Source organism: Parasteatoda tepidariorum, chromosome 1 (assembly GCF_982258835.1).
Source record: "Parasteatoda tepidariorum strain Cologne lab strain chromosome 1, Ptep-v5.0, whole genome shotgun sequence".
Taxonomy (NCBI): Eukaryota; Metazoa; Arthropoda; class Arachnida; order Araneae; family Theridiidae; genus Parasteatoda; species Parasteatoda tepidariorum.
In genome coordinates, this window is record NC_141755.1 from 68,663,357 (window position 1) to 68,807,535 (window position 144,179).

Consider the following 144,179-nt stretch of genomic DNA (forward strand, 5'->3'; position numbering starts at 1 on the left):
ATTTTTATGTAGTTTTCATTCTGTTGACGTGCTCTAACGCTCTTAGAAGTTTGTCACAACATCTATGTGAGCTCTTGTTTAATATAGTGTTTCTAAACTTGTACATTTTGACTAATAAAAAACAGAGAAATATGTAATTTATAAAACTGTAGCTTGGAGAGTGAAACTGATAGCACATTTGACATCAGCGATACGAAAGGATCTAAGATCTGTTAAAAAAAATATTGCTACGGAAAACTGCTTCCCAGTGTTATGAATAAGGTGAACAGAGACCCAGGTAGAGTTTTGTGACGAATATAAAGCTATGCAATATGATCAAAAGTATAAATATGTTATACAGTTAGAAATTTTTTTATGAGTAATTGAAAGTTTTTTAAGATTTGTATTAAGTGTATCCAAGTTATTTAAAATAATGCCCATATACTACTGGAAAAAAAATAATTTATGAAAATCTTTTAATTACTAAATAAAATGGAGAATTATAAAGCGAATAAAAAATTACTCGCCCTCCTTCAATGGTAGGCCTAGAGAATAACTTCATTAGGAAGCAATTATTAAACTAAAATGTTGTGTAAGCCGGATAAAAGCTTTTGCTTTGTGTTTCCTGTTTATTCGTAAAACCGGAGATTGCTTGTAAAAAGTGGAAAATAAATAATTTTATGGGAAATGCGAGTTTTTCCTTTAGTAACAGCAAATTATTTTTCGTTTTATTGCATGGAAAGGTTACGCTGCGGAACTAATTTATATTTACTTCGCATCTAATGTTTACGACGGAAATGGTGTAAAAATGTGCAATTTTTCCAGAAAAAAAATTTATTACTTTATTTTGTGAAATTCTTGGCTGTTTTCATTCTTAAGAAATTTATTACAAAATAGTACAAAACATGCTATCTTCATTAATTTCACAAATGCGTTATTTTTAACGTTTATATACTTTTAAAAGTTTTCCTCATAATTGCATAAATTTTCAAAAATTGGTGTTATTCTAAAGTTACTTATATCTTTCCGTATAATTTAAAAAGCTCACTTTTCCTGCACAAAAAACTTAAAATTATATTACTGTAAAAATAATTATTTAATAACTTTTAGTATTAAATTTAGTATTTAGGACAATTAGTTTTAATTTCAGAAACGATATTTTTTTAAGATTATTAAAAATTATTGCAAAATAAATTAAGGTTAAAAGCATGAATTACGCTAAATATTTCTAGAAGAGGGGATATATTTTTCTTAAAAAAATTCTACAATGTACAGTGCATAAATATGGTGCTAAGGAAAAAGAAGTCTTGAAAGTTTTTTTAATTGTTATTATTATAGTCAGTAGTTTGATACTTAAAACTCGAGAAGAAGTGAAGTGGTTATATTTAACCATGCGATGATTTAATTTGCTACTTGTAAGCAACGTGACTTTGGTTGCTACTTGTGAGCTTATGTGATGAACCTGATTGACCTATGAATCCTCAAATGCCTTAATTTACCTACAATGAAGTCATTTGCATGCGTCCTATTTATTTACAACTAGTGAAAAGCTTATGAATATCGATTACAGCTGAAGATAAATTTTATTTATTTTTCTTTGTATTATGAATTTTAACATATTGGTTTGCCAACAGAGAATAATTGGATGCTCAAATGAGTAGATTTTGATGACAATCTTTCTTAATAAAAAAAATAAAAAACTGCTTTGCAATCTGAGTTTTTTAAACTCAAATTACAATTTCAATTTTATATAATATTACGAATATGATAAAATTCTTATGACAGATAGACATTTTTAATAATTATAAGTTAAAAAATACCTCATTAGTGAGATTGTTCCATCTCCATGATACAAGAAATATGCAAATCATAATAAAAGTTTGTATAATTTAAGACCATTGAAAATACGATCAATTAAACAGTGAATTAAAAGACGAAATTTTTTATACATTATTATCGAGTAATTATCCAAAAACAATTAAGTATGGTATTTAAAGAACATTTCTTAATTTAAGAAATGTCACCTAAAATTTAACTATTTTTTGAAATGGAAATTTGTGTCATGAATTTCATCTCCCTATTTCAAAAATTAAAATTTTTGAAGCCTAATTTAATTAAGGAATTATAATTATTTGCTGATTATGACATAAGTGTGTGATTGGTTGACTCTTGATGACCAAAAGTGTCAAACTCAAACCAAATTATGCATTTAAAGCAGAATGATGGAACATAGTTATAAACTAAGTATGACGCAAAGTGTAAATTATAGTTAAAAAAGAATAGAGAGGAATAGTGTGAAAAGATTGATGAAATGTCTCTAAACTGTATTTATTTCATGAAGGAGATAAATATAACAACATTGAGTATTCACGCAACCACCCTTACTGTACCAACACCCATACCATTGTTCATTATGTATCTACCATCTACATACATTCTTCTGCGTGTGTATATATATATATATATATATATATATATATATATATACAGTTGAAAGAAGTTTCATTCAAGAAAAAATATGTTTCTCTTTTAAAATATAGTCTATTAAAATTAATCGGCATGTTTAAGGTTGGTCTTTCAGTGAATTTATATTGCACGTTAATATGCAAAAATTTTACAATTAGCTGCAAAAGTTATTAAGTTATTCTGGTTTCAGTTCATTCAATGTACATTAAATGAAATTATTTTTTTGTCAGGGAAGTTTTAATTTCACATCTACTGTTCCTCAAGTAGTTGACTTCGGCATGAATTTGTGGCATTCGAGAATCCCTTCCAGCATTAAGATGTCAGCTCGCCTTTTCCGATAATTAACTGGAAGCAGAAACTACTTGACTGCTAGTCTATTTATATCTTACAAAGTTTCTACATCGAATAATTACCATAAATCTTCCTGATATCAGGCATAAATATCAGACCTTATTAAATATTCCAGAAATGGCAGGAAATAAATGAAGTCTGAATACATCTTCGAGCACCTAGGTTTCTGTTAAATTGTTGCAAATAAATTAGACATTATTTAAAATAAATGACTTTACCGAGTTACTATATAAAGTAATTGTAATTACTGTAAATAGCATTATTTTGAAGCAAATAAGAAGTTACGAGAGAAGTTTAGACTTTCCCCTTAATTTAAACAATGCATAGAAATAATAATTAGTAGTAATTGTATTACTGCTTTCGTTGATTATACAATTGAAATCATCATTTTAGTTTATAAAATAATATGAAATTGGAAATGATAAGTAAGATAAGGGATAATTTCGACATTATTATAATTATAAGTTATAACAAATGAATATTTCTCCTTTATATGATACAAATAACGTGGATTAAACATAAATGCAATCAATATTAAGAGTAATCATAAGTAATCAATCAAATAAGAACACTGTAAAAATTCTGGATCAAATTACGATATAAAGTTCTCGCATCAACCATAAAATCCATTTTATTTTTTATCCATTTTAATCGTAAAATATTATACAATAATTTTACATTTATATTTATTTAATTAAAGTTATTCAGTTATTTTAAGGTATCTATTACTCTATAAACTACCGTATATCAAATTTTTGTTCCAAAAAAATTTTTTTACGGTAAAAAGTACCAGTACCCTGAGTACCAGTATTTTTTACCGTAATTTTCCTCGGAAATTTTAGCTTTGTGCAAGGAAACATTAAATTTTAAGGAATAGTAAAGTTTGCAACAACATAGATAGAAATTAAAATTTTAGTGGTACAGCTGATGATTAATAGTAAAATATATAATAATTCAAACGAAAAATACAATGGGAAAAGTATCACACGAAGAAAAATATTACATATAGATATAAATAAAGAGTACTAAACAATAATGGAAATGTGTTAATAAAATTTAAAATAACGAGTGTGTTGATATTTAAATTCATTAAATAGTTCGTCCGAATTCTGTCGCATGTGGAAAGAGTAATGCACAGAAAGATTGTATCGTTGAGCATTTAATATTTGAATGACAAGAGGAAAAATAATTTATGTACTTTTTTCACACATTCAATAGTGTTACCGTATGTTGCCATCTGAAGAAAACTAAGTTTCAATAAATGCAATATTACGTTATAAAATTTAAGATGTACATTTTCTGCTCTATTTTTTTCTACAGTATATTCTATTTTTAAGTTTTTAAGCCTTATCGCTTTTGCTCATGAAAACAAAATCTAACTCAAAGCTATGTAAAGCAAATAAAAAAAAAATGTATAATAATAACTAAAAATAAAAAAAAATAAAATTGTAATAGCTTTCGAGTATATTATTTGAATTTCGAAATTTCAAAAAAAAATTCATGTTAAATTTATAAATAAAAAAGGCTCTTTCAGCAACGTCAAATTTCAGCTCCTTAGATGTATTTATGTTGGCTACAGAGGAACTATAGTTTGTTACTTTTTGCTAGAAAACTTACTTTTGCAATATTTTGATGTACTAACTTTTTTTAAATAATTTTTGAAGAGACTGTTGAATTCAAATTTTTTTTTATTCTAGCCTATCTCAATTTTTACAATTCTTCATAATTTCAAGTTTCTAAATTTTGGTAAATCTTTGGACTGCAAATAAAATATCAATGTAAATAGAAATATTAAAAAAATATATATAATGTAAAGATTTTATCCAAAACAGGGGAGACGACAGAGGCACTTACAGTTTTTTAAATTTATATATATGCATATATGTGTAAATATTTATATATATGGAGTAATTAAATATTGAAAAACATTATTTTTGAACGAATTGTACTAATTATAATTATTTTTAAATGAATCTGCTCAAATTGTTTTAAGTAACTCGCGTTGTAGATGTTAGTTCATTTTATTAGTTATCATATGTCTGTGCATTTAAAGTAAAGACAAAATACGTTTTTAAATAAGTTAAGAGCATTATTATTTTCTCTCAAAAATGTACTATTAAGCAACAAAAATTATTTTTTGCTAAATTTAAATATAATGTAGCTTTTAAATGGCTAAGTCATTTTTAATTAGCATAGTTAGAATTCTCTAAGAAATCCCGCAATTAAAATGTAATAAAAAGAAACAGAGTCGTTATAAGAAGTAAAAACATTTTTAAAACAATTGTACAGAAGTAAAAAGAGATATATTTATCCTTCTGCGTAAAGGAGCAGTAAGATTTCTTTTCTTTTTCTTCCACATAAAAATACATTACTGTGTCAAGCTAATTTATTTTGGAGGGAATAAATTTTTTTTTTATATGCAGTTCTTCTTTCACGAATTATTCTTTTAATTTAAACAAATAAAATTTAAATTATTCTATTGTCAAAATATGCAATAAAAAACAGAAAAAATACGTTATTTGCTTAAAACTAGAAAAAAAATGTGAAATGCATACTAGGCCGTTATGTTTTTCGTTTTTAAAGACAAACAATAACATTTTGTATTAAAAAGAACAATATAAACACATTACTTTTTAATTTGGTTGGAATTTAATGAAATAAAGCAGTTTTTTAAAAGATGACCTAAAATATGTAGATTTTTCATTTTTCAGATGTATTATTGAGTGTTTTTAATTTCTAAATAAACATAATAAAAACTTGTTTAATGAGTTGAATTTTGTATGAATGTTTAAAATTATTATAATCCATATGTTCTTATTGAATGGCGCATCTAAAAGGGAACAGATTTTAATCCCATATGACAAATAAACTGGAGTTTCATTATTAAAGCACCTCTTTATTCAAGGAAAACTCAATTAAATTAACCAGTGTTGGAGGGCAATATTTTTATATAAAAATATTGCCCAAATATCACCAAAAAATATTTTTATATAAAATATTGAAGTATAAACATCAAATTACAAGTCGGGAAAGTATCCTTGGTGTAGTTAGAAAAAATTCGAGAGCGAGTAGCATAAATGAGACAACAATAATAAAATACAGAAAAAAGTATCGAGAAGATGTAATATTTAAATATTAATTGAGCTAACCAGACTTGTGAAAGATCTACTCATTGCTGGAGATCAAACAACGAAGAAAAAATTGCAAACTAATGGAATTAAAAAAAACTGAGCATGAATTGGAAAACAAAAGAAAAATATCGAAATCTTTGGAAAATTTTGGATTAGACCTAAATCCAGCAGCAAGTGAATAAGTAAATTATGTTCTGATAAAAAACAACAGCTTTTTAAACAATAGCTTTTTTTAAAACTATTTTGTGTATAAAAGATAAAGCAAGAATAATCGTAAAAATTAACAATATTAAAAATGTTTTGAAAAATTAGAAATATTTAATTTATAATTTTATTAGTAACTAAAAATAAATGGTGATTTGCACTTGCTCCTTAAGTAATTAAAACACTTGACGGAGAAAAACGTTTTGGTAAAATCACCGTAATATTTGATATTTCTGGTAAAGTCCGTGGTATAAATTTCAGGATCCTATCACAAATGGTCCTGAATTTATAAAAGAGAGAAACAAATACACTATTTCTAAAAAAATAAATGAATAAATAAATAAAATCTGTATTCTATGGTTATGACATTTCTGGTAAAAAAAAAAGTATAATTTTGTTAGCAAAATCAACATATCATTCACTTGAACCATTCATTTGGCAACTTTTCTGTTAGCATGGTAACGACTTACCTGAAATTCTGGCTCTCAAAATTATAGTTTTTATAACCACACATTTAATAAAAAATACAAAGATGAAAAGTAAATTTAACCAAATAAATGTTTTTTATGCCATGGTTTTGATAAATTTTCCAAATTTTAAGACATCAATCAAATTCTATCGCATATAAGGCAACATTTTAGTGCTAATTTTACCAAAACCTTTACCAAAGTGTATAGGTAAAAATTATAGAGATTTTTTGGTGTTACCATACATCCCAGAAACACTTTAAATTTTACCATACCCTGGTAGTTTTGACCATATATCTTTTTCAGTGCTTACACTCATAAAAAAAATATTTTTCATAAGTAAAAAAATATTCATATAAGTATATATTACGCTTATATAAATAAAAAATATTTAAGTTCAGAATAAAAAGTTCCTGTATGAAATTCAGAAAGGGTAAAAAAATTCAATTGAAGATTTTGTATTTACAGATTACACTCCGAGAACAAGGTTATAAACTCTGATTTGTAACTTCCATTTATTATTATAACTGGAATATTAACTACTTTTACTATATTTAAAATATTAGATAAATAAAATGTATACAGTAATATATAACATATAAAATGTATTAGATAAGTAAAATTAATATTGACGTATCTATAATTTATGTTCAAATTAAGATATCTTATATTTATTTTCATATTTAGAAATTGATTATTTTTAAATTTTCATATATTTCATTTCAAAACTTGGGTAACTATTATTCGTTTTAATACCATCAATCTTGCTTTGTCGGAAAAATAGATATAATTTAAGTATTCGAATTTGTATAGTAAAATGTAGATTACGAATTATTTCTGTTTGAATATTAAAGTTTTGGGATGGTAGCATCTGGATCAATTTACGTACTGACTTTATTAAAATCTACAGTGCGTGCTAATGGCAGAGTTTAGACGTTCCGAAAATTCTAATTGGGGTGGGAACACCCCATTTCGCTTTCATTATACAATAATTTGCTCAGGTATGGGAAATTCTGCTGTATAGACATGCTTCATTTATACAATTAAATCTTGGTTATATTTTACTACAATGCACATTTGAGAGATCGGCATTAATTATTAGTTATTTCTAAAGCATAGTTAAATTTAAAGATCATATATATACATAATATTACAATGGATTAAATATATATTTTCCTCAACTATTAGATTATTATTTAATTCGCGTAAAATGAAATATTATATAGGTTCTTAAATTTCAAATTAATTAAGAACCGAATATTAAATTAACGCATTTTGATAATTTTTTAAGTAATTATAATTATAATCTGTAGTAACAGTGTTTGATGAAGTAATAAATTCTTAAAATATCCTTAAAAGGGTGAAAAAATGTTTATAAATGGAATTTTTTATGCGTAATTGAACAAGAATTTCAATCTGAAGCATTATTTCTTTTTCAAAAATTTTCTAAGCCTTTTAATTACATTTAAAGTTGTATAGTAAATTAAATTCAGTAGTAAATTTTTGAAATTACAGAGTTGATTTTGAAATTCAGCTCTTAATTCTTATTTGATCAGACTAAGTAGTATTTAGGCTAAGTAGAAGAAGTCCATAAAGTTTTTTCAGTTTTCTACAATTATGAATAGCTCCTTTCAGGGGTGGATAATACACATATTATCCTGGAAACTGTGATCCATTAAATAATATAACCGTTAACAGGATTGATAGTTGTAAGAAAAGGGTGGCGTTTCTAAAGATTTCAAAAAAATGTCTTAATATTTGAAGAAAAATGTCCAAAAAATCTCAAATGTTCGAAAAATAAAAAAAAGATATCCCAAAATTCGTAACATGATTAAAAACAATAAAAAATTCCCTAAAAATCTATAAAATTGCTTAAGACAACAAAAATCCAAGTCAATCCTATTTCATCAAAATCCGGGCTTTATTGAACCTTCATTCATTTTATTCTTTTCTAAAATTGTAATACAACGATTCCATAAAAAGCAAGAATAATTTTTTAAAGATTTTATTTTTTCACAAACTCATATTTCAGTTAAACTTTTAGCACAATATTTATATTTTTTTTTTCAAAAATTTTTGTAAAATTCAATGATTATTTATAAAAAAAGAAACAAAAAGACCACAGATGCATTACCACGTGATCGTGCATTACCAGCTAATACAGTCACCAAGTATGCTTTATGACAGATGCAGCAATACTGTTTTGATGAAAATTGAAAAAAAAAGGTTATCCTTTCTAAAATTTTAGGGGAAGCATTTTGTAAAAGGTAAAGTTTTTTGAAATCACGACTATAAAATTTCACCAATTATAGCACTTTCGATTGTTCATAAAAATTCAATATATTTACGATGTCAGTATGATAGCATGAAGAATGCTGTGCAAATTTCGTTCTAACTACTCCAGAGTAGAGCAAATTAAAAATTAAAATATTTTTATATCGAATTTTTATTATATTATCGAATTTTTTCATCGTGCGCATCATCTTTACTAATTTCTTTAACTTTGCTATATAAACTACGTACTTGAACTCTTCATGCCTTTAATCATTTAAGACCTGATTTTATTTCATCAGATCTTTTTGCTCATGGTAACTGTTATTGTTTCTGGACACTATCTTGGATGCATCAATTTGCTGTGACTCATTTGAAACTCTGTGACTCTTTTGTGTGTTTATCTGGGTCTCTCTCTTGATCTTTTTCCTTCCGGAGCCATTATTAGTGCAACAGCTGGTATTTAGTCCGTAGAAATCTGTAAAGGAATGTCCAATCTAGTTGTATCTGTGCTTTAGAATTTCATATTAAATTTTTTCGGTTCTAATGCTTTTTAAAAGATTTTTACTGGTTATTTTGATGGGTTGATAATTTTAAATATTTAACTCAGGTATTAATTATTAATCAATTATCTCACAATTTATTAAACATAAAGCCTTTTGTTAGCATTTTTTTACATTATTATAAATTTAATTTCAAACAATCAAAAACATTTGTTCAAAAATGAATATAAATATTAACTATAAATCACTAAAAAACATTTTTAGAAAGTAAACAGAGTTGTTTTGCTTACATTAATTTTAAATGTCAACATTTTTAGAAGGGAGACACATTTTTGTGGCAGCTTAAAAAAAGTGGAAGAAAAGAATGTTTTTGATTTAAGGAAAAAATGAAAAGTTAAAAAAGCTTGTTAAATATTTACTTTTTTTGTATAAGAAATTGCGAGAATCAAAGTTTTCTTTACTTTTTGTGGTAACTAGCCCTCACTCATAGAAATAATTCGAAAGATAAGCCTTCAAATTAATTAAGTAAGTAACATTAAAGTATTAATATTATGAACAATTAAAAAATAATCTATTTTCTAGAAAGTGTCACAAGAGTGATTTAGCATTAGATTTCTGTAGCTTTGAACGGAGTTCATCAAAACGAGAATTTAATTGTTATATACATTTTTGGGATCTTGTTTGATTTGGAAGTTGAAAAATAAAAGAGATATTGAACTAGTTAAAATAAAGTAAACAGCTATATAATTAAAACGTATTTGAAACAATTATTATATATTTTCATTAAAGTCCGTACGTACATTATCGTCTCTCTTTGATTGGAAATCATAGAATATATTTATTCAAGTTTCATATTTGTATGCTTATACAACATAAAATAAACCCGAAAAAAACACCATAATTCTAAAGCAATTAATTGTATTTCAAAATCACTTAATGCCTATCTTATATTTTATGTAGCATATTTTAAAGACCTTCTCTTTAACAGTGTAATTTTTCTTTTTTGCATAATCGTTTTTTACGCATTTTCCTTTTTTATTCAAATTGAAAACAATTAAAAATACCATTCAGCGGAACTTTTCATAATTAGTTTTTAATTGTGTTTCTTTAATTATCCATAGAGCTCAATGGAATATACTACTCCCACATAATTTGTCTATAGTTCACACATTTTACGTGCCATGAAATTTGAATAAATTCAATTCCAACGTCTCGTAGATTTAATAATTGTGCCACTGGGACTTACTAAGACTTCATCCTGGCATTAGGAGAAATGCTTCAACCTAACATTAATTAACTTCGGGGCAGAAACTTCCTGACCACTGGTTCAAAGTCTAATTATAACTCACAAACTTTCTACGGCAAACAATTACAGTAAAATTTACCAATATTTGATGCAAATTTAAGTTCTTATTAATTCTTCTATGAGTATGTGTTAGAAACGGAAGGAATTAGATGTGTGAGTTCTATGTCCTCAAATACTTAAGAAAAATGTACTTATTTTAAAAATCACATTTTTTGTTTGAAGTTTGCATTATATTTCAGGACTATTAACTTCTTAATTTACTTTAAAAATTCAATTAAAATATTCCTATTATGTTCTTATCAAAAATTAATACAGTTGAAATAAATCATATTTTCTTCCTATCGCACTTGAATCTAAAAAGATTTAAAATTGTTATAAAATAAAGTTATTGATTGCTGAATGTACTAATCCATAATATTAAACACTGAAATCCTACGATGCTATAAAAGTGCATCATTATTATCAATGTTATTTTTTTTTAATCGATGCATCCGATGTCTGTTGCATTCGAATAGCTATCTAAGCATTTTTTTTCATTTTGTTGCTTCTTCATCTATTTCTTTACAGCTGCCTTTGACCTATTGACCTTTCTGACGAAATCACAATTTTACAGCTCCAACATTGAATTATTATCTTTTGCAGTATCTTTATCAAGGTTCTGCCTAACTGGAAAGTTGTTTGTATCCTTCTTAATTTATTTTCTTTTTTAAGTTGTCATTGGTGGCTTTTTTACGAAATCGTCACTTTATTTTACGATTTCTTCACTTACTATTCTTAGGAAATGAACTGCTTCAACTTTGACCTTGGCGGCGTTCTCTCAATGTTTGGATATTAGTAACGGAATCCCCATTTAGTGCTAGTTATTCATTTAGTAATGCAATTTAACAACTGTGGCATTCAGAACAGCTGTTTGGAGGGCATTTTTCATGAGGTTGCTTCCTAATCTAGTTTTGTATGATTGTATTCGGTGACCAGTTGGCGTACTCTCATGAAATAACCATTTCACAGCTCCAGCATTGGCTTTGTTGTTTTTGGCAGCAATATTTATGGTTAATTATTAATTAACGTAACTTACAAACTGTAGCATCAAAACAGATGTTCGGATGTTACATTTGGTGTGCTTCATTTGGTTGCTTCTGAATTACTTTTTTATAAATGCCTTCGGAGGGTAGATTGCGTATCCTAACGAAACCACCTTTTTGCAGCTCCAACATTGACTTTATTGTTTTTGGAAACTTCTATATTTGGATCTGTATTTGGTGAAGTTGATCTATATTTGACTCATAAAATTGGTTATGTTATGTTGACTTTCATAAAATTGATTATGTTATGTTGAATTTCATAAAATTGATTATGCTACGTTGACTTTCGTAAAATTAATCTCATTGACTGCAATGGTTTTAAAAATGATATTAATCTATCAAAAGGAGGAGAAAAAAATTTTAAATTTAATTTAATAAATGATAAATGTTTGGAAAATTTATTCTTTGATATGGCAGTTAACTCATTTATTGATGGTTCCGGAATTTGTGATGAAATTGAATTGAATACGTCTCGCTAATCCATATCGGTTTAAAAAATATGTTATGCTGATCTCTAACAAACTGCGTTAAGAAGAATATTTTTTTTTGTTCTAATTTGATAACTTTTAAAAAGTTTGAGAAAGTATTTACTTTCCCTATTGTGTATGTTTTGAATTTGTCAGAGAATAGTGCTAAACATCATATTAGAAATTACTGACGAAGTTGATCAGTTCACAATCTTAGTTTCTTTTTTTTTTTTTGTCGTATGCCTGGTTAGGCAGTGGGGGTGCGATTGTTCCTGTTTTTCAGTGGCGCCATCTATGTCCAGGAATTCGACATCTGCCACACCATTCACACAACCACAACCCGTTTATAGGGCTGGTCACATTCACACACAAAGGAGAAAGGACATAGAACACACAGAGAGAGAAAGAAACATCCATGCCTTGCCCGGTATTCAAACCCAGGACCTTTCTGATGCAAGGACAGTTCCCTGCCCCCTATAACAATCTTAGTTGAAATATTATTAAAGTATTTTATGTCAAATTTGTTTATTGAATGAACTGTAGATATCAGCAAATACTTTGCTTTGGGACAACAACCCAATGAACAGCACGCCTTACGAATATAAATGAATAATACTGCAACGTATTACCAACATAATAAAATGAGGAGTAAATTTAAATATTTAAATAACACTGTTTTCTTTGTTCATACACAAATTTGAAAAAAAATTTAAAAATTTATTTCCAAAGCTTGCAACATAAATAATATATTTTTCATAGTCATTTTGGAAGTTAGTATCAAGCAGAACGTTCTTAAATAACATCTCAGAAACTAAAGCCACCTCAAATTCTTTTACTTTTTGAAACATGTTGAGAAAAAAAATTCTTATTGCTTTTTTGAAATATGCATGCTGGGATGAAGAAGATATACTCATAAATCATGCTACAGTTTCTGGAAATTGGATGTGAGATTCTTACTATTTGACTCTGATGAAAAAGTCTATAGCTTATTTTTGTGGTATTCAGTAAGTAATGGCAGGTAATTGAAAAATAAATCTAAGGTTAAAAGGAAATATATTTCAATTTCATAAAAGTTAAGCTTTATATACGTAGTAGGGTAATTGAAGAATCCGATCCTTTGCGAAATGACGCCTTTTTTTTAAGCATATTGATATGAGCCTTGTAGGCGCATTACGAAAAGAGTCAATTTGCAACCAGGCAGACTTTCCAATTAGTCTACGACCTATGCAGTTATTAATTTGAATTTTTACAAAATCTTATAACAAGTAATATTTTATAAAAAAAAATTTTCCTAAAATATTAATGTCGTTCAGTCTAATTGTATAAGTTACGATAAAATTGATACTTATTAGCATAATAATTGATTTAATTTAAATTTTGTTTTAGTGATGACTTAATGTCATCAATCGTATTTCAATATATTTGGCTCTTATGCAAAGAATAACGTTATGAAAGAGCTAATCCTGGTGCTATACCAGATTGTGTTTGGACCTTTTTTCTTTTTTTTAAATACGAATTTATAAACTTGTATTTATAAATTTATAAAATACTTTCTAATCAACCATAAAAATATTTCATTTCACTTAGAGTTATCAGGTGAGAGAGAAAAAAGTATTGAATTTAAAATAGATAAGCATACATTAGAACTTTTAAAAAGCATTTTTATTTTGTTAAAGATATTTTAATTTCAGCAAAGGAACAAAATAAATTTTTTCTTCTTTGTCAGAGCTTAGGTCATAAAAATTTTGAAATACGAAAAACAGCAAAATCATTGATTTTTAACGTTACTATAAAAACAGGACTTAGACCATATTTGTTATCAGTGAGTTAGAATTTCAATGAAGAACAAATAAGCTGCAGTTAAGTATTCTAAAATGTAACCTTAATTGAAGAATTAATAAATAAAACTGCAGTATTTTTTAAAAAAAAATTGAGGAAGCCTACAAAAAAATTAGAGAAAAATGCACAATTGGTTTTCGCAAAACAGAATTTCTAATTAACTACTTTAATTAGAAAGTCAAATTAAACATTTTTTTGTAAAATTTTATGTTTTTCATCTTTTTTTTCTATTTTTTATTATATCTTTCACATTAAAATTGATCATTCTTAATTATCTCAGAAACCAATGACTTTAACTTGCATCATTATCTTATAAGGTTTTACAATTTGTAACAAATTTAATAATGCTTTTTTATGCACTACAAATTTTTATTAGTTTTAAAAAATGGCTCAAATATAGCTTTGTTTTTCAATAACGTATCAACATTTTAAAGGTCATCAATGACGACATAATCATAGACAATGTCATTGTGCTGTCAAAATGATTAGTAAGGACATTACAACTATTATTACTTAGTCATTTTGTCAAAATTTATTTTATTTAATGCTGTTGTATTAGCAATTTTTTTTTTAAATTCCTCACTTAATCAGATCAACATAATATTTTTTGAATCACATTGAACTTTAGATATTTATGGAAACAAATTATGAATAAAGTTGCTTTCTGTCATTGTGTAAAAAATCTTAGTTAAATGAATTAGGCTTTTCAAACTATCTGTGAAACATTATTATCATTATCTTGTTATGGTTTATAATGAATGAGATATAAATAAATAGGATCATTATTTTTACTTGCTAATAGATTAAATTTTGATAAATAATTTTTCCAGAATTAGTTTATTTTCTATTATTAGTTCCACAATCATTTAAATAGATATTAAAAATATGTTCTTGGCATTACGTTAATGTGATGAATGAATGAATTAATTATTTCCATCAATTTAATGAATGAATTCCATCAAACGGAATTATAATTATTTTACTTGTTGTTAAAAAACCAAATTTACATCAGTTGATCTAATGTGTATTAAAAGAATATTTATGTCAATATTTGTTTGTAAATTGCATTTTTTGCTATTATCTTATTACTCTTCATAACATTTAACAAATTAAAATTTCATCAAACGGAATTATTTTTAAACTTTTGTTCTAACTAAATATTTATAAATTGATCTAATGTGTGTCCAAAAGCATTTTGTAGAATTATGTAAGCTGGTATGTAAAAAACTATAATTCGTTCTAGTTGTTGCTGCTTTTTTATCAATTGTAAAGAAAAGTCGAGATTGAAATTTTTCAAACTTTTATAAACATTAATAATGAATAATTACGAACAACCTCAAAACATAAATCGTAACAGAAAAACAGATAAAGTGATTGGAAATATGACCTGGGACTTCACCAGTCAAACTAAGAAGATTCCTTGACGCCCTCTGGTACTAATTTTCATTTAAATAACATTGTTATTTCATAAAAAAGGCGTTTCACAGGTCCTGGGTTCTATCCTCAGACTGGGCAATACCAGATTTTCTTTACTTCAATGGGTCGATAAAATTAGTACCAAGCATGTTCGAGGATTAAACACTGGAGATTCAGCGTTCATTTGACCACCGAACCGAAGCATCTACTCATTCACCTCAGAGCCCAAGGTAGAGAAAACTGGGATGAGCACAGTAATCCTTGGCCCTCCATGGACTGTCATGTTACTGAGTTTCGCTTAGTCCTTATACTAAGAATCTCCTCAAATGACATTATTTTTATTACTTTTTGAATAAGACGAAATATCAAAATTTTTTATATCCAGGAAGCTTTTAAACATTTCTAAGCTTTAAAACTGTGCTTTAGGTTGATATTTTACTTTTTATTATTTAAAACTTATATTTTACGTCGTTATTTTAATTGTCTTCGATTTAAAAACATGTTTACTCTCCGTGTTGTTGTCCTCATCTTCAGTCTTAAAATATAAGTGAGTGATTTATTTTAATTTTTTTTGTGTATCGATTAGATAAAGATTAAAATATTAAAAATATATATTATAAATTGAAAAAGTTTAATCAATGTTATCTTTTTACAGCGAAGCATTTTTTACAGAAATGCTTTTACTGTAATAAATGAACAAAAATTACATAAATGTATTTCGAAGAAGGAATTGCAATTTTATCAAAATAAAATGAATCAAAAATACTATATATTACTGCTTCATGCCTGCATCCAAAAATTATTACTATTTTCAGAAGCTAAGACTATTTACATGATTCAAAAGCAGTAAAAAATGACTCCCAAAAATATTATTCTTTGGCTAAGGTATTATTCAAAATATAATACAGTGTAAACCATAAAAAATGAAATATTGGTGTTTTATCCCTATGTATCCTCTGAGGAGTTTTATAGCTTTAAAAAAAAATCCAACGTAATCTGAAAAAATATGATTTATGTTCCAAAGATTTTCAGCAAGAAGCTTCATCCGAAACACGTGCGCCTGTCTTCTTTAAACTTCATATTTGGGCTTATCTCTCCAAACTTGCTGAATACAAAGATAAACCAATTTTTATATAATAATGTTTTACAATATTTTTATCAAGCCTCTTTTCAAAACCGGTGACATGGTTTGGCCTATTTTGCATACATCTACAGAAAAATTTTTCCTTTCTGAGCCGTTAAGGTTTCAGCATTTAAATTGCAACGCAAACATAGTTTATTTTATAATATATCACATTAAATATTTATAGTAAATTTATTCATATTAAATATTGTGATAATTTTTTTATGATAATCAGGATATTTGACATGAATAAATTATCATGACAATTTATTCAAATTAAATATCATGACATTTTATGGAATTTTCCAATGGCGACATTAGCTCATTATAAATGTTTCAAAGTTCCCTGTTACTGTTATGTCATTTATTGTCATTATGTCATTTGTTGTTATGATAATTTTATGTCCTTTCTTTATTGCGACATTAACTCATTATTAATTTTTCTAAGCTTTTTTAGTTAGTCCGTTGTTAGGTTTACTTTATTTCTCTATTGTGACACTAGCTTATTAACAATTTTTCGAAGTTGTCTGCTGTTAGTTGTATGTCATTTATCTATTGCTACATTAGCTCATTATCATTTTTTTCAATATCTCTGTTGTTAGTAAATCATTATGAATGTTAAAGTTTGGATACAAAAAAATATTATAGAATACAAACTTTAATATTTATAAATTATTATAAATACTATTTCAGAGTTTATAACTTAAGAGCTTTTAATTTCGATTACATATGAGATGGAAAAATTGCAATATGGAATTTGCTTATAGCTATTCCTAATGAAAAAAATATTATGTTACATTTAAATGTTATGTTTATTGCTATTTTTGATGCCTTCAAGTTGTAAAAATTATCCTCCACAGAAATTTTATAGTTTACACTTAAATATTTACCTTTAAATGTATTTTTTACTGTTAAAAATTTGATAAAATATGGTAAATAAGTTAGTTATAAATCAAAATTTGGTGAATAAATCAGATTTCTGTTGAAAGACTGTAGAAAAAATGTTTTTACACTCAAATGTCATTCACGGGAAGGAAAATCAAAATCTTGTGGCATTTGAAATATTAGTGTAAAATGTTCCTTATCGTGCTTCTATCGACAGTTGTTATACTTCTCATTATTCAGCTATCAAAGTTCTTTCAATTCGAAATCCAGAAATTCGAATCGTGAAAATCGAGACTTTTTTTTCTCGATTTTCGACGTCAAGCTTGATAAATGATCGGGATAAATGATCGGATAAATGACGTCAAACTTGATCAGGAATTTCGATTTATAAATTTTGAACTCCTCTATATGAATGCCACCTGTTTTCCAGAAACATTTCATTGTAAGCAAAATTTGACCGCAAAAAATGTAAATTGAAATTGTAATAGTAGTACGCTTGATAAGGACTCTGTGGTCGAATTATTTAATGGAGAAGTGACATACTTGTGTGTTTCAGAAAAACCTGAAAATAAATATAACTATAATTTATTGCTACACTGTCCGAAATAAAACTCTCATTACTAAAGATTCCAAAACTTTTGAGCTCGACATGAAATCACGTGGTATTTGACGAAAGGTAATATCTCAAACCTTGACGAAACTGTTTTCTCTCATCGAACGTGTCATCAGAGTACATTCTGTATTTTGTATTGTATTGTATTTTTCAGAAAGATACTTTTCTAAATTTCTTTCATTTTATACTTGAACGTCGGAAATAGAAGAGGATTAAAATTATTTTTAATGATTATTGATTTACTCACATCTATAAATAATTGCTGCATTGAGCAATATTTTATTCCTTTAACTATTATAATCATTCTCCCCTTACGAAAACGAATACTTGAATGCCATGAAACTTTTTTTCTTCCATTTCTTGATTCATTCATCTCGGTATAAGCTCTTAGCAAATTTTTCGCCAAAGTGACGGAATAACTAAAGTCACTTCTTCCAGGAAACAAATCTCGTTCCGATTTAAAGAAACATTCCGCCATTCTATCGCCTCCCCCCCCCCAAAAAAAAAGAACTCGTAGAGCCTAATGTATCTAACCTATAATAATCACTTTATCGTGGACACCAGACAGCTAGATCAATGTCGCCTTAATAATGCAAAAAGGGCAAAGAGATAAGCTACAGCCATGTCCGATGCGGGATTCGGATCCAAGATTTTTCTGGCTCGAGGTAAATACTTGACCACCATACCGGCTGGTCGGCTTTTTTCGCCACTTGATTTTCGATCGTCTAGTCTTCATCCTAGTTTCTTCATTCCAGTTAACAATCTCCCACAATGCACTACAAAGAGGTTTCGAGTCGAGAAATGTTTTCATCATACATTAGAGAGTTTCATACTTGCGATTTTGTGACGAAATGATTCTCCAAATTTACAAAACATAGCTCAAGAATTGCTAAATCGTAAAAAGTGAGAAATTTATTTCTGAAAGAGCAGCATTAAACAAGCAGTACTAGTAAATGAATTTTACTAATCATTCAAATAAAATACCAAAGTTTTAAATCTCAAGTCTTACAGTTTTGTTTACTTAAATTGAAAAAAGAAACTTTATATTTTAAACACATACTATTAGTCCTATAATATTTAATTTGAAATTTAAAAAAAAAGCAGATAAAGGAAACAAACAAAAGAAGTAAGAAATATAAAACTAAGAATACATTTGCAAGCTTTCATTAAATTAGGCTTTCATAAAACCAGAAATTGATGTTTAAAGGAATTTTTTTACTTAATTGTATTAATCAAACTAACCTTATTTATTTGCAGCTTTGTTTAAATGTAAGCTTAATATGTTTAAATTCTCAGCTTGTATTCTTCTTGTATTGCTTAATGAAAGTCTGTTTTTTTTGTAATTTACTAGAAAATTAACTAGTTAAGGAAATTAACTAACTTTGGTTCAACTATAGGTTGTTATAGATTTAAGCTTAACTAGTTTCAAAGAAAATACTTAAATAATTTACAACAAAGCAGTTTATTATTTTGTAAGTTAATCCTATTTTGACACATCACTACTTTATTTCCCTAAAGCTTTTAATTTACCTAAAGCAAATATAGTTTTAAAAAAACGATGATTAGTTTGCTATTCTTCTATTAATTGTTTGAATACATTAAAGGATTAAATAAATTTCTGTTTTCGTTCAATTTAGTTATTTGTATTTAAAGTTAGTGAAAAGATTATCAAATACTAGACAATGTATTTTATTTAATTTAAACTCAAATAATTAAATATTGGCCTAAGTTTAGTATTATAAAACTATATTTGTAATAACTAACAGAGTAAACATAATTTTGCAATAATTAAAGAAACACATATATTTTTAGAACATATTCTCAAATAAGAGAATATTAGATTGGATTGAATGTAAATTTCAACGTTAAAAAATCAGGAATCAGCTTTTCTGCCCAAAAATTTTAATACTTTTCCGTAAAGAAAATGGAAGGACTAAATTTAAACTAAACGTACATTATAAAAAAGTACAAAAAAATTTTTAATGATTTTTTAGAGATGGAAAAGTAACGGTATCAACTCAGAGTAGTAAGGTTTGAATTTATTTTATGAAAGAAATCCCTTTCCAGGAATGATTGAAAAAATAACACTTTTCTTCTGCAATTGAACATGTTCTTTTATCAGATTTTGCAAATTTTTTTTTACAAATTTTCTATATTGTAATCAGTAATCACCCCACCTTATATATAGTTTTGAAATCATTTTTATAGATGTGGTAAAACCAATGAATATAGAAAGGAAAAGTTCAGCTCTCCAAATACGTTTACGAACGCGGGGAAGTGCTCAGTGCGGATGTCATACCATAAAAACAATTTAAGAGACAGCAACATGCTCAGATTTAACAAAAAATTATATGTACATGTTCAGCACATGCGCATGACCATCAAATTAACCATCAGGATCCATGTCACATGAACTGATTATCGGTTGGTGCGATGCCTCCCGCCAATCGCCATATTAATCTTTCGTTCAATTTCATAACCTGCTGGCAGATATGATCAACATGGATGATAGAACTGTAATCTAAAATAAATATTTAAATAAGCAGTTCAGTATTTTTAATAAATAGTGCAAAAATGAAGCAACTGACCAACCATAAAAAATAATAAAAAATATTCCCTCTCCTTCCCAAACCAAGAAGTGGTCGGGGGAAGAGGTAGGTGTAAACCCGTTTTTAGATAAGCCTCTGCTGGGCACCTAAAATTTGTTTTTTTTTCTTCTTCTTTTCATTCAGGAACCGTGCCAACCTATAGAGAGAAAGTTTATATTACGTCTATGGAAGCTGGCCTTCTTCCGCTGTGCATATTATTTGGTGAAACAGTCAACACATAATATATATATATATATATATATATATATATATATATATATATATATATATATATATATATATATATATATATATATATATATATATATATTATGTGTTTTATTATTGTACTTTTAAACCTAAACCGCGTTTTAATTCACGCCGGTAAGTTTGATTTCCTTTTACATTTTTCTTTTATTTCATGATTTTTTACCACATATGGTTTTTTGCGATATCGACACATATAAGGAATAATTTTTATCTTAGGATAATTATTCTTTATTCAGAAATATCGCATTTATAGCAAATAGACGTGTCTTGAAAACGACTATTTGCCTTTACCATTCTTATTTCTTTACAATTTAGTTTTTATTTTATTCATGTTTTTCATGTTAATTTGTGTGTGTATATATATATATATATATATATATATATATATATATATATATATATATATATATATATATATATATATATATATATATATATATATATATATATATATATATATATATATATATATATATATATATATATATATATATATATATATATATATATATATATATACAACTGGTTTCTGATATCTTTAATCAATGCGTTGCTCCCTTCCTCCAATATACTTGCAATTTATCTAATATTGAGTACTGTCTCCTTTTTGTTTTAATTATACGATTTGAAACATCCAATAATAAAATGTCTAGACTTGATTTTGGTGAAGATTCAAAAATATGCGAGACGTAGATGATTAATAGTTAAGTTAAACTGATTTCTAATAACTTTAATCTATCCTCTGACAGCTGTAGTCTTTCTGATAACTCGTTTTGATCTGGTTAGTAATTGGCCTGTAACGTATTTATTTTTGTCTCATTTAACTATTAATTTGCTATTTCCAATGTACAAATTTTTGGACTTAAATTTGCTGAATATTCCAAAATATGCAAGGAGTTGATGATTAAAATAATTCAATAATTTCTACAGTTACTATGCTAATGATACTAAGTTATTTAAGTTACTATTTACTGTGTATAGAGTTTATTATTTTAAATGGAACAATGACAACGGTGTTTGTTATTTTTTTTTAAAAACGATAACCACAGAAACAAATTAGTAAATTTTTCTTTTGTAAATATATGCCTATTTCAATATAGCTTCAACACTTGATACACTGTTTAGTAATAATTGGAATTAATTTGCTGGTTTAATCATTCTAACAACAAAAAAGTTCTGCAAAATATATTTCCCAAACTGTGACTTCTTTAGAGGCATAAAAGGAGGGGGGTTGGTATTGATCAGGAGAAACAGTTAAGGAACTTTGAGAAGGAAAGCTTAGAAATCGTTTGAAGAAGACTTAATGACAGGGTTACCTTCTGCCCGTAGGGGATAGATAATTGGTTTACCTTAACATGTCATTCAGAAAGCTGCTTTTTATCGATTCATTTGAAAACTCAATTCAGGTAGTTGGACGACGGCAGTTAAGAATTTAATATCCGAAATAACTTCCTGTTTTAAATTTGTAATTATAGCATGAATTTTAATTTTTATATCTTATTTTTTTTCTAAACATGCCCTGAATAGAAAGTTTTAATTTTTTTTTGAAATTTAGGGCTTAAAATTTTAACTAAAGCAGAAAAGACGGAAGGTGAAATTTTAGACCCTCTCGTTTTTAATATTTCTGTTATTAAAAAAATAACTTTTTGAAGGTATTGGCTTTTAATATTTTGATCGAATTTAAGAGCTTAATCATTCTTGCGTTAACTTTATAAGAACGTATGTATATCTAGAGCTTCATAACTAGAAAAACCAGAGTGCCTCCTAAAATATTTTGAGAAGCACCCCATAACCAAAGGTATGCTTGAGTATAAGATACTCTTTAGTAGGTATAAGGTGTCCTAGTTTCATTAAAAGAGCAAGAGTATTTCAAAATATCTTTAATTATAATTTATAAAGAAAAAGAAACTCTAATCCAAGAAACTAATGAACAAACGAAGCTCTAGCAATAAAAGGTGTATATTAATCCTTCCCTATCACTATCATCAAAATCACGGAGTGAGCCTTCGTTTCCTATTTCGTGTGCCCGCGATATTTTTAGGCTAGAGCGTCTAAATGCAATGCACCAAAAAGGCTTAAATATATCCCTTTCTTGTGCGAGATTTATTGTTATTTCTTATTTTACACGCTAGATAGCTGCACCAGACTATTTTGAAATATATATATATATATATTAAAAACTATGCATCGGATCAAAAAGGAGCAAATAGAAACATTCAATATTATTTTTAAAAACTATTCAAGGGTACCAAACATGGTCTTCCACCCTCCTTGGGGGCGGGATGGCTGGTAACTTTGAAATCTTAAATATGAACCCCTATTTTTTATTGCAGATTCTGATTTTACGGAAGAAAGTATCCGTATTTGACTTACAGTTGATGCATTTTACTTCACAGATAGCACTAGAACCAAGAAAATTAAAATGGGGTATGAACTGTTTAAAATGGTGTCATCTCCAAACACATAGAGTCAAAAAAAAAATCTAAAAATAGGTTTCGAGATTCGTCTTTTTAAACAGCTAGTACCCTATTTTAATTTTCCCGATTACTGCGCTCTGTGTGAAACAAAATGTATCAACCTTGAAATTATATAAGGTTACTTTTTCTGGAGAATCTTAATCTGTAATATAAAATAAAGAGTCATATTTAAGATTTGGAAGTCAGTTGGAGGATCAAATTTGGTATGAACTGGCCTTTTAATAAAAATTTTACTCTTAGCGTTGTTCCCCATGTCTCTAAAACTAAAAATATTTGTTCATCTATTTATGTATTTCGTTAAATTGGATACAGCCAAATTCAATAATTATTTATTATTTTTTACGATTAATAATGCATCGTTTTAAATGGTGTGGTATGAATTATTTTTTAAGCAATTAGAATGCGTAAACTGGAATTATTATTTATAAAATTATATAATAAAAAATAACTGCTACGGGAATAATCATCGTCAACCGATCACAAATTAACTCATTATAAGTCAAATAATTAATAAAATATTTATTTACAATTCATTTACAAAGAGTGAAATATTTTTGGCGCTTTTACAGCATTTTTGATGTCATCAATTGCGAATCCATTTACTATTCTTCCTGAAAAATAAAGTAATTAGAAATATTTAAATAGAAATATCAACAATTTAAATATTAAGATTACTTGTATTTATTATTAAATACATTCGTATTTTTATCAATAAGTATACAAATTGACTGAGATTTCAAATTGTTCTATAGTAACCAGCGAATTAACTTGGAAATATGTTCATGATGTTTACTTTGTACTTATTCTGTTTTATTAAATTTGTTGTTTTAATGCTGTTGTTTACCCAGTTTAATCATAAGTACATCAAAATCCTTATTCAGAAAACACTAGTTTTCACAGAAATTAGCATATGTATGAAATTAATAAGTCAAATGTATCAGTTTGGAATTGAAAAAGTACCATCAGAGTGGAGTATAATTACATATGGCATCAATACAGCAATGCTTTCATATATGCTGTCTACTGTAGGAAGCTCGAGCCATTGCTTTTTTTCAAAACAGTTGCAAACGTGGCAAGGGTCTGAGAAGGTGGAGAATTGAGAGCAGCTATTCATATTTTTAAGGCATACCAAACATGCTTGACATGATTCAAATCCGGTGATCGAGCTGGTAACATGCACTGAATCATTTGCTGCTGAAGATAAGCATCCACGTTAAGAGCCCTGTGCGGAATGGCGTTATTGTTCTGTTGCACGAAAACATCACCTATTGCACCAGTAGAAGAGCGCCCATAATGTCACCTTTATACACGTGAGCATTCACTGTTTCACGTGAAAAGACATGCAGGTCCGGGCGTCCAGCCAAAGGGATACCACACCACATACAGACACTGCCTCCGTGGCATGCATCTCTTTCACGGATGTTTGATGAATGATATCGGGTTCTCTCCAAATTAAACAACGCTTACTATCACTAAGGAGGCTAAACCTGAACTCTTCTGTGAAGAGAACAGATATGCTGCTGCGTCCACCTCAAAGGTTCTTTTCTATAGCGTAACGAGAGTGGCACGGAAATTACTGGTCGTCTAGGGAACCAACCACTTTAGTGAAGACATCTACGGACGGTAGACGTTATCACCAATCTTCAGATGGCTGCACTAAGGGAGGATCTGAGCTAGCTCGGAGTGGCAGATCTATTCTTTTGTGAACATAACGATAAATAATCAGCTCTCATCGCAGCATTTGACCGTCCTTGGATGAACATTTTGTATGCCAAACCTATGGTTAGAAATTGTTTGAGAAGTCTATGAATCACTGAAGGACTCACATTATCTCATCTAGCCCCAACTATCTGACTTCGTCCTGCCTCCAAATAGTTATCGGCACAAATGATGCTTGGAGGTCATTGTTACAAATTGGCTACCTCAAATTTATCCACATAAATCTCTCAGAAACGAAACAAAATTCACATGCTTGCGATTAAACATGCAATTTTTTGCTCATTGCAGATGACTTTATTCAATGCAGCTCCACTAATTTATATATTGCTGTTTTACTTAGCAACTCTACAATGCAGCTCCACTAGTTTATGCTGTTTTACTTAGCAACTCTTATTTAACAACATATTCAAATTTCATTGGAATTGCATTATTTTTGAGAGAGTTATTGCTATTTTCGTATATTCCCTTAATTTATGGCAACTCCTTAATTATGGGTATTTTATGCTTCTAATATAATAGCATATATACTTGCACGTAGAAGCATATATACTTTCTAATGAGTCAAATTAAACTATATCATGAGAATTAACTTTTCCTTCTGTGTTGTGGTTAAAATCTTCGCATACACTGCTTTAACTGTTCAAGTTCTGTTAAAATCTTAATATTTAAGAGTCTAGAAGTAAACTACAAAGCTTTACTTACTTCTGCAAAACTGCAGAAGTGAATATTGTTTTTTATTGAAACATTCCGGTTAGGTTTCCTTTAATCTTACATGACAATCTTGATAAAAGATCTTCAGTAGATTATAATTTTTCAGTAGATTATGTTTACGAAATTAAAATAGAAACAAAATTACCTTCGAATAAGGGTCACCTGAATTCTAATATCAGACTGTGTTGTAACCAGGAAAGGCAAAAAGTACTAATAAAGGCCACCAAATAATACATGGAAAAATCTGAAATGCACAACAAGTTGGATAGTAAATAAATGATTATTAATTTATTCCTTTTGGATACATTCGAATATTGATATTGTTTATAAATAGTTTATTAATTTATAAATATTAGCATGATTAAATTATTACCGATTGTCAAATTCAACTTGGATAAAAACCTTTTAACCAATCTTTCATTTTATTTCCTTTTAAGCAAAGCATTTAATAAACCAAGAGAAAAAAACAACTTGTAATTTATATTATTTAAGTAATTGAGTAATCTATTAAGAATTTTAAGTCACTAAAAATGTATAAAAAATACAAATACATGTACTAAAATTAAATGCATGTACACATAATAATTTGTTTACTACTGCATTACGAATGTGGTAAGCAATTTAAATCTGAAATAAAACTATTATTATTATATATTTATGATGTAATATGCTAAAAAAGAAGCACTTAAATTTGTATAAAAACAGCTAATTTAATACAAATAATTTTGGTATTAAAATTATTTAAAAATAAAATATGTATCTTTGGGATAAAGTTAGAATGGCGCTAACTCAGCGCCATTAAAAGCTAGTACTTAAATATTGCATAAAACGAAAGATCTAAACAAATTTATTTCGAACAAAAGAAATACTTTTAATAAAAACGAAATATTCTTGAAAAAATAATTTAAAACAATAATATCTGGGTATCTTTTTTTATAAATATTCTTATCAGGCAGGACTACCAACTCCTTAAAATTATATTATTTTGAAGAGAAATACAGAGAATGTATCAAAGATGTAAATTAAATCTTGTTACCTAGTGAAGAAGAGGCAGAGGAAGAAGAAGAAAAAGAGGAAGCTTGAGTGATGTTGAGCAGGAAGTGTGCATCCGCAATTCCATTGACATTTTTTACTATCAACAATACTTCACCAGAATCCTCAACTTCAACCCTGCGCAGCTCCAGGCCACTCATGTAGCAGTTCGGAATCTCAGTCTCCTGTAAAAAGAAAATATTGTTATGTGTTCTGAAAGCTTAGAATTTTCTCAAATTATTTTATATAAGGAAGAGAATATTCACCAATATTCCCCATTCAAAGAATATTAACCAAACATTATAAAGCCGAGAAATGAAATAGATTTTTTTTAACGATAGGGATAATGGTTATTTTAAGATTGCAAAATAAAGTGTTAAGCATAAAAATTTTATGAAATAATTATTTCAAGATTTTATTTTATTTAAAATTATTTATTTTCTTTAATTATTAAGAAATGAAAGTTACCTTTCTAACTTCGAAGAGATTTTCAGGTAACGTAGCATAAAACAGTAAAAATAAAACGTTATTCGATAGAAAATAACTTATTTTTTCATGCTTTGTTTTAAATCTAAATAATTATCTTTAAAATCAAACAATGTGCCCAGAAATGAACAAGTAGAGAATATCGGAATGCTACAGGTGCTGTAATAATTTTGTGTTTGTATAAATGATATTGGGAGGACATAGTTACAAATTGGCTATTTCAAATTTCATAATTTCTGAAACAACAAAATTCTCAGGCTTGCAATCAATTTATGCTCATTGCAGATGACGTCATTCCATGGCAGCGCCATCGCGGTTTTACTTAGAAACTCTTATTTAACAACATATTCAAATTTCATTGGGGTTGGCTTATTTTTGAGAGAGTTATTGCTATTTTTGTATATTCCCTTAATTTATGACAACCAGTGTATATTATGCTTCTAACGTAAAATATATACGCTTGCAAGTAGAAACATAGATACGTACTTACTAATGAGTCAAATTAAACTATATACTGTCATTGGAATTAAGCTAATTGGTAATTAAGCTAATTAAGCTAAGACCAGCTGACCTACTTACCACCATAAATGGAATTTTTATGTCAGTACAGAAACTTACATAAGTAATATTACCCAAGCAATAATTACTCAAGAAGTAATCACTCCACAAGCAATAATTTCATGTCTCAGTTGAGAAGTTTCAATTAAAATTTAAAAAGTCTTAACTGAAAGCTGTGAAAAGCCGAATTTATACTCTCCCAGTTGTAGGAAACTTAAAATGAATACTTCAATCTGCCAATGATTAAAAAAGAACTACCAGAGATGATAGAAATTGAACTGGAAAACTGGCAAGGTAAGAGAACTTCTGATTATTATAAATTATTCATTGTTGTAGCATGCAAAATGACTCTTATGTATATAAATTAAAAAGAGAAAAATACGTAAAAATTCAAATAACAGTTAAACACAATGCTCATGAGTTTGTTTTACGGAGTGTAGAATTTAACAAATTCTAATTTTAAAATTTTGCTTTTTACAAATATTGCCGTCATTTTGCAATACATTAATTGCTGGAGTTTCTAATATTTTCAATTCAGCTAGATATTTCATAAGCTTATTACAATCATGTCACATATCTTTAATCAAATTGAATATGTCAGAAGACAGTTTTTATTTCAACACTTTTGCATTATAACTTGTTTTTTGCCACTGATTTGAATAGAAATAGTTATTCAGAATAATAGTCCACGGAATGAGGGAATTTCTGAATAGCCTTTCAGTAACTGAACTTATTACAAACGACCTGAAATAAAGGCGCTGTTTGAGCTAAGATCGATGCATTTTCTCATCGGCTTAAAACTACTAGAGGTCATTAAAAAAAGTTGAAAAGGTAATAGACTGAGTAGAAAATAGTGGTGACTTTTCCAATTAAGGTGGAGTATTGCAAAATGTTGTTGACTCTTTGAAAAGATCTGGATTTACCAGTTTCCTACACTGTTAAAATTTTCATTCTAAAATTATGGTAAAATAACTGGCAGCTGTCTGTCCCTCCGAATAACCGTAAAGTTTACGGTAAAGAATATTTTTTTCCTTTATGGTTTTGAAATAATTTACAAAAAGTAGGGTTATAAAGCCATGAATTCAAAACTATACGGTTTTTTAGCCATTTACAACTGGCATTTTCCAAAAACGTAAAAGAAAAATTTTTTTTTTAACTAGACGTAGGAGTTCGGCTTTTCGTAAGGTAATGGGCATTGGAGAGTGCCGGACACTGGAAATTCTTCATGTGTTGAAGGGAATGGAGGGAATAGTGTAGTGTCAACACTAGGACTCAAACTCCAGTTCTGCCGGTCATGAGATTGACAGATAAGCCCGCTCGGCTATGATATGAACGCAGTTGCAAGGAACTAAGTGATTTCATTAGGTGATTTTAGTGGGTGCGATAAAATTCTGATTGTTTAACCGTATTGGGTGAAAGCAGTTAAAAAACAGTTTTCTCAAACTTAACAGTTTGATTACCATTTTATTTATGGTTATTTGACTGCGTTGATTAAATATGGTAAAATAACCATTCAATAAATTGTTATTTAACCCTTTTTTCCGAGAAATTTCTAACAGTGTACTACAGTTACATCCGTGTGTCTCCGGAGAAAATATTATGTAAACAATTCAAAGTTTTAATTTTATTCTACTTTATACATTGTTTAAAAGTTAACGAAAGTTCTAAGTTTCATTAATGAAAAGTTTTTCTTTTTTTTAGAAAAGAAGGATGTAAAAAAATAATTTCGAGCAAAGAATAAATAAATACTTTTATGGCGACTTTAGATAATTCCGTATTTTTTTTAACAGCAAATAACTAATTTTCATTTAATTTCAAGTCTGTGAGTCATATAAATAATTTGCAATGTATTCTTACTGTGAGATTATAAGCTATGTAAGGATGTTGTATATCACCAGGACGAAGAACAAAACGTCGTACAATCCACAACACCCTCAGGGGCTTTTGAGTAGAGCAAAGCTGTCCTGCCAGCAGAGCAGATCTTCCGGCTATAGCCATCAAAGATTTGTTTACAGCTGTCACTTCCGGTCGACCTGAAATAAAAGAATGCTCTCGACTTTACCTTTTGCTCCACTTCCTCTGAACAAAAAATAATAGAAAATGAAGAAATGTTGATAAAAGTTTGAAAACAAAACATAAACAATGCTTAAAACCTCTATATAAAAAAGATCCCATGAGATTAATGTATTTTTCTCTGACCAAGTAACACTAGAACAAAATTTTGCCAAACGTGCGTAGCAAAAAAGTGCAATAAAGAAAATAGTAGAGTTGCAAAATTTATTTTAATAATATTCAATTTAGTAATGTAACAGAGAAATGTTAAATAATATTAAAGATTATATAAGATTTTTGATAAGATTAAACTTAAATTTAAGAAATTAAAAATTTTCGTAATCGCAGATTAAAAAAAAGTTTTAACCTATATCAAGAATTATAAACACAACGGATGGCCGTCTAACGAAAAAAATTTATATATTAAACGACTCTAACTGAATTTCCAATTCTTACTCATTTGATAAATGCTTAGATGGTTTTCGCACTTAAAACTACTTTATTGTCTAAAAAACAAGCTCTATACTAAAGACTTTAGGTCGTTATTTTATACCTCAAAGATCAAAGATACTGTAATTCCCCTTTATTTGTATATGAAACATTATTCTTGTATAATGCATTACAGAATTATTTGAAATTATTATAATTATAATATTTGTTTTAATAATATACAATTTAGAACTGTAATTTAGTAAACATTAATTTAAAAAATATAATTTATTAAGATAAAACTTAAATTTAGTAAATCAAAATTCCACAGATAAAAAATATTTACGTTAAGATTCTTTTTAACTTTTTCAATTATTGTGTATGTTCTATGCAATTGAAATCAAGTTATTTTTTTTTCTTAACTTTTCTGAAAATAGTCAATAAAATATCACAACTACTACATTCTGGAATGTTTGGTGGATACTTAATCGAAATTTATAAAACAGATAATTACCATCTGAAATGCATTTTAGATTTACAGATTGACCCAGACCAGCTGGGATGTTTGATCCTGATGCTGTTGAGACCGGAAGGTCCAAGGCTGTAAAATATAACAGAAAAGAAATATACCTTAATAATTGATAAATAAAAACATATTAATATTTGTTTGGAATACAAAAGTATTAAAATTCATCATTTAAATGTGACTTGAAAAATCTTAGAAAGTACTTAAATATACGCTAGGAACATTAAAGTACATTCTTAGCTAAGTATGATAGGAGCTGATTCTAAACAGTATAATGAGTGACACGTAAACAACTTAAAAATAACTTTTAATTATTCAGAAGAATTTTAAAAAAATGATAAATATTAGATTCTACAGTACAAAATAGAAGAGATTTTTCAAACTAAAAAATACCAAATATAAAATGTTAACTCTCTTCTTAATGCTTCTTTTAATATTTTTTTTAAAAAAAAAACTCATGGTTGAATTCTATTTAATTTATTAATTTATCATTGATTAATAAACAGTATTGTAAATTTTTTCGTTGGCACTGTTATAAAATTTAATGGATTTAGTAGAATTAAAGAATAAAAATTGAAGACAATAAAAATTTAATTTCTCTTGCTTATTAAAGGAAGGCTTATATGCTATTTTAAAACTAGTTTCTAAAGCAAAGTTTAAAATTTAATTGTTTAAAAATAATAAACGAGCTATTTTAGATTTAAGTTTGTTAAAAACTCTATAAGCCCAATTAAAAAATAAAAAAAATAATAAAAAATAGCTTTTGAACCAATAAATAAGAATAGCAATAAACCACAATAAGAATACCATATCATAACAAGAATAGTTTATGTACCAATAATAGGAATAATTTATGAACGAATAATAAGAATAGTAATTTACCATAATAAGAATACTGTACCGTAATATGAATAACCATAAAAAAATAATAATAGAGCATAAAAAGAATAACTATAACGAACCATAATAAGAATAGTTAGTGAACCAATTGTAGTCGATCTTTCGTTTAGTTTGCAATTTTATTTAGAATGAAAAAAGGAGCAACAGACACACATTGCGCAAGAATAAGCATTTAACAAAAAGATATTACTTACTGCGGACGTTCAGGAAATAGCCAAAAGATGCAAATGTTCCAAATTCATGATTCGTGGTGCATCTGTACCATCCGGCATGTTCATGTCCGATAGAAGTGAAGTTAAGATACCCTAGCTTGTCTTGTTGGACTGAAAGTGGACCATCATCTTTGACCCAGACTGGCTCACTTGGTGGGTTGGCATCCACTTCGCAACGCAAAGACACTTTCATTCGTTCCATAAGTGGAAACCCGAAACCCGGTTCTCGAGATATAGAAAATGAAGGGTCATCTGTACGTAATTATTAATTATTATTAATATCATCATCATATTATTATCATCATAATTTTAGCACCCATTACAAAGAGCAGTAAGAATTTGCATCTGTTTATTATTTCATGTACTATCATGAATGAATGAAGCATAGAAAGTAAACTCAAAAACAGACGCGATCGCCTATACTATGTTTAACACAGGTCACCTTACATATAGGTAAGCTATACGAAGGGCCATGCAAATTTTGTCTGATGAAACTGTCTGTGACTATGTCTACGTGTTCAAATTTTAATAGTTTTTCATGGAAATTAAGACACACTTACTTATTCCTTTGGATCCATATGGTTTTATAATGTTATATTTTTAGAATATTTTGCGAAAATCCTCGTAACACACTACATGTGGGTCGCATAAGAATATTTTTTTTTGATATTTCTAAGATCATACAAAAATTCAGAAAATGGCTGCAAAACTGAATCGTATCCACTCGCATTTCAAGCACTTATGAATATTCTAAAATTGGATGTTGCACTTTCTCAACATTACTAAACACATTAAAAAAATATTGGGATAAAAATGAACAAATTAACTGAAAGGGCATCTGATTTCGAGTAATTTTATACTTGCTAAATAAAAAAAAAAATCATTTTTTGATTTTTGTTGATAAAGCGTTCACCTCCCAATAAGGGGACAAAGGTTCGAATCCCAGCTGTTTCTGGTTAATACCAATTTTGCTTCCAGCTCGCGCCGACCACAGTACTGACGTGAAATATCCTCAGTGGTAGACGGATAATGGGTTAGAATCCCCCTGCCGTTGGACTAAACATGGGAATTTTTCGTGATTTTCCTTGCAACACAATTGTGTGTTAAATCCATCGAAAATGTCCTCTAAGAAAGCTAGCTTGTAACAATTCTTGAGGGGTTTCCTTGTTTTTTGGGCTGGATTCAAAATTTCAGGGCTACGTAGTTGAAAATTGATAGTTGTAAGCCCAAAATATGTTTTGTTGATTTGTTTTCTGATCTATGTTACTTCTGATGATCACAGTATTAAAAAATCACTTACAGTTAATGGTTTAAATTATGTATATCATTGTAATAACCGTGAGAGGTTTTCAAGGTCCAATACTTCCCTTAGTTAATAATTAAATAAAAAATGACTTAATCATATGACTAATTATGATAGACTATTGTGGTTCAGTTCCTAATTTGGGTACTTAACTACTAAAAATTGAAAATCGATGAGTACTACATTGTAAATGGACTAAACCATGAAGATTTTTCAAAGTTCATCACTTAACTTAGTTTGAATTAAAAAAATTTAAATTATCGTAAAAAAGTATTCCACAGTCCAAAGTCATTGAAGTATCTTCTATATAAATTAAAACCATGTATCAGAGTTAACTTAATTAAAAGTTTGAGTACTTAACCTCATTTTTCAAAATGTGTTACTTTAGTGTAGCTTTGCTTTTAATATACTTCAACGCAGTAATTTTTGGAAAAAATAATAATATTAGCGGTAATCATCAATATTAGGTGCTTGATTGAAATTAAATAAAAAATATGACTGTTAAGATATGTAAAAGATTAGAATTTGTACTTAATATGCCATATATTTAAAAGTAAAATTCAGTTGTAAAAAATCAAATAATGTTTTTAAAAAAATATACAATATTTTTAAAAACAAGAATTTGATTAAAATTTAAATCAGGTTTCTAAAAATGAATATTCCTTTTAAGAAATACTTATACTTTTAAAAGTAAGAAATTCCTATGAAAAATAATGCGAAATAACAATTATGAAGAAAAATTTGCGAAAAGGATTATAAACAAACCGCTATAAAATGGGGAAGAGTGTATATGCTCTTACTCTCGCTGTGATTTTGCTTTATGAGTTTCATTGGCGATAAGCCCTTGACATGAAGGCAGTGATAAATCATCTCAATCTAATTTACCGGCAAGGCAGTAGGGAGCATCAGAGGTTTCGAGATGAGGGAAGCTTGAGAAAAGCCTTTTCCAGGGATGAAGGGCCAAGAATATTTTATGGTAAAGTTGGATTTTATAATAAAATATTCCGGTACTACATAAGTTAATTCGTTCCAGAATTTTGCAACAGTGCAATTAACATAATATTTATAGTACATAGTTCAATGAACGAGTTTTAACTTACATAAAACATTAAGTGAAGCGCTGACCGCAGCTGCCTGCAGCCACGATACGTGATGCACTCGGCATATGAGTTCTTTGTTGTGCACTCTTCTTGTGACGTTTAGAGCAAGAACGCTTCGACTTGTGTAAGCATCGTCTTCCGCTGAAAACTCTACAAACAATTCACTTGACGACGTCAGATTGGCTTCACCTAATAAAAATAAAAAGTTTTAACATATTGTATTTCTTTAATTACTTAATTTAATTATACATTTTGTGATTGTGTATTTTAAATCATATTGGCTACATTTGATGTGTTGATTTTCCCAACCGTGAGTTCGCTACTATGAGTCCGAAATAGTTAGTCATAACTGTTAGATCAATTTCGGCTTATGTTTAACCACTGTCAATTCGATATGAAAAAACAAACAAACAAACGTCGATATGAAAAAAGTCATAGTTCTGAGAAAAAGGAAAAGCGTTGATAGTCTGTTTTCTTACTTTAAAATCTACTTTAACAATGCATTGCCTGAGCTCATTAAAAGTTGGAAAAAAACTGAATTTTTCATTAATTGTGATAATTTTCATATAGGGGAAAAATATGACCTAACTGGTGATTTTATAAAAGGCTCAATAACTTCAAAGCTATTACTGAAAATTATATGCATAGTTTAAATTATAGTTTTGCCTTCATTGTTAGATATTGAAACCATAGCTTTTTTTATTTTCCTTGGCATAAAAAACACAGTTAAATCTAATTTAAATTGAGTAAAATGGAAAATACGCAATTTTCATTGTTGCAATAGAAGAAATTTGTGGAAATTCTGCAATGAGATGCAAGCTTTATTTATTCATGATAAATTTCATATCAAGGAAGCAAGTCTGCTTTAAGATAAACTGCATAGCTCTTTTTCATTCAGCAAGTTTTCAAGAAGTTTTAGAGAATAACAACAATAAACACTGCAGGTATAAAGCTAAAAATTAAAAAAAATTGCAAAGATTTTAATTTTAAACACCAAATTAAAAATTGGTTTCACCAAATTAATGCCTCATATATAAATTATCTGATTATGCAAATAAATTATATTATGAAGTAAAATCCCTGGAAATTAGATATTTTAAACTCACTAAAAATACACAATGCTTGCAATGTCTAAAAACCAGTTGAGCGAAATGAAGACCCAGAAAAGGAATCCCAACCACTGTTCCGTTTTTAGGAGCGAGCTTATCGCCATTGATGATGGACTTGCCTCAATACTGTCTCTTTCAATTCCGAAAGAGATTTGGATCCTTACCGACAGTAGAAGCGCTGTTCAGCACTTGGCTAGCTGGCACACAGGGAGGGACAATACTAGCACGAACATCCTTTATAAACTTTTACACCTCTCCAAATATTGTCGAATTCACGTACAATGGATACCCTCACACGTAGATATATCAAGCAATTAAATGGCAGATAGTCTTGCCAAGGCAGGTGCAGCTGAGGCCACTGCGCCTCCAATGTTTTTTACCTCCTCAGAGCTCTTTTCCATTGCTGAAGCCAAAAATAAATCAGCATGGCTCACTCCACCCAGTCACAATTGCTATCAGGGTACCAGACCGGGTAGCTGTATGACAACTGACAAAGACCGTCAGTCTCAAACCGCCATAACACGTCTCCGCTGTGGACACCTGAAATCACTGAGGTACTCTGGAGGAGAAAAGTGTTTTGCCCTCTGTACCAAGTGCTCTTCGGCCCAGGCACCCCCTGAACATCTACTGGACTGCCTCGGTCTTTTAATACGAGACCTTATAGAAAGACCTTTACTTGTTTTAGACTTTTTGAAGGTGAACAAACTCATGGACCTTGTCTAGCTAGGCTAGAAATGGGGATTTGAAAGAAGAAGAAGAAGATGATGTCTAAAAATAGATATGTAAGTTTAGTTGCCGTCTATTTTGGAATTGTATGACCACTTGAGTTGCAAGAATGAAATATAAAGATCAGAAACAGTATTGTCAGATTTAACGGATGAATAATCAAGTACATGATTATAATTTTATTTGGGCATCGAATAAAATTAATTGTTCCTCCCCCTTTATATATCAAATGTTTAAGACAGCTTTTATGTAAAATCATTTTTCCTATTTCACATGTTACAATTTGATAATTAATTAAAATGTTTTAAAATGTTTGATAATTAAATAAAATGTTACACATTTTATAATTTTTCTTCCTGTTTTGTTAAAAAAAAACAAATGCTTCAAGGCTACAAAGTTTGACCCATGTCCTCTTGCATCAAAATCAACGCTCGCTTTTTCAAATAAAATAAACTACACGAAAAGTAATCTAGCTAAATTAAACGTAATTAATACCAGCTATGAATAACTTAGTAAAAGAAATTAATATTAGTTAATTAATAAGTAAAAACAATTTTAAAGTTATCAATGCTACTAATAAATTACCATTATCATTGGTAACTCAACATACAGTTATTAATTAGATAGATTGATGAAAATGTTTGATAGATAGATAAGTGACTTGCCGCACCTATGGACCACTGGATGTGTCGAACTGGTGGAATTGCACCTGAAACAACGCAATGTATTGAAAGCTTCTGCGGTTCTCTGACTGTGACTGTCGCTTGATGAACTAATCTCCGTCCCTCTAACTCCAGGTAAGGATCTGATGGAGAATCTGAAGAAAAAGGACCTACACTTATTTTAGTAGAGTATGGTTTTAAAATGAAGAGCTACACTCGTCAAGCTACCTAGTAATTTACTACATTGTAAATTATTTCATAAACAAAGGAACAATGAGTGCAATTGAAACAGAACTAAACATTTTGTCAAAGAATTGAAGTTTTCTATTAATTTTCTCAATCTGATTTCTTGTTGGAACACGAATGTGATGAATTACTACATAGATTTGCCTTGATGAATGAATATGGTACGAATGAAAGAACTTTAAAATAACCGAAGACATCATTGATAATAAAATAATTGAGGCAATTTGCTATCAAACTATGTCCATTTCTAGAATATAAACACTTCTTTAAAACTCGAACGTTAAGAAATTTTCATAAGATGTCTGAAGTTAAAAAAAATCGTGTTTTGCTATTTCAAAAGACATTTTTCAAAATTATTTAATTTCTTCTGCTGTAATTTTTACACGTCTTTTATAGAATTTCTTTGACTTAGTTTATTAGTCATGTATGTTTAAGAGAAGAGCGGCAAAGATATCTGGAGACGGAGCTTCAAACACATTTACATTTTTATTTATTTTTCATTTTTTTAAATCCCTAAAGCAATCGGTCTAAGCCTAAGTATCTTCAACCATTCTTAGACATGGCTAAAAAGAATAGTAAAGCCAGATTTGCTATGCAAGAAGCTATTTTGAAATTAATTTGTTATTCATCAAATATTTATGTTTGCTGTAATTCAGCAACAGTCACTGATTTGAAAATTAAGAAAAATATTATGTAAACTAATGACAAAGCAGGAGGATTATCTATTATATATAACTTCGTGGTAATAAAGTTGGGTGTAAGGATTTATAGGCTAATGTATACATACACAATTACTGCAGTCGTCAGAGCGTCGATCTTATGAACACTTAAAAAGTTTGAGGACAAACCATGATTTTTAATTTACTATCATATCATTAATGCAGAACTAGAGTATAAAATTTTTCATAGAGGTCAATAAAAATCACAAATTTAATTAGAAAATGTTTAAATAGCTAAGAGTGTTTTGAAAATGTTGAATATTCGCTTAATTAATCTTCCTAGACTACTTTTATGAAATTTCTAAAACTTCTTAACTGGCTCATAATTTATTTTAATATTTACAGATTTACTAGATATCAAATTATGTATTAACATCTGACATGATAGTTACAAGTAAAAATTATTAACGATATCGAGGTTGACATAAATAGCATTAAGGAAAGAGTTTAGATTGATCAAGATAATTTCATGTAAACAATAACTTTCTCTATTGAGCACATTAATTGAACACATCAATTACATTAATTTTAAAATACCGCATGCAGTTAATTTGAACAGTATAAAATCTTTTTAATTAAACTAATCAAAAATTAAAAATACTTTCTTTAAGTCTAATTCAAACTGTTACTTAAACTATTCTTTCGTCCTAAATGTAATTTCAAAAATACCTATTACTTACTCCCGACTACGAGATCTAAAACTTTGGCTACTTTACGAACTGATCCATCAGCTCCTAACTCCCTACAATCCCAACGACCTGCATCAGATCTGCGAGCATCAGCTATGGTTAGCGCAGCAGTGCCATCAGGTGAGATATTCCAGTGACGTCTCTTGGAGGAAACTAGATCAAGAACTATAGGAGCTCCATTTTGGAGCCATTGAACACTACCTCCTGGTGTAGACAATGGACAAGGGATACTGATACTTTCACCAACCTGTATCGTCTTTTCCAACGAGGAATCTTCCATGCAGAAAACCATCTGAAGAATGCAACCTAAATATAAAAAAATATAGGTTAAATTGTTTCGACTTTTCAAACTATTTTAAATTTTTAAATTATTCTGAATTTTTAAATTATTTTGAATTTTTAAATTATTTTGAATTTTTAAATTATTTTGAATTTTTAAATTGGTTTACGATTTTTATATGAAAATTGCGATAAAAACATATTAAAAATATAGTACTCTAACAGAAGCATATTCGAGTAAATTAAAACGCTAATTCAGGCTGTATATGATTCACCGTACTGAAACTTATGATGTATTTTCAGAATCTTTCTTAATAATAGAAGCAAATTAAAAAGTATTTGAGAGGAGCAAATTTATCTTAACTGATAACATTTTTCAAATCATTCGAGATGTTTTTTTTAAAAAAATGGAGTTAAATATTCCCAAATCAGTTTAATTGTTAGATGAAATTGGAAAATAATTCTTGATAATCACGTTTCTCCCTATTTCACCTTTTCCAGCCATCAAACAAATCTCGATTTCAGATTAAGTCTCCCCTCTAGCATTAAAAGTTTCTAAAGGTATGATAGTATATTTGCTGTTCATTCTCTTAAATACATATTTGCAAACCCTAATGGGAAAACAATGTTTCGAAAAATACATATTGTGGGTACTAATTAAACACTCTGCATTTTCAATGAAACTACAAAGGGATGACGTTATTCAAATCAATATAAATTAGAAAACAGGAATTTTGTCAGGATAATAACTTTAAATAAATAAATCAGTCTACACACATATATCTAAAGTAATCTAGGAAAAGGGTTGAATATCTTTCTTGCTGGGGGATGACAATAATATATAAAGAGACACTATTTATATAAAGTAATTATAATATCGTTTATTACATGCTTATTACATTTAATAGAAATCATTTTTATTTGTCCAACTTTAAATATAACTAAAATCTGCATAAAAATCCATTGAGGGATCAGTTTTGCAATAGAAAACAATTAAAAATGGAACAAAAACCCACGCAGTATAATATTTTTTCTTAAAGAACTTTGATTTTAAACCATTCAAATTTAACTAATACCATGCTGATTCTAACTCTCAATTTCCAAGTCCTGATAGACGTATTTAAAGCATTAGCACGGTTTTTTAAAGAAAAAAGAAGAATAAAGTTAAGGAAAACAAACAGGATTACACTAAAAAAAAATCTGGATCAAATTACGGTAAAAAGTACTGGCATCCTGGGTGAAGGATCCGTAAAACTATTTTTACTGTGAAATTTATTTTTTCTGTAAGAAATTATACCGTATAGTTTCAAGTAATAATTATTTAGCAACAGTAATTCAGAAATTTTACAATAAATATAACTGTAAAAAAATTACGGTATATTACATTTTTTGTTCCATAAAATTTTACAGAAAAAACTGAATTTTAGGTATTAAGGTAAAATACACGGTATTTGCATATTATGTAGCTGATCTTGCATAGTTTTAAACTTCTTTGCAGTAAATTTTTACGGAACGAAAGGGCTAATGTACCGTAATTTTTTCAGTAATATTTATCCCGAATCACTGTAATTAAATATTAATGCGAAAACTACGTTATAAAATTTTGCGGTAAAAATAGATTTTACGATAAAATGGATTTTATGGATGTTGCACTCAGGATGAAAGTGCATTTTGCCGTAATTTGATCCGGAATTTTTTACAGTGCACGCACAGTTTTACTCGATAAATTAAGTGTATTTTTTATGTAAAATCAAAATATCGATTTTTATATAACTAATAGTATTACTAATTTAATAACTAAGACGTATAAGCTTTCTGCGTCACAGTAATGTTTTAATACCAAACAATTTTAATAATTGTTAGTTTAGTCTACGAGCATTTTCGAAATACAAAACAAGATAAGCGAGGGAAGTAAGCACAAGTCGCGATTATAGAACTAGTTCTCTTTGTATTTGCTTACTTAATAATCGTATATATTGAATTCAGTTAAACTAACTAATTGGAATTTTTCTTGTTGTTCTCTTGGAATTTTTCTGAATACTATTTTGTGCCCCGAATCAAGCAGTTTATATTCATTTTTTTTTTAGAGAAAGCATATAAATAATTCTTTTCAATTCTTTTTCATGGTGCCAATTTTTTTTAAAATTATTTTTAGAGTTAAATAATATGCATCCATCTATCACAACAACTTTTAAATGCATTTACGTGATTCTTTAAAGTAATTCGTCGAACCATTCAGATTCTTTTCCCTTTTCCGAAAACTAATTCTCATTCTGTCAAGCTAGGAAAAAAGAAGGAAGAAAAAATGCGATAAAAGACACCGTCTTAAAGACGATATATGAAACAAAAAATACTTGAAAGTTTCAACATGTATTTGAAACAAAATCGAGTATTTGCAGCCATTAATCATTTTACCAGCTTTGAGATGCAGAAAAAAAAAGAAAGTGATAAATTCTCATAAAGTGATAATAAGGTTTTTTTTGTCTTTCTTCTTCTCTTTTTCTCCTCTTTTTTCCGTTTGTTCTCTTCTTTTTTTCGTAAGGATATTGCAAAAACGATTCGCGACACTAATGAATTCAGGAATAAGAAATTTTTTAACTACTTAATGTGTGTTTATAATGGATGGGAGGAATAAAAATACACACAAATAATCTGACTCATATATAAAAAGATTAATGAAACAAATTATATTTATTACAATTTATAATATTTCTTTTAAAAAAAAGATTAATGGTACAACTAAGTTCAATATTAAATAAAATAATTAGTTTTCTAATATTTAATAAATAAACATAATTAATCAGAGACACAATCTTAATTTTCCTTAAAATATCATAAAAAGACTTATAATTATCATAAATGTAAGCAATACAGTTTTTCCAAAAATGATTCGTGTCACAATAAAATCAATGATAAAATCAGAAAAAAATTTATGATTTACTTAATGTTGACTAAAAAAATGATAGAATACAAACCATCTGACATTTATTTAAATTGTTGAAATAAATAAATTATATATAAAAAATAAAAAGAGAATATAATGCAGTACACGGAAATATTGTTTTATTAAGTATTGCATTTTTTCATGAATAAAATTATTAATATTATTTTTTTAACGAACAATCGAATTAGAATGAAAATTCTCCGTAACAGTTACTTGTAAAAATATTTCTGTTCGTAAATTGATATTTAAATTCATAAAACACTAAATCTAGTATAGCATTAACGACAATTTTTATACGAATAAAAACTCCAAAATCATATAGAAAAAAATTATAATATTAAATTATATTAAGTTCTATGTGAAATAAATCCTATCGAATCAATTATTCAGACATTATTTTAAAATTTAAATGCAGTGATCCAAAGCATAAATTGAATTAAAATCATATCAGAACTAAATCAATTCCCAAAAAAACTCAGAAACAACACTAAACAAGATATTTTACCAATTTCTTTTATGTACGATTTGCTCTGGAATAAAAACAATTTTCCATTACTGCCATGAATACTTTAAATTATGGATGCATTCGTTTTAGATTAGTTCTTAATCTAATTTAAATCTTCAAAAAATTAAAATTGAAAAATATTCCAGGAAATTTGAATATTTTTTCTTGGAAATGTTAACAAAATGGTATTTTGATTGAAATTAAATATAAAAAGTTATGATAGAATATATTCGTAATTGTTTCATGATCATAGCTTATACGTAAATATTTTTATATATTATGACTATAACCTGCAAATAAATGTTACGATATTTATTACTTCTAACGACTGTTGTTGTCTTGGTCATACACTGTAAAAAAAATTTCCGATCTCATTCAGGTATAAAGAACCGGCATCATCCATAAAATCCTTTTAACCGTTAAATCCATTTTTATCGTAAAATATACCATAATTTTTACAGTATCATTTATTTAATTAGAGTAATTTAGTGATTTTCCAATAATTATTGCAGTGAAAATTACGTTATATCAGATTTTTTGTTATGTAATATGTTCCAGTAAAAATGCTTTCGGTAAAAGATAATGCCACCTTAAATTCTGGTGATTATTGCCGCATTACCGTGAAAGTATGAAATTCAAAATGCAAAAGTTATTTTAATTGTGTGTTATATATTTTTTTAATGATATATTTTTTCACGTTGAATTAATTTAGTTGCAGAAGGATATTTTTTTCTGAATTTATAAGAAAAAAATGTTTTTATCAGAGTAATTGTAATATAATCTCCCGCAAAAATAATTTAAACTTTGTGAACAAACTAAAGATACTCGAGAGAAACTAAAATTCTTGAGCACTGACCATTTTCAACCTCTTCTGCAGAGTGGAAAAATCCAATTTCAAGAGTTGAGTGAAAATCCCATCTTACCTTAACGGTAGTCAAAGTATAGCAGTTTTTTCGAGATAAAAAAAGAGATAAAAAGAGTTTTTCCCTACTCTAGTAGTGTGCGTGATTGCATGTGTGAAGAAGTTGTTATTACATGCCTTCTATTTTTGTCTACAGAAAGTGGAATCAGAAGAACAAGTCGAAAAAATAACTTGTGCACACACTAAAAAGTATTTATTTTTTATACGTATGAACAGTTCAAAAGTGCGGAGGATAAATAAAATATAAATAATATTAAAATAAATAGCAATTAAAATGAAAAAAATTATCCAATTCAGTATTTTGTAATTATTTCTTCCAAATTAACATTGAAAAAAAAAAGAATCTGATGATACTAAGTACCTAATGTACTACATTGAGAGCGGATCCGGATTAAATTAACGGTATAAAGTACCGGCACTTTGGGTGCATTATCCGTAAAATTCATTTTGACCGTAAAATGCATATTTACTGTAAAATCCTTTTAACCGTAAATTATTGTGACCTAAATTTTACAGTGATATTTATTTAGTTAGAGTGATTCAGTGATTTTATGGTGATTATTACTTTAAAAATTACGGTGTTAGAGATTTTTTTGTTCCGCAGCGAATGCAAAAAGTATCCAAAAAATTTAAACCTCTATCAACTTTTTTCTTATTTTAGTTATTTTTTAAACACGTAGGAATAGAATAAAAAAATAAAGAAAATAAAAAAAAATAAGTGAATTCCTTTACTCTCGAAAAGTACTCTTTAAAGCTACGATTGCTTAATATGATAAAAAGAAATGTAATAAGCTGGTAAAACGTAAAAAAAATGTAAATAAATAAAATTAAATAAATAAACGTCTCAATTAAAATATTTGTCCCATTATATAAAAAATATATCCATTCTCTTATTTCTCTGATTTCTTTTAGAAAACAATTGCTAAAAATTAAGACCATTGGGATTTTTTAAGTGCGTAAGACAATAATACATCTATTTCTTCTCTGCAAAATAAAAGTTTCAAGGAAACTTCTCAACTTGTTCACAAACAAGGCATCTACTTTTCAATTCTTTAAATGTATTTTTCTTTATGAATACATTTGTATGTTCTTTGTTCTTTGTCCTCTAACACACCATTGACTGCTTGTTTAGCAATGAAGTGAAAATATCAAGTTCCAAATAGAGCTTTTAATTGCTATGGAGTGAAGAGATTTTATTCCAATAGACTTAGCGAGATCCTTTAAAAAATTCCAGTAGCCATTGAAATAATTCATTTCTAAAGAATTATTATATTATTGAAATTAACTAACTTCCCGGAATATGTGAATGAGTAATTGTTTAATCGACATAATATAAATTCTTAGACATTAGTACTTAAAGTAGAACTTCAATAAAAGCCTTTACTTTTTCTAAATAATTGGGTTAAAAAACACGCTGTTCCTATTTAATTTTCAAAGTGTAATTAATTAATTATTCTTAAAAAAGGGAATCATCAGGTAAAGTTTATACGCCAATTTATTTTAATTTATCCGTAAATATACATAAACATAATAAAATTTTACAAAGTTAGTTATATTTTATGTATTTAATTACTGAACTACAATTACTACACACATTATGTACATTGAAGACTTTCTTTCAGTCTTATGGCAGTAGATAATCTATATTATGGTAATAACATCTAATGGTTTAATAATGGTATATAAGGAGTAAATTTTACATATCTTTTTTTAAATACAATTAAAAAGAGCAGTAAATTTTACAGAAAAAAGATTTTTTTTCCAAAACAATAAATTTTCTTATTCATGTTCGTTATGTATATAACATTTAGAATAATTTAAAATTAAAACAAACTAAAAGTAATTCGATTGTCTTTTTTCAAAAACTTAATATAATAAATTTAATTTTTAGTATGTAATACCTCTAATTAACGTAAATATTAATGATGGTAATAATGCTACCTAAATGTTATGATTTTTTCATGCTGTTTAAAATTTCGCATGTAACATTTTTTTCAAAAACTTCTAACATTCACTTCACTAATTTTTAAAAAAACTCTAATTAGGATTTTTTTTAAATGTACAATAATTTTAAAACAAGTCGTCAAGAGATTCAGCTGTGCAAAGTGAAACCTTGACTGAACCTGAATGAACTTGAGAAAAACAAATTGAAAAAATACCAACAACTGGAAAAATTTACCGTGTTTCTGGTTCTATTGAAATACCAAAAAACTCAGTAAGTTTACCAAAGGCCTTTGATAATTATTTTGGTAAAATTTACAGTAAAATATGGTTTTATAATAATGAGATAAAATTTAGTAATCTAATCATGATACCATGGAACATTGCATGAAAACCATTTATACGGTTAAACTTACTTTTTATTTTTTACTAAATGTTTGGTATTAAGAACTATAAATTTTAAAACCAGAATTCCCGGTATGCCGTTGACATTGGAAGGAGAAAATTACTAAATGAATGGTTTAAATTCCGTATATTTCGGTTTTTCTTACCAGAATTATTGGCGTTACCAAGTTATAGGTTATATAATTTCTATGCAGTACTCCGATTTTACCAGAGCTTTTCTTCATGTGTATTCGTAGAATATCACTGTTATATATGAATAAAAATTTTATTAACACAGGTTTTGAAAACTGTTCATTCTTTGTTATACTCTTTGTTTTATATCAATAAGATATTTTTGATATTTAAGTATATTTTTTTTTGTTTCTTTGTTCTGAAATTGCAGTCAGTAAAATTAATTTGTATAAATACTGAATACATTTAAAAAAACTGAATCTAAAAGACTATTAAGAAAAAACTGGGGAAAAGTTTATTTCTTAGCAACAAAATGGCTTCAGTTATGATATCGTTACATTTTAAAATGTTCTGAACTAAAAAAAAAATTCATCTAAAAATTTAAAATGTTACTTTATGAAAGTTTCATTATCAACTATTCAACAAAATTTTTAAACACACTTGCTACAAAGCAGAATGTTTTCCTAATTTAAAAAAAAAAAAAAAAAAAAAAAAAAAAAAAAAAAAAAAAACTAAACAAAAGTTTCAGTTAATAATTTTTTTTAAAATCTAAAATGCGTCATATATATGTTTCTGTTAAAGTGTATAAAACACTAACCGCTAACTAACAGATTAGCAAGATAATTCAACAGATTATCTTGCTAATCTCCATATTAAATAATGTGATCCGTTGAAGTTCAAATAAATTATTTAATTTCTCAAATCGCCTAGATAATTGCAAAGTAAGAATATAATCTGACCAGTATCCACTAGGCACTCATTAAAGGGGAAAATAAGATCATTGTTGGAACAAGAGAAACGTTTCTCTGCGCATAAATTATCATAATGTGTTTATTTAATTTTCACTATCTAGGAAATAAAGGCACAAACCATCAACTAAAATGTAAAAAAATCAGCACAAATCAATCATTAATCACTTTAAAAGCTGTAATTCCGGATTACAGACAATCAAACGGCTTATTCGAGTTATTATTCGAGTTCTTCCGCAACAGCCTATTGTGAGCCAGGAGAATCATTGAGTTAGGGCTTCCCATTTTCGCGATCAATGGCATGAATGTAGCAATGTGGTCAACATTGCGCACCGGCCACCTTTTCTTCCTAGAAAAGCAGGTACCCATCAATCTGAAGCTAGGAGTTCTTTAAGCCGTTTTCCGGAATTAAACCATAATTATTCATAATGACAATCCAATGCCTTAACCACTGAGTCATAGTTGCTCAAAGACTTATTAAAATTAAGAAATTAACGATTCGCCATAGATTTATTGTTCAATATCTAAAGAATCAAGTTAATAAATCTAATCAAACAATCGACAAATTAGTTGATAGAATGAGTAAAGCATACTTTTGAATTTAAAGACTGTAGACAACCATCAATGCATACCTAGGTGTATTGCAAAACTCGTGATTCTGCACTTTAATGGATTACTCTCGGTAATAAGCAAATTAACGGCTTTCGAGCTCCAGTGGTAACATACATATTAATCTCACCGAATTGTTCTAATATAATCAGACTCTTTTGGAATGACAACATAAAGAACATCATAAGTACCTAAAAAGAACATAAGTGGTCCTTTACTGAAAGGATACAAAATTGAGGATGTCGCAAACGAAAGATAAATTGACCCATCTGCTCTAGAGGCCCTTAAACACTTTTCAAGTTCTCGGTCAATAAAGAACCCCCTCTATTATCCAATTACTGTCCGTCACACCAAAAATGTCATCCCTGTTTAGGAACGATGAAAGCAAATAACAAAATAAACCATCTTTCTCCATCTTTCAGTTTTTAGAAAGTTTAGTTTATTTTTTGGCAACAGAAATATGCTTAATTTAAGAGTTTATCGTTCTCGTCCAAAATATTCTAAAATATTGCTTTTTTTATTTATATTTTTATAAGAAAATTTTGTTTACAATAGGTTAATACTGCAGTAAAAATAATGTTTTGAAATTCATTGATTTGTACATCCTGTTTAGCATTGCTGTACGCCTGGAATCTAAAAATATAAAGGAAATACATGCCCAAGTATCTTTTTGATTGCATATTAATTAAAAAAACATGAATACATTTCATTTTCCACAATCGAAAAGAAAGTATAATAGCACTACACCTACTTCAACGCTTTTTTTAATTTTCAGATAAATCAGAAGTATTATGTATTATTAATTATTAATAAGAAAGTATTAAGCAAATATTGAGTAAATGTAGATCATTGATAAGGAGATGATATTATCAGAATTATTATTTATTACTGAGAAATGCGTGACCTTCAAATGTTTCTTTAAATGATATTATAAACTTTTATATTAATTATTAGCATGGATGTTTATAAAAGTAAGACTATATCAATAAAAAGGAATAAAGTTTTTTTCTTTAATAAATTGTTATTTATGTAAGAATATTCATTTATAAATAAATCCTAACAAAGATATCCGATTTTTTTCATTTATCCTCGTTTGTTGCTGCGTTTTTCAACATATTCAATATGCAGGCGAGTTTTGTCAATTGGTATTTTACAGTATTTCTGATTGAATGCAAGATTGGGCAAGTAAATGTAAATAATGCGCGCCAAATCAGAATTTTTACATGCTCCTAGCATGACGTTTAGTGTAATTTTCGAGCATTGCTATGCGCATTTTTGCCTAGCCAAAAAACTGTTTTTCAACCGAGTTAAAAATATTCTTCACGCATTAATTTTTACGCACTTTTTCAACAGTTATCAAGCAATCATGATAACGATTTTGGAAAAAAGGTTTATTTGATTCTTATACAATAATCCTATGTTTGATGGCTATCCTTATTTATTCACTTTATTCAAAGTATCGGAAAAAAGCATAATAAAACTTAAAGGGAAAATATCTATTCAACATCATTTAAAAAAAATTTTATTATTATTTTAAAATGTATACCTAAAACTTTTTAATGATTAGTTAAATACTTAATATAAAATTTATGTAAAGTTTCTGACAATAGTAGAAAATGTTTATTAATGTATTGTTAAATATTAATTTCATACGTTTTGTTAGGAAAATTAAGTATAAAAATTAATTCACTCATTTCTAAAATGAGACTGGAAGGTTAATGTCATAATTACGTCTAGTAATTTTCTATTTGCATTTATAGTTAAATAAAGAATTTGAACTGCGTTTTGAAACTAATAAATATTTTAAATTTATCTTTAATTTACTTCATAGAAATTCATAATCTTTCTTCAAAATAAATAAGTAAAGAGATTATACAGCAAAATGAATCGTTTTATTCGATAAAAAAATAATATTAATGAAATATTGAATTAAAATTTGATAAAATATATTTTTCATAGTTTTCTCCTACGCAGTTTTTCTTATAAAATATATTTCTTTTATTTATGACAGTGTTTTTTTTAAAATTTTCTTATTAAATTAAGAATCGGTTTTTAAAGGTACTACTATATTTGTATAATAACAAAATAGTATTATAAATCAATACGGATATTTTTAATATACGCTTACTATAATTAGAAACATACATTACAATAATACGCATACGTAAACATTAATAACAAGCATAAATCAGTCATTTATACCTATAAGATGACAAGTTCTGACTGACTAACTAACAGACGGATTCATCGCAGAGCCTTAACTACTGAAGCTAGAAACATGAAATTTGGACAATCGATTTCTTTAATGAAGTAGGCACCCACTACGAAAGGATCTTTTTGATATTCCACCCCTTGAGGGAGTTAAAATATGGGTTGAAAGCATGTTTGAAAATACTCGCAATCATTAAGAAAACTGGTCTTTAGTTTTTTGGTTAGAAATGCAAATTTCAACGTTTTTGGAAAATCAACCCCTAAGAGGGTAAAATAAGAGAAGAAAGTTTCTTTTAAAAACGAGTTGATTTCAAAGCGAGTATTATAAAAATTATAAGAATTTGATATTTGCCCGAAATATTTCTCAGATTTCAACACCTGAAAAGTGTACCACACTGTTCTAGAACTTCTAGATTACAATGAGATATACCGTGTTTCTGACTCTACGGGATCACCTAGACTAGACATATAGTTGTACAAATTGCCTGCCCGCAAAGCGGGCATCTGACTTCTTCATCGAATAATGTTTGCCCTTGGGCGACTAAGACTTTTTTAGGCTCGGGAAAACCAGAAAGTTCGGTTATTTTTATCGAAGCACTTCGGTTTTATAACAGTCGTTAAACAGCCGACCCAATTTTGTGATTGCGACAATGAATGCTCAACTCCATAGCCTTGCAATTTTGAACCAAATCCAGAAGATAAGGGAAATCCTGGATCAAGTATTAGGAGAAATTAATTTTCAAACTGTACATTCAAATGTCCATGTCTAAAAATATATTAAAACGTGACTAATATTTATTTTCTTTCCTTTTTGAAATTTTAACATTAGTTTCTTAATATCAGTTTTATTATCACAATTTAAATATTTTGCTCCAACTTTCCTGTTCTTGACTAAATTTTAGCAAACATAAACAAAAGACACTTTATTGTTTAAGAAACCACTGCCTTTAAGAGCTAAGAGTTTCTACCAATAAATTGTGAGATTTCTAAAGAAACAATAGCGCAGACATCTCTTGAAAATATCTTAAAAATTTTACAATATCGTGGACATTTCTTAAAAAAGTTTAATGGAAATCAAAGTAAGTAACAGCTAGTATGATATAAACTGCGAATGCTTGCATGTGTTAGAATGTTTGATAGCGATATTTTAATTTGTCCCTAGAGTTGGAGAATAAATAGATGAATCTTATTAACTGCTTATGATTATGATACCAGATACATAATTTTCGTCTTTTTTTCCTCACCTGATTGGGGAAAGTGGAGACTAATTTTACCTTTTAAGGGATTTGTTACAAATAAACAGTAAAACTGAAATCCTTTCCTAATAAAATTCAAATCCTTTTCCTAATAAAATTTAAACTTCTTCGCTTAGTGACAGAAAGTTTTTTTTATTGTTTTTGGATCATTTTGGTGATGTATTACAATACTGAAAACAATGTTTTTTATACAGTTTCAACGCATGCTGTCATGAATTGTTTCCAATTGTTTGCATGAATTAAATAGAAATATTTAATTTAATTTCAAAAGAAATAGAAACATATGAATTCCCATGAAAAAAATACAAATTTTAAGCTCGCTAATATATTGTTTAAATGAAGTAAAAACACGAGCTGTAAACAAATATGCAGGTTAATGTAAGTTAGCGAAAACAACAGAAATCATCATTAACTATCGCAAGTAATTTTAGACATAAATCTGTTTATTTTCATTCATCCAAACATTCATTCAATTTCAAGACATTTAAATTAAATAAATTATAATTTAATAAATTCTAATCTAATGAATTTAAATTTCAGTATTAAAATTGTCACCATATTTTAATTGTAACAATTATTTTTAAACATCTTTTTTAAACACAAATTTTAAATTCTTGAACTTCGTATTTTTATCATTTAAATTAAAATATAATTATTTTTGAAGCAATTTTTATTGAGGTAGGGAGCTAACAGCTGTTAGATATACTAAAGGGACATGAATAATATTTTTGGACATTACTTTTGAAACTTAGATACGAAATCAAATTGGTTGGCAAACGAAAAGTCAATCTCATAATAATTATATGCGTCAAATGAATGTAAAAAATGATGTTAACCTTTTAAGGTACATGTTCTTTTCCTGATTAAGTCTCCTTTTAAATCTACGCCAGCGCCATTAAGCTTAGTTATATTTCAATTAATTTTTTGTTTTGTTTAAAAATGAATTATTTATTATTTTAGACCCATTCATTTTTTTAATTTAAAGTTATTTGTAACAGTAAAAGTTTTGTTCATTTGAAGAAAAAGAAGTTTTACAAGTCAAAGTTATTGACTAGCAAAAGAATGTTTAAATTACTAAGATAACGATAATCAATTATAGCAAATAAGTACGAAGTTTAATTTTTAAAAAAATCGTTGCCAATTTGTTTTAATATAATTCAAAAGCACCATTAAGCATTTAACATATTATTTTGGTTAAAATGTTGGCATTTGTTTCAGTGAGCAGCAAATGCTTCCTTATAACAAATTCGTCAAAATACTCATTTTTGCCAAAATTGAATAAATGTCACAAGGACAAATATATGAAAAGGTGAAGATATTTAAATTAAAACCACAGTGACTCATGCAATGTGAATTTATACTTACTTTATTTACTGTCTTCATTTTGAAATGATTTTAAATCTCAAAGTACTAAAAATTCTATTAATTTAAAGTGAAGGGCAAGCTGATCACCAAAGGCAGCTATTTTGCTACAAAAGGAACTGCACATTGCTACAATAAGTAATATAAACACGTGGCATCCTCCTTTGGAGATACTAAATTTTTAATTTCATGCCAAATGTTCCAGAGATCAAAAATTATCCTATACATTTTAAACGACGTACAATAAGTAATTTATGATTATTTACTGATCAATCTCTATGTCGTGATATGATCACCCATTTTAGGGGTGACTAAGACTACATTTTTATCGGAGGATGATCGAATATGGGGCAAAATGGGAGGAAATGTGGAGGATGGCAATTTCCTGAACGGAAGCGTCCAAGGGATGGTTAATTTGATAAAGAATGTCGAAAATGATTCCAGAATGAGGAAGAAAGGGTAGATCTGGAATTGGCATCACGTTTCACACTGATATAGAGCAGTCCCTACTAATAAGGCAGTGGGGATAAGCAATGAATAAGCTCTTGTTGATGAGTTTTTCTTTATTTTGCTTTGCTCTCATAAGTATCTGCTATCGGGGGAAAAACTTCTTTTATTTATAAATGTAAATAGGAAGTGTGTTGTAGATACAGAGGGTAAAAGAGACCAACTTTGACTCGTAGTCACACCTACAACCAACAAAACACCTACGATGAAGCAATATTTCATTTTTTTACAAATCACAATAGTAAATAATAATTTTATACACTAGGAAAAAAGAATAATGATATCAAAACTATCGAAGAGGAAATACACTACATAGCATTTTTATTAATGTAGCACTATGTATGTGATGTGTATAGTAATTGTCTTTCCAATTTTAATGCCAATTCATATTTTCCATGCAATGTAAGTTGTACTCCATTGCATTCTAAGCTCTCGCATCCAACTTTTTTAACCAATCTTGGCCAATAACCCAGTGAATCTTGCTAACAGCTTTTGCAGAAATATATTGTGTAATATTTTTAAATTTCATATAACTTTTGTGTAGAAAAATATGTAGATAGTATAGAAAAAGACCCCTGCTCGCTTTGCTGAACAATTATCGCAATTGTTTCTCATTCATCACTGATTTTTTACTCTTAAAAGCCAATATTTTCCAAACTAGATTTTTGAAAATAAAAACAGTGTTGAATTAATAAACAAATATGATAGTTGAATTTCTGCGGTCTGTAGGATGGGGTCACGTAGTATGTTTTACTGCAAATTTAGCATTTAAAGATTTGCAATTTAAAATTCGAAGGTTATTTTTTTTTATCTACCGTCCCCTTTATACATATTTTATATCTTTTCTTAACATTAAATTTATAAATTTTATCGTTTTTGAGCACAAAAACAAACTTTATCGTAACGCTGAACACCCAAAAAAGCATTGGTAGTGACGTAGATCTTCTTCACTAATGTAATTTGAAAATTTTCGAAGAATGTATTTCACAAGGTGACATTTATGTAACAACCATCTGAATACATGAACGGAAGATATTTTATCTAAATATTGCAATGCCTATGACGATACAACACTACATGTACATTTGATTTGCAAATCGCTTCAATAGAGTGTGTGATATGATTATTTTTAGCGCCTGGGACGTAACTTTTTTTCAATAAGTTTTTTGGGCAAACATTTATTTGCTTCAATCTTAACTGATCAAATGTGTTTCACACACTTTAATGGATTAGTCAATAAATTTTTCAGAAATAAATGTCATGACCCTCTTCTTTGTCATAGCATGATAACTTTTAAAAAGCATTGACTAACCATTTCTGATTGTCTTCCCAGTTTCATTGACAGAAAAATACGGTGATGCGACCATTAATAAACAACAAAAAAATTATATCTTTAACTGTCATTAACTTAGATCAACATTTACCTATAAATAATTTATTATTGTATATTATTTTTATTTCTTATATAATGATCTTTACCCGAAATATTTATTTATTAGCCTTTCTTAATGTTATTATCATGTACCATTCTAAAATTTTTGATTTTTATTATTATTCAAAATTAAAGGCTTTATTATCAGGCTATTAAGAAATTTTGTGGTAGCACTTTAGTGCGCCACATTTTACTGTGGACACATTTAGTTACGATTATATAATTATTAAACACAATAAATAATTTACAATGGCTTTATAGTAATTGAAATTTATTTTTATAGGGAATTTTATGTCTACCAAACATATACAATTAAAATTATATATATATATATTTTCTTAAAAAATACATTCAAAATTGAAAAAAAAAATAATATGAATTAACTTTTCGCAATATTGAAAAATCTCCTTGAATAAAAAACATTTAACAAGTTTTTAAAGTAGCTGAAAACTAAGTGAGAATTTTAAAAGAAAGAATATTTGATTGAAATAAGGTCTAAAAGTTTTTTTCTGGAAAGGCGCAAATATCAGCAAATTTTACATATATCTGAAAAAACGAATTTATGCTAATAGAATGAAACATTTTGATATCTGTAAATGGAATACTTTTTAAATTTAGATGGAACAAACTGCTTATTGTACCGATCAGTTTATCAATTTGTTATTTGTTTTTCATCTGTAATATTTTTGCTCAACGAAGCAAGCAGAGGACAAGCACTCCTAGTTTGAAAATTTGACACAATTACAGAGAACAGCAAGATATTTCCAAAATCTTTTTAAAGTTGTCATAAAAACATAATTTAGAAAAAACTAGATTTAAAATACTAATTTTTAATTTTTTTTCTCAAACTGCTTTTAACATGATTAAGTTCGTTAAGTCCTTAAAAATAGACAGTTGAATTTAAAATGTGAATATCTAAAAAAACACGAAACATCATTCACCTTAAAAATGATATTAAATAATAAATATACAATAATTAATTTTGCAAGGACTTTTTTCGAAATTTCGAATATTTCCATATTCTTATTAGAATAACTAAATGAATGAAACTTCAACAATTTTAAAAATTAATTATCGGTATTCCTATAATAATCGTTAAAAACAATTTTTAAAATTAGACTGGTATATAAGCAGATGTTATGCTCAAGGTATTGGCATAAACGATTTTACAACTAATTGCGAAACGATAAAATCTATTCGAGACTAATTAGAAACATGTTTACATTGTTCTTATTTAAATAAGCGTAAAAATAAATCCACAATTTCTCGTTTATTCATGGAAATATTATTTTATCGTAATCGATACATCAATAAATATTTATGAGAATAATAGCCAGCAAACATAACAGAAGCTAAAATAATCTCTTTCCGTGTTGTTGGTAATAAAAACATCAAAATGGCTGGAGTACAATTTAATGCCTATTATCACGATATATACTTATTTTCATTCTAAATTACAATGAAAGAGAAACTCAATATTCATTTCATACTAGGCGCAAATGTTTCTTCATAGATAGGGGAGAGTGGGGTCAATTGTAACATTTTTTACTTAACTATTTTTAACTAACAAAAAATCCAATATATTATTAGTATTAATTGACAGACGAGTAAAGTAGACTCTCCTCTAGTAGAAAAAAAATAAATACCTTATTTTAAATGTTGTTATATTAGTTATTAACAATTTTTGACAGTCGTGCACTTTTACAATTGTCCCCACTTACGGGGTCAATTGTAACAGTTCATAAATTCAACTAAAACATAGTTAATCATACAGATTATCATAGTTGTGATATATTTTTTTATTGATTAAAATAGTAGTGATATTTTAGGAGTAAAAATAATAATGAGCAGAGACCTAAGGGGTTAAAAGTTTTAATTTGTGCTGTGAAAGGTGACAAATAAAATAATGCACATGCAACATAATATAAATGATATATGAAACTATTTGTGGTTCTTAAAGAGTTAAGTAATGGTTAGTAAACATAAGATATGGGACCTAAAGGGTTAAGCAATTGCAATTGAAATTATGAATTTATTTTCAGCTGTTACAATCGCCCCTTTACTTATTGTTACAATTGTCCCCAAGACGCCATTTCAGCTTCATTTGTTAAAAACACTGCTAGTTAACTGACATAACTAATCTTTTTTTTTTTGAAACGTTAATTAAGGTGTCCACTTACATATTCGGTTAATAATTTTTATTTGTTTAAACAAAATTACTTTGTTACAATATAATATTCTAATACCAAAAAAAGTACTTACGCAGCGTCAAAATATCTTTTGTGATGTAACTCTTTCAAAAGTACATAAAAATGGCTGACAGCAGGGGTGTACATATAGATCTATTAAATACACCTTGTGCGCCACCTAGGAACCAAATCTAGAACCCGACACTCGAAATTTTTGCTCTGTTACAATCGTACCCTGTTACAATTGACCCCACTCTCCCCTACAGAAAAAGATAAAACTAATGAACTAATATTTAAAATCGATTGTTTTTCTTTCGACGCATTAGAAGAATTATAGAATATTTCCGTGATTTTGTGCAACACGAGGTGTCTTAGAAAATTAGTTTATTTAAAAAATATAAAAAAATAAAAGACGAAATATTTTGACATCATTTTAAACATAATAAGATCTGTTGTAATTGAGAATATTTTAAAGTTTCAAAATTAAAAGATACTGACAGATTCATAAAACAATAAATTAGAGAAAAAATTCAAAACTGTGATGTTTTCAAATTTCAACTGTGAATGTTAGTAAAGACAAAAATAAAAAAACAATTGTTTTTACGTTAAAATAAGTGTATACGTTAAAATAAGTGTATTTGATTATAAACTTGGATAATTTTAGACGATGTGATGTTATATTGGTAGTTCTGCTATTAACAAATGCGAAGCAATCCACTTTCAGATGGTGTGAAATATTTTTAAAATCTATAATCTTTTTTAATGTTGTTTCAATATTTCTGCATTTTATTTAGCATACATTGCTTTCAAAATAAATGCAGCAGATTAAAATTAAAATTTCACTAACAACAGTTAATTAACAGTTTAAAATAGTTAACGATGTAAAACATGCCAGCACAAATTACGATAAAAAAATATCGACAATAAAGGTGCTGGTAATTTTACAGTAAAATCTATTTTTAACGGTACATGTTACAGAACAAAAAGTCAAATATACTGTAATTTTAATAATTATTAAAGTAAAATTAATCACCGAATAACTGTAGTGAAATAGACGTTACTCTAAATATTATGGTGTAATAGTTTAAAGTAAAAATGGACTGCATGAACCATACACCCAAGATGCCAGTATGCAATGTGACACGGAATTTTATTAGTGTATAATTTAAAGATTAAAGTGTATTTTTATTGTATCTTTGATTTAATTCAATATATTATACGTTACATCACATTTGTAACTGTAATATTGTCCTATTAATTCTTTTAAAAAGATATCGCTAATTTAGAACAATAAGTAATACAACAAGATCATGTAAATACCATGAAAGATATCAGTAAGTAACTCCTAATGCGTTGCTAGTTTTTCAATATGGGTGAAAAAGTTTTAAAACAATATGTTAAGGCTTAAAAAGAGAAGAATTACAGAAACAGTTCGTTACGGGCAGGGTCTTATGAAGTTAAAGACTCCTTAATTTTCTCACCAACAGCATGAATTGGTGGTCAGCTTTGTCACCTTTTCTGGAATCCATCAATCCGAAACTGAGAGTGCTTCAAACCGCTACTGTGGATTGAACTACAGTTCTTAATCAGAACATTTTAGTTACCTAACCTCTGCGGCTTCATAACTGAAACTACGCTCTATTTCACTGGAAAGAAAATAAACTGTACACTGTCAAAAAATTATAATTAATAGCATACTCCATTGTAGATATCAAATATTATAGATTATGCAACTAACTATGAGTTGCATAATAACAAGAGCTATTAGGAGTTAATATAAGTAATACACTCTCACTAAGAAACTAAAGGTATTTAAAATTTTTGAAGAAAACTTTTCAGCTTTCGAAAATCAAAGTAAAAACTGCAAGAATAAATATAAATAGATAATAAGACTATTATATAAAAAAAATTTTCTTCTTAGAAAAAATCGTTTAAAAGTGATTGCAGCAATGACAATCAAAATGTTATTTTTAAATATGTACATGAATGTTTTGTGAAAAATGTAGATGCTTGAATATGCCACGAGAACAGCAATGCAACATTCTACAATTACTCACAACTATTAAAATTCATCAATATAATCTACGAGATTCATCAATATAATCTAGATTCATCAATATAATCTAGAAAAATTTCTAACTTATTCTAAAAAATATTTTGGAAAAAAATCTTGATGCTCCTTTTTAGAGCTTGTAATTTCTCTGCGCTACTAAAGAAGTATGGTCAAAACTACTAAAATATAGAAACATTTACTGTGTTTCTGGCTCTATGGGAACACTAACACTGAAAAGTTCAATAATTATAACCGAAGCACTTATATAATAATTTTGTTAATATTAGCTAACAAAAAAAATTTGATTTTATAATATACAATAGAATTTGATAGCGCTTGTGGGTAGCACAATTGACATAAAAATCATTTATTCGGTTAAGTTGATTAAATTTTACTAAAGATGGGGCAAAAAGAGCTATAATTTTGAAAACCTAAATATTCATCAAACGATCATCATATAAATTGAAAAATTACCAATTGAATGTTTTAAATACCGTATATTCTAGTTTCATCAATTAGAAAAACGAAATTTTTACTAAAAATAACCTTACTATACAGTACGTTATTTATACCAGAATCTGTCTCTGTGCGAAAGTATTGTCTCAACTATTAATATAATAGTTATAGCATAATATTTCATATAACTTAGTGATATATAATAGTTAGTATAGCAAATGAACAGGGCTCATTGTGATAAAAATGCTGTTGAATGTTAAACAATAACATTTGCGTACTGGACCCCCTCCCAACTATAATTTTTAAAAAAATAGCAATCAATTAAAGAGAGCTTTGGTGGCTCAGGGGATAGAGCACACGCTCCCGCAACAAGGCAACCCGGGCTCGAACTCCAGCGATTGCTGGTCAATACGAATTCCACACCCAGCTCGTAACCGACACAGTGCTGACATAAAATATCCTCAGAGGTAGACGGATCATGGGTTAGAGTCCCCTTGCCTTTGAGCTAATTGTGGAAGATTTCCGTGGTTTTCCTCTCCATGTAATGCAAATACGGGTTAGTTTCATCAAAAAGTCCTCCAGGAAGGCATGTTTCTCCCAATACTCGATTCAGAAGTTCTTCTGGATTGGGTTCATAATTACAAGGCTACGGAATTAAACAATGGTAGTTGTAATCTCAAAATTGGGCCGGCTGTTCAATGACGGTTAATAAAAAATATATAAATTAAAGAAATAGCACAAACATTAGCAAAAATTTAAAATTATAAGTAAGTTAATATAAAATTTAATGTTCATATATCTTATAATAGTAATGAAAATAATCATATTGTGCTAAATTCAGCTAAAGTATTCTAACAAAAATTTAAAATATAGCAATTAAATTAAACTATAGATTAGTTGTAGCATTTATAATTATTTAGTTTTATCTTCTTGATATATTTCTTTTATTTTTATCGTTACACAAACTGAAATATAAAATATTACGTAGTTTATTGTAGCAATTTACAACTGCGTCATTACATAATTATTACTCTGCCAATTATGAATACTATAAATACATTTTCTTGCTTACAAACTAAAGTGACACAGATCTTATATGTCCCTTTTTCCCATAAAAAAATTATATCCTTAAAGAATTTTTTTTTCAGTCTAAATGTTATTTATTACTTCATTTAACTTTCGTAGCAAACAGGAAGGCAAAATAAAAATGTTATCAAGAGAATCAATAATAGTCAAGAGATGAGAAAACATCTTATTACTTATAAATGAAACAATTCTGCTTTTCTATTAGCAATAGAAAAAAGTTTAACATCACCATATACATATCATACATATATACATATTAAGAAAAATAGATTTTTTGATAAGTTAATAATTAACAATATATATATATATATATATCATTTTTCAACTGTTAATAAAATAAATAATTAAATTGTTACATTAAACGTAGATATTAATAAGCTAAATAATAAGTAAAGAAGAGCGTAGATTACTAAAAAGACATATCGTTAACTGTTTAAATTTATATTTTGAATTTAAAATACAATATAATTAACTTTTTAACCAATTTTAGGTAAGAAATTGAAAAAAGAATTGTAGCTCCTTCTTAGATATTCTAATTTCTCTAAAACTACTGTAGCAACAGTCTTTTATAAATAATAAGGTGGTCTAATGCAGTTAATCAATGCCATTATAAGTATTAATATAAAAAATAGGTATTAATTAATAATGTAAACTTTGCTAACTACTTCCAAATACATATTGAATATGAGTACTAATGTAATTATAATACTATATGAGAATGTAAATGCTAATAAAAGCCCGATAGCAGAGTTTACGCAGTGAATCTGCAGGATCATCTTCTTAAATCCACATTTGTCTGAAACTTTGTCTGAGACCTCATCGTAGTCAGACTGAGATTATTATAGTATAAATTTAGATTAATCTAACACACATATAGTCAAAATTAGTAAATATATACTTTTAAAGAATTATACGCGAAGACTTGTTGCAATTTAAGTTGAATTCTAAGCAAATCTAAAAAAATCATATAAGTCCCCTTATCTACAGTACCAAGCCAAACTATTAGACGCAATATAAGACTTTATGAAAAATCTTAATTATCAGATGATACTATACAGCTTTATTATTTTTGCGCGGTTTAAACCGGTTTACACTTGCTTACTTTTGTGTATCAGTTGGTTAACATTGTAATACAATACGTTAAAAACAAATACAAATAGGAAGTTTATAAAAGTTCAATAATAAAAGTATTGCATAAAAACTCGCGCAAAACATGCAATTATGAAAACACCACAGTGCGTCTAATAATTTGGACTAATTCTTATAATATAATAATATAACACCTGATATAATAAATATTCATATTTTTATTTACTACATCGTTTAATTTATTCAATCGTCGAATTTATATAGCCTAATTTAACCAAATGATACACAAACGTAAGAAAATGAAACAGGTTTCAGTCGCGTAAGAACAATAAAGTTATATAGTATCACCTGATAGCTAAGACTTTATACAGAATTTTATAGTGCGTCTAATATTTTGACCAGAGACTGTACATAGATGAGCCATCAACCAAGTAGCACAAAAATATTCTTTACTTTTTGTTCTTCGCGGTTTTCTCTCAATTAAGATTTTTAATTTTTATTCGAAACAAAGTTAAAGATGTTCTGAAAGAGCAGTTTGATTAATTTGCTGGATTGTCTTTTAAATGAAAATACAAATAATTTGAATTAAAATATCTGCAAATGCTGTAATAATCTGCAGTGCACACTGCTATGTTAGAGGGTTTGTTGTACCGGGAATATAATTATTAGAATAAGTTTAGATTGCTATAAATAAGTACAATTATATATACTAGTTCAGTTTTGAATAATAAATAAGAATACGAAAAGTGCTTATTTAATAAAAGAAAACTTAATATTAACACTTATATAGTTGATACAATAAATAAAAAAATAGTAAAACCTTTTCGTTAAGATAGGTACTACTTTCTAAAGAAATATAACTCATAAAATATGCCAGGTAGGGTTTCCGAACCACCCTTACCCGAAAAGAAAAAATTTGGGTACGTTTTCGCCTAAAAAACAACGTAATCCCATAATCCAGAACTTTGTTAGATAATAATACGAATGATGTGAATTTTAAACTAATTAAAATTAATAATTGAACATGGATTATTACTTCTTTCTAAAATTAACGAAATTATTCATGTAAAATCAAACTCCAGGATCAGACAAAATTTTCTTCTCAAATATAAAATATTTCTAAAAGTAGCTCAAGCTGGGTTTAAAAACAAATTTCCCACATGATAATATTTTAAGAAAAAAAATTACTTCATAGTATTAAGTGAACTTAAAAAGAAATTTATTTACTTTAAATAATTTTTTTAAAGAAAACGTTTCAAAAAGTTAATTCGAAAAGTTACTGACTAATTTTGAAATAGTTAAGTAGATCTAAACATATAAATATCCTGCTGGACGAAGATGGTAGATTTCAGATTAAATTAAAGGTTAAGAAATCATTTATACAATTAATATGACATTCTTTAAAATAATGATTTGTGCTTGCCCATTTCAATTTCTTCAGACTTATTCTGAAATAAATTGATTTTACTTTCTAGCAAACAAAACATTTACATTTTACACTTCTAGAGATTTCTTTAAGAGGCCTTTTTTCACAATCAGCAACTACTATCTTATTTTCAAACGTAACGTTACAATAGAATTCAATAATGGCATCAAGTCATTTTGTCAATAGTACCTGGTCATCAGGAAGCAATGACCAAGCCATTAGAAAGACAATGGTCGTTTCTATAAAATGAAATTATGGCAAGAAATAGGATAACACATTAAAAGACGATTTGGGAACGAAAACTCATTCAAGCTTGAAAAATAAAGCAAAATAAAGAAAAACTTCTTTTTCTTATCTGATCTCCCACTCTAGAATATTCCAAATTTTTCTATCATCTGGTTTAAAAATACATTAGGTTTCACAAGCAAAATGTATTAAAGTAATGTTAAGCAAATGTTAAGTTAAAAATTTCAAACAAATATCATTACATATTATAAATTATCAAAAGTCAATCATTTTTTATTTTCAAATTAAAAATAATTATTAAATATAATAATTATTTTTCTATTAGTGGGTACATTAAAATATATTGTATAATTTTATAACCGTTGTTGAACAGCCGACACAATATTTTGGGTTTACTACTGCTAATGTTAAACTCTGTAGCCTGGTAATTTTGAACCCAATCCAGAAGACAAGGGAAATCCTGGATTAAGCATTGGGAGAAATTTGTCTTCGTGCAGGGCTTTTTATCGAAATAACCCGCATTTGAGTTACATGGAAAGGAAAACCACGAAAACGACCTTCCATGGTTAGCCTGACAGCAAAGGGACTCTAACTCATGATCCGTCTACCACTGAGGATATAGAATTCATTCTTTCTTATTTTATAACTGTCGTTGAACAGCCAACCCAATTTTCGGGTTTGCGACTAAATGTTCAACTCAGTCTCCTTGTAATTTTGAGCACAATCCAGAAGACTTATTGAGAGATTAGCTTAAGCAATATTTACCTGGCTGTAAAAAATGGAAACTTGATAGTAATGTAACCGTCTTCATTTCTGATGAAATCCTTTTCTCGTATATGCTTCGAGCAAAAATTTCGTCAATATGACGAAAGAACTATCATCACTTCTTCGAGGAAACAAATTTCGTCAAAATTTAAGAAATATTTCGTCATTCTAATTTTTTTTAAATAGTAATGTTTCTAATGTTCATAACTTCTTTAATAATCACTTTAATGGGGGAACCACATAGAAGACATGGCAAAACAAGAACAGATAGATAAATTGCTCCCATGCCCAAAGAGAAATTCGAACGACAGATCCTCATGGTACAGGCCAACTCTTTGACCACTATACAACCGGTCATCGTTATTCGTCAGTTTATTTTCGATTGTCTAGTCTTAATTCTAGTTTCGTCGTTCTAGTTGACAATCTTCAACAACGCACACCAAAGACGTTTCGAACTGAGAAAACATTTTCGTCATACATTTCAGATTTCGCGTTTCGTCACAAATCACGTGATTATTTCAGAGAGTGTGGACTTAGCAATTGAGATTTACAAAAAATCGACTTTTCATTCTGCTTATGATTGTTATAACATTAATACAACTGTTTTAATCAGCAAAATATATTTTTTTAATTAACCACCTAATTTTATGTGCAGATTATAACATCTAATCTCTATAGGATTTCAACTTTTTTTTACAGTAAAAAATTACGGGTCTTAAATTCCGGTAAAAATTACTGCCACTTTCAGTACCGGTACTTATACCGTAAACTTTTAATGGAGCAAAAAATCCGATATACCATAATTTTTATGGTATATAATATTTACTGAAAAGTCCCTAAATCCCAGTAAAATAAATATTCTTTCAAAAATTGTTTCATAAAATGCCACGATAAAAATAGATTTTAAAGTAAAATGGATTCTACGGTTGCTGAAATCAGAGTTCTAGCACTTTCTACCATAATTAGATCGGAAATTTTTTATGGTGTACCTTCTCAGGAAAACCTATTAAAAGTTACATTCATTTTTACTTATTTGAAAAATGAAAGAAAAGTTAAAATTCAGTTGAAAAGTTTAAGTTCATAACAAAATTGACATTTGTTATAAACTTAAACTTTGCACTGGTTGAAAAAAAATCTTCAGATTTTAAATCTTAATACTTAGTTTGATTTATTTAAATTTCAATGGAACAAGAGTTGGAAGTAATTGTACAACGTAAAGCACAATTGTTATTACTAGCTCAAAACAACGAAATAAATTATTATTATGATCGAAACTAAAGCTTAAAAAATGAAATTGGCTTATAATAACGAACTAGATCCTAACCTTATCAAATGAAGAATAAACGATATTTCATCTATTTATCTAATTGCTCTATCTCAATTGCTTTATTAATAGTTGTTTTCTGAGTCGATGAAAAATATTTATTTATTATCTTTTATCTTAACTTTATTTGAAAGAAGGGTATTTGCAGTTTGTTAAACACCAAAATCAGATTGTAGTGGCTAATTAAGCTAGTAGTAAACTTTATCTTATATTTTTTTATCTCTCTCACAAAGGAGAAATTTATTAGTTTGGAACTTCGAAAAGTAAATAGAGATAACTATATTAAGTTTATTTGTAGAATGAAAGTTGAATCCTCTCAACTAAGACTCCTTAACTGTGGAATGTTTGTTTAAGTCAGGAGGGATGCAATGTTAGTTCATTAAAAATAACAGTTAACGTAACAGACAAATTAAATTGCCAGACGAAACTTGCTTTTAGTTACAAAACTTCCAAATAAAGATTAATTTTTTCTTGCTTCAAAAATGAATACAACTGATTTAATTTATGGTTTTTAGTAATAAACGAAGTCCCAGAAGTAAACTCTTTAAATAATTTGAACGCAGTATGTTTTTGGTCATTTAAATGCGTAAAGTTAGGTATTAGAATTTCATTCCCCTTTGTTTTTCATCCTTACTCTTCCCAATGCTCTATAATAATTTTATTTCGGATTGCTTGACTTTTATGCTAACCAGGATAAAATTTCGGATCTTTAATTTTATGCAAATGTAACAAAAATAAATTATGTAGACTAAGGTTGTTTATTATTGGCCCAGTTATTCTGTCGGGCCGACTCCTTTATTTTTTAGTTGTTGACAGCAAGCACTAACTTTTGACAGTGTGGTAAATTTTATGAAATTCGAATGTCGGTATCTTCAATGTTCTTTCACTCGTCCTGATGCAAAAAAAAGTTCTGTACAAGAAGATGAGATTTTCGCATCTGTCACTATTTTGTCAATATAGGTAACAAACACTGACCTTTGACTGTTTGGTATATTTTATGATTAAAGCTATTTTCACTGTTCTTTCACTCATCCTGGTTCAAACGAAAGTCCCGTACAAGAAGATGGGATTTTTGCATTTGTCACCATTTTGTCAATATAGGCGACAAACACTGACCTTGGACTGTTTGGTATATTTTATGATTAAAGCTATTTTCACTGCTTTTTCATTTAGCTTGGTTCAAACGAAAGTCCTATACAAGAAGATGAGTTTTTTGTATTTGTTACTATTTCGCAAATATTAGTAGCAACCACCAACTTTTGATTGCTTAGTATATTTTTAGGATTATCGCTATCTTCACTGCTCTATCACTAATCATGGATCAATCAAAATTCTCGATAAAAGTAATTCATGTCAGTAACAAGATATTTTTTTCGTTATCTTTTCAAAGAAAATTAATTGTGAATGTTCGTGAAAAGGTTATGTTTGAAAAATCAATAATATTTGAAACTGTGTGAAATTAGCGATATACAGCCACGTACGGAGAAATAAATTTGGTAAAATTACCGTACTGTATAGTATTCACATTTCTGATTACAGAATTCTGTAATTTTTGTTATAAGACATAAAGTTTATGGTATTTTAACCATTATTTGGGTAATTTTTCCTGTCACATGGTAATGGTTTACGGAAAATTCTGGTTTTTAAAATTATAGTTCTTATTACGACTAATTTAATAAAATAAAAATTACCCATCTTTCTTGATGTTTCTGTTGAGCCAGAAAAAAGGGTAAAATGTACTCTTTTCTGGTAGTTTTGAGCATACTTTTTGTCCTCGGGGATGTTGCTTACTTTTATGCTATAACGGAAGTCAAAGATATATTTATTGCACTCTATCTTTATTGAGCCATTAGGAGTTGCTATATTTTTGGTTGGTTGTTCCAACCATCGAGGCTAATATTTTGTAACTTTTTCGAGTTGAAGATAGAAGTCTAGTTGGTTTGCATGGTCAAACGATATTATGCAGGGAGCTCCTTTTTTGTTGTTTCGGAGCTCCTACAAGGTGTTGGAGTCATTTCAAAATAGGTATCTAAGAATTCCTACAAGTCTATAAAACATTTATGCGAAAAGGTTAAAGTTAAGCTACACTAAAACTCTTGATGATTAGTGCTTGATTCACTACAAGACGACATAGTTATTCATAACTAAAATAAAGTTGAAAAATACGTTTATCCTATTTTATAATAAATTAATGATTTACCTACAAACTAGCCGATCTTTTTCGTGTTACTTAAAGCTTTCAGGGAATCTCCATGTATAGTTTAAATTGCAAAGTTTCCGAAGTGGGGTCAGATTTACCCTAAATATAAATACTTTAATTACGATTAAAAATGACTATAAAATCCGAATTAACTATTTAATCTACCCTTTGCTCCATTAATAGACTGTCGCCAACTGTCTTTTCATGTAGTTACATCAGGATTGTACGATAGATGTCTAATTCTATATGCAAATACTAGGGTTTTATTTATTTCAGGTCTAAGTAAACAAAAAATAAAGTATATTGATAACCAGGAATATCTCAAAGTGTTTATAATTGAATTTCAATGAGTCAAATGTATCAAGATATTCATTATGGTTTCTGTTCTTTCTCTTCTTCTGTTCAACTGTAAGCAACATCAAATATTTCTTTCGTCCATTTTAAAGTCGTTTTCGTTGCCCATTTTATTTTTATATCAGGACTTATTCACTGTTATTTAATAAACAAAAATACTTGAGTCAAATTTAATAGGACTTATCAACCATGTATGTTTATAAGAATTTCCAAATAACACATATTTTCCGTACACTGTATAACATTTCTGATCACATTACGGTTACCGGCACTTCGGGTGCATCATCTTTAAAATCCATTTCACTGTAAAATAGTATAACATATTTTTTTACAGTAATGTTTATTTAATTGGAGTTATTCGGTAATTTTACGGTAATTATTACTGCAAAAATTACAGTATGAAAAGCTTTTTGTTCCGCAACATGTCAAGGCAAGAATGGTACTTTCAACACTAATTTGATCCGGAATTTTTTACAGTGTATTTCTACAGTGACATTATCATTTAAAACACTGTTTAAACCTTTTTTTTTAAAAAAATCCTTAAATTTCTAGGTGGAATTAATAACTAATAAAATATAACTGTCAATAAACAGTGTAGCAAAATGTCTTAAATTTATTGTTAAGCACAAGTGGCAAAAAATCGGAACATGGATTTAAAAAGCATTAGAAGTAGATAAAACCAGAAAAAAACGATAAAATGTGATACGATGTCGAACTTCGTGACAAAACAATCTTTAAAAGTCTCTTCACTTCAACCGCCAAATGACATGACTTTTCAAGATTCTTTTCGCGTCCAGAAAAGTCCATCTAAAAAAATGTCCACTAAATATATTTTTTCCTAGACATCACATATAAGTGTCTAGGAAGCCGGCTTATCAGGAAACGATGAACAGGGCATTAGGAAGATGGGGTCTTAGCCATAAAATGGGTTTACCTCTTATAAAGCAGAAGCATTAAGGCTTATTATTTGGGGAACATAAAATGGAAAGAGCCTATGTAGAACTAATAGACAGATATTACGCTTTTAATGTGTATCTAAAATAGAAATGGTCCATTAGACTATGATTCATGCGAATTAATATTGACTTCCTTAGCTAAAAAATCTTCCTTTTAAATCGTTGTAGATTTCAATCTTGCTACTTAAATACAATTTATAATTTAGATTTTATTTATATATAAATTAGACATTTTTTAAATGTAATTTAGGTATTACACAGATAAAAATTAGACATTTGTTAAATATTATTCAGCTATTATTGTAATAAAAAAATTAGTTATTATTTAAATATAATTTAATTATTATTTAACTAAAAATGAGAAGTTGACAGTTTGATGTATTTTAAGTCTAGATGTTTAAGCCGTGAACTTGAAATTTGAAGTTTAATATTAATAGTATAGCATCGTAATTTACATCTTATACAGTTATTTACATCCTAAATAGCATTTTGCTATTGAGGTTCATCAGTATGATTTTTATTTTGTTAACTTTTGTTCAAAACTAAAAAAAAAAAAATTATATGGATTTGCGAAATAAGAAAAACGGATAATATTGGAAAAAACATGGAAAAAAAGTTTAGCATTACTTGAACATATGTTTGAGCAATTTGGAGAAAAACTGTAATTATCATATGAATGCAATTTTTTCGAATGGTGGACTAAAGGGATTTTTCTCTGACATTAACTAAGATTTTCTGTTTTTCTAAATGTTTTTTTTCTCTTGGGAATCAAGTAAGAATGAATCACTGAGACATAAATAAATAATAGTTTCTTCAAATCACAAATCACAACATAATCTCAATTCTATCAAAATTCTAACTGAGTTCATGAACCTTTCAAATATTCACAACTGAATGTTTAAAATGATATCACTTTCTAAACTTTAAGTATACCAAGAAAAGAGGTATGGCCAATATTACCAGAATATGATAAAATTTACAGTGTTTCTGACTCTATGAAAAGACCGAAACGCTGGGTAAATTTTACTGAAGTGTTTTAGTAATGACTTTGGTAAAATTAACTATAAAAAATGGTTTCATGATATGCGAATAAATTTAGTAAATGTGATAAGATTTAATAGCTTTCTCGTGATGCCTTAGATCATGTCATAAAGCAATTTATTTTCTTACAATTACTTTTCAGTTTGGTAATTTTTTTACTAAATGTGTGGTAATAAGAACTACAATTTTCAGTACCAAAATTTTCGGTTAACCGGTCCCAAATGCCTAATGTTTAATATCGTGTAATTTAGTTTTATCAACCAAAATGATGGTTTTTTTAACAAAAAATTATTTACCAAACAGTACGATACTTTTACCAGAGTTTTTTATACGTAAAAGTTACACTACGCTATCGTTCATTAGTCAAAATGAACGAAAATTACAAAAGTATTATCCTTTATTTAGAATAATACATATCCCAGAGTAATACTAAAATACGTAGTAACAATACATTATTAAAGTTATTTTATTTTTCACTTATTACTATATATCCCCAATCTCAAACTTATCAATTAAAACCTTATCATTTCTGTTTGAGTAAATTTTGTTTAATACAAACAAAAAAAACAAATACAAACAAATCAAGGGTCGAGGGTACGGCATAGTGAATAAAATAAAAAATAGAAAGTAAGCGTCCTTTGTTTATTTAATTTTTTTTCATTTTAATGTTGATATTCCTATTATTAACGATTTTTTTACAAAAAAAAGTTTGGTCTTGAAGAATATTGTTATTAATAAAATATAGAAAACTTAAACTGAACTGTTAAATATGCAGAGCAATGAAATTATTATATATTCGCTTAAAAGTATATCAATGCATTTAAAACAAAAATTGTGAACATAGCTTCTTATTTCTAACAATAAATGTGAAAACTAAGCAATGATGATATGTCTTTAGTTATTGTTTTATTCTCCGTATATCATCCAGCATTCTTGGGAAGATTATGTCTATATTCATCATTTGATCCTATGCCAGAATTCCGATAAAAATAACATTAGGTCTTATAGATTGCACAGAAGCTCTTTGAATACCCTGGAAGTTGCACAGGTTTCTGTCAACAAAAAAAGGAGGGTGACACTTTCTTTTCTGATTTTTTTTATCTATCACCTCTTTCATCATGCTTGACAAGGCTCAGAAATGCGGACATCCTCTTCGCTTACAGCCTTCTCATTCTTTTCTTCCCCTCTAAAGTAAGCAAAGAAACTGATAATTTTGATTTAAAAAAACCATTAATATTAGTTACAAAAAACCTAACTGTATATTAGTCAATTTTAAGTGATTACAAGCAGCTTTATAAATTAATAGTAATTATTGAGCATTCGTTTACTTGACTGAATTATTTATACTGATTAGTCTAATGAATTCAATTTTACGAATTTAATGAATATGAAGTTATTTTAGTTATGGCAAACATTTTTTTGCACATCAGTTGGTGGATCTCTCCTCAATTTTTATTCTCACCAGCTGCTTCTTCGTAAATTTTTTATTTACAAATAAATAAAATATTTTTTTTATTTATTTATATGCCAATTTTTCAATGAAATATGCAAAATAAAATTATGATGATCAAAAACCACTTATTGTTATTGCACTGTTAGAATTTCCATTCTGAACTTAGAGTAAAAGCAGCAGTCTGTCCATGCTAATTAATAAGGAACATTATTTACCTTTACGGTTTTAAGACCGTTTATAGTTAGTAAGGCTAAACATCCATGAATACAAAATTTTACGGTTTTTTCCATAGTGTATTTTAACAATGGATTACAAGAAAAAAATAAAGTTAAGGCAAAAAAGCTATTAAAAAATACCGAAAAACATAAGAAACAAATATTAGTAGAAAATACTTTTCGTAGCTTAACATCGGGATTATATTCTATGAAAGAACTATTGGTAAAAATCCGAATTCTTAGAAATATAAGGTCTTCTTTGAGAGTAACATTCCAGCAAAACTACATGCAGTAGTTTTATTTATATATCTTAGAAAAAAAGCTATGAAGAGTAGCTTATTTATAAGGAACTGAAAGAAACAGCATAAGAGAAGAGAAAAAAATTCTCAAAATGAAAGAATCTTTGTTTCTTATCTAGCTACCTAAAGCAAATTACTCGCTTTGTGTTCGGTAGCTTCAGTAACTGGTTATGTTTAAAGGAACCTGAGAGGAATTAAATTATGAGGTATTATAATTATTAATAATTATAAGGTATTAATTATGAATCATAAATATAACACAAATATTAATCTATGAAATGAATGAAATATTGCCTTTAATCTATCCGTAATCATTTATTATTTAATGAATAATTAAAAATATATATAAAACCGCAATTACATTTACATAAATTTTAAATTCAATTTTTATTTAAAAGCAAGTTTGATTATTGACCGTTTTTACCATGAATAAAACCATCACGCCAATAACTGAGCCAAAAATTGTTAAAAGCTTAAAAATAAAATTATGTATTGGTATAAATATTATTGTTCACATCTTAAATAGCACGTTGCATGAAAGGCTTGAAGTTAAGAATTAAATTCGACTTTTTTTTTGCATAAAGTAGCATAACTTGAAATAGATTGAATAGTAGCATAAAAAATTTGCTTTTTTTATTGATTAATTTTTTTGCTATATTTAATTTATGTGAATAATTCAAATTTAGCATATATATATATATATATATATATATATATATATATATATATATATATATATATATATATATATATATATATATATATATATATATATATATATATATATATATATATATATATATATATATATATATATATATATATATAACTCTTTTACAAATATTTGTGCCAACGTTGTCTAGCATTAAAAAAACTGGATTATGTGAAATTTTAAGTTTAAAATTTTATTACTAGCAGTGCAGATTTCTCAGTACCCTTTTCTTGTTTTATTGAAACTCTACTTTTATTAACATTTTTGTTTCGTTAACATTGTAAATGTTCAAATCCAATTTTTCCCATGTTAAAATTTAGATATAATGCAGTTTTGTTTATACTTTGAAGTTTACCAAAAATAATCTTAGCAAATTACACAAAAAAGTTCCTATTTCAAAAATATAAAAATTATTTACAAGTGCACTTTTTATATATTAACATATACCTATATTTTGTGTTAATATTTTAATAGTGTTATAAAAATTACGACAATTACGAAAATTACGACAATAAAAATTACGACTTTACTAAAAATAATTGCATCATTTTTAAACTATGATATATAATATCTTTGAACTTTCGGAAAGAAAAAAATGCACTATGAAGTGAATTTTCATTGGATGTTTTATATTAAATAATTAGAAATGAATTAAATGTTTATCATTCATGAACTTTCAAGAACTTTTAAGACCATGCATTTACACACTCAATTTTTCAAAGTATACTTTTTTCACGATTTAAATATATTTTCGGTATTTAATTCTATACCTTGAGGGGTTTTTTTGGTAAGGAGAATCAATAGTTCTGAAGACCAATATAAATTATATGAAACGTGGTTAAAATTATTGCTTAAATAAATGAAAAATATATTCAAATAAAAAAAAATTATAAAACTGCATATAGTGAGGATATCATGCTTCATATCATGAGCATATCATGTGAGGATAGTCAAATAATATATTGGTTAAATGATGCATATTTATACATATCGTTTAACCAATGTAAAAACAGGTAATTATTTAGCTAAATTTTTTTAAATAAAAATCCACGCTATCTAACATAGAAGCCATAACATTTTATTTTATTAATTTCAACCAATTGAAAATTAATTAGAACATAAATCATGTTCTAATTGTTGCGTGTTAGTGTTGTCATGAATGAGTTCCTGTGCAATTAAAAATTTAAATTGATTGTTTTTCAGCAACAATGTTTTTTTTCTCTTATGCGTCTGTTCGGAAAGTTACACTATATCAACAAGAAATGTATTCAATTTGCTCAAAACATCTAAACTCTTTTATGGTTTTATTTTCAAAACAATGAATGAAAATTGTGTTTAAATGACCCCTCCAGGAATTGATTATTTGGCTAGTATGTTACGATTTTTTATTATATTTGGAAGGCAGAAGGTAAATCTGATAGATAGTTTTTTTTAAAAATATTAAAATTAACCAGCGAAAATATATGTAATCAAAATATATAAACTTTAAACTATAAACATATAAACTTCTAACTTTAAACTTTACATACTTGAGATATGCATAAGAAAGTAGTATCAAATAAATATATATCTATGTATTTATCAATAACCATTACCATCAACAATGAAACACAACATCAAATAAGCTCAATTTTATTTACGAAAACCTACCTTTTATATTTTATTTCTCTTTGAGACCAAAGTTTAACTTATTCTAAGTTTAATTAAATCGCAGACAATGCATCAGTTCGTTAAATTCACTATAAAAGCAACAATAAAATGCTTAGTTTAAATATTCCACCTACTCAGTAAACAAACTTAAAGCTTTCGAAAACATCACATGGAAGAGGAAATCAATAACACAACTCTTAACAAATAATTTATTTAATAAACTTCAAGATATGGCGAAACCATTATTCAACTTAAAGCAATTAATGAAATTATTCTATAAGAGCCGGAATTTTAGAAAGATAAAAATTAGGCAAGTAATCACAAAATGAATGTACGTACTTTCATTTCTTTTCTACATCCGAAATGTCAGTATTTTAATCCCTAAAGTGCTAAAATTATCTTATGTTTCAGCAGTAATGGTAGTAAGGAATTTTCTAGAAAACATTAAAGGATTTAATTTAATATTTCAAGTGCACTTGATTACTTTCAAAGTCTTCTACTTGTATCTATTTACCCTGGAGAAGGAAGAAAGAAAGAATAAACCCCTTTTTCCAAATTTGTTTTTGAAAAATGGAATTTGATGACGGAAAGTAATTTAAAGAAATGTAATTAAATCATCAGAGGCGAAAGAAACTGTTTCAGGTGACAGATTAAATTTAGGTTAAGTAAATTAATTTTTTTACTGCTTTTATTGAAAATAATAAATAATAATTTTTTTAAAACTTTAAATATTATTCAAGAGCGTTAAGAATTGCATCATTCCTCTTTCAGACAAGAATATAATTTAATATATTTTTCAGTTTAGTAATTCAATTTAAAATAACAAGTTTCTTTTTATATTGGTAATGAAGTGTTTAACCGTTTCAAATATATTAGTTTGTTTGAAAATATGATAATTTAATTTTGTTTATATATGTTAAATTAATTTATCATTCTTCCTCTTAAAGCAAGTACTTGGAAGTACAATATATGCACGTGCTTTTTAAAATAAATCAATTACTTACACTGTACACTTAATTTTCATTATTATTCTTTTACAAACCATATTATACCTTTTAAAAAATTAATTAGAAAACTTTTAAGGTAAATATTAAATGAGAAGCTGTTGTACCATTACCGGGGTTTAGCTGGTTACCAAATAAGATCTATACCCAGTTGGAAGTTAAGTAAAAACCATTATTCATCGGGAGGGCGCCTGTTTGCATCAAAGTGCACGCCAAATGGACGCCAAACTCCCAACGCGAACCCGTACGCATATCAACATCGCCAACTCTTAAATTGACGTTGCACAGCTTTCTTTTTGTTCGTTTCTTTGAATCATGTGGGATAAGGAAATCAAAACTTATTGAATAAAAACTATTGGTTTTTTCCCGTAAAATTAGAGAATTTCATCATATTTAAATTTATTGGTATTATTTTTCTGAAAGTATACCAGAAAGTGCATTTTAAATAAATAAAATTGCTATTCTTTATACATAAAACATTTCTTGCAGACGCTTTTCTTTCTCAGCAAAAAAAGGTAATAATTCTTTATGTCGCATTTGATTTGTTAAGGGCATATCAGCAAGACGCGCCATTTTTAGTGGCTCAATTAAATCCAATGCTCTTGAAGGGTAATATAGTTGTATCTGATCCAAAAACGAATGTTCTCCTTACTTATCGAAATCTAGGATTCCAGTAAGACTACGAAACTATAACCATTTTTTTTAAATAATTCTATGATATATATCATTAAAAGATGGCAGGAATTAAAATTCCATTCAAATTGTCTTTTTTTAACTTACAACGGAGTATGGAGTATAGCATAGATAGATTTATGATGATTAAACATCGTTTTCTTTTCGATTATTATTTTATAATGCACTAAACAACAAATTTTTCTAAAAATACAAAAGCTTTTTTTAAATATCTAGTAAAGCCTAAAAGAAAATTAATTAAGAACAGACGTCTTCTGCTTTTGCATCAGGCAATTCTCAATACTTATTTGATATGAAATAAACCCATAAATTTCAATCAAACATAAATTGAGAGTAAAATGTAATTTCAGCAAGTTATATTATTAGTTTTATATTCTGAAAATATTGAAGCTTTAGCATGCAACAATTAGTTAAGATTCCAAGAATACTAGCGAAAGGGGCTTAACAAGTTAAGCTAATTTGCGTTTCATGGACGGTAGGTTGAGCTTGAAAGGGCATTTAAAGTTTAGCCAGAGGCTAGTTCGATGTTGAATCTCCAGTTAATCTTCCCTAATGCATTTGGAATTCATTTATTAGCCTCAAAATAAGAACGGATGAATGAAACTATTATATTTTACAATATTAAGAGCTTTGCTATTCAGATTAAATAAAAGGTATTCTCTAAGCTCGTCAATTTAAATTAATTCAAATTAAAGAATGCGTGACTAAAAGAAGTTTGAAATTAATTTAAAGAGTAATTTTAATTGTTACACATCTAATGTTTAATGACATTGACTAGTAACTTATTAATAAGACGTTAATTTTGTATCGTAACAGACTAAAACAAATATGACGTTTTCAATTTTAAATTCAAATCAGAGGGACTAAAATCGTTTCTATTTCCCTAAAAATCGTTTTCAATTCCGTGTCATTGAATTAAAAATAATTAATCTAATCACTTGTTCTATTAGAAAACCACAATGCATGCATAAGAAAATGTTTTATCAAGAATTTGTCCTTCATTTTTTGCAAATAAAGGACAATCACATGCATCTCAAATAATTGTCTACCTGTATAAATTATATGTTTGCAATCTGTGAATTCTCTTTCTTGAAATTAAAATTTAGGTTCGAAACTTTGATACTTAAATAATACAGATTTCAAACATAGTTAGCATAGTTAGCATTTCAAGCATATTTAGTGCACATCAATTTTAAGCATAAAGTTTTTAAGCATAGTTTGTACATCAATTTTAAGCAAAACGTTTCTAAGCATAGAAGTTTCCCCAATTATTTAAATCATATTTTTCTAAAATTTATTATTTTTCATGGGTCAGCATTTGAAACATTTTACTTATTGTTATTTACCAAAAAAAATAAAATAAAAGTGAAAATAATTAGAAAAAAGTAACACTTAAGAATCTAGAAGCAATTTTTTAATACATGCTATACACTAGAAATCATCTAACCAAAAAAACATCAATTCCTTGTAAAGTCAAAACAATTTACTGTATAGAAAAGGCTTTATTTTTGTTTATTTTTAGTCAATTTATTTACAAATAATATAAAACGTACTTTTAGTTTAACTCAAAACCTTACTAAGCATAAATGTGCAAAATGGAATTTCAAAAAATCAATTGTTTTTTTATGTCTAATTACCACACCTTTGATAAATTTAGTTATTCCAAAAATATCCAGGATAAGAAGTAAAATATGAAATATTTTCAACAGGTTTTCTCTTTAATCATCAAGAGTTGAAATTTCTGTTTAAGTTGTCGGAGACATTTAAAAACAAATGAGAAGACGTCTGTGTTTTGGCATTTACAAAATGTTTTCCACCTTATTAAAGAACCGAAACGAAAAAAACGACATCTATCTTGGAACTCGTCGTTCGCTGAGTTGTCCAGAGGAATTCAGAAAACGTGTTGGCAAGTGAGTGATTTGTGTCATCTTCTCGAGAAGTGTGTTTATTTTAAGCTTTAGTGTTAGAAGCGGTTGATACTTTAAGACACAGTTACAAAAACTAATGTTTCAAAGGTTCAGATTAAACGGTAGCTTTCAACTAATTATTTTAAACTTTTTTCATAACTGTTTGAAATCAATTTTAGTTTATCTTTTTTTTGTTGATTGCCCTTTTGCAAAATGGAGTTACCATAATTTTAATGATATTTTATACAAAATATATTTCAATTAACTTTCGAGTACATTAAAATATAATTTATAGTTTAATATACTCAAGGTAAAGCTAATCTTTAAGCATAACTGAAGTAAAAATTTTCGTATGTAATTATTGTGGTGTAAAACACCAGCACTTTAGGTCCATTATCCATACAATTCATTTTTAACGTAAAATCCATCCAATCCCACAGTAAAATATTTTACCGTTATTTTTACAGTAATATTTACAGTATTTTTACAGTATAATTTTTACAGTTATAACAATTTACGGTAAATATTAATGTAAAAATTACGGTATATCAGATGTTTTGCTTCATGTTCTGGTAAGAATGGATTTTACGGCAAAAAGTATCGGCATCTTGAATCCCGGTAATTTTTACCATAATTTTATCCGGAATTTTTAACGGTGAACGTCAGCTCATTTATATTATTATATAAAGGATTTGCCAAATAACGTATTTTTTCTCTAAATTGGGTGACTTTTTAAAAGTAAAAATTATCCAATGTTAAATATACCTAATCAGAATATGAGCTATTACTAAATAAAAGTAAAATATGTCAAGGTCAGTTTTCACTTTTTAGAACTAATTCAATTCACTGGATGCTGCAATCATTATAGCTTTTTACACGATTCATGAGTATTATATATTTTAGTGGCTTAAAAATCTGAGCTACAGCTGCTATATGTATCATAACCACACTTTAAAAAATAATAAAATATAACACTAAGATCAAGCAGTTTTGAAATGGCCAAAATTAACTCGTGATTATGTTTCAAGCTGAAATTTAAAGTGAAACGATCAAATTACGTATAGTTGGAATGTTCCCTAACTTTTTAGAAATCGTGAATTGTTATTATTTTATTTCTGAAGATTTTAACTTCTTTTATTGTAGTTTAATTTTCAGAACGAAATAATGAAATATTGATTAAATAATTTTCATTAAATGAAGAACTCCTAGCTTTCTTCTTTCCTAGTTAGTCTTCATTTAGTCTACTATTTGTATCATAACCACACTTTAAAAAATAATGAAAATAACACTAAGATTGAGAAGTTCTGAAATGGCCAAAATTAGCATGTCATTAAGCTTTAAGCTGCAATTTAAAGTAAAACGATCAAATTACGTTCAGTAGGAATCTTCCCTAACTTTGTAGAAATCGTGAATCGTTATTGTATTATCTCTTAAGATTTTAACTTCTTTTAATATAGTTTAATTTTCAGAAAGAAATAATGAAATATTAATAAAAAAAAATTCTTATTAAATGAAGAATTCCTAGCTTTCTTCTTTCCTAGTTAGCCTTCATTCCTAGTTTTACAAAATTCACCAAATGAAAACTACCTTTTAAACATTCAGATACCGGGAAAAAATCATCCAAATCACGTGCAGGAAAGGGGGGGGGCAGAAATATGCAGTGATTTTAGAATATATTGTGAGGAGAATATTGGTAGAACCAGAAGTCATTTGTAGGTGGAGTAGTGGATTGATGCAAGCGTGAGGAGGGGAATTCCAATTAGTTCCCCCAAGGAAGCGCGCAGGATTAGGCAACCCCAACGATCGATCCTAGGTTTTTTTTGCCCCCGCTGTCTTTCTACATCAAGGCATACGAGAGAAAGTATAATGTGCTACTGCTGTCTCTTTTTTATTTAATTTGTAGACATTACTGCGTTTTACCTCAATTAAGCATTCCCGTTTGACGCTTTGCCCCGCAATAATGAAAAGAGTGCGTGAAAATGGAGGTTGAAAACATACAGAAGGCATAAGTAGACGTTGATTTGGTCTTTTAACGCTTCTTGCTCAATCGAGATTTAAACCGATCGATGACAGAAGTACTTTTAGATAGGGTGATAATAAATTGTCGCAAGGGATATACAGGGCGTTTTAAGGGTTTATGTTTTGAATAATACAAACTGAAATACCCGCAGTGACAAGTGCCATAAATTTAGAGATTCATGTTTTTAGCAAATTACTCACCACGTATAATGGGCGATTTAAGTCTTCCGTAACTTTTCTATTCCACATAATTTAATTATAATGATTTTTCCAATCTTAAATTTTAAACAATGGCGGTTTAAAGTTAATGTTTTGAATAATACATTCTAAAATGGCCACATACGCATACTCAGAAAGTAAAATCAAACCGGTGGATGACAGAAGTACTGTTAGAAAGGGTGACAATAAGTTGTTACAGGAAACTTACTGTGATGTCTGTTCAAGGGTTTATGCTTTGAATGATACAAACTGAAATACCCGCAATTATACGAGCCATAGGGTTAGAGATTAATGCATTTAGCATATTACTTTACTCATTTAATAGACGGTTTAGGTTTTGCATAAAATTCTATTCAACACCATTTAATTATAATGATTTTCCAATCTTTAACTTAAGGCAATGGTGGTTTAAAGTTAATATTTTGAATAATACATTCTAAACTGGCCACATACGCATACTCAGAAATTAAAATCAAACCGGTGGATGACAGAAATGCAATTAGAAAGGATAATTATAAGTTGTTACAGGAAACGTACTGTGATGTTGGTTTAAGGGTTTATGTTTTGAATAATACAAACTAAAGTACTTGCAGTGATAAGGACCATGGGTTCATGCATTTAGCAAATATTTTTACTCGTTTAATAGACGGTTTAGGTCCTGCGTAAAATTCCATTCAACATAATTTAATTATAATGATTTTCCAATCTTAAATTTATTGCAATGGCAGTTTAAAGTTAATGTTTTGAATAATACATTCTAAAATGGCCACATACGCATACTCAGAAATTAAAATCAAACCGGTGGATGACAGAAATGCAATTAGAAAGGATAATTATAAGTTGTTACAGGAAACGTACTGTGATGTTGGTTTAAGAGTTTATGTTTTGAATAATACAAACTAAAGTACTTGCAGTGATAAGGACCATGGGTTCATGCATTTAGCAAATATTTTTACTCGTTTAATAGACGGTTTAGGTCCTGCGTAAAATTCCATTCAACATAATTTAATTATAATGATTTTCCAATCTTAAATTTATTGCAATGGCAGTTTAAAGTTAATGTTTTGAATAATACATTCTAAAATGGCCACATACGCATACTCAGAAATTAAAATCAAACCGGTGGATGACAGAAATACTATTAGAAAGGATAATTATAGGTTGTTACAGGAAACGTACTCTGATATTGGTTTATGGGTTTATGTTTTGAATAATACAAACTAAAGTACTTGCAGTGATAAGAACCATAGGTTCATGCATTTAGCAAATTACTTTACTCGTTTAATAGATGGTTTAGGTCTTGCGTAAAATTCTATTCAAGACAATTTAATTATAAAGATTTTCCAATCTTAAATGTGAAATAATGGTTGTTTAAAATTAATGGTACTTTTATGGTAAAGTTAATGGTTAATGGTACCGGAACTTTTTGATCAGGAATTTTTTACAATGTTTGCTTAGAAAGTAAAATGTATCAGTTGGAGCACAGAAATACTGCTAAAAATGAAAATAATAAGTTGTTACATGGAATTTACTCTCAAATCGGTTTAAGAGTTTATGTTTTGAATAATATAATCAAAACTGATCGCATTAATATTCCTGTATTTAGCAAAATTCTTTACTTTTTAAAATTTTCAAAATTCTTACTTACAAAATTCTTTACTTTTAACTAGTTAAAGGCAAAGGTTTTGTGTGAAATTGCAATCGTCATAATTTTATTGTAATGATTCTTGCGTTCTTGAATTTAGTCCAATGGTTTAATTTAAAATTTTTAAATAATGCATACTCAAATGGTGATAATAGTATAATTTGAAATTTTTCACTTTTATTAATAAGATAAAATATTTGCGTGCAATTTTACTCATGTCTACGTAATTGTAATGTTTTTCTATTTTAATTTTGCACTATTTTGCAATTCCGTGTATGCATTACTTTGAGATTGCGGCTTTCTGCCATCGATTTTTTTGATATTTAAATGATTATTGTTGTTACAAAGTTGTTGTTAAGTATTCAATGTGATAATGATAAATAAACTGTTCGGTGTGAGTGCTTCAGCGAATATTCTATCTTTATTTTACTTTCAAATGTTTTCTTACACAAGTTTTTAAAATTACCGGTATATAAAACCTAATATAAATTCAGCTGTTAGAATAATATCGGAAACAGAATAGGATAAAATCTAACCCTACTATTAATTTGAATTGACTCTTGATCATCCAATATTTTGTTCTTCAATCAACATATAGCATTTTATCTCAACTGAGAAAAAAAAATATCTTCAAAACATTAGTGTTGAAAATTCTGGATCAATATAACATAAAAAATACCAGCACCCGGGGTGCATTATCCGTAAGAAACATTTTACCGTAAAATTTTATACCGTAATTATTGCAACAATATATATTTATTTACAGTATATCAAATTCTTTGTTCCGCACGATTTTTCAATACGAAGAATTTTATGGTAAAATGTATCAACACAAAAGTTTCTGTGCCTTTTACCGTAATTTGATCTAGAACTTATACAGTGATCTAGAGTATGGTAAAATTTACCATGATTCTGGCGCAATGGAACACCAAAAAGTTTATTAATTTTTACCAAAGCATCTTGGTTATGATTTTGGTAAAATTAATAATAGAATATGGTTATATAATATGTGATAAAATTTAGTAAATGTAATAAAATTTGGTAATTCATTGAATTGAAATCTTAAAGCATGGTATAAAAACCATTTATTTAATTAAATTTATTTTTCAATTTTATATTTTTTACTTAATGAATGGTTATAAGAACTATAATTTATAAAACCAGAATTTCCGATTAAATGTTACCATGTGAACGGAATGTTATTAAATGAATGGTTTAAACACCATATATTTTGGTTTTATTAACCGAAATTATTATTTTTTTTAACAGAAATGTCTATACCATACATTATGGTAATTTTACCAGAATTTGTTTCTTTGTATATTATATTTTATTAATTTATCTAGCTAGAAAGTTTTTAATAACTATTTATAGACTTAATTATTTTGTCCAAAACGTCTCGCAAAAATATACTATATGGTTTTATTAAATAAATATATTGTATTAAGCTATTAAAAAATGCATACAATATTTTAATAACGACATTTTGTAGCACGTGTCTCCCTTTTACTATTTTTTGTAAAAGAAATAAATAAAAAACATATTTCTTTTATATTTCGGCAAATTCATTTATATTAAGCGTCAGGCCAGATTCATGTGTGTCAATTTTCTCACAATATCAGTCACTAGCTATAATTTTAAATTTACTAACTAATAAATACTATACTACAGACATATTGCATCATTACTTTAATTATAAGAAAAAATTTAAAATAAAAAAGCGCATAAAACTTCCAAAACAATGTAGGATTTGACATTTTAAATAAATTTCAGGAATAATTTCCTAACATCCAATCCTTTCTAAATTTGTCACTTAGTCACTTAGAACAAAATCAAACAAACATATCATTTCAAAATTATGCCAAACAAAAGTAGCATATCAAGTAAAAAGTACTTCATTTTCAATTATTGTATTAGCTCAGTGTCTCTGCATAATCCTAATCACCACCGTTATCACCCTTTCACTACAAGAAAAATTTTCAACTCTGTAACCTGTAAACAATTGCAAAGTCTGCAAAACTACAGGAAAAGTTTGCATTTTAGACTCTTATTTATTTATTTTCTTCATTTTAGTGTCACAAATAAATTTACATATTTGTTAAATTAGCTTCACATAAGTTCTTCTTTAACTAGACTGCCCAAAAATTAAAATCCGTTTCAATGCACTTTGTATTTAAGTACATAAAATTAAAAATCTAGCAGAAAATATCAGAATAAGTATTTAGTATTCCTCATGATTACAACAATTCGACCCGTTAACAATGACTATAGCCGCTATATATGTTACAAACGATGCAGTAACAAATAGTTTTATGTGTATTAAAGTTAATATACATCAATTTTTAAGTTAAAATACAACCATAGAATTAATATAACTAATTTTGAATCCCATTCTTATGATATGACTTGAAAAATAAACTTACTTTAATGTACTATTGTGATTCGTTAAAATAACAAAATGTTATTTAAAAAACACTACCAAAATGTCTTGTCTCAGAGTATAGGAATTTATAATTGAGGAAGAGGTTTTCAAAGAAAACAATTCAACTTACCTATAGCAGTGAGCAATTGTCCAAGCAGAAATAATTCCTTCGGTAGCATTGCCACCTGTTTAGATGAAAGGTTTTTAATATTCACTCATTTCAACAAAATATTATTCGGATAGTGTGTGTACTTTTGAAAACAAACTGCTTTGATTTATTCTCTTCTTACAGTTCATAAATATATAAATCCTTGAAAATACTTGTCGAATCGAGTATATTTTAAATATTTCCACAATTTTATTTTATCTAATTTTTATTATCTTCTCACCATTTAAACAAATAAATACCACAATATTCGAGAAAAAAGTATCCAATGCAATAACAAGTTCTCTGTTAATTTCTTTTAACATTTTTTTATCAATTTCATTAATCGTTTGCAAAGTTTTTTTCCCACTGCAAACGATTAGAAATGAGCAGTTTACAAGTAATAAAGTGCACGTGGTTAATAATTAAGAATTGAAAATCCCAAGATTAACATTTAGGAAAACAAAATAACTTAGGTAACTAAGTAAGTTGAAATCATTCATAAATTCAAAGTATTCCTTAGAAATAGCGAAAGAAGTGTTAAATGTAAACGAAGAAAAGGGAGAAAGTCGATCGTAATCCGTAAAGACTTGTCACTCTGGCTAGACAAAATCACGCACACATCTTCCCCCACCAAAAACTTTCGGTCGTCTGCTTCGTTCGGTTACGTCATTTTCCTTCGTGCGTTTCAAGCAGCGCGCATGTGCATGAAATCCCCGCTATCCAATGAACGTGATTTTAAGTGTGAAAAAAAATATTATTCAAAACTTAATCCTACGCGATTTAACTATACCTGAAAAATATAGATAAATTAAATACATGCAAAAGGTATAAATTGAATATGAGTATTTAGCTCTTACAATAATTTTCTTTTAAAAATTGTTTTGTGAATTTAGTTTAAAAAATTATTAGACTGAGTAAAAGAAATTAAAAATTTATGAACAAAGATTTACATTTGACACTTGTTAAGTCTCAAGTAATTGAGAACGGAAATAATTAGCAAGAAATTAAAAGTGTTTTAAAAGTTGTGGTCTGGACTTAATACGGATGGATACCTAAAGTTTGCTTCCCTTTCTTGCTTGAATTTATTAAATTTACGAAAAAAGAGACAGAAAGAGGGAGAAACTCAAAAGCTGCTTAGCAGACAAGCGTGTTAATGTTTCACACATATTATTATTTTTATTTTATTACACTGAATCAAACAATAGTCAATAAAACTAATAGTTGAGAAGTTGCTAGGGAATTATTATTCAGCTGTTAGGGAGTTAGTTAACGGCCTAACAACTGCTAATACTTTTGCAGATAAATGAGATATTATTTCCTTATTTTCTATGTTTTTCTTACGTTAATTTGAGCGATATCAAAGCAAGGTTAACAGGACTAAAAGTTCCAAAGCCATTAAAGTTTTATGTATAAAAAAGGAGTTTTTGCTGAAATTAAACGTAGGAAACATAAAAACATCACCCCACTTGCCTAGACAGTAATGTTTAAATTTACTTATTTCTCATCACGCTTTCAAGATAGAAATTTCCAAGTATTCTTACTTGGTCAAAATCGCAACAATAATCTTAAAACTTTCCTCGACTTATTTCCAAATAGAGGCGCCTTTTTTTCTTTTTTTTTTTGAGAACATGAGAACTTGTCTTCGATGGCTGAGCTGCGCAATTACTTCTGTTCTTCGACAAAAAATAGGTTCTGTCCTCAAAGGCTGTCATTTTTCATCACAAATAAATAACATCTCCTTTCTTCATATTCACTTCACTATTCTATTGAATTCCTTTGTGAACTCAAATCACTTCACGTGGTTTATTTATTTATTAAGAATTTTAAAAGTCATTACTTTTTTTTGACACAAAAACTGATTCATAATGGTTGCAGTGCGCAATTATTTCTGTTCAAAAAAAGGTTTTATTTTCGGTTAAGACGGAAAAAAGGTTTTATCTTCGAAGACTGACATCTTTCATCCCCAAACATAGAACATCTCTTTTCTTCAGATTCACTTCACGTGGCTTATTTATTTATTTAAAACTATGAAAATCATTAAAGTTTTTTAATTATTTATTTGTTTTTTATTTATTTATTTATTTATTTTTACAATTGGTGATATGAAACACATTCACCTGGGGTTAATAATTTCATTTACTTATTACTCATGAGCTTATTGCATGCAATAATCTTTTTCATTACAATGCGACTTCAAGCATAAAGAAATGTATTAGATACTAAATATAAAATATATAACTAGATACAACTGATACACGCTGCCTGACCGAAAATGTTCGAAATTCGAACATTTTGGAAGCGATATGTACGATAATCTGAACGTCTAGTCCTCTTTAAGTATTAAAACAGGTTTCTTTAAGAGAGACGCTGTATTTCTGGTCTGAATGCCGATGTGTTGTTAGAGTTTTACGTTCACTTCTAACCAAAACAATAAAATAACCAAATTTTACCAACTTTAACCGAATTTTATCACAGATTATAAAACTATATTTTATTGTAAATCTTTTCAATAACATCACCAAAGCGCTTCGGTAAAAAATGACGACCTTATTGGTGCTCTCTAACAGTCAGAAATACCGTAAATTTTACAATGTTCTGGTTTATATTCTTATCATTTTACCATATTCTGATCGTATTCTTTTTCTGAGTTTATATAAATTAATTACCTGCCTAATTAATCTCTGTTGTGATTCAAACATTACTCTAAAATAGTTTAAAATCTTAATGATATAATAAAATATGTTCAATAATATATAATAAGCAATTATAACAATCTAATAAAATATCATCAATAAATTATCATTTAAAAAGAATCCAGAAACGTCATAGTAGCAGAAATAAACTCTATATATTAATTTTTGCTTTTAAAAATATGTTAATTTTGAACATCACAAAATATGCATCTGTTGATTATTTATTTAGTCTAGCATTTTTTTCTATTTCTATTGTTACGTTTAATATAAGTACACCTTATATTAATATTAGAATTAATTAATTAATTTTAAAATTAGAAAGCTAGTTCTAAATTTGACATGAAAATTTTTTTCAGATTGGATAAATTATATTTAGTAATTCGTCTTCTCGATCAATTATGTTGCTACTTTGTGAAGATTGAAGAGAATAATTACTTCAACTTCAATTATTAACTTGATTCCTCTGCATTTCACCATGATAACGTAACAGAGTAACCCCTTATTTTCTGACTAAATTAAACAGGTTTCTATTATTAGAAAAATTGAAAAAGACATAATTTAAAATTTAAACCACTCAAAGTTGAATTTGATATTAAAAATAAACATAAATAGGAAAATAGTTCATGTGCTGTGCGATATTATTTCAAACTATAACAAATATAACTTTTACGATATATTACAAATATAATATAACTATTTTGAAATTGGAATAGCTTCAAAAACCATGTTGTTTGAATAAAAATACTTCCATTTTTATCTTTTTGTAACTGCTCTAGGAAATATTTTCAATTTAATGTTTTTATGTTATAAATAAATTTACAAGCTCCTGAAAAACAAATGTCTATAACATATGTTTCATAGTTTTTAGATATTTTATTAAATATAATAGCAAATAAAGTGAAGTTCGGGGGAATAAACATAACTACTTAAAAGTAAGTATTTACTCAGAAATACAATTTAATAAACAAATACTATTTTATAACATGCAAATTTTTCCTCTGCAGTTGTCAGTTTCTTGAAAAAATTTTGTGATTTATAGTTTCCGAGCGTTAAAGTGGAGAAAAAACACAGTTTCGGTGATATTTATATTAATGAACATGGAAATCCTCTGAGATTTAAGAAAACTATTCATCAAAGGAACTAATCTCGTCACAATATTTTTCAGCTAGGGAAAGAGTCCTACGGTAAGAAAACGAAAAGAATGAGTGGAACTATTTTATGACGTCGGTAAGATTCGAGCTTAGAAAAGTGACAAACGTTCCATATGTGAAAAAACAGATCTTCGACCTTTTGTCACATTTATCATGTTTGCAGTCATTATTTTTTATTTATTTATATAACTTACTTTACAGACTGTGAAATGTTAGTTTTGGAATCATTATAACCGAAAGCGATTTCACAGATTTTGTTTTCATTAAAGAAAATTCACGAACAAAATATTTTTTTCAATCTAGTTTGGGAATGTTAATGATTAATTAATGCATCGGTTGCTGGAAAAAATGATAAGTTTGTTATATTTGAAGTATTTTTATGACGTAAAATATTAAGTATGTGGGGTGATTCCACAGAATTCTGCCATTGCTGACATTCACGTGGTGTACTCTTTTAATTCCTTTAAATGTAAGAAAAATTGGTGCGATTTTTCGGTCCAAAATTGTTTTGAAACACGAATTACAAATTAAATTTAATCAGTTTAATAAATTTAATAAATCAATTTAATCAATTTAATAAATTTAATCATGTTCACCCAATCTAATTCTGTGGAATACAAATTCATGAGTAGAAAATTCGTTTTTTGTTCAAACAGCCCATCTTCACCGTGTAATAACTCTCAAGGAGAATCGATTTTTTATATTATTGATTTATCAAAACTTATTAATCATCAAATTACAACCCTATTAACATTTATGTAAAAAAAATGGACATAAACCAATCTCCCCTTGATCTTCAAATGTGAATCACTTTTTATTATTTATTAGAAGGTAAGGGAATTATTTAAAAGTTACTTCACAAAGATAATTATCGAATAAAAAATTAATAAACCTGTACTGCTTTTCCTGAATTAATGGAATGAAATGACATAGCTATAAAATTAACTTCTCATAATGATACAAAATAGTTTTACTTAGGGTGTATTTTAAAAATTTTAGTTTGTATTTAAAATATATTTCGAAGTATGGAGAGTAATTTTAATTTTCAATTCTTACAAAGAAAAAGAACGTGCAAAAAAACATTAGATTTCGAAGAAATTTCGTTCTTTCTTTAGGTTCGAAACAGTTTTCATTTCATTTACAAATTTAAGCGTAGAAATTTTTAACTATAATTACGTATGTATTCTTTATTCTAAAGTAATAAAGAGACACAATCTAAATTTCAAAAAATAATTTTTTGAAATAAATATTTCAGAGAGTATTTATATTTTAATTTCTTAGAATATTGATATTTTAATAATATATATATATATATATATATATATATATATATATATATATATATATATATATATATATATATATATATATATATATATATATATATATATATATATAAAGAAATATCATAGAAAATAAGAAAAATTATTAAAATTAATGATTTTTAAAAAATATTTAAATAAAAATTTTAAACGAAAATTGAACACATGAAGTAAAAAGTATATCAAGCAAAAAATAGAAAATAAATTGTAAAAAAAATGCAGAACAGAGCACAAAATGAAATCTATTAAGAAAGTAGCGATTTTGAATAAACTTACACGTACCGGAATCTTTCAAGAATGAATTAAAATATTTTCTTAATAAGATTGCCGGATTATAAAATATCAGAAGCGCAAATGGAGTTAGAAGTTCTAACTACATTCTTCTAGTTATTCTAGTTTTCTATCTCCATTTGCGCTTCAGTTTTCATTTAAGAGCATATTCTTTTCATAATAGTGTAAAAAGAAGTTATCTAGAAGTGACAAAAAATTAGATCCTTATGGTATTCCATCTATGTGAACAAAAACTAGTTTCATGGTAAAGATAATTATTAAAAAGACAAATGATAATTAGAATTTCCCAATAAACAAAATTGCAGTTTAAAATACTTTTATAATCATAGTTATAGCTCAAAAGCATCACATCTTTTAGTTCAGAAAGACGAATGCTATTGAAGAGATCTTGGAAATCAAAGGTCGCAAAAGAATTAATTTAATTTTGTTTAATAAATTCTAAAATAAGTTCATTATTAGTGATATTCAAGGAATCCCTGACACATGCATGACATAAACTATTAATTTGTTAAATTTTCTCTTTTTACAAATTTACTTTGTATTTTTTTTTTATTTATTTATTTTCTACCTGAAATTTTATGAGCATAAAATAGGATTATTTTCCCAGTATTTTGTCCCCTGTGTGTATATTTATACCTAAAACAGATAACGAATTAAAATAATGGAAAATTCATGCTTTCTATGTTTGTAGCCAAGACATCTGCAATAGCAAAAAAATTTTAAGATAAATTTTAAACACAATAATAATGCATTTCAAAAGTAATTATCAAGTTACTCAGCAATTATTTTTCTTAATTCTAAAATATTGATCATTCATTGAAATTCAACCTTTAGGCTTTAAATAAATGAATTAAAATTTAAGTTATTTAACATCTTTTACAATTATTTTTTCATATTTAGAAACCATGAAATTGTTTTCACACTTATAATTCCAGAGCCGCAGTTCTTTGTTGATACCAAATCTGTTTCCGGCTTGCCTCAACCACAATGAATTAAAATATTTTCAATGGCAGAAAGATCATACGGTTAGAATCCCAGAGCAATTAGACTAACCGTTGAAGGTTTTCGTTGCTTTCTTCTCCATGAAACGCAAATGCGTGTTCCATTAAAAAGATATCCCTGAAAGCTAGTTTGTCTTAACGCTTGATCCAGAAGTTCCCTTTTCTTCTGAGTTGGGCTCAAAACTCCAAGTTTAACATTAATACTTTTAACCTCTGAATTTGGTCGGTTGTTTAACACCGGTTTTAAAATCAAATAAAAATCCTGTAATTCTAATAATTGATTTAATTATAGGTTTTTAATTTGATTTTAAAATTTTCTTATATATTAAGTAAATTATCTTCCCTCTTGATGTACAAAATTAGTGAAGAGCCATCAGACAGCTGTAGGTAACTAAGAATTAAATTATCCATTACTGATTAACTTTTCATTTGATGTTTGATACGTATATTTCGCAAATTATGTTGGTAAAATAATATTTATATATTTTGCATATTTGTTATTCCGACATTTTATAGTAGTATCTGTTATTGAGAATATGCTTCATATTTATTCAAAAATATTTTACGGAAAGAATATTTGCCACAAAATAATTCTATCTCAGATAAATATTCTATTTCAACATTTTCTCTCCTAAAATAAAAAATAAAATAAAAACTCGGGGCGGGAAAAGAGGTTTCTTCCCAGTGATTATGCCCTTCCATTTTCGTGATTTGTTTCCATTATTGTTTTTTATACACTTTTTGAGAAAAACTTAATTTGGAGAAAACGGGATGGCGTCTGCTCATTGAGTAAAAAGGCGTCACATTTTACGTTTTAATCCATTAATTAGAAGTAAAAACTACTGTTATGTTTTTTCTTTCTTTTTCTTAATTTGAACATTTATACATATTAATTTATGTGATGAACACGTACCGCTGCGATTGCGTGTTTTTGATCGCTGAAAACGCCAATATTGTGTTACCATCATTGGTATCTGTTTCATTAGGTAACGTGTAAAATTCGGTGTAACCTGTGTGTAAGCCGGTACAACCGATACAAATAATGGTACCATGTAAACTGGTACAAATCGACGGTGTTTATGCCATCGCTTTTCATATCTATTCGGAAAACGAGGTATAAATTTTGAACATTTAAAATACTGATTTTTTTTTTCATTTTATATCTATTATACTAACCTTTTTTAATTTTGAATATTTTTACATATACTGTAAAAAAATTTCGTGTATCAGTACACCAAATATGGTGGCAACTACTTTACAACTGAACAGTGTTTCACTAAGGATAATTCCTGGTGTAGTAACACTAAAAATGATCTTTTACACTACTTGGTGTACAGTAGCCTCCAACATGTATTTTATTCTGTAGCACTAAAACATATAATTACAGTGAGATATGAAGCACATAAGAGTTTTTAAAACTATGAAACACAAAGACATATATGATGTGAGATATAATACACAAAGAATGTGTAAACGATACAATCTAAATCGTAAAACATGAATTTAGGAAGAATATATACAATATTTCTTAAAACAGAATTAGTTTGTCAATGAAACATACACACAGCACAGAGAAAATATTAAAATGAATTCGAACTAGGCCTAATAAAAACATAGTGATTAGAATTAAATATAATGAAATCATTTAATACAATTGACAGACTTAAGTAAATATTCTCATGAGAACATAAATATCTTTATTATACAAATAATAACAATCATGCCTTTTATAACAGTCTGCATAATCTGTTTGTCAAATCAATCCGACAAGATGATTGAAATTACTTAGCAAATAATCGACTTTCAACTTGAATTACTCTTAGTTCTGCGGTCGATAATTAAAATTGTGTTATTCTTATTATAGTTGCTTACATACATTGCCTAAAATTTGCATATATTTTGTTAGTGTGAACTTTTGTATTGTCCCCGTATATCAGGGAGCAAGACTACGACAAATTCACGCTATTTTGTACGAAATTGTAAACAATCTACTGACGATATCCAAAGTACGCCAAAATTGACGACGAAATAATTCATGAATGAAATGAATACGCGTGAGCTTAAACAGAACATCTTACATTGATTGTTTTGGCTGAAAATCTTTAAAGCATACATGAAAGCTTGATCTGATATTATCTGAAAATAAAGTGTTCCTTCATACAATTAATTAGGTTGCTTAATATAAAATTTGGCGAATTATTACACAACTGTTTCGACAGTGTACTTTATGAATTCCATTATTATTTAGATAATTTATGAATCATGTTTTTATCAATTGTATTATTAATTAGTTTATTAATATTCTTACTATTTGGTTTATCAATTATATTAATGATCTTTTATTAATGTTACGATATTTTTTTATAAATTTATATTATTGCAAAGATATACCTTTAGAAGGTCTCTTGAAAAATATCTTGACAAGTTGAATTATTTCAAAATTAAAATTATAAAAAGAGAATGCAAACTTATTTCGAGCTTTTTTTTTATTTTGTATAAATTAGAATCTATGTTTCTTTCATCAATGCTAAAAGTACATTGCGCAAAATATTCCGGATCAAATTATGGTAAAAAGTACCAGTATTTAGAGAGACAGTATTTTTACCATAAAAGGTGGATCAAAAAATCTGATAAACTGTAATTTTACAGTAATATTTATTGTGAAATCACTAAATCATTGTAATTAAAAAATATTACTGCATAAGCTAAAGCGTAAAATTTTACAGTGAAAATTAACTTTTACGAAAGCTACACTCATGGTGTCATTAATTTTTAACTCATGGTGTCATTAATTTGATCCGGAATATTTTACAGTGAAGTACTGAATGCTTAAATCTTTATAAGATTCGAATAAAATGGTTACAGATAAAAACAAAAACAGAATTTTTAATAAAATATGTTTCATAATGCTTGTGGCAATTTGTTGCTGATTCCCATGAGAAATTTTATACTTTTTTGACTAAGTAATATGATAATATTGAATCATTTCCTCAATAACATTTAGATTTTTTGTTTAGTTTATGTTTTAATTTATGTCCGAAATTGCTTTAGAAGCAAATCCATACCAATTTACTACGTTCCACTACGCAAGTTTACGCTATGCACTATATAAAGTAATTAATTTAATGACTGATATGACTTAAAGAAATTTTGTTATTAAAAAGACTCACTAACAGAATGCATTGTTTATACAAATGTGTTGTTATTGTCAAATCGATTCCACCCCAATATCCCCAAAAAAGAGAGAAAGAAAGAAAATGAGTCCGGTTTAAAAAATAAAAGCTCAAATGTGAACACTTTATAAATACATTTCTTCTGAAAAACAATGAGTGATTTGTTCTGTGAGTTCTTATAAGGTTGCTTAGAGTTTTTTTTTCTGTTTACCCGCCAAGAACTGAAAAAAAATCCAAAAGAGAACAATTACTTACTGTTGATCAATGATCGACTGAATGAAATAGAAAAGTTATAATGCTTATCGATTAGTATTTCTACGTTGACATCGCTGAAAGTTTTATTTTCTCTCTTTCTTTCTTTTTCCGTTTATACTTACAACCTCAGGCTACGAAAAAAAAAATCCCCGCTCTTCTTTTAGATTTTCTATTCAAAAAAGAAAGATGTTTATTACTTTCAAAACAAGATAAAATTCATTGCTTTGATGGTTACTCTTAGAGAATAAAGGAAACCCATAAAATGTGAGCTATTTTGAAAGGTATTTTCCAATAAAAACTATGTTTCAGATTTTTTTTCTAACTTAGTTCTGCTGTCTCTGTTTCGTTTTGAATGCATTTTTTTTCTATTATCATTGTAAAAATATATATTGATTCTAAGTAATTTGATGTGATGCGATGCGCCAAAGGAAACAAATATATATTTTTGAATCAGAAATTGTTACTTGTTACTTTAAATATGTCTTCTGCTTCTCAATCGAATGTCTTCTTTTAAATATATTTTTACAAATAGACTATCAAAATATTAATGCTATTCTTTGAAACTGTATTTTTTCAATTTTAAAATTTTTTTCGAATTGATAGTTCTATCAAAATTTTAGTGAAAGTTTATTTGAAATGTGTAGATAAATAACACTTCTTTAAATAAGCAAAACTATTATGAAAATAAGTGTGTTTCATTTTTTCCTCTAACTTGTTTATATAACTTTCTATTTATATAATCCTACCATTATATAATTTCATTTATATATTCCATCTAATATAATTAACTGTGTTTTTTTAATAAAATTAACTATCTTTTTCTCTAACTCGTTTATCTAACTTTCCATTTAGTTCTAACTTTCCAGTTTGTTCTAATATGAATATCAAGTGATGGATTTCTTTTTTCCCAATGAAACTGTAAAAATGATTTTATTATATTTAGTGAAAGAGTTCATAATTGAATGCTTACCTTTTTAATTCATATGTTAAATTGGATTTTTATATCAAAAAATTTAAAATAATTACTCTATTTAATTAATTATTCTTAAAATATATTAATAATTAAAATTTATTTAACACAAAGAGATAACAAGAAATTAGAAAATCGAGAAATTTTTACAATCATCTTTTCTATTTATTTATGTAACTTTTGCTAAGTTTTAGTATAACTATTAATGTCCGTTTTTGTATGAAATTATTAAGTGATGTATTTCTTTCAGTAAATTACTCTAAAAATGTTCTTAACTACATTTGGTAAGCAAGAAGTTTATTTTTAAATGAGTTTTAAAAATAACAAATTTAGTAAATCATTTCGTTTAAAAGATGATACTGAGGTTTTATTAATACTTTAAAAGCTCATTAAACACAAAAAGATAAAGAAAGTTGATAATAGAGAAAATTAATTTTGTCTTATTTTTTATAAGTATATAATTTCGTATTAAAACTTCTGTCTTATTTTTCTCTTGAAATCCGAAAATATTTTTTCTAAGTAAAACCGATATGATAATTAATAGATAACTGTGATTACATTTTTTTCTAGTTTCATGTTTTCCGAAGTTATTTTAAACTCTGCTTTTTAAATCAGTTATAATTTTAACTCAATATCATCATCATACAGCCCAATGTGGGCCAATGCCTTCCACTGAAGATTTCTCCATAATGGCTTCCGATTTATAGTTGATCTCCAATTCTTTTCATTAATTGCAAGAAAATCAGACTCCGCCGAGTCAGACCATCTTAACCGCGGCTTTCCTCGCTTTCTTGTTCCAGTGTGTTTGAAAACGCAGCATCTTTTTATTGTATTGTCATCACTCATTCGAATCACGTGGGCCATTTTAACTCAAAGTAATTTTAACTCAATAGCTCTATAAATGGTGCCTGGTTGTCGTTCTGATTATTATATTTATCCTAAAAGTGATCATACATCTTTGTTTTGAAGGATATTTGAAAACATTAAGAGGTCACCCCCTCGGATCATTAAAATTGAGTCCTAATACGTGAAAACCCGGTCATAAGAACGAAAACTATTCTTTGTGTTGCACTTATTTTTCGCGTACTGTACATTGATGTTAGCAAATTTCGCATGGTCTGTAATTATTACTCCATTTTTTATTGGCAACTTTACTTTGTACAACTTTACCTTGCCTTGAAACTTTACTTTGTCTTGAAAACTGCACCAGTTTTTGAGTGGTTGAAACTTGTCGACTGCTATTTCCTATTTATATATTTTTTAACCGAATGAATTTTTTAATCAAGTAATCTGCTGATGTCTGGAAATTATTAAAAAAAACAGTATTTTTCCTAACAGGCAAATTTTTTTAAGAAAAAGACAGATAAACTTTTAAATTTTTTAATATAATTCAGTAAAAAAAAATAAAAGTTTGTCTAAATCTTAAGAATTAGGATCGTATAATGAAAACATTTTCAATTTATAATTACTTTCTGGCCACAAGCCTTCATATTTTTAAAAGTGGCTTCGTAAATTTTGAATTGAATTGTTTTTCTATTATACATGTAATTTTTTATTTGAGTTATTAATATAACAAAAATCATAAAGGAATCGCACCTAGACATTCGAAGTTCTTTATAGCCACATACTAAAATTATTAATATTCAACTTCATTCTAACTATTACCTTTTTTCAGACCGTTTTTAACAGTTTAACAAGAAAATAATTAATCGATGTTTGCTTCTTAAACCTTAATAGCTCTTCTTTTAAGTGGTGTGTTTAAGTAATTAAAAGTAAGTTGAACTTTGTATCTTCGTAAAATGGTATGTCTTTGTTTCTCATACTTGGAAAGGAGCCAAATATCAAATAGAGTAATTAAATTTTATGATGTTCTAGAAAAAATATTTATGTTTGAAAATTCGAGTTTAATAGGAGACAATTCTAAAAACTCTTTTAAAGGATTATTGAAATACGTTTTATTTTATGAATGTCGCCCGTATTTTCCTATATCTGTTAGTCGTCAATTTGATGGTTATGCTTTAATCACTTGGTATGAAGTTGATACACAAGAGCATCATTTTTAGAGGAAATGGGATAATGGAAAATAAACAAATAAGCTTTAAGCAGGAGAAAAATGTACCCTTTTCCATGTACCATTTTATGTGTTTTTTATCTGGAACATTTTGGGAAAATGGCAAATTTTTTCCTGACTGCGAATTATTGATAACATACTTGAACCAGCCATTTGAATTAGTAAGAGAATTCCCGGTTGATTAATCAACGCTGTCTTTGAGGGAAAACGGAGTTATCAAGAATTTTTTTAAAGTAATTTATATCAAAATAAGTGGAAAATATTATATTTCGCATTTTAATAATTTTCGGTTATGAAAAACAGCATCTGACACCGGTGCTGTTTTTCATAACCGAAAATTACTTTTGAGTTAAAAATAAAATTAAGAACTTTTTGAGTTAAGAACAAAATTAAGAACTTTTTGAGTTAAAAATAAAATTTTCTAAGCATGGCTCACTTCCAAACAATAAGTTTTCAAAATTGCTTTTATTAGCAACTATTCAGATCTAGAAGAAACAGTAATTCATTATTGAAATTTCCAAAATTTATAAAATTGATCATGGAAAACATTTTAATATAAATGAAAAAAACAATTCCTTGAAGCTGCTTTTTTTGGTGTTTTATGTTTTAAAATAAATACGATTTCGATACGATCTGACAGATGTTTTTAGTAACTATCAGAAAGTTTTTTATAATTAAAAAATATCAAAATATATTTTTGCTTGCAATTAGAGTGTCAGCAAAAATATATAAAAGGGACACTGGTGTCCAAAAGGGCTGAAGTACATAAAAAAATATATCCAATATCAAAATATTCAACGATCTTCCTCAACGATACGATTCTATGTTGGACGATATCCATTGTGGGAAGAGAAGGTATCGACAATGTCAACCTTCATCTATGAAGAAATACCCCCTCATAGAATCGAGTTAACAAGTCTTATGTACTAGTGAATTGTAATTGTAATTTTGTACTGGTAGACATGCTAAAGTACTCCTCCAACAGAATTTTATCTGTGATAGAAATCAATAAACGGATACTACTAGATAATTCATTGCTGTTTTATGAGACGCCGAGATAGTGGTATCAAGATCATCGTACTTTTTGCTGATCATCAGAGCTGTATTAAGTTCACGGTCGAGGTTGCTCCGGTGTTGCCATTTTCAGTCGAGTGTATGCAGACCAACGTTGTGTGTGATCGAGACTGAGTAGTAACAGCTCGAGGAGGTGGATAGTGTCGCAGCCACAAGTAGCAAGTCAACTGCTCAATGTGGACCATCCATCGAAGTTGGCGTGTTTAAATCGAAGTGGGAGTATCTGTCAAGGTAGGCTTGTTTGCATCACGTCCGGGTCACCAATGTGGGAAAAGAAGTTATCGACAATGTCAACCTTCATCTATGAAAGGGTACAGCCTCATAGAATCGAGTTAACATGTCCTATGTACTAGTGAATTGTAATTGTAGTTTTGTAGTGGTAGACTTGCTACATCCATAGCCCTACATAGTCAAAGATCTTTCTACTATCCTCTTCTTTCCTAACATTTGGAAACATATTCTAATTTAATTTTCTTTTTGGTGGAGGGTCCCACCAACCCCTGTCATCTTGCTTCTTATCCTTATTTGTTCCTCTGTGTCTACCAGTAAAACTACTTTGCCCGTTTTTGCCTATTACTGTCAATCGGTACTTCGACTCTGAGAAAGGTTCCTGTTTTTTTGAACAGGAACTACAATATCTTTATTCATGTTTTTTTTAATATTTTATCTAAAATTATATTCCTATGAAACATTTTAAAACTGCCAAAGTATTAAAAATATCACTGTGTTCTAACCATTGGCATTTTTTAATAATTAAGGGAATTTCCGTAGCTGATACGAAATAAACCGCAATTTTATTAGAAAGTAAATTTTTGGATGAAAACTGAATGTGACATGATGCAATGTGATTAAATTATCAATTAATTTAATTGAAAATATATTTACTTTAAAATTTAAAAAAAATACAAGTTTACAGTTTACAATTGATCATTCGAAAAAAACGGAGGTTAAAGTCTTTGTATTTAAGCAGGAGATAAGGCTACGACAGAAGAAAATTAATTTATAGAAAAGGAAGGAAATAAAAATGTCCTCGCAAACTTAATTTGAACAACTTAGTATACTGCATTTGTTATACTTAATTGGAGTTATAAAACACAAAAACACATAAACCATTCTTTTAATTGTCATAGATTTCGTATCCATCTATTTTTTATAACCCTAGTAAACTCTCTTTTTCTTTCTATAACATTACGATAATTTCCAAATTTATTTATTTTCAAATATTTTTAATTCATAATATTTTGTATTAATATTTTATTTCATTCAATATCTTCAGGTAGGCATACAACTTATATAATAGATATATATAATAAATCCTTTAAATAAACTTCAAACCTTTTGAATAAATGGAACTAATCTTCATATTAATTTTCAAGGAAAACTGTTTAAGTAATTCAATTAATAATAGAAATTCGCATTAATCAATGTTGCATAACTAAATTCCGATTGATAAAAATATTAGTGGAGTTAGTATTACCTTATGTTTAAGATCTTGTGTTTAAGATGTCTTGTTTTAAATTTATGGTACAACTTTGTTACATTTTATTTAAATTAATTTCAGAAAATATTTGCAAATATTCAGTAAATATATATAAACATATATTTGCTGATTTAACAAATGATGTTTGACATATTTAGCAAATATTCTAAAAAATACTCGAACTCAAACTAGAAAACCTTAACAATACTTCAAATCCATTATTGTTATAGCAAGTGGGTAAAATAGTTAAGTCACATTTCCAGAAGGATGTCACGTTTAAGAAAAATTCTCAGATATGAAATACAATTTTTTTTATTTACTGTACAATAGCGTCAGCAATGTTATTTTATTAGTTATTTTGATATCTGTAGTAGCTTTTATAAAAAAAGAACTAAATAAAAGTATTTCTAAAATACAACCAAGAAGGTTAGCAAATACACTTAATGTCTTTTCAGTATTTATAGCAATAAAAATTATAATGGTTACATTGAAATAGCAGACTATCTAAAATGATGTTATTTCCTTTCCCAGATAAAAACGAAGTCAAAAACATTAACAATAAAGTTTCACTTTTTCTGAATTCCAGTTACAATAACTGTTTTCTTCTTACATTCACTTTTGAAACAATTTATTTTTTGAAGTAACTATTTATTTCTAAATTTTATTTTTATTCTGCCTTTCTTTGTCTTGGAATGAAATTATTTTGAATTTTAAAAATAGGAGTATAAGCAGTTCTATCAATTTGATTTTCGAAATAATAGTAGGTACACTGTGAAAGGAAACTAAATAAAAATTCGTATATATATATATATATATATATATATATATATATATATATATATATATATATATATATATATATATATATATATATATATATATATATATATATATATATATATATATATATATATATATATATATATATATATATATATATATATATATATATATAGTATATATATATATATATATATATATATATATATATATATGCTTATTTATTTACTTCATTGTTTTTTTATTAATTATGTTTATTGATTTTTTAATATTTTTTATTGATTAAAATTAGCTTTTGCATAACATGAGGTAAAAATTTGTAAGTCCTCCTAAGATAAACCAGATAGTTAACCTTGTCATATATGTCAGCTCTTTATTATGTCATTTAAATCCAATTTATTAATGGTACAATAATTAGTTTATAATTACGTCTGCTTGTTTAATAATTTATGTCAGCACTTTTCTCCGAATAGACTAGAAAGTGACCTACTGAACCTGAGTTGCTTTGTAGGAGCCAGTACCAAATATCCTTAACTCTGATTAAAATTTCATGTGGACATTAAAATCATGGTAGGTATTATCTGATAATAAATAATGGCTAATTTATAATAATATTGTTGAGCCCTTGAAATTGCTTACTCAAAGCATAAGCTGATCATATTCCTTTGTGCATATTATACTTACTTCAGCACTCTTAATGACATGCTAATTTATGTCAGCACTGCTGTCTGTATGGATTAATAGTAGTAGCTGAATCAGCCAGCTGTATATTAACAAAATTTAAAACTGAATTGTTAAGAGCAAGTGTTCTAACCTCTTAATCACCTTAACTTTGATGGAAATTTAATGAAAATATTAAAATTACGATGTTCTGATAGATAAATATTATTTAAGATATAAAAAATTTTGATGATCATTACGTGATTACAAGGAAATTTACATTATCGAAAAATACACACTGTAAAAAATCCAGGATAAAATTACGGTGAAAAGGTACAGGCACTCTGAGTAGTGCTACGTCCGTAAGTGATTTAGTGATTTTTCAAAAAATAATACTACACAAAAATTATCGTATATCAGATTTTCTGTTCTGTAAAATGTTACGGACACGGATGCGGCACTATTCAGGGTGCCAGTACATTTTATCATAATTTTTTTTACAGAGAGCATTTTTCAATAATGCAAATTTCATTAAAATCACTTCAAAATTATCTGAATTTATTTGATTTTAAATACCAATCGAAACATCCTAATCTTACCAATCGAAACATCCTAATCTTAATATTTCCATAAAATTCCCATCAGATTTAAAGTGGTTAAGTGGTTATAGCAATTGCTCTAGGCAATTCAGGTTCGAATCTATATATATCTGGGTGATTAAGCCAGTTCTAATACAGCTACTGCTGATACAGAACCAGGGTTCGTGATTTTTTTGATTTTTTTAAAAAAAATCAAAAAAATCGGATTATTTTGATTTAAATCGGATTTTTTTGATTTAAATCAGATTTTTTTGATTTTTATTCAAATACACTATAAGAGCTTTAATTTATGATTAAAAAAACTTTATAAATGTTTAATCAAAATTAAATTAATATTAAAACTATATTATAACAATATTTTAGAAGCTCTAACTTATTAAAATAATTTTTCATTATAATGCATAGCGACCATTTTAATACAAAGGCATGATTGAAATTAAAAGAAAAGATGAAAAAGATAATTTAAAGAATACTACTTTAACTAGTAACGCAAAGTTTCAATTAGCACACCATAATTTTAATTTAAAATTGTGATCTCTTTTTTTTCTCTTGATTTATAAAATGGCAAAATAAATGCAACAGATTGTGTTTATAAATGTTGTCATTCATCAAAAAATAAATATTCAATCTATATATTTTTATGTTAAAATATTCATTTTTAATTCTATATCAAAATACATAAGTTAAGCTAAATAGCATTTTTAAAAAATCTATGTACTCATTGGAAATTTTTTTCACAAAAGAAAATCTGATAATTTCAAAGAAACCGTGAACATATTTTGAGAAAAAAAAATCCCAATGAATAACCCTTCTGCTTCAAATAGACTTTGAAAGGGAAGAATGACACTATATCAGGAAAAAAATATCTGAACTCAGCTTTTTTCTTTCTTTCTATTTTTGGCATATTAAGGTAATTTCTTTTTAATATAGCCTCAAGCTTCAGAAATATAGAAATTTCCATCAATAAACTATAATGTAGATTAGAATTCCATGCTTTTTTAATCAAAAGGTAGAATTTTAATTAACATTTGCTTTTTTTCTTTTTGAAAAAAAATCATGTTTATTTACTTTCTATAGCTATGCAAGTCTATATTAAGACAGCATTAAATATTTACTTTAATCTGTACTTTCAATGTTAAGAATCAAAAGATTTTTAAACATGTAATTTCAAATGTGTTTAACACACACCAAGAAAGAAAGTAATTTCGTTAACTAAAATTAATTAATGCAGCAATTTATTTAAAGTAAATTTTAAAACTAAGAAAAGAAAATAATAAAAGTATCAATAATTTAAAGCACTGTTTTTTAACTTTTAAAATCAATATAATATATATATAAAAATCAATTGATTTAAATCAATGATTTTTTTAAAAAAATCATTTGATTTTAATCATGATTTAAATCGTGATTTAAATCAAGCTGATTTAAATCAACGAACCCTGTACAGAACTTAAGGTAAAAATGGATTTTACTGTAAAAAGTACCAGCAACTTGAGTGCTGATACTTTTTCCGTAGCTTGAACCGGAATTTTTACAGTGCATTAGCCGATTATTACTGTTTGTGCACATTTTACGAAATAAAAACTATAAGATTTAACGAAAAAAAATCTGCATGTTATTTTTGAACAAGTTTTACAACGAAGTAAAGTATGAAATTTCCCAATTTTTGCAACGACCAAAGTTGAACCATGAGTAAAAATGTTTACCTTCGGATTTCAAAATAAGCAAACATTTTCTCACACAAAAGTTTTCAAAAGAAAGAAATTCTGTTCCCATATTGTTAGACAAAATTTTATTTCCAAAAGTTATGGTTTGAAACAAAACAAAACAATGTCTAACAATTGTAAATATTTCTTAATTTAAATCATTTAATTATTATTGTTTGATATTGCTTCGATGAATTTATTTGTGTTCACGATATGAAGCTTCTAATTGTATTAAAATATTATTAAAAGAATTTAAATACCATACGCACCATGGTTAAAAGCTAAATAAAAGTTTTATTGTTTCTGTTCATCAGTCAAGCTACATAATTGTTACGCAAGGGTTAACTGGTTTATTTCTTTCTATATTTTTCTTGGAGAATCAATTTCGAAACTAAAGAACGCTTCATTATCTCAAATTATTCTGGTTTAAAATAAAAACAAAATCTAGAAAATTATGCACTTCTTTAAATAACAATACGTCTGTGTTGATTCTGAATAATAATTATTGTAAACCCTAATTAATTTTTTACACATTAGTTGTTCTGTCATTGAGTTCCGTTATTCAAGAGCTATTTACTTTAAGTTTTGAATAATTTTAAGCGATGCAGTCTTTATTGAGGTTACGATTCGAATGTTGGGTAAAATAAATAACACTCGCGTACTGTTTGTTTCACGAAAGCTTGAAGGATTGTTTCTGAAATTTTCATTTATTCAACTAATTTTATGTTTTTTAGAAGTTATTTGCTCAAAAGTTTTCGAATTCTCAATAAGAGTATTTAAACCAACAAATAACATATATTTTCCTATTATTATATTATTATTCACGTTTTACCGTCTATGTAAGAAAAAAGTGTTGTCTAAATGACGATTTCTACACTAAGAAAAGAAGTATGGGTCAAAATTATCAGAATATTGTAAAATTTTCTGTGCTTTTGGCTCTAGAGGAACATCAAAAAGCTCGGTAGTTTTTACCGAACCACTTTGATAATGGTTTTAGTGAAATTAACCATGGAATATTGTTTTATAATATATGATAAAACTCGGCAAGAGAGCAAAAATTTGGTTATTTTACCATGATACTTTAAAGCATGGCATAAAAACCATTTATTCGGTCAAATTTACTTTTCAGTTTCGTAATTTCTTACTAAATGGGTAGTTATAAAAAACGCAATTTTGAAAACTAGAATTTATGGTAAACATTTACCATAAGAATGGAAAAATTAAAAAATTGACAATTTAAATACCATTTACTTTGAATTCTAGTATACCAGAATTATGTTTTTTTACCATAAGTGTCAATACCATACAGTACAGTAATTTTGCTGAATGTTTTCTGGCAAAAAATTTAAATTTCAAATTATTAGTAATAATTAATAACTTTAATTGCTAATGTCCAATTTGTATCAAGAATTTTTGATAATTAATGCTACAGATTTTGAATTATTTTTCAAAAAACTAAGCTGAATTTATTAATACTATATAAATAGCATTTATAGTAAATAGTAACTAACAATTTGTAATCTTTAATGAAATAATATAAGCATACTTCTGGCTTACCACTTTTATTGTAGATTTACAGAACACCTTTAGGTTTGTTTCAAGCTGTAATCAGACAGGTTTTAATGTTTTGCACTTCCATCTTCTTGAAAATTGATTTTTCGGATTTGGATAACGTCTTTTTTCTCTCTTATATTTTATGTCTTCACATTTTATACGGACTCATAAAAGTTATATTAATAGAAGTCATCACGGATCACTCAACATTTAAGCAAATTTATATTCGTAATAGCGATTTATAACTGTAATTTTAAAATTGTTGTAGTAGAAGTGGCTAATAGCTTTAGTTATTACTTTTATCTTATTATTGTTATCTTATAACTGTTATAGTAATGGTTATTTATTAAATGTTATTTTATTAGTGTTATAGTGATACTTATTTATAACTGTTATAAAATTAGCCCTTATAGTTTTTATTGAATAACTGTTATGGTAATAGTTATTTGAAGCTGTTATTTGATTCCTTACTAGGTTTTTCTGTGATGATCATAAAAAAGTTCAATACGATAGAAATTTACTTTTTTTTAAGAAAAGTAAATTTCTATCGTATCGTATTTTTTTAAAAAAAAAGCAATTGTTGATTTGATTCTTTAAGTAGCATCCATTTGTGAACTAATTGAATAATATCTATTCAATATACCCCTTATAATTATTTTTTTATTCAATAATATTATTAAAAATATTAGTTTCCTTATCTTATAACTGTTATAGTAATGGTTATTTATTAAATGTTATTTTATTAGTTTTATAGTGATACTTATTAATCACCATTATAAAAGGGGAGTTTATAATTTTATGTAACAACTGGTATGGTAATAGTTATCTAAAGCTGTTATTTGATATATTCCTTACTAGGTTTTTCTGTAATGATCATAAAAAAGTTCAATACTGCAGAAATTTACTTTTCTTAAGAAATAAAATACAATTGGTGATTTGATTCTTTAAATAGCATCCAATTGCATTCTAACTTAATATCCATTGAGTATTCTCATTATATTCATATATTTATACAAATATCTTTTTAAAAAATATTAGTATCTGTACATTTTCTCTCTGTGTAAGAAAAAAGTCGTCTAAACGAAACTTTCATAAAAAAAGTTACGTTTTAAATTATTAGTCTGTTTTATAATTTGTCAATTTTTCCGTATAATAAATTATATAGTTTTTTTTTATTATTAGAGCATTTTTTATCATTTTTAAATTTTCTCTTTTACGCTTTCGAAAATAGTTGAAATTTAAGATTTTCAACCTTTCATGCTTAAATATTGTAAGCTGCTAAAACCTACCAGATGGTCTCGGTAAGTTCTTTGCAAAGTATTTTGACAATAGTTACAGTAAAATATTGCACCGTATCAATGAAATATTACTTTTCTTATGGAAGCAGAAATGCTCTATTTTTGCTGCTTTAGACCATTAAGTAATTTCAGGATTTTCTAGAATTCCACTTAGTAGCAAACTCTTTTGTAACGTTAATTAAGAAAAGTACTTACTTTTATGTTCTTAAATGGAAGCATTTCTTCGTAGACGTTTGGCATCTAACCAAGTACTAGTTGCTACACCCTTTCTGTTTAGCAACTCGTACCATAAAATCTTTTTAAGTCTTGAAAACTTTTTCTTTTATTTCCAAAGGCGAGCAGACAATTATTATTTTTGTATAAAATGTAATCATAAATGAAATAGAGTTTTGAATTATGGGTGTGGAGATTTCATTATGAGTTTCAGTTATACGCGTTTTTGTTTTTATATTGCTTTAGAAAAGGAAATGTTTAAATAACACGTAATATAATTCAGATAAATAATTTATGATGCTTTCTTTTATTTTAAAATTAACTTTCGTGAAAAATATTTACGTTCATATTTAGTATAGATTTTCAGTGATTTTGAGGACATTTGTAATTTTCGTGACAGCTTTGCAATAAAGAAATATCATTCAAAAAGATATTTTAAGAATTCGATTAGCTTTAAATCACATGTAAAAGTACTCAGTTGTAAGTATAACGGTTGTTGTGAAATAAATTTAGCTTAGATGAACCAATGCGATAGACAAATTAAAGTCTCTGAGTGTTTTCAAACTTTTCTTTTTTACAATTATCAGATTTCTTACATCATCTACTAAATTTTTACGTTTTCTTTCAACAAAGCATTTCCTTAGCACACAACAAAATTTTCTTGTCCTCGAAGCACAAAATTAAATTTAATTAAATTATTTCTTAATTAGTTTAAAATTAAAAGAAAAGTAGCCGTGGAAAATTTGTAGGTTAGTAATTTTAGTCTTGAAATTATTCCCAACTAAATAATACAAAACAACTAGTTATCTGACTGTTTGTTTAGCTTTAAATGTTGATAGTAATTTAATTTAATTTAAATAGCAATTTTAAAACCCCAAGCTCTCGACATATAACGGGAAAGTTTTAAAAGTTCGTGTTCACTAATCAGATGCCCTGTAAAATCCAGATCAAATTTCGATATAAATTACCGGCACATTGAGTGCATTATCCGTAAAATCCATCTTTATCGTAAAATATTAAACTGTAATTTCAGTAATATTTATTTAATTGGAGTGATTTAGTGATTTTATGGAAATTAATACTGTAAGAATTATGGTACATTTGGTAACAGATGGTAACAGATATTTTGCTCCGTAACATAATCTGGTAAAAAAATGTCGGTACTCATAACCGTCATTTGAGATGGAATTTTTAATAATGTACTTAAAATTATGAATCATACCAAACAGTTAGCTATCTAGTTATTTTCTCGTTTTGAATTATAACAGTAAGTAAACTAAATTTCAATAACAATTTTAAAGCCTTTAAATCTCTAGCTCACGTCATATAACAGAAAAAAAACTTAACAGTTCTTGACTGTTAATTTGATGCTATTAAAAATTATCTTTCATTCTATGGCCATGAAAAAAATTTTGTGACAACAATCTAAGTACGGGTTTCACATTTTAAATTTCGCTGATTTCTCTCACACATATTCACAATATCTTTCATGTTGGTTATAACCTGTTATACTCAATATCCTTTTAAAAAGTACACTTAGTGTTTGTTTTTTAATTTAGCATTTTTCGTTCGTTAATTTCTACCATTTTTTTTCAGTATGCTCGCATAATAAAAACCAATAGATACGTTTAACTAATTAAGTAAAAGACATATTTTATATCTGCTTGCGAAAAACACTTTGTTTTTCTTCCAATTTGGCAAGATACCAAAATATCAAATGGGTATTGGTTTTTGTGGTGTTTATGAACATTTCTCTTCTTTATCTACATAAAAGAAGAGAATGAGAAAATGAACTTGCTACAGTATTGAAATAAATAGTAATTTATTTTAGTTATAAAAACTCCTGTTGTCTGCTTAATACCCATCAATTTTAGATTTTTTTAGATCTCCTCAAAAATTACTGTGGTCAAAAGTTACTTCATGAGAATCATTACGCATTTATTTCAGTTTGAATTCTTTCCTTTCTAATAGCAAAAATATTGCCAACATACAACTTTCTTGACTAACTACAAAAATTAATATTCTCTTATGAATAAATAACTTCTCGCTTATCAATTACAAAAAACAGGCAATATTGTAATTCAATTATGCAATATTGCCTTTTCATTTCTACTGGCTCTTAGTTATGCATTAATTTCAAACTTTATTAATTTGAAAGAATAATATTACGCTGAAAAATAATATTATAGTAAGTTTATGTACTTATAATCCCTTTTTTTAAAAAAATATGATGTATTCATTTATATTTTACCACTTTTATGAGTCTATTACAGTTTTTTTTTTCGTATCAGAAGATTTTTCGTATTACTTGCTGTTTTTTTTAAATCTAGTTATATCGTTTAGCTTGATATATTTAAATTTTCAACATATTTTGAAGACGTTTAATGACTCAACCTATTAATTCATATCAGAATTCATGCCAAAAAAGAGATCATAAAAGCTTACAGTTTGAAAAACACCGGATTCCTCAAATTTCTTAAATGTTTTTATCCGTCACTTATCTTAGCGATTTTCTTTTTCAGAAGGTTAATGGTGTTCAGAAAATTTAATTGAAAATTAGTTTTTTGAACAACTTTAATTGGCAAATAGTTTTCAACGTAAAGAGAAACATCTTCAAATCAACATAATTTTTTATAACTCAGCGTATTCTTATAACCTTTTATTTAACAAATTGTTTTTAAAACTATTTATATCTTAAAGTAACTATCAAGGCTAAATACAAGCACTTGTAATTAGATATAGCATTTGTTTTTTCTAAATAAATTTATCGTATTTTATTGGTGTAGCATACTGTTTTAATTTTATTATAGCATATTATTTTAATTTTATTATAACATATTATTTTTTTTTAAATTTTAGGTCCAAACAATTTAATTTTTGTTAAACTATTAGGGGTAACACTAAAAATGTCTGAGAAGAAAGTGTATAAAATTGCAAACGGAAAGCAGAAAAAACGAAAGTTGAAATAGAAAACAACCAAAAACAAATAAAAAGGAATACATGACAGATTCATGACATCTTTTTCACTATTCATGGACTATGCCCTAGGAACCATTAGTGGATGCAACAGACGAATTCTCAAAGCGACGCTATCGTCGCTTTCTTTTTACATCTAAAATAAACGTCAAGATTTAAGTCCCGCATCCATAAATCCTTCTTTTTTAAACCATCTTTGAATCAGAAATGCAATAACTTATTTTTTCTAGCATTCTTGTTTACTTCCATAAATGTTTTAAAATACACTGTCAGGCATAATGCCGCTTGCCTAAATTTCTAAATTTTTTTTATATTTTATAACGTTAAAAATTAAGGAATGTTTTAAATGTAGAATTTGAAAAATATTTGTAGTTTTTACTTATCTGAAATAATAACTAAAAATACAACTAATAAATGCTTAGTTATTGTTTATACACTCATATATAATACAGTTTTGCAATATCTGAATAGATGTTTTATATATCAAAATAAATAAGAAAACGTTATCAAATACATCAGCTGCTTTAACGGGATTAGTTTTTAGAGGAAAAAATTTTTTAACTTGCACATCGGCTTCTGATTTTTGTAAAAATCTAATTTTTTCCTATTAAGTTAATCAGTCATTTTTTTACCGTTCGTAGCAATACTAATTATTTTTCAATATATTTATTTTTTAATAATTATTATTTTAATATTTTTAAAAAAGTAAACTCTAATCAATTTTCAAAAATTGAAAGTATTTTTTTAAAAAAAAATTATTGTAATACTCCATATTGATGTTCATAGCTGCATTTAATAAAGTCAATAATTTTACACAAGTTTATTTTTTTCTATATACTATTGGTCGCAATACCCATAATCTTGTTTTTTTTTTTTTATGTAGAATGAATATCATATATATATATATGTTTTGATACTTTTCTTTTAAGTGTGTTTAAAATTGATTTTGATCCATTTATGAGTAAAAAATATTCTTTAAATTTATTTATAGTACTTTTAAAGAAAATATAATAATCACAACAAAAAATGAAAATAAAATTTTAATATTTTTACACGTGCATAGTCTTTAAATTGTTCCCATAACAAATCAGTACCTCTGGGGGTACTGGATTGGAGATCGATCGTTCTCTGATTCAGGTTAAAATTACGATCTGGGGATGAATGAATGGATATATGAATGGGTCCGCCCTATAAACGGGTGCGACATATGGTGTGACAGAAGTCGAATTCTTGGTCATAGATGGCGCCACTTAAAAAGAAGAGACGCACACTCTGCCTTAAATTTGCTCGGTTTCACCAAGCAGGCTTGCCCGTGTGGCAAGTGGCATTAGAAACAACAGTCTTTAAATAGAGTAATAATCTATTCAATAATCCTAAAACATTAATACATTTTTTATCACATTGTATTATTTGTCCACAGAAATGAATTGGATAGCGTTGTATCTTTTATCTTTCTATGAATCACATATTTCATCAGCTATATACATTGGGTAAAGTTTGTAATATCTGAATCGATATAATATGAATAGCAAATACAATATCCTTAAGTTTTGTACTTTAGATGAATGTGTCTATATAACCATTTGGAGATTGCTCATGAAAAGGCTAGATAAAAGATTTATCCCTGTCTAGCATTAAGCGCACGGATTGAAAAGAATAATCTAGTCTCGGTGTTGTCAATAAAGGGGATTTTAATCATGGGGACTTAGTGGAATCGGTTTTCACTCGCCCGTGGCAGATTAGAGGAGGAATTCTATTTGAGTTTATATCGATATTCATTTCATCAGAACATACTTTAGTTTTATATCTTGTTAACTTATTTTTTTAAGTCTAGAAATATGACTCTGACCGTCTCTGAACGTTAATAATTTCGTAGGCGTATGATAATTTGAGGAGGAATTCTATTTTAGATAAAATTAATATTCATTTTATCAGAATATGCTTTAGTTTTATGTATTTTTAACTTAATTATTTATTTATTTTTTAAAAAAACACGATACTGTCTAATAATGAACTCTAATATTTTCATACGAGTACAAAAACTCGTTGAAAATGAATATGAAAACTTGTATGAAACACGAGTGAAATTTTCATATTTTCACGAATACTAATATTCACCAATTGTATATTATGTTTTAATTTTAGTTTATATCGATATTCTTTTTATCAGAATATACTTTAGTTTCATATCTTGTTAACTTATTTTCTTAAGTCTAGAAAACTAATATGATTCTGATCGTCTCTGAATGTTAATACTTTCGTCGGGGTAAGATAATTAGAGGAAGAATTCTATTTTAGATAGAACTAATATTTATTTTATCAGAATATGCTTTAGTTTTATGCATTTTTAACTTATTTATTTTTTAAAAAAAAACACGATACTATCCAATAATGAACTCTAATATTTTCATACGAGTACAAAACTCGTTTAAATGAGTATGAAAACTTGTATGAAACTTTGATATTTTACGAATATTAATATTCATCAATTGTATCATATTATTTCTTAGTTTTAGTTTATATCGATATTCATTTTATCAGAATATACTTTAGTTTTATATCTTGTTAACTTATTTTTTTAAGTCTAGAAATATGATTCTGATCGTCTCTGAACGTTAATATTTTCGTAGGAGTATGATAATTAGAGAAGGAATTCTATTTTAGATAAAATTAATATTCATTTTATCAGAATAGGCTTTAGTTTAATGCAATTTCAACTTACTTTTTAAAAAAAAAACACGATACTATCCAATAATGAACTTTCATATTTTCCTACGAGTACAAAAACTCGTTAAAATGAGTATGAAAACTTGTATGAAACTTTAATATTTTCACGAATATTAATATTCATCAATTGTATCATATTATGTCTTAGTTTTAGTTTATATCGATATTCATTTTATCTGAATATACTTTAGTTTCATATCTTGTTAACTTATTTTTTTAAGTCTAGAAAACAAATATGATTCTGATCGTCTCTGAACGTTAATATTTTCATACGAGAAGGAAAATTAGAGGAAGAATTCTATTTTAGATAAAATTAATATTCATTTTATCAGAATATGCTTTAATTTTATGCATTTTTAACTTATTTACTTTTTTTTCAAAAAAAACACGATAGTGTCCGTTAATAAACTTTGATATTTTCGTACGAATACAAAAACTCGTTAAAATGAGCATGAAAACTTGTTTGAAACTTTAATATTTAAACGAATATTAATATTCATCAAGTGTATCATATTATGTTTCAGTTTTACGCCCTTTACACTTATTGTTTTTAAATCTAAAATATAAGATATTGTTCGGCAATTTTCATAAAAGTATGAAAATTCTTTGAACACGTAGATGTAGAATGAAACTTTAAACTTTATTATTTTCCAGAGTATCAATATCCATTGATTCAATCAAATTATGGTTTAGTTATTAACTTCAATATTTTCACACCATTCTGTATGTTATTGACAGCTGATGTAATCTTGTTGATAAAAGTCTAAGAGCGTATAATTTATTTTAACAACCTTTAGAAGCTTTTGTTAATTACTGTTATTATTTATTTAACGAAATTAAAAATTATCATTTTTACATACATTAAAATCACATTTTATACATAATATACTTTTTTCCTTAAAAGAATTTAGCTTTATATGTTATATAATTTTACAAAAAATAATTTTATTCACTCCAGATTAAAGTAACCTAAATTTGGTAGAAAAAATTTCAAATTAATACAAACGGAAGAATGATTGTAACATTTAGTATTTTCTTTTATGTAATGAAACATGTACTTAAAAATTTGAAGTTTCAAGAAAACAAATGTTAAAATTTGTGACAAGTTTAAACTTATTCATTAGTGATAATAATTTTTTGTTTGAAAATATTTTAATTACATTGGTACTTGAACAATATACTTGATTATCTATTCAAATCTAGTTTTTATAAAAGATTTTATAATTGCATGCTTTTATTCCTAAAATTTTAATTTTAATTTTAATTTTTAATGTACCTTCTGTCTTGGAACTAGTGAAATAATACAAACTACAAAAAAACAATTAAGAATATTTAAATTATAAAAATATGTCCTAAATCCTCAGCATCAAACATTTAAAGAAAATAGTTAAAATACTATCAAATTTCTCAAAAATAAAATGTTTTGTTTGATAGAATATAAATAAAAGTTTTACTTTTTATTTTACCGATAAATAATGATAAAATCAAGACAAACAGACAAGAAAGAAAACTAAGAAAATTCAATTTGAGGCAGAATATGAGGCAAAAATGCTTTTTCTCCAAGTTTCTTAATGACCAGTTAAAATCACTACTGTTATTTAAAACATCTTTTATGTCGGAAACAAAGATGCATTTTGCTTTTTTTTTCAGAATTGAGCTATCAAATATATTTTAAAAGGTTCTTTTTTTTAATGCTTTTGAAGATAGTTGATAAAATTGAATAACATAAGGTTGAAAAAGCATTTTTATTGAAGAATAGCTAGTAACATAAAATATCTTAACTACTACAGTTACTAATTTCACAATAATTTCTTTTATTTTAAAATATTACAATGTTTTATTTTCTATCTATTTTTATTCATAAAACAAAACTTCTGTCTGTGAATTGAGTCACATAAATTTATATTAGTTTATACCTTGAAAGCTACAGCATCAATTTATATGAGTTTCTTTTTTTCGCTAATAAAATGAAAAAAATCTATTTAAATGCTTAACTGTTCATCGATATATTTATTTATAACTATATCTGTTCCCCTTCAATACACCATTAAGAACTTATACTTGTTCTTTCACCCTTTTTTATTAGGAATTCCTTTAATTTTCTGAAGTTCTTCTAATAAAATAAATTCGTAATCATATTTATGTTTGAGTTTATATATAGTTAGTTAAAATGAATTTGAATAGCTTTTTTCTGAGTCATTTCTCTGCCTAAAAATGGATAAGTGGTAGAAAAAGAAATGAATCAAGTCTCCTCCTGGCAGTATATAAAAGGGATAATAATAAAAATAGGATTTTAAATTCTTCCACTTATTATTTTTTGAACAAGTTCAAAAACAATCTGTATTTGAAAAAGAGAGTTAGATTCAGTTTTGGCAGCCCGGTTCTTAATTTTCTTTAAAAATAATTTCTTCAAAAAGAGTTTTTTTTTTCTCTTTATATCAGAAAAAGCGCAGTTTAGTTTATTAAAAGAAAATGTGTGTTTTTTTCTTCTTTTTTTGCCATGAGCAGCTAAATACGTTTTTATTTTTAAATTATTTGGATCTTGAAAGAAGCTCATTTTAACTACAAGAAATTAATTATTTATTATTTTTAAATTTTTTTTAAAATTTTTAGTAACTCTAAAATAAAATATTTTTGTATGAAATTTTGTATAAAATATTTAATATGGAAAATAACATTTTTTCACTTAAAAATAATTGGAAATTTCATAAAGTTCTAAACACAAATGGAGAATAATAATATAAAGCAACGACTCCGAATCTGAAATAAAATAAATAAAAATAATAAAAAAATAAAATATTAAATAATTTTATGAAATAGATCTCAAATTAAAATAAGTGATGAAATAATTGCACATATATCATAAAGACAATAAAAAGTTCATAAGCACTTAAAATTCGCCAAATAATAGAAAAAAAAACCTAAATATATTTCAGCCAAATTAAAGAAGACTCTGATATACTGATAGCTCCTTTTCCAACAAAAGGGTCTTTTAAAGGAGGAGTGGGATGAAATGACAGGTTGATGGGTAGTCAAACAAGTTCAAAGGAAAGAAACAGCCGGTACAACTGTTGAGCCAACGCCGTTGTAAGGGCAAGTGTTTTGAGCGGCACATATACTGTGCCCGCCGTTGGTAAAGGGTTAAAACTATTTGCACTGAAATAATGTAGATTTGTCTGTTATAAAAATGTATTGGCCTTCAGTATTAAAAAATGGAAATGTCCTCTCACATGAAACAAAATATTAACATTTTTTTAAGCTGGCAGCAATATCTTATTTGAAATTAGCTAGTGGTAAATTACGATTAATACTACTGACTGAAATTCTAGCATTAATCAAACTAAATTATGTAACTTCTTAAAAATAATATCTCTTGATCAAAATAAAAAGATTCTGACAAATACAAATTTAACCTATTCAAATATTAGACTAATTTATCCAATTTTAAAAAAAAAAACGGAAAACTAGCAATTCCTAAATATATCCTGCATTATTAAATTGTTTAAGAAATTGTTCCAAAGCTTTTTTTTTCTACTAAATAACAAAACAAAAGTTATCGCAAAAATCATTTTTGTGCTTTTTTTGAAAAAATATTTCAATCAAAAATTTTTAACTAATTAAAATGCTGAAAAAAGATGCTGTGATCGCACATCATTAATTCCAACAAAAAAAAATTTAAAAAATGCAAAACTTTTTTGAATATAATCATAAAGGAAAAAATTTGATTAAAATGTCGATGAATACCATCTAAGTTAAAATGCTCTTGATCTTTTCTTTTTACAGAAAAGAATTATTGCTGTTGCTTAAAAACTGCCAAATAAAAAATTTTCTTTTTCCTTTTTACTACGAAAGCGAATCGTTGATTGACTGCAACTAGACGCAAGAAACAAAAAATATAAGGCTTATTGACTTATATTTTTTGTTTGTTGATTTTGCAGTAATCTCTTCCTTTTTTAATATTTATTATATTTACTCTTGGTTTACTAGCAGTACAGCTTTGAGATATTATTTGAGTGGAAATTGTTTATTTTATCAGTTTCTACTTTCAGAAATATTAAATCGGTTACTTAAAGAATTTCGTAATTTCTTTCAAAAAGTAAATATACGAGATAAAAAAATATTTAGATGCCTGAAATTATTAATATCTATAACATTTAATTTAACCCACTGACAGCAAATGGGCATAGTCGGGAGAGTCTTTTTCCCTAACACACTATTTTTCTAATAACATGAAAAAACCGGCTTTGCTATTTGGCGTTCTGTAGATTAAAATGCGACTTTATAGTAAGTAAAAAAAATTAACTTCAAAATATTATAAACGAAATTAATTATAAATAATAAAATCACAAATAATAAAATTATAAATAAAAAAATTTTGTAGAAAAAAAAATCAATTAAAGTCTTCTATGATTAAAATTAAAACAATTAAATAGTTACTATTAAATAGTTATTAAATAGAAATGAAATAGAAAACACTAATATTTATATAAAAAGCACTAAATTTGTTTTGCACTCTTTTTAATTATAAGTAAAAAATTATCAATGTATTTTTATATTTTTATAATTTTATGTTAAATGATTTGAGTGATTTGGATCACACGTAATAATGACATTTAAACACAAAAAGGAATCTACGTCACCCTAGTTAACAAATGGAGAATCATATATTTCTTTGTTGATTTGCTTCATTGCATTTTCGTTGAACATTTAATGATGTGAAAACAAATAAAATTCACGAAATAGGATCTTCACGAAATCAGATCTTCACGAAATAAGACTTAATCTTAATGCTTTGTACGGAGGACTTCACACTTATTATCTAGTTAGTGCAGATGATAATTAAAGTTTCAGGATATGAAACAAAAATGTACTTCCTCTGAAAACCCCTTGGGAGTCTCCAAGTTTTTTTAAACTTTTAAACTAATTAAGTTATGCATACATTTTTAATAACGTAACAGTAACATACATTTTTAATAAAAATTAATTTTGATAATTCTTAATAATAAGAGTAATACAAAAATAATAACGAAGCTTTAAACAGGTTCCATTTATTGTACTCTGTGTAAATTTTACAAGCATACATTCAATTTTAATAAATAAATAAAGAATTCGCAATTAAAGATGGTAAAATTTGGAAATATCGTCACAGTCAAGAAAAGTCTCACAATTAGAAAATGCGTATTTAACGAGTCACACAATTGCGCAGTGTCCATTTTAAGTCACACATTGGTGCATTGACCATTTTAAGTCACACAATTGCGCATTGTCCTTTTTAAGTCACACAATTGCTCATTGTCCATTTTTAAGTGACACAACTGTGCATTGTCCATTAAGTCACACAATTGCGCATTGTCCATTTTTAAGTTACACAACTGTGCATTGTCCATTTTAAGTCACACAATTGTGCATTGTCCATTTTTAAGTCCCACAATTGTGAATCGTCCATTTTAAGTCACGCAATTGCGCATTGTCTATTTTAAATCACACAATTGCGCATTGTCCATTTTTAAGTCACACAATTGTGCGTTGTCCATTTTAAGTCTCACAATTGCGCATTGTCCATTTTTAAATCACACAATTGGTCAACACAATCTTAGTTGAGAGCAACAGATGTAGATCAAGTCGCCAGTTTTAAAGTCACACAGTAAGGAAAGAATACTTTTGTAGTCATAGAGTCGAGTTTTGAGTCACACAGTTCGGAAATGTCACAATCGGGATATATCGCATTTAGGAAAAGTCACAAAGTCAAGAAAAAGTACTTTTGGAGTTACAAAATCGAGACATTTCGTCGTGTTCTGTAGTCTTGAGTCGGGGAATGTCGAATTTTGGGTTCACTCAGTTTTTTTTATTATTTCCGTTTGAAACACCCAGAAAATAGGCGTCTCACAAAGTGGCGGAAACTTTTTTTCTCTCTTTTTCTAGCCATTTCTCTTTTCTTCCCAAAATCTGGGTTTTGGACTAATTTTTCCTCCAGAACTTTTGTCAAAAGAGAAATATCCCCGCATCTGCAAGAATTAATTCATTTATTAATTATATAAATTAGTATTCTCATTGTAGATATGCATTAAATGCCTTAATTTGCATTGTTTGGGTATTAACTTATGGATTTTTAAAAAGAGATGATAAATTGATATAAATTAATTTTTACTTCCAACAAATGAGCAAATTGGTCTTTTTAGTCTATGAAAAAATATTCACAAACTTAAATCTCACTTTTTATATGAATTAATATATAAATGATAAACATGAATATATAAATATGAATACATAATATTTAACTATTACAAATGTTATTTATTCATCGATATGCTTAAATAATTATTAAACATATAACGCCTCAATTTCATATTAAATAAGACGTATCAAATTCTATGCTTCAATCAACCTTACAAAATAAAGTAAAACAATCGAAATTACTTTATAAAATCAAAACCAGAGAAATGTTGGAAAAATGCAATTCTTAATTAGTCAATATATAAAATACAAACAACGAAAAAAATGTATTTTAATTACTTTAACATATAAATAAATAGTGCCAATAATTTTAATAACAATTCTGTTTTTCTCTCAAGTTTTGCACACAATGTCAATTTATATTACTTAAAAACGTATTTAATTACTATCTATTATTATTTAGTTTAAGGAGAAGACGTGGAATTAAATAAATATGTTATAAAACATACTTTTAAAGCGCATAGTAAAGCATATTGGTGATTTAAATTCACATTAAAAGAAATGAACTTATTTAAATAAGATCGATAGCAATTAATATAAACCTCTTTAATCCAATAACTACGTCCAGTGACTCCTTTACTTTATTAGAATTGGCCAGAATTTTCTTTTCTCTCAAGTCAATCTTGAAGCAAAAATGGCCATTTCTATCACCCCTAAAATTAAAGAAGAAAATTAACTAAATCTGTAGATTGGGACAGTATCGATGATGACTGTCGATTATTGTTTTGAAAGTTTATTATTAAAATTGATGAATAGTTAGATGAAAAAGAAAATAAGTAAGAGCTAAAAATGGAACACCTTCTTAGCTTCTGATTGAATTATTTTGTTGATCATAAAGATTTGCATGACTTTTCTGAAATATACTAAATATTGAATATGCTAAAATATACAAAAACTAGAATCAGATACAAAATCAGATACAAAAACTCATTTTCCTAAACATGCATTTTTTTAAGATGGATGAATAATTTTTGATTTATCATGAGAGAGAAAATGAGACAATTTTAGACAGTTGTAATCTTGTTTATTCAAAGTGATTTCTATTTAAATTAATATTTTTTGCAATTATATATTATTTTATCAAATACAAATGATAGAGGAAATTTTGAAATGTAAGGTATACAAAGTTTTACACAATTTTAATCTATGAAATTTTAGAAGATAAAACGCAAAAATAAAACTGAAGGAATTTAGTTGAATAGTTCTTGAGAAATAAAAGTTTTAAAAACTTGGCTCTTTTGGAGGGCAAAATTCGCGAAAAAAGTAAAATTAACTTTAAGGTGGCCAAGCTTTCGCCGCTCATTTCATCGACATAAATTTAAATTGCTCCGGCTTGTGGTTTGAACTACCTTTTTTTGTGAATAATATGTTATTAATTATGATTTTGTCTAAATAGTATACATTTATTAAAGGGGATTTTTTTATACAAAAAACCCTCACACAAATTTCAGTTAGTCATGAATGCTTATGAATAGAAAGGAAGTGTGTATAAAAATGTGCGTCTAAGGGCATAAAACTGGGTTTTAGCATTTTTGATCAAAATACTGCTGCCATTCAACAGAAATCTCATAAAAGTTGATGAAACAAATCTCCATTTTATTAAGGGATGAAAAAATCAAATGTAAATTATTTGCTTGCCAAAATCAATGTTTCGTGGGATTTGATTAGAAAAGTTACAATATTGATTCATCCAAAGTTGATTCTGTCGTCTTTATTAATTGAAGACTTATTTTAAATTAGATCGAAATATTATTTAAATTACCCATCCATTAGAACCTTTTCTTTATCAGGAATCGTATGCGACTCCGTTGGTTCTATTTCAGGATGCACTTCTTCTATTTCACCGCTAAAAATTAAAAAAAATGAAATTAGTGCATGAAATAGTGACCTAAAAAAAAGTGCCTTCACTGTGAAAAAGTATTTCTTGGAAAATTTAATTGCAAAAATTAATCAAACTGACACTGAAACGAATATATATAGATACAGAGAGAGACTCTAATTTTAAAGACTCTATGTGCTCATTATCGAATATAGTGACATACTCAAAATTGAGAGAGCTCTGAGAGTCCATCTTCCTTTGTAAATAAGTATGGCGGGTAAGTAGCAAACGTTGTTCTTCGTTCTAACTTCACATAATTCCTCTAACTCTGATAAGAGCAAAGATTTTCTTTATAAGTAGATGCTAAATATATATATTTCTTATCAATTTCTCTGGAAAAATTACAATGCAAAAAAAGAAAAAAAAACTAAATACTAATACATATGTTTAAAAAATTACTTAATATATAAAAATTTGTTTAAAATACTAAATTTGATCTTAAAAATATTTTTTAAAAAAATGTTTAAATTACCTATCCACTATAGCAACATCTTCATCATCGGATGAAGATGACTCTTTCAGCTCTATTTCAGCGTTCAACTCAGTTAAGTCATCACTAAAGATAAAAAAAAAGTAAAATTATCATTTTATATAGATAACATCTCACGCTTAGTATATGCCTTTTCTCAACATATTCTCTTTATCAAAAAATATAGGAACAAAAAGTTCCTTATTAAAAATAGAAGCTCATTTTCTTGCATTGTGTACATTTATTCCTCATTCCAATTTCGTTTATTTTTTAATCACTGATTAAAATTAGTTAAATTAATTTGTACTCTTAAAAAAGAAATCTCAACAAATATTTTAAAACAATTCCATAATGAAAACCATCATGCAAAAATAGCAATATAAATAGTATACATATATTTAATATACTATATAGAAAATTAATAAATATTCACTCACTGAAAAATTAATACGATATTAATATGATAAAATCTAAATAGATTACCTATCCAAAATATCAACATCTTCGTCATCAGTTGTCGATGACTCAGAATGTTGTATTTCTGCACTGAGTTCCTCCATCTCCTCACTAAAGTTAAAAAAAAAAATATTATCACATTACATAACTACTTCAAGTTTAACAAATGTTTTTGCCTAGCATATTTACCTATAAAAATGTAGTAACAATTGAGTCTTTTTTTATAATAAGAATTGAAGCATATTTTTTTGCATTGTACATTGATGATAGTATTAATCTCTAATAATTCATGTGTCTTTCTATTACCAATCTTATGAACACTAAAAAAGGATTTAAAAATATTAATAAACAAAATTTTATTTTAAAAAGAAAAATTGTAATTGGTAGCACACACATATTATACAAAAATGGTAAATGCATTAAAATCTCAAATCGGAAATTTTTTCGCTCACGTTTTTCGGCACGGCAATAACGTGTATACTCATATGCAATAAATTTCATTAAATATTTAAAGTAGCAGCTTGAAACACAAATATTATAATCTCTTTAAGATAATAACTCTTCGAATTACCTATCAGTAGCTTCATCCTCATCATCAGAAATCATTTGTGACTCCTCACACATCAAATCACCCTCTAACTCCAGCATTTCGTAGCTGAAAAAGTAAATAAAATTTTTAAATTATCTCTAGATGGTCATATTTCATCAGTTTCTTGCTTAACTCATATTTCAGCTATTATAAAGATTAGTTCCCACTTAATTCATATATAATAATAATGTAAAGTGAAAAATATTAATAAAAAATCTCCTTTAAACACATTTTTTTATTCTCTAATCAACATTTCGTATTAATATTTATATTTAAATTTTTACCACTTATTACATGCTCTAAATGAAAAGTCCATTACAATATTTCTTTCGAGTATATTTAATTTTATACTATTTAAATGTCGTTGTACTTAATACTATAACTTTCTAATATATATTCTGCTACAAAACAGAGGAATGTTTTTTGAGCTAGCAATGTGAAGCTGAAAAAAACTGAGCTAAAAAATGGACAAAAATGAAAGGTTTGATAATAAGTCATTTTAAAAATAAATGTTCTCTATTTTAGTTTTCATTATGATCCTTTGCTTATTCAGATGTCATAATTAGTTAGAGCTATGTTTAAATTTTAATTAAAAGCAATAAACGGAGTAAGAAATGTGCGTTTTATAAACCGAGATTGGGCAGATGTATGTTGATCAAGCATTATTTTATACCTACTGCGTAAAAATAAAAATTATTAATGAGCAAAAAAATCTAGGTACAAAATGAGAGCTAACTACCAACCTAGGTTAGGTATGTTAACCTAAGCAGTCATAATTTTTAAGATTTAAGACATTATATATAGGAGTAAAGCATCTCTGTCAAAAAATAGTATATGCTTTATATGATAGTAGCAAAATCCATTTTAACTTTCAACTCGTTTTTTATAGTGATTCAGAATGTTAAATACGAATGGTATTGAATTAAATAATACCATTTTTAAACTAGGTCATTCTGTATGTTGAAAGTTGCAATTAATGGATGTTGTTATTCACCGGTCTAAATTGAACTCTATAATCCAAGCATAAAATTGATAAAAACTTATCAAGCCACTATTTTGAAGTTGGTTACCACAAAACTAGGCATCGATCTAACATATTGTTTTAAGCTAACATTTCTTGATGTTAACATTGAATTATTTACTCAATACTAATAATTCAGACTTCAAATAATTTGACCATGAGTGAATTTCTTCTGAAAACGATTTTTTATTTTGCATTTAGGCTTTGGGTGCTTTTAAAATATACCATTTTTCTATTAAAAGATATAACATTATTTGTTAATCTAAATCAAATACTTACCCATCTGTTTCAGATGAACTACTGCTGGTGTCCTCAGCAAGAAATCCAGGCGCTAAAAATATATTATTAATTAAATTTCAATTTGCCTTGTTCTTGATAGAAATTAAATTTGATTTCAAATGTGGTTAAAGAAATTATAATTAATAATCATTTAGTAATCACAAACTGAATAATAATATTTAAACTGCAAAGTTCATTTAATAAATAAAATAATCAGTAAATATATGTAGTTGTTTATTTTTTATATAGTTTTGAATTTACGAATTGATGCCTTGAACAGAATGAATTGTTAAAAAGATTAAAGAAAGTTATAGTTTTAAGTTAATATTTAATTACTTCAAAGTATAAAAGAATTTGAAAAAAAGTGAATTAAGACGCATGAATTTATCATATTTTATTCTAAAGAAAAAAGCTTTTTATATGAAAGTACAAGCAACATTATTTAATGTCTCGATTTGAAAAGTTTAATTTTGTTTAAAAATTGCTATTCGTCCGAAAAATTTCTTTTAATTTGGATTAAATTGAATGTTTTGCGAACAAAAAAATTCGCAACATTTTTACTGCTTCATTGCAGAGTACCGTAAATATAACACCAAAGTATTATTTACATGAATAAGGTTTGAGTAATGACTAACTGTTTAATTTATATTGTTTTGATAGGTACCTATTATACTAATCTAGGTACAAATATTGGATACTGTAGTAACATGTTTTACTGCTCTCCGAAACTGTATAATTCTGGAAAGTAACGGAAATTATGATTTCCGTAAATGAACGTATTTTCTCACACAAAGCAATCACACAATACAATTGCAATTCTGAGATATTATTCTAAATCCAAGTGCATCTTAAAAACTATTTTATTTATGCTAAAAATATTATTTGTTTTTAAAGTACACCCATGTAATAAGGAATCTTATTCAAACCACTAAATCTTATTTATGAATATTTTACCTTATTCCATACATATTTATACTTCCGTTGCCTAAGAATTATCATAACTATTCAATTTCAGTGACTTTAAAATGAGGATAACTCAACAACTTTTTTGTACGATAAAACAACAGAAAAATTTCATATTATCCTTCTTTATTTCAATTTGAAGATTTCAATACTTCTGTTTGCCATTTGCCAAAGAATTTTCATAATTCTATTAAATTGAATTTTAATAATTTTCAATAGGAAAAAATTAAAATATTTTTCTATTAAATAAATCTACAAATTGCAGAAATGAATTATTGCCTCACAAAAAACAATATAGACTTCTAATATTGTATATCACCGAATTCTGTTTATTTCCAAAAAGTCTTACATGAACTTAATCAAGATTTGGTCATACTTAGAAATTTATCTTTTAACTTAAAAAATATAAAACAAATTGTTTCATAATTACGATAAGGCCTTGGATTCCTTTTCAACTCATTTTGCCAGTGATTAAGCACAGCAAAACGAAAAAGTTCACTCATTTTCACAAATTATAAGTCACTTGTCAAAAAAGACGTTATTCACTTATAAAAGCTCAAATAAGAATGAAGTTATAATATTTTTTGATACTTTGTTGGAGTGGACAACAAAGACTTATTTTTAGCAACAATGCTTTAAGAACCATTATAACAATGTACTAAAATAAAAAAAAAGATGAAATTCTCTGAAGTATTGTTGTTTAGAAGTAATTAAAAGAAAAGAAACCTTAACAATAACAAGCAAATTTGAAGTCTCACTGGGCAGTAACAATAGAAAATTGCTAAATAGTTCAAAAAATTATATTTTTATGAAAAATGACCATGAATCAACTAATTTTAACGAAATTTTAGATAAGACGTACTGACATTAGGCTAAAATGTTTAAAATTACGCGAAGCTAGATTACTTGGGTTTCACAGAAGGTTAAATAATTTTTAACATTGAGGGGGGAAAAAACTATTCGAAAAATAAAATCACTTTTGTATGGTAAAATTATTTCTGGTAGAAAACAATAACCGGTTTTCTGGGGAGAAACACCAAAATTTGAATTATTTAAATAATTTATTTGATAATTCTTTCTGTTCGTTGCAATAAAAGTTCATTGGAATTTTTCGGTTTAAAATAATCATTCTCATTGCCACACATTTAGTAATGGCACAGCATTGAAAAATGAATTTAACAAAGAGAGTGAATGTCACGCCCTTTTCTAAAGTAAGAATTTTTAACTTGTGACTTGAGGTCTACTTGTGGTTAATCGATTTATATAATTTAGTTTACAGCAGGTTTGCAGCAATTAAATTAAAAAGGCTGTAAAGACAAATATTTTGACGATAAGTTGAATTCAAAACACATGACTGATAATTATGAAAAGCGTCTGCTTGATGTTTTCAGACTGTAATTAATGATGAGGGATAAAAATTTGCCTTCACTTAAGCAGATCTACCTTTCAAAGCTATCTTAACAATGTGATTTTAAGTAAGCAAGCTGTTTTGAAGCATGTTAATGTAAGTAGAACAAGGACATAACCGCAACAATTTCTCAGTGTGACTAGCGTTATAAGGTGTGCTGAATTATTAGTTAAAGTTATGCTATTATATTTCGTTTTTGAATGTCATCAACCATATCATGCAACATTAAAATGCGTTATTATATAGTAGAAAATACTTGGATTCGATGGACATATCGGAGGGTGAAAAAATTATGGAATCAATTGTGAAACTAAGTTGAAAGTGATTATTGTTTTCATGAGCACATAAAGTTTGAGTAATTATCAGTATACAAATAAATAGAATGTAAGAAACCCAAAACAAACAACATTATCATTTACGTTAAGAAATGCAGTTCCAGAATTGCTTAACATTTACGAGTTCAGTAAATGGTATAGAAATCAAAAGAGTTATTCTAAAAAATAGCATTTCGATAATATAAAGCTAACCTGTCACATTTATTTGAAAATTAAAATTAATTTATTTGTAAACCAATGAAAATATCATACCCCAGATTTGAAAAGTGTGTGGTTTAGTTGTATTCTTTATTACTTAAAATAAAAATAATCAAACATTTTAAAACTTTAGAGATTACACATTTTAACATCATTTTAAAATGTGCAGTTTTGTAAAACAAAATACACAATTTGATTGAAATAGGATGAATAGTTTCAGAGTTATCAAATTATGAAGTCATATTTTTTTTAAAAACTTTTTTTCTTGAGATTCATTTACACGAGTAAAGAAAAATTGTAAGTTAAGAAAATCAGATTAGATATCGTATGTAAGAATTAATTAACATATTTCATTGTATGCCCATCATATTCCAATATATTGAAATCTGATCGAAAGATCAAGAGATATATAGTTACATTATGTAGATAGGTTCAGTATTCATGGTGCTTTGCTTCATTACAAGCAATTCACTCATTAGTTTAATTAATATACACTGGTGTGAAAAACTTAAGCAACAAGTGGTTTTTTGCCACAGCTCCCCAACAAAGTATAAGATAGCCATGAAATTGCAGTATAATATGCACGTAATTCAGTTGGAAGATTATTTGCATGCAAATTTTAGAAATAAAACGTCGTAGGTGACGTAAGTGTACGTAAACCTTGTGGGTCGGCGCGCGAAGGTCAAAGCTGAGATAAAAGGATGAAAAGCACCGTAATTAAAGACAATCGTGCAAGTGATTTGTTTTGTGAAACATGTCTTCAAGAAATCATTTGGACGGCTTTACTCGAGGAAGAATGATTGGAAAGCTTGAGGAGGGCCGTAGTGTGACCAGTGTCGCCGAAGAGTTCGGGATCAACAAAAGTGTTGTTTCTCGTGCTTGGAATGCCTTTAAGACTACTGGTACAGCTGTTCGGAAGGTTGGTGGTGGCCGTCCAAGGAAAACAACACCAAGAGATGACCGTTGCATTGTCCTCCAGGCGAAAAGGAACCGTTTTCAGTCAGCGAGCGCCATATCTCAGCAACTGAGCACAGCCACAGGACGACAAGTATTAAGATTTACAGTGGCCAGACGCCTCCACAAAGGTGGCTTATTTGCTAGACGTCCTGAACACTGCATACCTTTAAAAATTAGATATCGGCGGCACCGTTTAGAGTGGTGCAGAGTGGTATGAGACCTGGGCACCTCATCAATGGAGCCGCGTCCTCTTCACAGATGAGAGTCGTTTTAGTGCTACAAGCGATTCTGAACGTTAGTTGATCTGGAGAGAGGTTGGAGCTCGATTTCATCCCAATAACATTGCGGAAGGAGATCGTTACGGTGGTCCTGGAGTTGTCGTCTGGGGTGGCATTATGTTGAACGGGAGGACAGAGCTTCAGATCTTCGACCGAGGTTCTGTAACTGGAGACCGCTACTGCAATGAGGTAATCCTACCCCATGTGCGTCTGTTCCGAGGGGCCATTGGAACAGACTTCATTTTTATAGATGGCAATGCCCGGCCACACCGTACTGCCAATGTCCAAGAGCTACTGGAAAGTGAAGATATCACACGAATGAATTGGCCAGCTTACTCTCCAGATCTAAATCCCATAGAACATGAGTGGGATGCATTAGGGAGGCGTCTTGCGACACGACAGTATCCTCCTGGTAACACCCATCAGCTGAAAGATGCGTTAAAGAAGGAATGGAGATGTTTACCCCCAAAAACTCCTGGATAATCTGGTGCTTAACATGGAGAGACGATGCCAAGCAACAATTACAGTAAGGGGAGGGCATATCCCACACTAGGGAACATCTGGCAGTTGTACTTACGCTTCTTCAAGCGCCACTATATGTCAAATAAAGCCTTTTTTTGTTCCATACCCTACTTTAAGCTTTATATTCCTTTCCGCGTCATTATTCTTTTACCATCGTTTTAGTTGAAAATAATGTACATCATATTTAAATTTCATGTCAATCGGATGATTTCTTGTAGAGTTATGACGAAAAACGCACTTGTTGCTTAAGTTTTGCACACCAGTGTATTACACTATGCATTAGCATACTATATTGATGTATTCACTATCGAATCAAATTAAATGTGACTTTTTCAGTCAGTAACTTTTTTAGCCAGCATGAATTTTTAGCCATGTCTTAAATTAAAATTTCTGAGCCCAATTCAATTTATTTATGTAAGTTGTTTTGAATTTAATCTTGGGTATTGATGTTCTTAATATCTGGTATTTGATGTTAAATATTTGAAAAAGATCTCTGTACTTATGCAAAGAAAATGCACTTAATATTTTTGTGTAATTCATCTGTTTTTTTCTTTTTTTTTTCGTTAATATATTTCTAAAAGATTAAAAACAAATTCTATTAGCTTCCCCAGATATCAAAGCTACCTTGTGTCTGGTTAAAGAGAAATTGACAGCAGGGATTATATTAATTTACCAGAATTTAAAAACGAATTTTTTTAAAAAAAAGAAAAAGAAATACCTAATTTGGAATTTAGAGAAAGTAAAATATTTTATATAATTTAATTAAACTCCTTTCAAATACCACTTAAAAGGTTATATTTGAATTTAAAGAGAATTCTAAAAAAAATATCTATTGCATACATTTCATAACTAATTATTATTGTTTAAAATTGAGATGACCAAATAAAATTAAGCGGACATTTTAGAAATATTTTTGAAGTTTAGTTTATAATAGAAAAAGTTAAATAATAAATAATATTACGACATTGATTTTTCTTGCTACATTTGATTTATTTGACGTGAGTTTTAGCATGAAATGCTTTTTTTATAATTTCTTAATAGGAATTACAAATAATATATCAGCAAATATCGTTTTTCAATTTCGTTTTTCAAAAGAATACAAAAATTAACAAAAATTAAATTTGAAAAAAGTTAAATTGGAGGAAATTTTAAACAAAATGTTGTACAATGAACTAAAGGGTACATTTTTTGTTGTGTCAATCGTCATCTTAAATTTAAATTTAAACCTAAGATTGATTTATTTAAACCTAAGTCAACAATACAGAAAAAAACAGGGGCTCTTTGCAGAAAACTGATGCGATTTTCTTAAGTAAGCATGGGAGAAGGATTGGGTGGACGTAAGCATGGAAGAAGGGTATCTTCTACCAAGGAGGAATGGGCCCAAATATTAACAAACACATATTAACGATTATTTGAACGGACTCATATGACTGCAAAATCTATACTCGGTGAAAGGTTTTATCAATCAGTTTTAAAATTATTCTCATTGAATAAGTACATGTGCTACAGATAAGTAAATTTAAATTTGTAAACTGAAAAGTGAAGGGGTTAAGATACATCTTCATGAAAAAAAATTTAAAAAACTTGTTGAAAGCCTCTACACACGTTAAGAAAAAATCTCAATTTTGCTTACTTAATAAACTCTATACATTTTCTCATATTATAAAAAATTCCGTATTACGGAATAAAGTACCTGTACTTGGAATGCATAATCCGTAAAATCCACTTTAAGAGAAATTCTATTTTTACCGTTTATATTATAAAGTATTTTTTACTGTAATATTTTTAATTAGTATAATTCAGTGAATTTAAGGTTAATATTACAATAAAACGTATCTTATATATGATTTTCTTTCCATAACGTATTCTGTTAAAAATGAATTTTTTTGTAACATGTACCGACAACTTGAATGCCGTTAATTTTTACTGAAATTTTATGTGGAATGTTTTGCAGTGTACCATTCTCTAAAATTCCATTCAACTTTTGCAGTTAACAACAAATTCAGGTAAGGTTAGCATTAAAATGTTGAGTTAACTTTTTTTTCAACTGATATGACGGCAATATCGGAAATGAAAATTTATATAAATCATTTTTTATTTATTATATTTTTCCAGATTTATTCAACAGATGCTTAAACTTTGCATTTTTCAAGTAACTAATGCTTTTTCTTATGAAATATATAGATGTTGCAGAACTTTATAATTCAAACTTTTTATGCCATTTTTAAATTAAAAGATTAAATTTTTTTTGTAATTATAAGAAATTATTTTTTGATTGATTTTCCTTTAGGTAAAAGAGTTCCAAATGTGGGAACTCAACATTTTGATTTGGGCAATTACTTTTGGAGATATGTTCCCGAGTAAAAATTCTTGATGGTGCCATCAAAACATTTGGATCGTTTATGTTGAGTTCAGTGCGATTTATGATAGTCCAACATCATATGATGGTCACCATCATCCGAAAGTTTCCATAACGCGTTCATGGTTTTTGATATGCCAACAAACTTCCATTATTGCACGATGAAATTGCTACTTTAATAAGGCTGTTCTTATTATGGCTGTTCAGGATCGTTCCAACATTTTATTTCTAAGATACTATGATGGAAATTCGTGATGATCCATAATGCACTTCCATGATGGGTTAAGAAAAGTTATTGTTGGTTCATCAAGATTATATCATCAAAGCAATTTTTTTATGTTGCTCCATCAAAAATCAGTCCGAATTGTTACATTGGGATGATGGCTGCTCATGATGGTTCCAGCATTTGATTTCTAAGAAACTATGAGGAAAATTCGTGATGATCCATAATGGTACAACAATGCTATTCCATGATGGTTTAATAAAAATTCTTGTTGGTTCAACATGATCAAACCATCAAAACAATGTGCTATTCTTATGTTGGACTATCATGAATCAGTCCGAGTTCCTATATTGGGGTGATGGTTACTTATCAAAAAATACAATAGTTCATGATGGAATTATTGATGGTTACCATGAAGATTATGTTGGTTCATCAATGGTAAACCAAAAACAAATTTGACTTTGGTTGACAAAATCTTACGATATAGCAATCTAAGCTTATTGCAAGCAGCCACAAAGGATCGAAGACCGGCTCTTCGCAAAGAAAGTTCAGTGCCTTAACCGCTCAGCCATCATGACTTCTTACAATGTTACTAAGTGATATTTTTTGCCACTTTAGAAATCACGAGTCAATCTTTAATCTTGTTCATATTCGAAAGGAAAAAGTTTAAAGATTTTTATACGTGTGTATTTAGGAAATACGAGTATCATGTCATAAGTGAAGACAACAACATTTAACAGTTGAGATGTGTCGAAAGAAAAAAGACTTCTTCAGATTGCGCAATTTCAAAGATAAAATAGAGCAAGTTGTTTGAATTTATTGTATTTTTACTGCGTGGCTGCTTGAATGTATATATCTACAATTTTTATGTTCTTAAGCAACTGTCACCACAACATCCAAAAAAAAATTTATTTTTTTTTGTATCTCAAGCCACACAACCACTGCAACTTGGCAATTTCATTACAGCAACTTGATTTTTCGTCAATCTATTGGTACTCCATCCTGTTACAGATAATACAGATAAAAGGCGCAAGTTATCTGTAAAGAACTGAACAAGCAGTTCTGAGAATCAGCGAACAAAGCAGGTAGGAAGAACTAATTAAAATCCACTAAGAAATCCATTGTAGTACATTTCTTTATTTAAAAACAAAAACTTGAGGCAAAAAGTATTACTGGAATTAGCTGAGTGTTATATATTGAATTACATCGGCAATTTCTATTACAAGTGAGTAATCGGAGAAGTCTACAAGATTATGAAAACCTGATAAGACTTATTAAATTATTTTAGTACACACAGTAGAAACATACATTTTTAATATAAATAAATTCAATAATTTAAAAAATTAAGAGCAATAAAAAATAACACAGCTTTAAACATGTTCCATTTATTGTACTTTGAGTTAATTTTACATGCATATAATAAGTTTTAACTTCGTATAGTTTAAGGAAGTTTTCAATCGGATAATATCTAGTTTTTAGTCGCACCGTTGAAAAATATACACAGTCGGGAAATATCATAGTCTGGGACTGTCACAGTCGGTAAATGTCACAGTCGCAAAAAGTCACAGTCGAAGATTGCATTCATGTAGAATCACCAAGTCAAGAAATTGATACATTTGGAGTCATAAAATTCCGAGAGTTATGTCTAGTTTAGGAATCATCTTGTTAGGAAATTTAATAGTCGCACATTTGTGCATTGTCTCTATTAAGTTTCTCACAATTGGGTGAATGTAGTCTAAGTCGATAGTCAAAGGAAATCTTAAGTCTGGAAATACGTAGATTTTGAATTATATACTCCGGCAATGACATGGTCGGGAATTATCACAGTCGGGAATTGTCACAGTCGGGAATTGTCACAGTCGGGAAATGTCGAAGTCGGGAATTGTCGCAGTCGAGAAGAGTCACAGTCGGGAAATGTTTTGGATTACTTATTACTTCCGTATGAAACACCCAGTAAATAGGCGTCTCACGAAGTAACGGAAATTTCTCTCTTTCTTTTTGGCCTTTTCTCGTTTCTCAGCAAAATCTGGGTTTTTGGCCAATTTTTCCTCCAGAATTTTTGTTAAACGAGAAACATCTCCGCAACTGTAAGAAATAAATATATCCATTTAAACAATCTAAGAAGAGTAATTTATGTAATTTATATCAGACTTTAATTATATTATTATTTCTTAATCATGCAAGCAACAGATTTTCAACATATACTGTTAAAAAAAAGAATTTTATTTATAACTGCGATAACTATTGAGTTTGACAAGGAATTTTTAGAAATAACGTTGCATTATATCTTATAATAACAAAAATTGTAAGATTTTAATCTGATCTTGAACTTATTATTAATCATTGAAATATCTTATTCTAATCATAATTTTTTTAATGTTACAATCGCAGAGCATTTGATTTTATTATTCAAAGCTTTTGCTTGTATTACCAGTTTATTCTACTTCAAAACATATTTAATTACTATTTATTATTATTTTTGTTTAAAATGAATACATGGAATTAAATAAATAAATTATAAAATATACTTTTCAAGCACATAGAAAAGTATATTAGTGATTTAAATTCAGATTAAAGGAAATGCACTTATTTAAATAAGATCTATAGCAATTACTATACCTTTTTAATCCAACGACAATATCTAGTGATTCCGTTACTTTATTAGCCTTGGCCAATAATTTCTTTTCCCTCGAATCAATCTCGAAGTAATAAAGGCCACATCTGTCACTACTGAAATTAAGGAAGAAAATTTTTAAAATTAATTTAGTATTAAAATTTATGTGTTTTTAGCTAAAAAAGGAAGAAGTAAAAACTTGAACACATTATTAACTTTATATTTAAAGATCGGATTTCCATGAAGACAAAGATCTGTGTGGCTTGAATTATAAGGTCATGAATCAGATGGAAAAATGTTTATTTACATGCATTTCTAGGGGTTGAATAAGAACCTTTATTTTCATAAGAGGGAATGTGGCAATTTTAGACAGTTTATTCAAAAGTTATTCTACGCAAAATATTATTCTTTGCAATCAATTATTATTTTTTAAAAACACAAATGGTTGAAACTTCGTGAATTTTTTCTTGAAAGCAAATATTAAACCAAATTTTATTTATGAAATGCTGAAAGTCAGCGCACAAAATTTGAAAGAATTAATTGAATAGATGTTGAAAAATAAAAATTTAAAAGTATAGACTCTTTACGACAGCAAAATTTGCAAAATGTAAAACTAAATTTAAGGTGCCCGAGCTCTCAACCGCTCTTATGATCGAAACAAAACTGATCTATTGAGACCATGTTTTTTAGATTGTGGTTTCAATCCCTATTTTGAATAATAATGTAGATAAATTGATAATACATTCTCAGATTAAAATATATATATATTTACATTAAAAGGAATTGCATTCAATAAATAAAAAAAACGTATGAGAATAGATGGACAGTAAGAAGTTTTTGCACAAAACTAGATAAGTGCAGAAAATTGAATTTTGCATTTTGGATTAAAAATACTAAAACTCAGCGGCGCGACATCCCATAGGGCCAAGGCCTACTGTGCCCATCTCAGTTTTCTTGACCTTGGGCTCTGGGGTGCAGGAGGAGATGTTCTGGTCAGGTGGTCAGCCGAATGAGGAACCCCCAGTGTTTAGCTCCCAAGCATACTTGGTACTCATTTATCGACCCACTGAAGGAATGAAAGTCTGAGTCAACCTTGCCCAGTCCGCGGATCGAACCAAGGACCTGTGGTACGACAGCGTGAAGCGCTACCGCTCAGCCATCGGGCGTCGCAAAATACTATTTACCAAAAAACTTGTGAAAAGGGATGCTGAAAATATCCATTCTATTTGAGGATGAATGAAATAGAGAATGTATGTTATTAGTTTATGGAAGAAAATAATTTCAAAAATTTAAATAAACAGTTTCGGACAGCAAAAACTAAAATCTGATTTTAATTACCCTTCCACAGCAACAATCTCTTGATCAACAATCACATGTGACTCTCTCGGCTGAATATCAGCCTGCCATTCCTCACTTTTTTCGCTAAAAAAAAAAAGAAAGAAATTAGTGCATGGAATAATTACCACAAGATTAACAAATGCCTTCCTTGTTAAAATTCGTTTCTCAAATTTGTGAAAAAATGTGATAGAATATCTCCAAAGAATATCTAATAGAAATTGAAAACTCTAGGTATAGTGACATGTTCAAAAGAACAGTTCTGAGAACTCATCTTCATTTGTAAATGAACATAGCGGCTAAGTAGAAAAGTGTTGATTACCTATTTAAAAAAATTTTTACTCGTGAAATAAATTTAGGATGGAGGTAAGTGCAGTAAACTTTTATCAAATTAGATTACTTTCTTCGATTATTTAATCGTTATCAATTAATAAATTTTAAATTTTGTCCCGTGTGGTGATGATGGGGCCTTTTTTCATGAAGCATCACATACACGCTGTACACACATACACAAAGAAGCATAAATATACACGCTGTTTCAATTTTGAGCATGCCATTATACCCAGTATTTTGAATACGCGAGTTGTGCGATTCGACTATATTTCACAGTAATTTCGAGAAATTCTGTCTTACAGTATTTACTTGCTGTATTTATTTATGAAAAAGTAAAAGTATTATTATTTTTTTAACTATGTTCATGCCTTGAACGTTTGGGCTGCATATTAATATTTTGTAATTCATCTAGGTCTGATCAGATCAGATTCATTTAGTTTGTATTTTTTAAATAAATTCTAAGTATATAATTCCTATTCATTTCGTTACGAAAGTTTACTTGAAAAAAAAGTACCATATGTTTTAAAAATTGCAAAGTGTATAAAACTTTGTCTAAAATATTTAATCTCAGTAATATTCAAACTATTTAAGTACCTATCCACTATAGCAGCATTTTCATCGGATGAAGATGACTCTCTTGGCTCTATTTCAGCCCTCAACTCAACCAAGTCATCCCTAAAGGTAAAAAAAAATTACCATATTATATAGTTAACACATCAAGCTTAACATATACTTAACATATAATAGCATGCCTTTTATTAATAAGAATTAAGTCACAGTATCAATTTTGTAAAATTTATTTTAAATCATTAACCTCTGATTATCCTAAATTATTTCAATAAATAATAAGAATTAAATCATAGTATCAATAGTCATCATCAATCCTAATATTATTATAAGAATTAAATCATATTATCAATTTTGTACAATTAATTTTATATCATTAAGCTATGATTATCATAAATTATTTCAATTTGCATTTCTTAAAAAGAATTCTTCACAATTATTTTCTAAAGTTTCCACATAAAAAAATCAGTATTCAAAAGTAGCAACATATATACTATTCAATATATAATATTTAAAATTGCTAAATATTTAAAATTTCACTAAAGACAGTTAATGTAATAATAATAAAATAAAAGCTAAATAGATTACCTATCTAAAATTTCACCATCTTCATCATCAGTTGTAGATGACTCAGAGTGCTCCATTTCAGCACTCAACTCTTCCATATCATCGCTAAAGGTAAAAAATGAAATTGTCACATTATATTGTTGCTTCAATTTCGAGACATGATTTTGCTTAACACATTTAATAGTAAAAATGTTGAATATTTAATGTAATTTACAATACAAATCCTATGATCTCTTAAAGATAATAAGTCTATGTAGTACCTATCATTAGCGTCATCCTCATCCTCATCAGAAGTCAAACGTGACTCCTCACAAACCATCTCACCTTCAACCTCCAGCATTTCGTAGCTGAAAAAAGATGGAAAATAATATATTTATAGATTAGATATTTTTTGAATAGATATTTATAGACACAATGTTAACTAACTCAAGATAGTCATCTTTCATCAATTTCTTGCTCAACTCATATTTAAGCCATTATAAAGACTAGTTTAATGTAAAGTTTGTATTAATGAAATAAATTTAGTTAAAAACAACTCATATCGTATTTTTCATTCTCATATTAACATATTATATAACATATTAACATATATATTCACATTTTAATTTTCTTTCCATATTATATGTTCCAAGTATAAAATCTAATGTAATATTTTTTTCCAATAATTATATTTAATCTAAATTATTTAAACGACAGTTAATTTGCACTTCTTGCAAAATATATTTTTTCTTTTTTTTTTATTTGTTTTTTATTAATTTATTTGTTTTTTTTATTTATTCCAATGTTTTTTATTTAATTATGTCTTAAACGTTTGAAAAATCACCATGTTTCTCCCAAAAGAAATTACACTATTTGCAAATCAAAATAAAATACTTACCCATCTGTTTCAGATGAACTACTGCTGGTGTCCTCTGCAAGAAATCCAGGCGCTAAAAATAGATTATTAATTCAATTTTAATTAAGCTTAGTTTTTACTAAACTTAAATTTTTGTAACAAACAATTTTTAGGATCTTAAACATATAATAACTGGACCACAAACTGAATCATTGTAACTAAAGTTTCAAACACAAATGGAATAATAGTAACTGAATAACCTGGCTAATTTTATAAAGAAAAACTATTTACTATAGTTTTTAACTTATTATATATTTATAATATGATAGTTATTTATAATATTATAGTATAGTTTGAATGAAACACATAACAACGTTGTGATTTATTTGAATTTATTCAAAAGTAAAGAATCTTTTTTTATGAAAGCTCATACAACAACATTTTGCTTCTGAACATCATATTGATGAGTTTAATTTTGTTTTAAAACTTCGGTTCACCAAAATAAAATTCTTTATTTAATACATAATAATTTAAATGCTTTGCGAATAAACACTTTAGAAATACTAGTATTATTTAATTTTGGAGGCCTCAAAAATATCGCCTAACTATTATGAATATCGATCATGCTTAATTAATGACTAAGTAAATACTTAGTTTGCTATGATAGGTACGTATTAATCAAATATAGGAACATATTATAGATAGTGTAGAATCCGGCTTTTATGGCACTCGAAACTGTATAATAACGAAACATTCTTCAATTTAAAAAAACAATTGCAATTTACATAAATGAAAGTATTTTCTCACACAAAACAATATAATCATCTTCTCTATATTTCAACGAATGCGAACTATTTCCAACAGGACTTAAATTGATCCTTTTCTTGATACTTTTCACAATATATTTAAAATTACAAAAACACAAAAAATACAGTTTTTATATTCACGAAAAAGTCTAGGATATTCCTTTAACCCTTTTTGCCAGTTGTTTAACAAAGCAAAAATATAAAGTTTCCTCATTTTAGCAATTAGCAAGAAAATTATCAGAAAAAAACGCTAATCACTTACAAGATCTCAAATAAGAATGAGAAATAAAATATCTTTAATACTTTGCTACCTTGGTTAAACAAGATCTTCTTTTAGCAATAATACTTTAATGAGAGTTATTAAAACAATACATCTTAATATAATTTCAAAGTAAAGCATGTTCTAAAATATTGTCATAAATAGGCTAAACACTTAATTATTTTAAAATTTTAACAAAAAATCAAAATACGCAACAATAAATAAAAGAAATTCAAATAGAAGATACAAAAAGTGGTGCATCATTATTTTAGTTGTAATTGTTCAAATTATTCATTTGGCACTGATTGAATGTATGCTTTAAGAGTTTAATGTTAATAACATGAGCCATAAGAAAAAAGTCTAAAACTAAAAATGAAGAAGGGTCTCTTAAGGCAGACATTGGAAGTAAATTTAACATCACAGCTGTTATTTGAAATACTAAAAAATGGGAAAGAACATGATTAATTCAATTTTTCCAAACGTGCATTGCCTTAGATGATTTTATGAATATGTAAAATAAAATTTGAATTTATAAATGTCAAATGTTCATAAACTAAATTTATGTGTTGAAATTACAAATATAACTTCAAATATAATGCTAGAAATATTTAGTTTTTTCTACCTAAATATAAGCACAATCTTCCCCCGAGAAGCGTTATCACAACTCCACAGATGCTGAAATGTGGTGGAATTGTTGGTGAGGTCAATTGGACTACACTAAATTTCGATTCAGTATGTAATTTTTTTAATGAAATTCTTTGTAATTTAAGCACAAAATAAAAATAACCAATGAATAAATACGAATGAGAATCGGAACAGGGTAAAATGGCCGTCACCTTTTCAACAGAAAAAAAAAGATTATTTTTGCAACAAAAAAAATTTCGATATTCAAATTTACAAAAATTAAAATTTGTATGCTCTAAATTTCGATTAAGTTTGTAATATTTTCATTGAAATTCTTTGCAATTTAAGCAGAAAATAAATATAACTAATGAGTAACTGTAAATGAGAATCGATATAGGGAAAAATAATCAGGGATTTTTGTCACGAATGTGCGAAAGATTGTAATAATTAATTTTTATTCATGCAATTATTTGTGAAAAATGGAAAAGAAAATGCGATATTCAAAATTATAAAATTTAAGATTGGGACATGTTAAGGATTGAATACTTAGAATTTAATACTTTTAATGACAAATAATTATGTGGACAAATTTTCCCATCATGGTACTTCGAGGGGAAAAAAGCTGTAAATATCAATAAATAAACTTTAGAAAATTAATAGTGTGTCTTATATTTGCACGCAATGAATAGGGTTAATATTAGATTCCTTTAATAAGTGATTATAAGCAGCTAATATTGAGAAGTATATTTCTGAAAAAAGAACAGAAATTAATGTTCTCGTGGCAAATTTTTTAACCACAATTTTACACAAATATTTTAAAGTGTTTGATGTACAGAATGTACATTTCAACTCCTTCTAATGGCTTATGACATGTTTTATTTTTTTTAATTCTAATTTAGAGGGAAAAAGCGCTAAACTGAAAATAATTGCCAAATAGTTTTTTTAAAAGCTTAGTTTTAAAAGTCAACACCTGTATTTTTTTTTTGTTGAACTGCTTTCGGAAATAATGGATATTATTGTTTAAGTAGGGAAAATTCTTTTTTTATGATATTTGAATTATAATAAAAAAAGAAATGATTTCATTAGGAGGATAATAGCGTGGATTTATAATTGGAGTATATAATAACAAATGCATTGCAAAAGTAGAATGAATTTGATTTTTTGACAAATCATGTTTAACTTCATGTTAAGGAATATTCAGGGCTAGAAAATTACATTCTCGGATGAAACTGAGTCCTTTAAATTTACATTTACATGACTAACCTGACGGGGAAATATTCAGTCAAATATACTTTAAAATACCGATTAAGAACCCTTCGAAGTTTTTCCTAAGATGCCACATTGTTTTAAAAGAAATTCTCTTTTAAACAAATAAAATTATTTCTAATATGATGGTTGATTTTGGTACTTTTGGGGCATTAATCGTAGAACACATGTTACAATAAAATCCATATTTATCGTAGAATTTTATGCAGTAATTTTTATAGTAATATTTATTTAATATAAATGATTTCTTATTTAATATAAATGATGTCTTATTTAATATAAATGATTTTTTATTTAATATAAATGATTTCTTATTTAATATAAATGATTTCTTATTTAATATAAATGATTTCTTATTTAATATGAATGATTTCTTATTTAATATAAATGATTCGGTGATTTTAAGGTAATAATTACTGTAAAAATATTTTTTCCGGTCATTCAGGTTGCACATAATGCATCACCCAAAGTGCCGGTACTTTTTACCTAAATTTGATCTTTAATGATTTACAGTGTAGTGCAATATGTGTTGCAACGATTAAAACCTTCATAAAATTGTATTATCAGTTCAATTTCTAATGAAGGAAAAACAAGATGTACCATTAAAAAATTATTTTTAGTCTTCAGAATATGAAACAGTTTTTAAAAAAAATTGCGAATTCGTACCTTTAAAAGATAATATTATATTTGTATGTGTACAAATACTAGCAATTATTTCATATTTTTCTTTTCTATTTCTATTTAAAGCTATTCATTTTATATTAATACTTCCGTTGCAATTTGTAGAAAATTTTTCATATTTTAATTCAATTCAGTTTCAAGGATTTTCAAACAAGATTAACTTAAAACTTTTATGCAATGAATGAAATCATAAGTTGAAGAAGTTAGAGATTGTCTCACACAAAACAATATAGACATCAAATATTGTATATTACCACTTCCTGCTTAGTTCCAAAAAGTCTTAGATAGATCCTAATCTAGATTGTTTGATATTTCGAAATTTATCTTTTACTAAAAATCTATGAAATTAATAGTTTTCATGCTTACGATAAGGCCTTGGATTACTTTTCAACTCCTTTTGCCAGTGATTAAGCACAGCAAAACGAAAAAGCTCACTCATTTTCACAAATTATAAGTCACTTGTCAAAAAAGACGTTTTTCACTTATAAAAGTTCAAACAAGAATGAGGAATTTAATATTTTTTCTTACTTTGTTGATGTTATTAACAATGGTGATTTTCAGCAACAATGTTTCGGAAGAACCATTAAAACAATATGCAAAGGAATAAAGTTGTATTTAACCCTCGTATTGTTGTAAATGTTCTCATACTGTGTTGTCCTAAATTCATTTAAAGCAATGAAAAAAACACAACAAAGACAAAAAAGTTCGAAACAGTAATTTAATATTTTGTGAGAATTCGAATTAAATTATATGTTTATAATAGGAAAATGACATTGTATTGGTTAATTTTTACTAAAATTGCAAATAAAATATATTGAAATTAAGCTGAAAATGTAATAACAAACCAATCAGAATTAGTCAATTTTTAATATTTAAGCTTTTAAAATGACTTTTAACTTTTAAAATAAGAAAAAAATCTACTGCAAAAGTAAATTCACTCTTCTAATTTATGGCAAAATTATTTCAATTTAAAAAAAGAAAGGGAAAAACCCCAGATATTTCGGTGATAAACCCCAAAATCTAAAATTTTGAAAACATTTATTTGATTTCTTTTGCTTGTTTTTGGTTACGATTTACTGAGAATTCTGGCCTTTAAATTATAGTTCTCACATTTAGTAAAAATACAAATATGAAAAGTAAATTTTACTAAATTATAGTTCTCATATTTAGCATAAGTACAAATATGAAAAGTAAATTTTACAAAAAAATGTGTCTCACGCCCTATGCTTAAGTAAAGATTTCTAATTTTCGACCCATGGCCTACTAGTGGCTAACCAAATTATCTTATTTATTATATAGCAATTTAGAAACGATGAATATAAAATAGTTATAAAAACAGGTATTTTAGACGATAACTTGAGTGCAAAATTTATGTTTGATATTTATGAAGATCTGCATATCGATTTTGTTGAGACCATAGTTAATAATAAGTTATTTAATTTTGCCTTAACTGACGCAGATTTACTTTGTAAGACTACCTTAACAACGTGAATTTATAAAGGCTGTTTTGAGGCAAGTTAATGTAAGCAGAATAACGACTTGACGGCTATGACTTCTTAGTGTGACAAGTGAGATAAAAGTGTTTAACTATTAATTGCAGTTATGCTACTTATTTAAGAAGTATTTTTGTCTTTGAATTTCACCAATACCAATGTTATCATACGACAACAAAATGTATTAGGATTTTTAACTCAATTCAAAATTGTTTGGATTTATTGAACATTTTAGGAGTAAAGAAGTTAAGGAGCGAAAAAGGAACCTAAGTTGACAACGAACTTTATTTTCCACAGCAAATAAAATTTCTTCATATAGCATTCGTATTAGCTAGATGATAGCCAAACATAGTAATACGTGTAAAAGCGTAACTACGTAATCTTGTTTGGAAGTAATTTACCCAAATGAAGATACTTACCTTATCAGCTTTTACATATATCAGCTTTTCATGTGGGACAAAATTAAATAGTAAGAATTTTCTGATCTATTTCTAAACCTGTGGCTGGGTGGCGCAGTTGGTTTGCCGTCGGCCTTCTGAGACCAAGTCTGAGGGTTCGATCCCCGGCCCAGACACCGGATTTTCGGGATGCAGAAAATCCTCAGCGGCCATGTCGTATGATTTTGCGGCATGTAAAAGATCCCTGGAGTGCCTTATTGGCTCTTGGCATTTCCGGCAAAATTAAATTCCTAGTGCACTTTAGCATCCAAATAGAGTCTTGGTGTTGCCATCTAGTGTGGCAGAAACTAGACGTCCAAATTAACATGACCAACGTTATCTCACCCATTGTGGTGGTCCTGAAAGAGTGGATACCACCTCTGGAGAACGCACTAGGTCTGCTCATCGGCAAGACCGATAATGCAGCTCATTGGAAATAAAATAAAAAAATTTCTAAACCCATAGATGAATAAGCGAATGCTATAGAAATTGCAGGCTATGATTAAAAAGTCCCTTTCACAGAAGAATTATCTAGTGATCCACTGAAAAATACAATGCTTGAGATATATTTCAGATTCTATTTAACCAATCTTTCTGCTTCATGTAAGCTAAACATGAGCATTATTTTAGCCATACTCATTATGACTCATTTTGATTCATTCTATGAAATGCCAGAAAACAGAATTATTAATAATGTTTCAATGAGCCGCAAAGTTGAATGGAACTATTACAATACGGTTTAAATTTGCGTTCATATTCTTTTTCAGATTTTAAACACTTTTATGCATGTAGTGATTAAAGTAGCTAATTTCAATCCATCGGAAATGTATATCTATAACTTTTCTAAAACGATAAACATTGTAAATTATTTAATATTTATTATAAGTCCTGCAGAGGACTGATCGTAAAGACACGGTTCCCAGTAGAACACAGAATTCGAGCATCACTGGCTGCGGTCTGCAAGTGCGTGTGTGACCACTTTGATCAACCTGCGTAGGGACCGAGGGTGAGCGGTATTGGTCCTCAATAAACTGTTCTACCGGAAAGTTGTGGACTTCACCCGCATATCTCCGGGCCACCCCCCCTGAAGAGGAGCAAAATTGCGATGGCATGTCTTAGGATCATCTTCAGGGATGTTTCCCAAACTATCGCCAATAGCCCATTGCGCTGCTCTGGTTCGACGTAAATAAAGTACCCACCTACCCAATAAAAATAACTTATTTGTATTGAACTAGGGTGATAATAATTTTTACGGTTATCACAAATTATAACAATTTTATTATTATTCTTATATTACAATAGATTTCACTTTTTTGGTAATACAGTTGAGTGAATTATGCGGAGTACGATTTCCAATTCGAAATATGTACAACCTGCTAAATTTATTAAAGAAAAACATTACAGTTAATGAATTAGTTTTTCTCATGTTAATAAAATATATTGACTAATTCATTATAATTATTTCGTATGTTATAATAAATATAATTTTTTTTGTAATAAAGTTGAGTACTACGGGGTTTATTAACTTATTCACTATTAATGTTACTTGCCAAAACTAGATATATTAGCAAATATTTAATGCAGTTCATGATTTTTTCTTTATTTTTTATGTTATGGTTTCAAATGCAATACTTCGTCGCTTCGTATGCAGAAATGGCTTCTCAAAAATTAATCAACGAATTTTAACAGTCATATTTTCGAAATTATAATTAAGTATCGTTGCAATAACTTCAGCAACCTGACTTTCGAATTCTTGATTCAGATGAAGATGTATAAAATCAAGTCCGGCTAAGCCAGCCGATATCAGTCATTTCGAAGTTCAGTAATTTCGAGGGGTAACTATGAAGAATGAAACCAAAATTTTTTAGTTAATTTATTATTATTATTTATGCTATGGTATATCATGAATTAATATGATATATTCAGGAGTAAATCTGTACTAGTGAATCATCGAATTATAAACAGCTACATTTTGAAATTATTGCAAAGAACACAATACCCAAAATAACTTTTGATCCAACAATCTGTTTTTCTTGTATTTGCTCTTAATCTTAATATCTTCCGGATATTACCTAAAATGTGCTAATTAGTCAGTGGGGATGATATTTTAAGTTAAGAAATTACACATTCTTACTTTCTCTGAATAAGCAAACCTTTTATTCATGATACATTTGTATTTTTGACTTCCCAGCACGTGACAATACCCTAAATCTGTAAAATATTGATCCGCTAGTTTAGACAGGAGAGTGATCGATCGTTTGGATTTCTTAATGTTAATCTCACTTCATACATGTTTCAATGTATCTCGAAAGCAAAGTCAAAAATGATGACATATAATTATAAAGTTCGTTTAATTATTTATTCTTTATTATTTAAAATAATTATAATAGAAAATTTTTAAATCTAAGGGGTTAGATATTTAAAATCTTTTTATAGTGCGTAATTTTGTAAGACAAAATATACAACTTGACTGAAATCGTTTGAATAGTTTCGGAGTTATCAAATTTCGAAAAACATATTTTTTTTAAAATGAATTATTTCTCTAGAATCATTTACACAAATAGAGAAAAGTGAATCAAGAAAAATGAACAAATTCCTTTTTTCGAAAACAAAATCTTATTTGATTAAAAAATTATTTAAATTTTGAAATTTATAAGAAAATATTTCACAAGGCTTTGTGAAAGCCTATTTCGTTCAATTGTGTGTAGTTAAATAAT

The 144,179-nt window shown here is 27.4% G+C and overlaps 1 protein-coding gene and 1 long non-coding RNA gene across 3 annotated transcripts; both read right to left on the reverse strand.

Moving 5' to 3' along the window:
* Positions 1-23,942: 23,942 nt before the first annotated feature.
* On the reverse strand, positions 23,943-84,133 carry tei (irregular chiasm C-roughest protein teiresias). Of its 2 annotated transcripts, none has more exons than XM_016058645.4 (10): positions 83,464-84,133; positions 38,609-38,923; positions 36,972-37,118; positions 34,467-34,655; positions 32,046-32,315; positions 30,940-31,026; positions 29,802-29,977; positions 26,905-27,085; positions 26,014-26,112; positions 23,943-24,049 (listed from the first exon to the last, which is right to left on the reverse strand). In XM_016058645.4, exons 1-9 carry the CDS (start codon positions 83,510-83,512, stop codon positions 26,027-26,029), a joined length of 1,500 nt encoding a protein of 499 aa, XP_015914131.2. In that variant the 5' UTR covers positions 83,513-84,133; the 3' UTR covers positions 23,943-24,049; positions 26,014-26,026. The 2 variants fall into 2 exon arrangements, with proteins under 2 accessions (XP_015914131.2, XP_015914130.2); XM_016058644.4 differs by having other exon boundaries at positions 36,972-37,133.
* Positions 84,134-131,136: 47,003 nt separating this feature from the next.
* LOC139425490 (uncharacterized) lies at positions 131,137-133,684 on the reverse strand. Its single transcript, XR_011636689.2, has 3 exons — positions 133,598-133,684; positions 132,265-132,375; positions 131,137-131,730 (listed from the first exon to the last, which is right to left on the reverse strand). It is a non-coding gene; the product is annotated as an uncharacterized LOC139425490 (long non-coding RNA).
* Between the last annotated feature and the right edge of the window lie 10,495 nt (positions 133,685-144,179).

What these genes read in the sequence shown, in the direction of transcription:
- tei (XM_016058644.4), bottom strand. Translation starts at nt 83,512, where the DNA reads ATGCTACCGAAGGAATTATTTCTGCTTGGACAATTGCTCACTGCTATA. An exon ending in ACATAGCTTATAATCTCACA is followed by an intron (nt 27,086 to 29,801) that starts GTAAGAATACAT and finishes TTCTTTTTACAG; the next exon opens with GAGACTGAGATTCCGAACTG. An exon ending in CTCTGCCTCTTCTTCACTAG is followed by an intron (nt 26,113 to 26,904) that starts GTAACAAGATTT and finishes TGTGCATTTCAG; the next exon opens with ATTTTTCCATGTATTATTTG.